The sequence below is a fragment of the Pipra filicauda genome, unplaced genomic scaffold, assembly GCF_003945595.2.
Source record: "Pipra filicauda isolate LSUMZ 115617 unplaced genomic scaffold, ASM394559v2 scaffold27_size4233163_pilon, whole genome shotgun sequence".
Taxonomy (NCBI): domain Eukaryota; kingdom Metazoa; phylum Chordata; class Aves; order Passeriformes; family Pipridae; genus Pipra; species Pipra filicauda.
Genome location: NW_024104398.1, coordinates 1 through 144,179, shown reverse-complemented (window position 1 = coordinate 144,179; position 144,179 = coordinate 1). Strand labels below are relative to the sequence as shown.

The following is a 144,179-nucleotide window of genomic DNA, read 5'->3' as shown; positions in this document are numbered from 1 at the left end:
TCGGAGTTCGTTGAACGTTTCTAAAAATCGTATTTCAAATTTAAAAAACAAACACAGAAAAAAACCCAAACAAAACCCCTCAAAACCTCCGCACACCCGGCGATGCCCGAGGCACGCAACCCGACTCTACACCGCCAAGGGTTCACCTTCCCGAGCAACAGGCACAGCCACTGCCGCTCGCCCCAGCTACAAGACAAAGGTACCCAGGGCTGGAGCCATCACCCCACCCAGCCAAGTCATCAGATCCTGTCCTGGTGATGTCAGCCTTCTCCTACGGGAAGGGGAGATGCAGAGACAGAGCCGAGGAACACCCAGATTGCCAAAAAGCGATTAGAGGTCAGCCTGCAACTGTATCGCCGCTCTCGTCGGAAGCGAAAAGTCACCGGGAAAACCCCAGCCCTTCCTCTGGCTCTCTCCTGCGAGGAGCGCGGGCTGGCCCCGCAGCGCCCGGAGGATGCTTTGCGCTGCGTTCCGGCGGCACCGCCGGCCCGGCGGGGCGGGAGGCTCGCAGCCCGCCGGCGCAACAGGCGCCCTTCCCGGCCAGCAGCCACCCACTGCTGCAGTGCGTCCCCGATTCCCCTCCCTCCCTCTCCAGCCGGGAGCCACACCACGTCCTCATCCTTCAGCCGCGAGGGCGTCTGGGCTCCCTCCCCATCCCCCTTCCTCCCCCGGGTAGCGGAGGCAGCGGCTCTTCCCCCGCAGCCCCCGGGGAGAGGGGAGGCTGCACCCCCTCCTCCGAGCCCCCATGCGGGCCCTGGGCCGCTTCCAACCGAGCAACGCGCACTGCGCCCCGGTCCCCCGCGGCCGGGGGGTGCGCGGGGGCCGGGAGGAAGAGGAGGAGACATGATGTAATGCAGACAGCGATGGGCTTCGCCGCCGCCGTTGCGTTTTTTTGGGGGATGGGGGGGCGCAGTAGCTGCAGCGCGGTGCCCTCCCCCCGGCCGCCCCCCCGCTCCCTGCGCAGTGCAGCTGGTGCCGGAGCCGAGCGGGATCCTCGCCCGCAGACCCGCGCCCCGCCCCGCAACGCGCCCTGCCCGGCGCTGGGGCCGCGGCCCCGGGGAGACGCGCCCGGCCCTTTCCGCAGGGGAGGGGAGGCGAGGCGGGGCGGGAGGGTGCGGGGCCGGGGCGCCAACACGGCAGGCCCGAGGAAACGGGAAGGAAGCGGGGGATGAGTAAGGGCCGCAGCCCCGCGGCGATCCCGCGAAACGCGGCAGGGAGGTGGAGAGGAGGCGTCCGCAACCACCAGCCCGCTCGCCCCGCGGGGATCCGGGCGGGAAGGGCTCCCGCGGGGCTCCCTCCACCCCATTCCCCGCTCCTCCCCGGGGACAGCCCGGCTCTTCCGATCCGACAGTCCCCGACTCCGCATCGAGCCCCCTGCGCGCCTGCCCCCGCACCGGCCCGGCCGCCCCGTGCCGCGCCCAGCGAAGCGAGCGAGCCCCTACCATGGCGGGCCCGGCGGCGGCTGCACGAACTGCGCGACCACGAGCGGCGGCGGCGGCTGCTGCCTCCTCCCGGCGCGGCTCGCAGAGTGCTGGGGCTGTGAGCCTGCGCCGTCCCGCTATATACGTGGGGCTGTATCCCTCCGCCGGAGCGGGGCCCTTTTCCCTCCTCCCGGCGCGGTATGTGCGAGGTGACTGCGGCGGGCGGCCCTGCCCCCTCCGCGGCCCGGCCCCGCCCCTCTGCCGGCGGGGCCGCTCCCGCAGCCCCGCGGCCGAGCGCGCCCGGAGGGGCGAGGGCAGCCCGGCCCCGCCAGTGGCCCTTCCCCGCTGAACGCTAGTGCCTGCGCAGCCGGCGGGGAGCTCCCTCACCGCCGGGTTCCCGCCGCTCTGCGGGCTGGGACCCGCGGAGCGAGGGCATCTCGGCCGAGCCGGTCCTTTTTTTATTCTCTAGACAGCATCCCCGCCGGCGGTGCGGGCCCGCGCTCCCCCGGGGAGCCCGGAGCGACACCTGGAAAGGGTGATGGCGCGGGGACGGGGAGAAACGTTAATAACGTTAATTTTTTTTCGGTGACAAGACGGCTGCTACAGCGACTGTAGAACTGAAATGTTGAAGCAAGCACAGCTGCCTTTTTATTAATCATAGGGCTTTTGTCAAGCGCCAAAATGCAGATGACAGTAAAATTCAAGCCAGAATCAGATGGCTTACAACTGAGGTGTCGTTTCAGCCCCTTCTCATCAGAACGGCAGGAGCCTGCAAGTGAGAGGCAGCAAAAGCATGTCCTGATGTCCAGTGTTTTCTTCATTTCTTCTCTGTCAGGTCTGGGCTTGAGGATTTTGTCCACCAAGTGGTAACAGCCCAAGTAAATACTGTAGCATTCAAAATGTACTTCCTTTAATAGGTATGGAAGCACAAACAAACATGGACCCGCATTGGAATCTAGGATTTTGGTTCCATTCAGGACAAATTCCCTTAGATTTTGAGATTCCTTGTAGTTCAAGATATTTTTAGCTGAAGGTTTTAGTTTGGGACTCTCTCTGGATTGGGAGGCTAGCAGTATTTTCAATGAGGTCATAATTCTAATAAACCTGCTTGCAGTATAGCACTAAATCTAAAATTCATTTGCCTGTTTTTCTGATTTTGAAAAATAGTGCATACTTTCAGTGTTTGAAATAAAGCCAAAATCAGTTTGGTTCTGTTTGTTTAACAATTTCAATAGCTCTGCCACTGAAGTTAAAATTTATTTGCTTGCCTTTCTGGAAAGCAGTGATAGGTTGGCAAACTCAGCAGTTACCTGTTTGCAATCTAGAAGGATTTCTCATAGCAAACAAAATAGCACATTTAATGTGTCCTTGTTTGGTCCCCAAATCATTCTAACATCTGTGTAGGAACTAGGATATGAAACAGTGTCAGAAAAACGATTTGCAGCTGGCTAGTTTGCAAATGATAGGTTTATAGACAGCTTAGAGTTTAGATGCAGAATGCCTGGCCTCCTATTTTTAAGATGCTTAATTTTTTTTTTTTAACTACTAAGTAGTGATGCTGAATTTTTTATTTTTATTTTTTTGCCATGCAAGAACATGCAAATTGATCTTTTTTTTTTTTTTTCAAACCAGACAAACAATTTTAAGCCCTCATTTTCCTCGCTTAATTTCTTTCTGGAAAACATGGTACAATGTTTGATTGGTGTGAGCATTTGCTTGGGTAAGAGAATCTTGGAACTCCCCGAGTCTCACAGGGATGTGTGAAGAACAGTGTTCATGTCCAAATTGTTCACCTCATTGTGCTGGTTTTACACATGAAGATCTTATTATTAAAACACTGAATTCTACATAAATATTGGGCTAATAAATCTGCACAGTTATCTTGCAAAGATAAACAGCGAATGCAGTCTCATGGTCTTTGGCCAAAATATTTTTAACATGGAAGGTTGAAGGTATTATCAGGAGAATATTCTTACCAACATTTAAATGTGACAGTTTAGAATGTGGGTGCCTTATTTCAGTCTCTTTAAAGTTAATTTTAAGCGCATGTAATATGTTCCTCCATTGATCCAAACCTTCACTTGTTAAAAAGCGAAGGGATAAAATTTATCTGTTGAGAAGAGACTATGAGACAAGTAATTAAAATTTATGTAGATTCTCTTATAAACTATCAGCATTACTGTGTTTGGACATACGTGATGAAACTTAGAAATGCAAAGTAGAAAGCCACTCAGTCACATTCAATGAATGTTGCCAAAGATTAACAGGGCCTTTGAGTAGAAGGATTGCTGCGCATTTCTTTCTTTTTTTTTTAACCTTTTGTGTCTATTTTTCCTAACTCTTTATGGTTCATGTTAATAATTAATTTATATTAAAAATGGAATTTGAAAAAAAAAGTTACTTTTAAAGTAGTTTGGAATATAGTTATCTTGTTTTATTTAAGAAAAATTTCAGGATGATCAATTAAGGTGCTACGGTTAGGTTCTGCAGTAGTTTCTGTTAAATTGCATCATTCTGTATTTGAAAATATTTCACAGCTCATGTTCCAAAATACCACTCTGACTAAGGGGAATTTTTTTCCTAATTTGACATATGGCAGTGATAAATGTAAACAAAGCAGAACACTAATGTTTTGCTGCTTATTTAATGTAAAAAATAAAATCATCTAAACTGGCATCTGCCTGCTACTTGTAAATTTGCTTTCACTCAATTATACAGCTAGATCTTGATCAGTATTCTTTGTTCCCTTAAATTTACATTCAGTTGTGGGCAGGCAAGAAATTCCCCTGTCATTCCAATGACATAAAATGTCAAATGATTTTCCAGGATCTTCTACAGTCTCGTTCAAAATCTCCTGAATCTCAGTGGGAGCTGGACTGGGCCATGGGATTACTCAGTACTTTTGCCTGACACTATACAACTTGGCCATCTCATTGCAACAGAGCTTTTCTATGAACAGAGGGCTATGCAATAGCTGTTAAGATGAATTTTGCCTGGATAGCTTTACTGTTCTAAATTACTTTGTAAGTATAGTCTTGTTGACTTGTGTTTGAGTTGTAATAGTAAGAAAACACTATTTTATAAATGTATTAGTTGCAGCAGAAGACTTGCAACCATTCTACCTAGTATTCCTAAGTTTTGCCTTAATGTGAGAGTAAGTTTATAGTGTTGGTCTTTGTTTCAGCATGCCCATTCTTTGGGAGCAGCATAAGATATCAGGAGGATTTCTGTTGAGAACACGAAAAAATAATAAATCCCTCTACTTACATACAAGGTGTACTTTTCTGCTTTGGCTTTGTTAACATAAGCACTGAAGAACACGGTCACACATGTATCAATTGTTTTCTCATATTAAATATACATAAGTTAAAAAAAAAAAAAACACAACAAAATAAATCAGAACATTTCACAGACATCTGTCCTGAGAGAATGGATGTAAAAATAGATGAACAGAAGGTTGTCATATCATTTAATGCATGGCTGGGAGGCTGATATTATGGCGATAAGCACAGATAACCATTTTATAATAAGTTAGATGTACAAGAAGCCAAAATCAAGTATATATGTGCATGCATCATCTGTGCAACTGGAAAAAAATTAATGATTAGTTTTCACACCTATAAAAATACCAGTTATATATGTGAGCTACCCAAACTAGGTTTAAGTTTGTTGTACTGCTTTCCAAGTCAACTGGAATTCTGATGGTATATCAGAAAATAGGGGTTTTACACTTTCCATAAAATTCTCTTCATATAGGCAATGTTTTTTGGGGAGAGTGTTTTCCACAAAAATTAATGTTTCTAAATGCCATGGGCAGCTGTGAAAATCTAAGCGAGTATTCTTATAAAATACTCTGTGAGCTTCACAGGTTGCAAATAAGTGGGTGGAACTCCATTGAAACAAAAACCTAGAACAGAATTGATTTTTACCACATTTATACAAGATGTGAAAATAAAAATTGCTTTCATCTTAACATTCAAAGTTCCAGACCTTGGAGCATTTTTAAATGGGTAAATACATGTTCCTGTACATAACTGTTCCTTTTATGAGAGAGGAAAAAAACCCCAACCAAACTCCCCAATCTTTTACATGCTTGTGATTTCTTTACATTTGTCTCATTCCAACTGGTGTACATCAGAATCACATACAATTATGGATTTTCACTGAGCATTTAGTGCTAGAAGGCCATCTATGTAATTGAATAATCAGTGGTTGTTACCTACACTGAGAGTCTGTTGCCTTGTAAAGTTTTAGATGGTGATATAAAACTGATTTAACCATTAGTTAGAACTAAATTATTTATATATTGTAATTAAATCAGTGAAACCTTTTCCATGTAGCTATGTAAATTGGCATCCTTGAGGCCCAATAATTTGAAAAGTTTCATGTTCTAAACTTAGAGTATTTGGAATTGGAAACTTTAAAGATCCTATCTTAAAAAAGACTTGGAAAGATGGGAATTACAAACCTGCTCCCACACATATCCTCAGTCATACATCTTGCAGATTAAACATCACAAAACAATTCTTTTAAATCAAAATGCCTTTTCCTACTCTTTTTTTTAACACTTGAAATGTAAAATAAATTAAAAAAGAGCAAAACTTTTCCACGCAGTCTTAAAAAACCCCAACCTTTCTTCATAGTCCTATGAAGAGTTCTCTAGAAACATTGGAGTATGCGAAAACAGGATTTTCCTTCCCAGTTTTTGTAATTGCCAGTTTCACAGAAAGGTAAACATTGGATGATTCATGATATAAACAAGTTACTTGTTCCATTTTTCTATGTTTTGTTACCGTTAGTGTTATTACAAATAAAAGCCAAACTATATCCACTATTTTTCAATAATCAAATGCAGAAAAGGATATTTATGTGTGTGTTTGCTAAGTATTTCGTATTTTTACATAACACTGTCAAGCATACTTAGGTCTTGCTTCTTCACTGATAGACACATGCACATGAACAATATTTCCTGATGATGACTCCAACTAATATATCTGTCAAAGAAAAGTCATATATTTTTACCATAAATATATTTGAAAATATTCTGTATAGAAAGATGCATATGGGAACAGTCATTCTAATGATAAGAAAAATTCTGCTTCTAATTTCAGTAGGTGGATTCCTCTAAATTTTAAGTGATACAATATAAGAAACAAACTAATTTTTATCAGATTCACCCTATTAGGAATGGCTTGAGTTTGCATTTATTTCTTTAGAATATGCTAGAAAAATGAGTGGGCCAAAAACTGGTTTACTTTATGGGTTCAAATTTCTGCATTAGAACTGATAAAAGCTGAACAGCTGTTGCTGTTAGCTACAGATTTTGAACCAACATATAGCTTAAAATGGTATAATAAACAATGGTAAACAAATAGCTTTCAGAATTTAAGTCTTGAAAAAAGGCTGAGAATCAGTTTTTTTCAACTCCAGTTACGTTGTTTCTCCTTTCAGTTTGTCCTATTTGACACAGAAAAAAAAAATCTTCAAAGACACTCAAGATTGCTTTTTTACATAACAGAAATTATTAAATGAGCTGTTTGCATTGTTTTTTACACCTCTCCTTTGTCCATGAGTAACTCATTTTCATCTGAATACTCCCACGGGGCAAAGTAGGACATCAATTTTGCAATAAAAATCCCAGATAAATTTAACAAATAAATATATAAGAATATATATGATGTACGCAGATAGGTAGGCAAAATACACAGATACATCCTCTAATGGACTAAGTGTAATTTTGTAGTAGGTCTATGTTAAATAAAATTTCTTTGGGTCAGGTGGAGCTGTCGTAAATCTTCATGCTACAGCTAGAGGTAAAAAATTCAACAACTCCACACACGCGGTTCAAGGGTGATCATAATTTTAAATCAGAATCATAGTTTCTAGAACAGATTTTCAGCAACTGTAAACATGCCCTGAAGTCAACAAATCCATGTTAATTTGCACCAGTTAGGAATTTATTCTTCCCTTCTCTCACACACTGAAATCAAGGAGTTTTCATCAGTTTGGGATAAGAATCTTATCTTAGGATAAGATAAAAAGCTACAAGATCAAACCCACCTGAGTTAAATGGATGTCAAATACTGGCATCCAAGAGACATCCACTATTCTAACCCACTATACTACAGAGCTGGCCTGAGGTGGAATGTATTATACATACATCCCAAACTAGTGATGCTGGAAGCCAGCATCATTGCCAGGTGCCACTCTTCTTCACTTGCCTTATATGCAGGAAGAAAACTATGGAATCATTACACTTCGGACAGCTATGTTTTGTTTGTGCATGCATGAGTACTAAACCCACCTCATAATGAAATAACTGCCTCATCACCATTTTGGGGAAGAAAAAAATCCTGGTTTTCAACAACCTTGAAGAGAAGATGCATTTCTAGTATCAGTTCCCAGAAACTGTAAAAATAAATTCCAATCTCTAGCTAATTGTCAGAGAGCCAGTGGACTGCCTCTCCCCTGGGAACCTTCCATGGCAGTACCTAGGAAGTCCTCTTCTGAGGGCTCATCTCTTTTAGTGAACAAAATATTTTAAACAGGAACAACTGATGCCTCCAGAATACAGGTTCTGATATCCCCCTTAAGGTTTCTCTTTGATGCAGTTCTTTGTCTAGAACTGTAGGTTTTTAGTTTTGGGGTCACTAGTGCCTGTGAAGTTCAGCCTCTTAAAATGTCTGACCCTTAGAGTATGCTTGTGTCTCCATCCTAAAGCACCTTCCATCATTGTTGAAATTCCAGAAATGGTATCAAGAAAAAGTCTTTCTTTATAAACCTGAAAAGTAGAGCTGTCCCATGGGGCCTGATATTCTTCCCCTCCTTTTTGGGAGGGTACAGTTCACATCAGCTACCTAATTAAACCTCTGTTCTGCCTGCCTTATTCTGGGGCTATCAGCTTCTGTGGAATAAGAACATGTCTAAAATCCAGTCTGTCCCAAGCACATAGCACTTTGTGCAAACACCTTTCCTGGCAAGCACCATTGACCTTCCCCACAGTATGGCTATTTGTTGTTATTTTTGTGGTAGCAGAAGTATGTTAGATGCTAATGAAGTACTTATATTTAGTAAGTGCACTGTTATGTGCTGGCTGTGAAGCTGTCAGCAGCACTGTTATTAAAGAGCACAAGCCTAACACAAAGGTGCACTGCACAGAGAATGGGTTCTTTATGCTATACAGAAGCACATTTAATGAGTTTATTTTGGTTAGCTTTTGGTTTAGTCTCGGGTCCGCCAATACTGACATCATTTTTCCAAGCAGGGAGCACCATCTAAGACTTCTCTGCATCACTGTCCTCGGGGTGGGCCAGTGTGTGGGCTGATGCAGTGCTCAGCACTCCAGATCATCTCATTTTGGCAACCATTCTGCTTCTGCTGTCTCTATCTCCATATTCTATTTTAGGGGCTTACAGAGCACCAATCTTCTCAACTAAAATATAACTGAAACAATATATTCAGCATCAAATAAGCAAAAAGGAAAAGACTCAAAATAGACTATTTTGTTATTATTATTATGGGGTTAAATCACTGAAACACAGATATCTTCCTACTCCTCCTCCCACTTCTTTCTTTAGTTTGTCTCGTTCTCTCCTCAGGGACGTACTGCTGGCCCACAAGCTTGTGCAAAAAAACCCCAAAACCAAAAAACCTCGAACTCTGTTCTGTGATGGGTCCATGGGTGCCAAGTAGTCATCTAGCTTAATTCTTGAAAAACAATGTTATTGGTTGAATTTCATCTGTCCTGACATCCTTGCACCAATCCCCCCGTCTGCAGTGGGGGCCAGGGAACATCCTTTGGAGAGCGATCCCACCCGGCAGCACTGCGTTGGCACGAAAACACAGCTACGCCCGAACCTGCGCTTCTAAGTGAAGTGTATTTATTCTTGGTCAGTGGGTCTGGGGAAGGGGGTGGATTTTTAACCAGGTACCCCAAAGGCAGGATATAGAGGAATAACTGTCGATATGCCGAGGGCTTCAGTTCGCCACAGAAGATCTAAGTTATTTGGCAAGACCTCGCTGGGGCTGCACCTCTCCCCGCTGAGCACTGCGGGTCCTGCCGGCGCTCCCAACGGCTGTGGCGACATTCGCAATTAAGCGAGAGCCACTGCAGGGCTCGCAGCTGTGCCTCCCGCAGATGCCATTTGCCGACTTGGCACAGGCAGCTCTGCAGCTCCTCTGGAGGCACTTCAGGGTTCGCCTGAAGTGACGCTTTGGCTCGGCTCGGCTCGGCGCTGGTGATTCTCCCGCTCTCCACGCAGGAACTGCTGATGGCGATTAATGTTACAACTAACAGCAGAGCCCCAGGTGGCACAGCACAGAACGCTCCGCTTTCCCAGAGCCTCCCGAGGGACACTGTTTTCTCCCCCTTTCCCGCGGGCAGCGGGGCCGCAGCAGGAGCGCTCTGTGCCGGGCTCGGGGGAAGGCGGCTGCACCCCGCACCCTGACAGGTCCTGAAACGCCAGCGAGGGAGAGGCAGCGCTGAGGCGTCCGGTCCGGTCCGATCCGATCCGATCCGATCCGATCCCAGCTCCCTCCCTCCCTCCCTCCCTCCACGGGCAGCTCCCGCCAGCGACCCGCTGGCTGGCGGCGGGACCTATATCCTCTCGCGGAAGGCTACCGCTCGCTGGCACGGCGGCATCCGACGGAAGCGGTGCTGTGGCTTCTGAGGCAGCACTTTGTGAAGGCGCGCCTGATTGGCTGACGGGGCTCCGCAATGGTTATCTGGTAAGAGTCGCGGCCACTGATTGGCCGCGCGGTACCTGCAATGCGTCAAGTGGGGATGCTGGGGTGCGTGTGCCAGCGCGCGGCCGGGGGGCGGCCGCGGCCCCGCAGGGAATGGTCGGGAATGGTCGGGAATGGTCGCCTGCCGCCGGCCCTGCCCGCACCGCCCGCGGGGGCTGGGGAGCTCCGCAGGGCTTCAGGCCCTTCCCGGCAGCATCGGCAGGCCCAGCGCTAGATTTCCCGCCTCCTCGTGCCGCTGCAGCTAGCAACTGCTTGGCTCGTGAGTCAGTGCTGGCAGGAAGAAGCTGTTCCCCAGTCAGTGACCTCTTTAGAGCCGTGTTTCTATATCAAAAAGCAGCAGAAAGTCAAAAGCCTCTTTTCTCATTCGTTTTCCACAACACAGGGTGCCAGAGGTGCAAAACGTGGCAGTACAAACTTGCTTATTGTGCCCTGCCCCTGGCGGTGTGAGGAGCGTCTCTTGGACCGCTGCTCCAAGTGACAGCTTGAGTGGCAGCTGGGGGAGGATGTGCTCGGCGGAGTGATGACTGAGCGCTGAAATATCTTGCTGAAACGCTGCAAAATCTTTCAACACAAAGAGATGTTTCTGCAAAATTAGCCCCGAAACGCGAAGCTGCGCCGATGTATACGAGGTTCGTGTGCATCCATCTGGGACTTGTGGTCCCCTTGGGCCTGGCCAGAACCTGCTCCAGCCCGGTTCCATAGGGAGCTGCAGAGGTACCATAACCGCTTGTATGGTTTTTTTTAGATAAAGCATAGATAGACCAGAAGCAAACAAATAAAGCCACCTCTGCACCATTAAGAAGCTTACAGGACTGCTTTAAAAACGATGGGGTTTTTAAACCAGCAAGAACTTCCTGGTGCATCTGTAAAGTTTGATATAGTAACCGTCTAAAGGTAGAAGTAGGTTACAGACACTCATCTAAATTCTTCAGTATTTCTGCTGCTGGAGTGTTTTCATTGCTCTTTTTCAAAATCCCATTCTTGAAGAGTGAGTCAGCACGAAGCCTGTGAATGTGTCAGGGAGCAGTGTTTTAAATAAAGTTTCACTGCTAAGCAATCATTAAAGAGTATGTTTATATATGAAAAAGTTGCAAACTTGCACATGAACATAACAGCTCGATTTCTTGACTCTCGTGAAAGTTCTCTTCCTAAATACAGTTTTCAGGATAATGTTCCTGATGCTCTAGTGGAGGGATTTTGAGTCCTTGGTAATATATTTTCCTTATTCCATTTGCTTACTAGGAAGTAGAACCGTTTTTATTTTTAAATTATTGTGATTTCCTTTTCACAGCCTTACTGAGTACAAACTGTTTTCCTGCTGGCATGAACACTTCTTACTGTCTTTTTTCCAAAGAACTCTTTAAAAATACTAAACACAATCTAGCCTCTTCTTCTTGTAATCCTAGCCAAGTGGAACAAGTGCAATGAACCCTTTATGGGAAAATTATATGCCTGTGTAATTATAACATTAATGAGTGTGAGTTTGCTAAAGTGAAACATAAAAGTGAGATTGCAAAGATCATTTCGTTGCTTACCTGGTGATTTAAAGTGTGATAATGGTTTTGAAAAAAACTATGTTTGAAAACCTTAAATCTAAAACAGCTTGAGATCTTAACAAATGGAAAGGAAATTGGTGTAAAGCACTGGTAAAGGCATCACCTTGCTCTGGACTATTCTCCAGAATTCTCCAGAGTATTCTCCAGAACAACCTTATATGACTCATAAAACAAATTTGTTGTGTTAATTTACTATAATGACTGTACACATAATAGAACTACATTAATATCAGAGAACCTGAAAAAAGCTTTTAGAAGTGACATCATCATTCAATGGGAAATAAGTATATCAATTTCAGGGTTCACAAGAAAATCATTGTTACCCCAGACAGTCTCCCGTAAAGCAGCCTGTTAAAAAGATAACCTCAAGAGCTCTGGTGTGTCAGGGGAGCAATAATATTCTAAGAATTAGCTTACTTTGACCAAAAGTTCTAGAATGAATCAATGGAAATAAATACCAATTACATGTTTATTAGAAAGAGTGACACTAATCAAGTTACGGTACTTTCCACAGCTCAGAGTGATGATGCTACCTTTTATTTTTTTATGGGTGCTCTGTGTAGGCCATGTCCAAAGCCATCAGAGAGTATGTCAAAGGCAATGTGGAACATTGTAGAACTGTAGAACAGAGTTCGTTACAGTTCTAAATATATCACATTCAAAACATTCTGACTGAAAACATGCCCCATCCATTTAAAGCAACCATTTTAAAAGCACTGTATTTACAGATATGTCATTACACCAACATCTGGTAAATGTATGCAGGTCTGCCATCTTATGGAGCCTGAATGGTACTGCCAAATAACAGAACGTGGAACTATGTGTTCATATTAGATGAATAGTTTGAATTTCTCCTTTACAGGTAATGTGTGTTTTCTTTTAAAACTCACACCATTTGAATGCATTGTTTCTGTTCGATTTGTGTATTTGTTGCATTTATGTGTGCATGCAGGTGTACACATGTAAACACACAGTCAAATAAAGGCATTGCATTGCAAGTTCAAGCATATAAAAGCTGGGAACCGTTAAAGTTGAAGTTGGTTGTTTACATTATATGACTGCCTTGAGCAACATCATCATGCCCTATTTTTGGGGGGGACCACTGCCTGATCTGTCTGATTCAGCATTCAGGTTAGATGGTGCTATTAGTGAATAACTGTTCAGAATTTTGCTTTAGTCTCTTTGTTTGGAGTGTGACTGTGCTGTACTTGCTGTAAGCTAGTCAAGCCCTATTCTAAAGACAAAATTATTAATTCCTCTAAGGACTTTTCTGTAGCTGATATTATTAGAGTATGATTATGAGCAATTTTGAATTAAGTTTGTACAGGCCAAGGCAGACAATTATCATGGAAATTTTCAGCCCAAGTGATTAAAGTTTGGCGAAGCTATTAAAGTTGCTAAAATGATACTCTTTTGTTTGTTTTTATTTTCTATTTTTATAAAAGCTCATGTCAGATAAACTTGATAAGTGACTTTTGGGTCAGCCAAGAACAAATGCACAAGAACAAATGCACAAGAACACAAGAGTGTTATAATTAGTACATCAAGTATTATTTTACATTATTTTTAGGTGAAAAGGACTCCTCAGGAAGACCTTATTACTTTGCATTTGAAAAGTTTGAGGTGAGTTAGGAAAGTAATTAATCTAAATGGCTGTGATACCGTTAGATGTTGTAGTGGAACACTTAAGATAAGCAAATTGTCCAGCATTCAGTGAAGTTTTGCAGAGTTTTACCAGCTGCTGGAAAATCTAGTAGTGCCTGGAATCTAAACACCTAGCACAATGTCTGATTCTACCAAGTTTTACCTGTACTAGAAAATACTCCACATTATACTTTCTTAATTTAGTGCCCTTTGCAAATATTCACATCTACCCTGATACTCTTGCTGGGAAAAGAAGCTGAGCAAAAACTGCCATTTAGGTTGCTATCAACTGAATTTGATGAGGTGAAGTACTACTTACCACCACAGTAAAAGTCATAGCATAATTGGTTTTTACTCCTTAAATCACTTCAGTATTGTCATATACCGATTTTTATTTGTCTTTCATCTAAAGATTTTTCAGTTTCAGACAGAAGTTGGGCAACCTTGGCATTTTGTTTGAGAAAGTCATCTTGTGTCTCAAAGGTCAGGCCATGTGTGACTGCATCTTAAACAGTACAAAATAAGACATCTTTTTTCAGTCAACAAGAAGTTAGCCTGTATTTGGTCATTTGGTCAAAAAATGTATGTCAAATGACAGCAGCAAATATTTCCAGGTCCAGAATTTACATTATCTTCAAAGTGGATAGTTTAGAAGGTGGATGCAAACACACATTCAAACTCATTGCCATATACGTTTCATAGCATAGAATCATAGAATCATAGAATCAGCTGGGTTGGAAGGGACCTCTGAGATCATCAAGTCCAACCCTTGATCCACTACTGCTGCAGTTGCTAGACCATGGCACTAAGTGCCACATCCAGTCTCATCTTAAAAACCTCCAGGGATGGAGAATCCACCACTTCCCTGGGCAGCCCATTCCAATGTCTGATTACCCCCTCTGTAAAGAAATTCTTTCTAATGTCTAACCTAAACCTCCCCTGGCACAGCTCAAGACCATGCCCTCTTGTCTTGCTGACAGTTGCCTGGGAGAAGAGACCGACCCCCACCTGGCTACAACCTCCTTGCAGGGAGTTGTAGAGAGTGATGAGGTCTCCCCTGAGCCTCCTCTTCTCCAGGCTGAACAACCCCAGCTCCCTCAGTCTCTCCTCATAGGACTTGTGCTTGAGTCCCTTCACCAGCCTCGTTGCTCTCCTCTGGACCTGCTCCAGCACCTCAATGTCCTTCCTGAACTGAGGGGCCCAGAGCTGGACACAGTACTCCAGGTGTGGCCTCACCAGCGCTGAGTACAGGGGAAGAATCACTTCCCTGGACCTGTTGGCCACACTGTTCCTGATCCAGGCCAGGATGCCACTGGCCTTCTTGGCCACCTGGGCACACTGCTGGCTCATGTTCAGCTTCCTGTCAATCCACACTCCCAGGTCCCTTTCTGCCTGGCTGCTCTCCAGCCACTCTGTGCCCAGCCTGTAGCGCTGCATGGAGTTGTTGTGGCCAAAGTGCAGGACCCAGCACTTGGCCCTGTTGAACCTCATCCCGCTGGAATCAGACCATCTCTCCAACCTATCCAGGTCCCTCTGCAGAGCCCTCCTGCCTTCCAGCTGATCGACACTCGCTCCCAGCTTAGTGTCACCTGCAAATTTGCTGATGGTCTCACTGTAGACATGCTACCAGATGCAGATACCAGAGGAGTGTTTCATACTGCATAATTCTGGAGCTCTAGGCATGGTAGGACAGATGCCTTCTCAGTGTAGTAGCCAGTAAGTGTACTGTTTACTAAGTTCATTGATGTCTTGCTATTACAATGCAAACAATCTCCTGTTACTATAACTATCCATATCTTTTTATTAAAGACTTTAGGAATGACAGGAAATTGGCATAAGGGTATGATTTTTATATGAGCGGCACTCATCTGACAAATTCCTAACTAACAATTGGAATATTAACTCCTTTGTAGCTACATTATCTAACCCTCAATATTATATTAAATAGTTTTAAGCCATCCTCCATTGAATTTGCCTCGTACCGAGTCAGGGAACATTGGTTCTAAGGTTTGTCTTTGACTGTTTTCAGTGGCTACCCAATTTGGTTAACCTGATATATACTAGTTAATTGAAGTAAATGACAAGATAAAGCACAGCTGGCTTTTTGTGATATGGTTTTGGAGATTAGTAATGGGGACCACAGCAATACATTACTGTGTCCCTGAAGGTGCCAGGTACCTTGCCAGTCTCATATGGAAGTTTTTAAAGCCGTTGGTAGCCAGCTTGCAGTCATTCTAGGACTTGGTCCCTGCCGTTTAAAGTCAAGAACACTAATATTTAATTCTAGGAAATGCTGAGCAATAGCATTCATACTTTAGTGAGCCATTTCCTCATCATGTCCTCTAGTTACAGTATGATCTTGATGATCTCGGAGGTCTTTTCCTAGCCAGTTGATTCTGTGATTCTATGATCTATATACTGTAAAATTGTTACTTTGGGTGGGAGGATGATTGATTCTTAGCTGTTTAGCTAACATGGCACGAGCAAAGGTGAGGCCATGGCTAAAACCTTGGGGTGGGCAATAAAAGGTGTATTGTCTCCCACCCTAAGTAAATGCAAACTGTGGTTTCTCTTGCTGTTGTATGAGGATCATAAAGACCACAGCTTCTGTAGCTAACACACTCACTGAAGAGCATGTATCTACTATGCTGGGAACCAAGGGCTGTTAAAGGACATTCACGTCACATTTCCTAACTTATCTTGCTTCCAGAGTCTTGGAAAAAGTGGCTCTGACTAGGCTTTTACAGTGAGGGCAATGACGGTGGAGAACCAAGAGCTGCCAACGCAGACAGCAGCAAGTCACTGCTCATCAGCTGGCTGGTGTTAGCTGCTGATCATACACAACTCCAGGGGTAGAGGAGCTTCCAGGTTTCAGAGAAACTGCTGTATGCCAGAGCATACTGGAGATACAGGGAGATTTTGCAGTGTGAATGGTTAGTGACTGCTTAGAACTACTTTTGTGGTGATGATTGCTCCACAGCTCGTGTATATTCATTTGTGTTCTTCTTTGCAGTTTAAAGAGTGTTTAAAAGGCAAAAATAATGTCTCTAATTAACAGGATTATTGATCTTGTTTGAATCAGAGACCACTTTAGTGCTTAAACCCTCACTGTGTTTCCCTGCTTATATTGGTCAAAAGCTGGCTCCAAACACGTTTTGTCTGAGAAATCAACACACAGCAGACTGCCTTCAGCTGGCTGTATCTTTTAGCTTAAGATATCATATTGGGATTCTGGAGTTAAGTTGCAGTGTCAACCTGTCTTAAGGTGAATGCTTAATGTTTTACTCAAACATAATGTTTTCTGGGTGTTCTAATAATGCAAAACAGCTTTTTGTAGTTATTTTCAGCTTTTCTAATGATGTGTATTTTTTTTTACCTTAACGCATATATTAATGAGTATCATTTAGTCCAGCATTTGTTTTACTCCTGTTTCAAAATAAAAGCCTGCACAGATGGCTGCAAAACAGAACCTTCAAACACAGTTAGATTTGTACATTTGTGCTGATTTATTGCTTAAGGGAAATCAGTTCAAAATGCTGTGATGCCAAAACCATCCCTGCAGTAAATCTCTTGGCTTCAGTGGATGGCCACATGGGATTGCCTGCGATATCTGGCTAAGCTATGAGATTCTGTGCAATTCCAAAGGGATCTGTTTGACAATATGAAAAAATGAAATCTGAAGAGCATGCTAATTGTGTTGGGCTTTGGACAGTTCAACCATTTTGTTCAAAGTAGTGGCCATGAGAGCCACTTTCCATTCAGAGACCATAAGAAACAATTACAAATTACTTTGATTTAGATAATGGGCAGTAGAAAATGTTGTACTCATAGTGAGTCAAGTGCAGGTGCAGACAATAGTAGGGTCAAAGAGTTCAGCTGATTTTCTGAGGACTTAGAAAGCTGCTCTAATTCTGTCTGTGTGGCACCAGAAAGGCTGGAAGGAAGACTTTTATAATACAGCTCCCTACAGAGAGTCTGGGAACTACAGGTAAATAAATTGTTCCTATTCATGTGAATTTCTTTGTGCTCCATAAATCAGGATGTAGTGCCCATTATTCCAAGAAAAAACAGGGATCATATCAAATTTCATCTATTTCTTTTCCTAATGGAAGCAACCTTAAAGATGTGGGAATCTGGGTGACTCTTTGGGCCAAAGAGAATTGACACTTCCAGGGAATATAATATTGCACGAGATTGCAATGTAGGAACAGGCCAACAGCCTGTTTGGCTTTCATTGGCTTTGCTTATACAGGGCAGGCAAAACACATAGAACTGCAAGTCCTGAAGCTAACTCAATTTAATGAAGTTGTGGATCTTATCTGACTATTTGCAAGGAATGAAAATAGTTACTTGTGAATTTTTGATGATCTGTTAAAGGCAAAGTGATAGCCATTACACTGGAGTAAAAATACTTGTGCTCACTTGTAAGTTAGTGTGTTTTTCTATGGCAAACTATGTTCTTTTAAATAATCCAAAATCATAAACATGTTTATGGTGCAATGCAAATAATACAGTTACAAAGCTACTATGTAGCACTAAAATGTATTTCCAGACTGAGAGGTGATTGTTTTGTCGTAGTTTGTAGGAAACAACTGTGCTTGTAAGCAGTGTTAGCACTGTAACAGACAACCAAGAAAGAGTTGCCTTGTAACTTTAGCTGGATCCTCTGTGTCATCCAGCTCAACCAGGCTGGAGCTGAGCCAAAGATGGAATGCTTCTCAACATCCTACTCCTAATTGTAATGTTTCCTGTTTTCTTTTGCAAGTAATACTTTATGGGTAAATGCCTCACTGGTGGTGTCACCTATGACATTTTGGCCTTTTCACTCTGCTCCCATACTTTCCTCCAGAAACTGGCCAGGATGCTTGCTGCTGATGTTTCAATGCTATCTCCCTAGTTCCCTGTCGGAGAGTTTGTTGGGTCAGATATCCAAACTGGATCCATGCATATGTATCGTATTCACCTGACCTAAAAGGCCTCCCATAATCCCGCCTGCTGGGGATCATTTCAGCTGTCTCCACATGAAGGCGGCTGCAGCTGGCCTGAAGCCCAGATGGGTTTGAACTGTTCTGAGGGGAAGCGGTGAGGTGTGACTGCAGCATGCTGTCCGTCACTCCTGATTCTGGGGACATGGTGAGGAAAAGCTTCAGCTGTTTCTTCACAGAGGCAACTTTGCTTTGACAGAATTTATGATCTCTGGCTCTGTGTGAAGGTGCATGTATTGTTTCCAAGCTAGGCACAGTTTTGCAAGAGACATTTGTACAGTGATGGGCCTCAGCTGATACCTATGCTGGATGCAGGGTGGTTGGTTTTTAATCTCTGAAACACTAGATTGCTTCACTGAGCCGTGTACCACTGTGCACTTCATGGCTTGTTGGGAATGAGAAACAAGAGAGCATTGGGTTTGCCAGGTATCTCTTTCACCGACTTCAGTGAAGAAAAGGCTACAAATAAAGTGGCCACAGGGGCCCTCTGCCCCCCCAGCTCTGATGTGACAGGGCCAGAAATTGCAGAGAAGTGCCTGCTTATCCTTGCATCTGCCTCTCTTGCTCCACTCCACTTTAGGGGAAGGAGGGAGCCTTATGGTCATGAGGCTTCAGAAATACCTTCTAGGCGAAGGTCTAACCATGGTTTTCCTTAGGAGGGTGAGAATCCCTGTGTGCAGAAAACATCACTGAAAAGGAAAAATCCAAACAAAGGGAATAAATAGAGAGGAGGCACTTTGCCAAGGAACAAACAGATTCCCTTTTGACAAGCAACGAAGCTGATGACTGTCAGGCTCTTTTCTTGACATGGAAAAAAGATGTCAGAATCTGCTGCTGGAGGAATCTCCCACATAATCTGGCTATCAAAACACAGCTGCCAATCCCAGGGAAGGAGATCCCCGATCAACAGAAATCACCTGTAAATGCTCTGTTTCTCTTTACTTGAGAAGGACAAATTCTATCACCAGGAAACTCTATTAATTTATGTTATTGGCATTTTCTAACTCCAGCTTTTCTTCCTGCTTTCCTCCCTCCCTTTCCTCTTTAGTTTCTACATGTACCCCTTCCCATTCCTGAGAATTCACTAAACATATTGTCCTGATTATCTGAATGTCCTTCTCTCTGGGCTTGTCTATGACTGCTAGTCCTAGTAATTTACCTTTTTCAAATAGTTATTTACCAAATAGCAATAAAAAGTAATTACTTCTAGCAGCCAGAGAAGAACTCTGATCTTAGCATTTTAAAATAGGATACTTTACAGACAAGGTCTTGAAGTCTTCAGGGTTCATATATCAGTAGTGGTACTCTAATACAGGGCTTCCATTAAAGATTATGGCTGTTCAAGTACTTCTATAATGTGAGGTTTTTTCCTTTCTAGTATAGCATTGCTGGTTTTTTTGCTAACAAATATGGGATATCAACTCACACATGCAAGGTAGAGTGTTCTATAAATGAACTCGGATGAGCCTAGTAGAGCTTGCTTTATGCAGCTCTTCCTAAATGAAGGCTGCTTTGACAGTGTTAAGAGATTCCACAGTTCATATGAGGCTGCTGTATCCTTCTGCCAAAGGCCATAAAATAGTTTGATGTGGAGTGCAGCTTCTCCTTTCAGTGTGAAGGTGCCAGAAGTTTTTGATTTAAGCATATGGTGTGCTTTCTTCATTAAAACAGCAATATACTTAGCTCAAGAGAAGGACTTAATTCTAAAACTCACTGGTACCCTTTTGATGGCAAAGGTGGTAGAATACTATTTCAATGTTGTTTGGATTTTAGGACTTTGAACAGTCCTAAATATCAGGAATCAATGGTTATGATTCCTGGGAATTACAGCTGCAGTGTTTTATTTCTTCCAGTACCAGATTGTCTACCATGGTTGGCTATACTTTAGTGAAGTTGTTCTGGATATACTGATGAACACTAATAATAATTTCTTAGTCATTGATTAATTATGTAAATATGGTCAGGAATGTATTTTTGTGTTATCTGGATTCCTATTTACTTCTATATGGATTTTCTGTATTTTTTATATATATATATGATTTCTAGTTTGGAATAGTAACCTAATGTAATTGCTAGGCTAAATTATACAAAGAACAACTTATATCTAATGTGAATAATAATGAAACAACTGGACAAAAATTGTTTATCAAAGCAAAGTGTATGCAATAATAAACCGTCTCAAGCATTTTAGAGGTTTTCTGTATTTACATGACACTTCCACTTGTACAAGAAATTTTTGACAAATAATACTAAATTATACCAATTCAATAGATTTTTACATTTTTCTGACTCTCCTACCCTTTTTTGTCATGTAATTATTTTTCACATGACCTCATGTAGCTCTAGAGAAATACTTTTTTTATTTTCACAATTCTTTCTCTGGTGACTTTTGATCAAGAGGAGTAATAGCATTTGGAGTACTGGGATTTTATTGTGTAATTTCCCCAATACTTTTATCTCAATAAAGCTTTTACCTCAATGAAAAACTTTTCACTTGTTTGAAGAGGAAAGGAGACAGTACTAAATTGAACTTTTAATTCTTTTTCTGGTCTCGTGTTTTAAATCATGAACAACCTTGGTCCTATCGAGTTCTGGGATCAAACCTCATAGGTTTCCAGAGGTATTTAACCTTTAGCGGGATAAAGGTTAATGTTTCCTGCCTTTTGTATTTTAACCTGCTCCCTCACAAAATCTTAAATAGCAAAACAAACTAATTTTCTTCAAATCTATAATCAGAAGCAAGATAATTTTGAAAACAAGATCCATCAGGTGCATGTGAGGAATTCATGTGTTTGACTGGAGGTGCAGAGAAGGTCATGTTAATTTCAGTGGAATGGGAACTGGGGCTTCATTTTTTAGAAATACAACCAGACCCCACACCGCACTAGTAATCTATCAGATGGTTAAGCAGATGTTAGGAGATGTTGAGATGAGAGGTAGATGCCATTGCTGTCCTTCTAGTCTAATAGAAGGACTCTCTGTATTCAGAAGTTCAGCAACAAAATATGGTGAGAGGTATCTACCATGTCCTATACAGACCTGTTTCTGGATTTGTGCTGCGGGTCAGATATGCCTAATTTTTGCTTTAAGCTAGACACATTAGCTTACATTTTCTGATATTTCATCTCTCAGAAACTCTCCAGCTTCTAGCAAATTGTTAGTGTGGTTTGGACCAGTAGATAAGATTATTTTTTTTCTCTGCAAATTTCTTTTAACAATGGACAGTGGCAAAGAATCCAGTGGTGGTTGAAAAGTGGAAATGCTTCTTTGGGAAATGGGAAAATCAACAATGCAAGATTGATAAAATAATATGAACTGTGTGCCTAAGCTTTATTATCCAAGTATTGTTTTCCATGAGCAATTAATATTTTAGAGGAAACAATTGTTATACCCTGTTGTCTTAGTTTAAACCAGCCTGGACCATAGTTAGAGCAGTAGTTTTCTAAGGCCTTGTGCAATGTCAGAGAGTCTTTCAGGGAATGTGCTACCTGTGCAGGAAATGTGCAGAGGGAAAGCTACAGCAGATCACACTAGACATGGGATTGGGCCTTACAGAAGAAAGCTGTTTCTATATTTTGTATGTTAATATAACAAACAAATGTAAATGAGAATGGGAGGTTTTGCTTGCACTCCTTTTCCATCTGAGTGAGTAAGAAATGCTTTAGGCTGGCTATACCACTTTTTTATCCTAAATCTGTTAACAAGTGAGACCAGACAATAAATCAAATATGAAAGATATATAGTGTTTAATCTACAGTGAAAAATAAATTCTAGAATAACTCCAGTCCCTCAAAAATGTCACTGGGATTGTGTTATTAGAGAGGGGTCTTCAGAATACTTATATTGATATAAGCAATATATCATTCTGATAAAATGCTATATCAGAATGATATATTGACTTGTGTATTGACAATGTATTGACATATTGACTTAAAAGAATTTGAGGAAGATTATTCCCGATTATTTCAATCATAACAGAAAACATTTTTTAAACAAGCAGCACTGGTTATAGAAATCAGTCTTCGTGCTTCTTTGTTCATGGAGTCACTCATTACGAGCTCTGTAACACTTCTTATTTGTTGGCCTTGGGCTTTGGTTTCCACTGCTTGACCTCTCAAGAATGATTAGATAATTAGAGAGGTCTTATCCATCAAGGTTACTATGGCTACCTCCCACCTTGCTGTTTTGCAGAGATGCACACAGTATTTGAGAAGCAGAGCATAATCCCAGACAGACTGGTAGATATTAATGAATAAGGAAAAGGTAATCTTTCACACTCCATGTGTTTATCAAATCTCCTCACCCATCTGAACCACACATAATGAATCTTTTGCATGCTGTTGAGGTCTAGCCTGGACTGATGTGAAGGTTGTTTTTCCTTTGTCTTAGTGATGCCTTGGTTCCCTCCCAGTGATATGTCCAAAAGTGAAGTCATGAAAATAGGTAAGATGTCCTCTGACCAAAAGAAACCTTATAGCCAGATGGGTAGAAAGTATTTCAGATAATGGCTGCAGTTGTGGAAATCAGGCCAGGGTTCATGAAAGCCCAACAGCTTTGAACAAAATTGATGATCTAAGAGAAAGTGATGAAGACTCTGTGGGAAATTAAAAAAGAAAGTAACATTTATTAAGGGAGAAAAGAGTATTTGGGATGGACAGTGACATAAGTGATTGTTGTGCAATACTGAGAGACTGGAAAAAGAACAATATATGCCTGGCCATTGTGAACAGATGGTGATTTGTGGTGATGATCACCCTGAGTTTGGGTACCAAAAAGGGAGTAAGTATATATGAGAGACAGATCTATGCTGCAAGCTTTTTGACAAAGGGCTGTCATCTGTTTTTTTGCGTGTCTGGGTGGGGAATAGTGGTTCTGAGAGAGAGAATTCTAGAGGGAGGCAGAATTCATGGGTCAGCTTGGAAGGGCCTTCAGATCTTCTAGTACCCTCCTACTGACATGGGAATGAAGATGTCTGCAAACATTTTGATGACATTGTGCATGTTCATGTTTGTGGTACAGACTGAGTAGCAGATTTTTTAAATACTCAATTTTCTTGGAAATTTGTAAATTTCAAACTGCTCCACTCCTGTATGTGTGTATAAAATAAGCTATGGAATATAAAATTGTATAGACACATACATATTTATTTATTTATTTTCACTCTTACATGGGCATTTCAATTATTCTGGCTTAGGCTATTCTTCTTCTTGCACTAAGAACTAGGTTTGAATTGCCATCATCCTTACTTTTCCTCCTAATACATTTAAAGTACATGCAACTGGTTTTTTTTCTGGCGTTCTGAGCCAAAACATCTGCTTTTATATAATTTAATGGGTGTAGCAGAACACTGAGGGACAAGTAAGGTGAAAAAGAAGTGCATGGAAGAATCACGGTCATACCTTTGAGGAAGGACCATAAAAATAAAATTAATGTCCTTTCCCTTCTACATGAAAATTAAATTTCATAATGCTGTTATAGAGCTTACAAAGCATTCTCCTCTTTTCAAGGTTGTGCAGCATACTGTTGCTTTTTGGATCAAAAATAACAGCACTTCAGCAGAATAATTTCGGTCTGCATAAAAAGACTTTCACTGCTATTAACATTGAGGATTTGATTTTAATAAATATATAATTGCTTAGTCCCAGTTTATATAGTATTGTGACTTAGTGATGCCATCCCTAATTTAGGTATATTAGGTTGGGTTTTTTATAGGCATAATAATCTTCAGTGTGCTGAAAGAACAGTGTAATAGTTGAGGACAGCAGGGATTCCAGGTCATTATATTGTAGGAGTTTTTTTTAACTGTGTATTTATCAACTGGCTTCAATGCCTGTCATATCAGTTGTCTAGTGACAGCAGTCAGCATTCTGTCAGAGAGGTGACATTGCATACAACTCAAGCATTATACAAATTGTCTGGTAATAAAACTTTTCAATACCAATAATGGATACCTATGTGATACTATTTACAAATTGAAATTTTCTAAAAAACTGGAGGAAAGTTTGCGGTCTTGTTGGCAGCTGAATTAATGTAATTTTGCAGCAGAAATGGAGATTGGAGAAAGGAAAATCTACCAGCATCACAGCTCAGTTGTTGGTGAAACATAGGGATGAGGGAGATTTCTGAGAAAGTCGAAGAGAAATTAAAAAATGCAGCTGTACAGTAGAAAACATGGGCTAATAATGCCACTACAGTGCAGATACTTGTTCAAGTGACAACCAGAGCATTGGTGTTTGTTTTTTTTCTGACCACAAACTGATGCTATTTTAGACTAATTTTACATAGGTAGTAATGATGGGGAGAAAGGTGGTTGTGTTAAAGTAAAAACAGAGCAGTTCCCTCTCCATCCCCACCTGGTTGAAAAATCCAAATGGAATGGAAGAATAAACAAAGCTGTTCCAACAATTAAAGTTTTAGAGGGCTTTTTTAATACTATAAGAACAAATGTTGATGGATTAGATATGCAGTATTTGAATGGACTAAATAAATCAGAGGCTTAAACATGACAGAGATCTGGAATTTATCTAACTCAGATACAAAAACTGCCTGGAATTCACATTCCAAGTATGGAAGCAGGTTGAGTAACCACCCCCACCATCAGAGTTAAAACAAGGAAAAGGTCTGTATAGAATGGAGAAGGAAGATGAATGAATGAAGAAAGTTATTATTTGGAGACTTGGAGGTGCAGGACTGGAGGAGATTTGCCAAACCTAACCCAGAGCTAGATCTTGAAAAAGAGTGAAACAAAAAGCAAGACTATTTAGTGATCTAAGTAGCACATTGCAACTAGCACATAAAGAAGGGGGAGCCCTAAAGGCTTTGTATAATCTAGCTGCATTCCCTAGCCCAGCGAGTAATTTTTGCACCTTTCAGAATAGACAAAGATCTAGAAAGTAAAGTCAAAGCCAGAAGAGAATATACACAAAGTAGTAAGAACTGTGGCATGGAAGCTAAACTAGGAGAGCTCAATATGCTCAAAGGGGGAAGCATTACTGACTAGTGAAAGAACTAGGGCACACAGTTTTATGGCTTGTGGTAGAGATTTTAATCCATCTGTGCAATTGTGGTGCTATATAGCAAGCTTCACTTTTATTTTTATAAACATTTGATATATTTGCATTTATTCTGTTAGTCTACAACCACACACGAAGCTTTAAAACAAAATTTGAAAATAATGAACACTATGGATATAAATGGAAGGTGGTATAAAATGCAGTTCAGGTTTACTAAAGGTAAACCCTGAGTGTATTTTAATGGAAGTAGAATTTTTATGGATGGAAACCTGGTAGATCCAGTTGATATTTATCTCAGTAAAGCATTTGACAATGTAGTACTTGTGAGATTATGAGGTGAAATGGGAAATAGCACAAGAAATGTAAGTTAGATAAAAAAGTGGCTAAAAGAGGGATGACAGTAGATCTATGCTGGAAAGGTGACTATGAGACCAGAGAGAGAATTCAACTTGAGCTCCTTATACCGACATTTGGCCAATATTACTGAACAAAGGCAATGGCACAAAAATAAGAGTGTGCTAATTAAACTTCCTGATGGCAAAAACAAAGGCCTTGCTCACAAGAAGACATATAAAAAATTTCAATTCTATAAAACAGGTGACCTAACAGCCTGCAGAAATGGAAGTAAAGTTAAATTTAATACAGAATACAAGGCCATGTCCTTAGGGATTAATAACAAGATTTTCTGGTATGATAGAGGGATTCATCCAAGGGAAGCAATTGATTGGAAATGCCCAATTGTAATTACTGATCATGTTGTCATGAGCCACTAGTATAATTCATCCAACTAAATGATAAATTCAGGGCTATAGAATATTACCAGTAGAGAATGAGAAGTACCACCATCTCTGGAATATTGTGTACAATTCCAGTTCAGAATATGAACTGAGAAAAGTAAAAAGTAAAAAAATCAGTGGACTGAGCAAGCAAAATTTTAAAATTGCTTAATGGCAGAAAGGCTGAGTGGCATATGATTATTGTCTGTGCGTAGATTACATCCAGGTTTGCACCCTCATGAAGCAGGGAGTTATTTTAAGCCACAGGAAAATGCTGGCCCAGAAACAGCTGGATATAAACATGAACGTAATTAAGGAGGAAGTCAGGATGCGTCTAAGCATTGGAACGTCGTGGTTCTGGACCTGTCTCTCAACAGGAGTTCTGGGTAGAAAAGCCCAACAAATTTCAAAATTGAATTTATGAATAGACTTATGTGGTAAGGTTTTCTGCAGAGAAGGCTGAACTCAGTGACTCAGACCATCCCTTCCAGGCATATGTTCACAAAAGTTTAGAGACTAGGCATAAATAATGAGATTAACTTTATTTGGGGGAAAAGTCTAATGAGAAATTAGCATGAATTTTACATAAGAAATCATGAAATCAAGGGAAAATCCAGAAGAATTGCTATATGCAATGGAAAATGGAGAAGCATTGCTTAATACAATAGCAAATGGAAAATCCTGATTGTTAGTGTAGTCTATTTTTTAAATACTGACTATTTAAGCATGCTGTTTCAGAGGCTGCATTTTGAAAGGTTCATTAAGAATCCTACCTCTTCCTCGAGTTAAAACATCTGATCCTATGATCCTAAGACACCAAAAAAGCCACCTCGTTACAGTAACTGGAACGCAGTGGCTGCACGATGAAGCCACAAAGTTACCTCAAAATGTTGCAGTAAGTTGAATGTTTTCTTTTGATTTGAGAAAATAAGAAGTATGTCAAATGAACTTTTCTTATAGGAGGATCTATTCCTTAAAAAGAAAGATGGTTGAACTACAGGATACAAAATATAAAAATAGGCCAAAAATAGGGGTGGGGTTTTTTTGTTTGTTTGATTGACTTGGTTTGTGTTTTTTCAGGACTAAAACTCCTTGCCTCTGTTCCTCTGCAAAAAGAAACTGGATAAAATTGCATGGGTCTGGATATATATAGTAAATTCTGATCATTCTGAATTTCTTAATATTCTCTAGTCTTCATTCTGAGAAGGCTTGTATAAAATGCTAGGGGACCTTTCTAGCAAACAAAATGCCCTGTTTATGACTGCAAAATACCTCCCTCCTCTTCTGGATGTAGTTTTAGTCACTGCTAAATTTCCAGTAAATGTACTGGGAACAATATCAAGGCCCTAATTTTTTTGGAATCTATACAGAAATACAGATCTATATTCACACATGCATACATGCATGTATAGCAGAAGTTATAATACTTTACAAGTCTGAGGTTTATGTCTAAACACCTAATAGGCCTGTCTAGAGTATGGCTTTGAAACAGATTTTTCACATTAATTTTGTCACTGTTTCTGTTTTGTATAATGGAATGGTGTATACATATTTCATACATGCCTACTGAGCCAGTCTGACCATGGTTTTCAGCAGCCTGAAAAATCAAGTGCAAAAATCTCCTTTAGATTTTTGAAATGTAACATCAGAGTGTATATCTGAACTAAACCAGTTGTCTTTATTACATATGTCCATCACAAACATACCTGTAATAACTGATCTATCCAACAAGCATTTGATAACCCAGAAAGCTTTCCATAAGTGAAGATTTTACAGATAGAACTTGGATCAGTAAATAAACCACCAGCTTTATTAAAGCATTAGAAAGATGGCCTGACAGCATTGGTAAAAATATTAGCAGTAATGCATCTCTGAATAAGATCAACTTATATGTGTTTATTTCTGTTTAATTTTATCTGTTGAGGGAAAAATGTTTGCACTTCTTTCATGTAATTTTATATTCTTGTTCTCTTAATAATTTAAACTGCCAAGATTTTACTCAGGTATTGTTTATTACATTGTAAGAAGAAGGCGGTAGAATTGCATTTTTTATAAGGTAATTTTCAAAATCTCTGTATAAAATACTCTAGAAAGCATATACATACTGACCTGCAAAATAAGTACTTTGAGGGTAAAATATGATACATCAAATGTAATTACAGTATTATACAATATAATTACCTAGAATACTTACTGTACATGTAATACAATATATAATTAAAAACTGAAGAGAAAGTTAGTAATTTGAATTTGTTGCTAAATATGAGTTATTTCCCTTTAAAAATACAACAGAAGCACTTTTGAAAAACACATGTAAAATTATTACACCTTTGCATCAAACTATGTTCAGCTTTGATGTGTCAGTTTTGAGGATTGGAAGAATAATATTAAACATTTAAGAAGAACTTCTCAGAAGGCGTCTTCCTGAGCTGCTTCTCTGTAAAGGTGAGATAATAGCTCTACGTGGTTTCCCCTGTGAAATGTCCCAGCCATGTCATGCCTTATGCTAACAGCATGAATCTGGTTACTTGGGAAAGAAAGCAGGCAGGGAGGAGAGCCGGTGGTGTACATCCAGACACAGGGCAGGCCAGTCCAGAGGTGGGAAGGGTGAAGGGATGGGAAACATAACAGCAGCTTTGAAGGGAAAGGGCGCAGAACCAATCTCCAGCTCCCTTCAGCCCTGCGCTTCTCAGCCACGGGCCCTGCCAGGCTGGGCCCCTCTCCCCAGGATGGTGCCTGATTCCGGGCTAGGGCTGCCCCTGGTGCTCCCAGTGCCCTGCTCCTGACCAGGGAGCTCCTGTCCTGGCTCCCACAGCTCCTGGCCTCCCAGGAGCAGCCAGCCCACACAGCACCCTGTCAGCAGGGCAGAAAGAGGAAATAAAATAGCTACAGGTGCTTATCAAGCACCATTAATGTCCCAAACGTGCAATGCTCCTGCAGGAGATAATTTCTTCTGTGCTGTTCTCCTGACAAGGCCGGCCGTGGGATGGTGCTGAGGTTACAGCCTGGCAGCCATGTGGCACTCCTGGCCGAGCTGAAACCATTCTTGCATTTCTGCCTGCCAAGTGGGTCTCAATAAAAAAATTAGCCCTTGGTAAAATTACAAAGTAGATCTCAATACATCTGAGTATCACTGGCATAGACAAAAGGATTTCTTAGTGAAGGAAACCTGAGGAGGCGATGGGAAAAGGTAGAGGAAGGCTGGAAACTTGGCACACCATTTGAACAGGAACCTGTGTTATTGGAAACCCTGTTGTACTCCATAGGTCTCACTGCAGGGAGATACAGCTATAGTCCCCTCCTTTTACATTCATCCAGTTTCACTCTTGGAACATGCTAAATGCATCGTATTAAAGCCGCACATTTTCTTATTGAGTAAGCTGCATAAGCATTCTAATCGTGATACAAGTGCATCATCACATAATGCTGGCAGCACTAGGCATATCAATGAGGTTTGAAGAGGCTGGTGGAGCACAGAGGTGGAAGCCTGCAAGTCCATCCCATAAGGGCTGGTCAGGAGAGCCAAAGGTGGCGCATTTCTACTAATGTTAAATAGGAACTACTTGCGCAAATAAATGCAGTAACCCAAAAGCAACATTCACACAAGTTTAACTGCACTTGTGATAATGGGAAATATTGCTTGCAATTATGTGGTAGTGTTAAAATATGGTGGGGGGTTTCTTAATGTCACAGTAATACATGTATGCAGCAATAATAACACCCTTTGTTAATTCATCCTTCTCTTTATCCATAATTGGGTGTCTAATTTTCAGGGATGCAGGGCATAAATCTGTACTGAGGATTCTTAGAAACCCTTTGGTCATTTGCTTTAGTCTCAAAAAGCACCTTTTCTGTATTCTCTTTGTTGAGAAGCCATTAGCTGCCATCATTGTGAGCAGCTGAGAGACAATGTGAATCATGATATTCAGCAAATAAACTGAATGCTTTTGTTATTAAATCCTTTTAGTTTATCTTGCACCAAGAGCATCAATAGCTTCGAAAGGGTCTCATTTGTAAGAGAATAGGGAAATAATTATTTTTCTGTAGATAGGTGGTAGTTTTCCCATTGCTGAGGTATACAGAATAAACACGTTTACGGATTTCAGTAACTATCCAAATAAGATTATAACAAATATTTCCATAGACAGGAGAGTTCTGACTCAACTTTCCCAGTAGGTCAGACTCCCAATATGCATGCACACAGTTTTGCTCCCACTGAAAATCCTGCTCTGCATTGCCACCTGTTTTGATCTGATTTGCAGTAACGTAATAACCTGTAACCTGTTAAATTTGGTTGAAATTAGTCACAAGTTCTAAAACTACCTGGTGAAATTATGCCACACAGACAGAAAGATAACTGCTTGTTCAGGTTGCATAATTACATAGGTTTTCTCTTCATAGGAAAAAGTTTAAAAATTGTATGTGGCAAGGTAATTTTTTTTTAAATTTTCTCTTCAGAATTTGGTTACAAGTTAGTAATGTGCTTCTTTTAGATTTCTTTCCTATCTTCTGTATCTGTTCTAGATAGATACATATTTCTGTATGTTACATACTACATTTTCCACAGTCTATTTTCCTACTACAAAACTTCATAGTTAACAGACTTGAACTAAAACTTGGCTGCACACCAGTATGTGAGCATACTTTTAAAGCTGAACTTTCTAAGCTGGCAATCAGGCCCCACTCATTTGATGACTTCCAGACTACCAGTGTCCATGATCACTATTTTGTTCTGAATCCTCTTCTCTCTGTACTTATATCCTTCTCTACTGTTGATGAATAGCATTTATGAACTAATAATAAACTAAAGGTAGGAAACAAGGATTAAAAAATAGTTTTCTAAAGGATGAAGTCACCAACATCTACAGAAAGGCTGCAAACAGCAGCGATTGTAGTGTTGACAAAGTCTGTAAATGTTGCAGAACTATTCACAGCAATCAACTGGAAATCTGACTGAAAAAGGTCACTGAAGTATTCCAGAAATAAATTATAAAATGACCAAAAAAAAAATCAGTTTGGTAAATGCAAAGTGGTGTGTATAGAGAAGCAAATCATAATATCTATAAACAGTATTTAACTATTTTGCTACACAGGAATGGGTTCTTGACAGACACTGTAGCTCAGGAATGATCAGAAGGTATTGAAAAAGGAACCCAAAGCAAACCAATCATCATAATTCTATATAATCCCTAATCCCTATAGGGGATCCCTAATCACATAGTTTAATCATAGTATAATCATTACATGAAATTCTGGTCATGCAGTAGTATTAGTGTAGGAATTAGAAAAATTAGGGAAATTCAACAAGGAGCTTTAATATACAAAGAAAAAAAGGTGAACTTTTCAGTCCAGAAAGGAGAATACTGAAATATATTAACAGTGTATAACATTTTGCAAAAAAAGTGAATAGGGTGCTTATTTTTTCCTCATAATGCAAGAATCAGGCACTGGGCTTGAGACAAAAAGAAAGCACTGTTTCAGACAATACATATTTAAAAATGGAACATCCTGCCCAAGAAGGCGCAAAGTGTAAAAGCATAAAAAATTATTTTTGCAGTTCCTTCGGGGAGAGCAGGCCCATGGGTGCTCTCAGACACCATGGGTGACCACCTGGTTAGGAGACCCATTAAGGTCAGGCGGCAGGAGGCTATTTCTCCCCTCTGCTCTCCCTGTCGGTGTTGATCCAGGTTATCTGGATACACGAGCCTCCAGGCACACAGTGGCCACCAACAGAAAGCATGAACGCCTCTTAGAGCATTATCCTTTACACAACCGAGCATTCCAGTCCCGAGGTGTCCCATCCCAGTGAACTCCATGAGGGACAAGAGTGGTGGGAAGGAACGGCTGACTCTGGAAACCCCATCTCTCCTCTTCCCCGAGCAGTTCCCTCCTCCAGTGCCAGAGTGACGGCGGCGGCGGGCGCACGATACCGGAGGCCCACAGAAGGCAGAACGCCTGCAGCAACCCTAATGTCCATCCCACCTCCTCTCAGCAGCGCAGCCCCGCCGCCATTTTGGGGCGGCCGGAAGAACTACAGGTCCCAACGCGCTCTGCGCCGCGGCGCCATCTTGGCGCTGAGCAGTCGGGGTGGGCGGTGGCGGCGGCCGGCCCAGACATGGCGCTGTTCCCGGCCTTCGCCGGGGCCGTCCAGCCCGAGGACCCCCCCGCCGGCAGCACCGAGGGCTTCAGGAAAGGTAAAGTCCTGGGAGAACCCTCTTTCCCCTAACAGCCCACCAGCGGCCCTCGGCGCACGCCGCCGGGCCCGCTCCGGCCGCGTGCTGGCCCGCGCTCCGCCCCCGCTATGGAGGCGGTGCTGCCGCCGGGCCTGGGCCCGTCAGCCTGTGTCCATCGCCCCCGGAGGCTGCGGAGCGCGGCATAGGGGGTTTTGATTTGTTGTTGTTTTGTTTGTGTTTGCTTTTTGTTTTGTTTTGTTTTGTTTATTTGTTTTTGTTGTTGTTTGTTTGTTTGTGGGTTTTTTATTTATTTTTTTTTTTAGCCACTGTCTTTGGGTAACGTAAAAAGTGTTTTCTGAGTTCCTTGCCTATTAGTTGTAAGCGACATTTTTTGCGACAGTCTCACGGCTGAGATGATAACGAGTGTCTCATTTTGATTGTTACCGTTGCTGTCTAGCAAGTTACGCTTTTATTAAATAAGTAAAGAACCCTTTCTGGTGTATTGCCAAGCAGTGAAGTGGTTACTAGGTTTATTAACTCTATTCGGAGAGGATTTGAACTAAGCCTTTTGCTTGCCAGCTTCCACCACCCTTGAAATCTGCCCGTTCTCTAGACACCACAGCTAGGGGAAATACGAAGAGCATTCTTTAATTAGGCTAAATTTCTTGTATATTTGGTCCAGTCTGTATGATGAGTTTGTGACACCTTTAGCAGTTCAGGCTAAACCCTGTTCTAACCCGTTCTGCATTACCACCTCGCGGTATTACAGTTGTTCATACTTGGTCTGCCAGTACAGGGGTCTTCTAGCCACATTTAGGGACCTTTCTGGTAATGACACTTAGTGTAGGGAGTAGTGGACATAATAAGATCCCAAATTGCGTCTTCTAGGAACAGAGGAGCTGCTATGCCAGGCAGAGGTACAGAAAAATTCTCTGGTAATAAGACCTTGTTTATATTTTAAAACATGGAATTTAGCCTTTAGGTTTGTTACATGTAGTCTGTGTCACTGCAGGCCACCTGTCTGAAAGATCAAATTATACAGAAAAAGATGGAAGACTGACTTTTAAGTCCAAGTTTGAGTTGTTAGCACTGTTTATGAGTTACATTTTGGTATACTGGAATTTTTTTGTGTAAGAATTATTGATAAAATTTGTTTGGTTTATGTTTTAGTCAATATTTTACTTTGCAGTTGACAACGACATTTTAGTGTAAGTTATAAAAATTAAGTATTAACTCAGAACCACATTTATGGTGGCATATATCAAATTTCACACATTCAGCTTATGAGAACTTGAGAACTTGAGAGGCAACTTTGGTATCTGTCTGATAGATGGTTCTCTTTGCTCAGAGCTGATGTGAAGCCAAAGTCCGTTGTAATACTGAAATCCCAGAGTATATTGGTTTTAACATGTTATGCAAAACTGAGGTACCTTTAGCAGACATTTAGGACTGCTTCATAGCTTTATTGTAAAAGTTGAAGTAATAATATGAATATGTTGACCATGTTTCATTGTGCCAACCACCTGTCTCATGCTCTTACAAACCTTCCTAAACCATTTCTAAAGTACAAGTGTCACCTGAAACACCAGTGTTGCTTATACTACCTGTCCTGCCTGATTGCTGAGTTGCAGCAGCCTCCAGAATGCTGATTTTGTATGTGATTTCTTACAAGTATGTTGTCAAGCTTAATTAGTTTCTGATAGAAGCTAAATTGCAGATTTATCAGTAGCCATGAGGAGAGCAGTGGTAATAATTAACCTTGCTGACATTAGTAGGCATTATGTGCACCATTACTTGCAGTCTGAAATATGCTGTAGGTCAGGCAATGCAGTGATTTTTGCTGAAAGCAGATTTTCAGGATCCTGAGAGGAAACAAAAGGCTTTGTATAACTCTTAAAAATGGTGTCTGTAGACATACACTGTAAATTTTTTTTTTCCTTTAGAAGGTATAAAAAGCATGCCACTGGATTGCTGCTACTGTCGTGCTCATAAACATGGGTGGTAGAATAGAACATATTATCACAAAATAGGTCTTCTATATGTTTTTATTCTTTATGTTTAAGAACATAAATCCAGTCTGCAAAAATAATAATCTATTTAGACATTCCACAAGAAAAAAAGCAAAGAACTGAAGAGATAGCGTTTTGGAGTTTGGAATGCATTATGATGTTTGAAATGCTTGTATCCAGCTAATTGATTCACTTGAGATTATTTACAAGCTGTTTGGACTTGAATATTGTATAATGGAAAAAATTGTTCAGTTCTGTCCAAGTATTAGGTCAATTCAATTAAATTGTTCAGGAAGTGCTGTATTTGGAAAATTTGGAACATTTCCCTGCTGTATCCACAGAGGTGCATTGACTGTGCTACAGGGGTTGGTTCTTGCAGTGTGATTCTTCAGTGCCTTAAAGATGCAGTTTGATCATATTGGCTCAGGTAGAACCAAGCTACAGGACCTTGGAGGCCCTAAAACAATAATTTAAAATATAAAAAACCCCAAATCTTATTCTGCTTATGCTAACTGTTGTAATCATATTGCACCAAGTTAGTGAGTGACTTCACATTTGTAAGGGAATAACAGGTTCTTTCAGGTAAAACTAAGGGAAAATGACATCTTGGAAGTTTGTTTCTAGTAGTTATTGTTTTGCTGTATTTGAGGCAAATTTCATATGGAAATGGATCTCATGCATGATTGCTGTGCATCTGTCTGCCAGCCTACTTCCTCAGTATCTCTCTCTTCCTCAATACAGAACTACCTTACAATAAATTTATTTCTGTCAAGAAACAATACTAGTAAATTATTTATTACATATTACATTTTATTAAAAAGAAGAGAAACTCAAAGGCTATGGAGAATATTTTTGTGCCTGAAAGTAAGCTATCAGAGATCTGGCCAAAGACAAATTACATAAGTTTTGTATATATTTGAACAGATACAATAGTTTTAAGGTGGTCTATCTAGCTATTAAGTTACAGTTTTGTGTGGTTATGTGATACACCAGAGACTCTGCCAGCCAGTACATTTTTCTGCTTTGTTAGGTCCATCTGGGTAGTAGAATGCAAATCAAAACAGAGATGGATTTATTTTTTTTAGGAGAATTAAATTTGTCTTTTATTTCTGTAAATAAATAAAAAAAAGGTTTTTTGCACAAATTAGTGGCATTTACTGAAATCTGGAGTGCTCTCAACTATTGTACTTTCTCTGAATTTGACTGTGTTTAGTAAAGACCAGAGTGTGACCAGTGGAAAAACCTTGTGGGGTTGTAGTTTGCTCCTGTGTTCCTGTACACCTTGTCTGCATTACCAAAATTAGCAGAAATAATTTAATGTAAGGAAGATAATTTTTCAAATCCATATGACATTTAATAAATATATCTGAAAAATCTCATGTATAAAGTGGCACCCAGTATACTGCATGACATACATAGTGAATAATACCTCTGATTTGCTTATGCAGTTATCAGGTGTATGAACTTATGTAACTCCTGTGTAGTTTTAGTATATAATGGTTACAGATTTGTCCATGAGAAACATTTTGGTATTTCATGGAAAATGCTAAATATGATTCTTCTAAGAAGTAATTCTGATTTTAGGTTACTTCTTAATACATCTCTTACAGTATTGAAATACGAAATTAACTTATTGTTGCATGCTACTTTGTTCCCCAGCAGAGGGAATAATTATTTTGATAGGCAAGTGAAATGTTGCTTGGATATTATCCAGCATAAATCTTTCTCTTTTAAGCTTGCCATGGTTTAGGAAGGATGCTTTGTGGTAGATGTACAGTTTTAAAATCAGACACATCAAAAATAAAGACGTTTGTGCCAGGGTGGATTAACTGAAATTAAATAGTAGATTTTTATCATATTTTAAATAGGCAAGCAAGTTTGCAGTTTTGAGGTTTCAATTTTTATTCTAATTTTACATTCACATATCTTAAGTATTTTCCTGAAAGGGGAAAAAAGTTGTCATGTTGATTTGCAACAAAATGTGGTAGTGTGTTTGCCTTAGGTTTGGAGCCTGTTGGTTGGGGTGCTCATGGGAAGTGTGTTTTGGTCCTGACAGTGCCATGGATTTTAGGTTCTCCTGTGCACAGAAGTGGAGGTTCAAGAGGAGCCAGGGAAGGTGACCCTCCCCATGGGGCCTCTGGTAACAGGGTCAGTCTCTTGGGAAACACAAAGTGGAGCTTTGCTTTACTGAATGTACTTCTTGATGAGTTTAACTTAGGTTAACAAACTGTTTTGCAGCCTTTTCTGTTTTAAATCCTTTTGTGCACAACAATTCAGGGACATGAGACAGAAGAAAGAATTTTGGTACGAAGAGCTATTTCTGAAAGAAATACTTTAGGAGAAGGAGAGATATAAGTTTTGGCAGACAATGTGTTCATGCTGTTTAAGGAGTAGAGGTCAGTGTAGTCAAGAGCACAAAGACAAGAGTGTGACAGGAAGAACACTGAGACAAAAGTGATCTTAAAGAGCATAGAGAAGAGGCAGGGAGACCAAATTTGTTCCTTTTGTTGTTACCTCCAGTAGTCTGGCACTGGAGAGGTTGCTGTTAAATTCTGTACTTAAGTACAGAACAAAAGTTGTTTAATGTGTTAGAAAATTTCACATACTTAAAATTTTCACATCTATGAAAATTGTTATAGAACTCGTAATACTAGTAGAATTATGACAAAAAATTCCCCCTCCGCTTCCTGTCAGTATCTGATCTTATCTGATGACTGAAATGGCTGAGATCTAGATGCAGAATGCTTAATGCTGACTAATATATCAAGATTAGCATAAAATTCACACTAGTGAAAAGTCTAATGGTATTTCAGTGGTTAGAGAATTGACTTGGTTTGACCTTGTATAAAACACTTGAGTATTCTTATCAGTGATGCATGTTCCTATCAATAAGATCATGTTAAGAATATTTCCTGTACTATGGGTAAAGTACACTTTTGTTAGTTTATATAAATTGTATTGCATTCATTAACTGCACCTTTCATTTAATTATGCTTTTCTGTAGTTTCTTTAATTTCACTCTTTAAATATGTAAATATTTCCATTTTATATTGTATATAGTATATTAAAAGTAATGTATATGATAAGTAACATATAATATTAAATATATTATACAGTAGGCAGTCTTATTATAAATAACAAATTTATACAGTGTATAAATAAGTAAAGCTTGAATTTTTAAATTATAAAAATTAATATTGGACAGATTATTTTTTTAAAGTGTAGAGCTGTGTATAAAATATACTAAATGGAAATTTCACGAGCTGCTTTCCAATATGCTGAGTTATCACACATGACTTAGTGACATTTGCTGTGAATTGAGCTGTCCGCTGACTATATTAAACCCCAGTTTAAAAAAAGTGTAGCAAGCTAATTTGTATTGATCTCACACTTTTCTTTACCTGCAGAATTAGACTGGCTGAGTAACCCAAGCTTCTCTACAGAAGATGCACTATTACTGCACCAGCGCACTACAGAAGCTGCCAATGTCATTCCTGAAAAATCACCACTAAAAAGGTAGACTGTACTTCGCTGTATTTTAAAATAGCCTCTTTCTTTTGTCCTGCTTATCTTCTGTTATATGAGAACAAAATCAGGAGCTAAAAGCCGCTTTTCATTCTACTGTTCAGTATTTTAAAAGGCCTGAACTGAGTCATGTATAAAAGTATGAATAATGCTTCCATGTCCTTTAACTTAAAATAATGAGAAATTGTACTTACGCAATTACATTCCAATTTTCTTTTTCTCAGAGCTGCATTCAAATCATTGTTATTTCGGAATGGAAAGGGAAGTGAGCAGTCATGATTATTCATTAGCTTTTGAATGTCCTAAGTGACCCTTGAAATAATGTAAAGATTAAGCATCATCTTTGTGATTTCTTTGTGGAAACCAGAGAAATCAGCCATTTCAGAATTGAGTTTTTTACTTTTTAAAAGACAGTTGAAGATGTGAACTGATGAAATACTACATGTATCAAGTTGTGTGGCTGTAGAACATGCCGATCACTGAAGTGGCTTTTATATTCTTTTACAAAAATGATCTTTAAGCAGCCACATTTGCTGAAGAACTAGTTTTAATACATTCACTAGACTAGTTGTTATACATGGCTTATCTACACCGTAACTAGCACTTAATAATAAATGGAATCAACTTGTAGTTGTCAGGTTCAAAACCTTAGTCACTTTTAATTTGATACAAGCTCCCGTGTTTACAATGATTGTTGGTGGTCATGGTAGAGAATATAATCCCAAGCACAGCTGAGTACATCTTTTTGTATACGTATTCTTGCATTTACATATATTGTACATATATTGTGTGTTTGAAATGCAATCAGTGTTCTGTTTATCAGTCCTACATTGTGCATATATTTCTTCAAATCTTGTCAGGACTTTAATGTCATAAAACTAAGGATTTTGCAAGTTACCATTCAGATAGAATGACATAATAAACCCACCATATTAATTTTATCTTTGAAAAAGAGTTTGTCAAAAAATAACGTGCAGAGGAATTTTTTATTTTTTTGCCTGTTGCTAGGGTACTTGGTTTAATAAAAACTAATCAGTTTTATCTCAGTTCCATAAAAACTAATTGCTCCAATCTAGTTGGTGGTTTTAGGGGGATTTGTTTTGGTTTTTTTGTTTTGCAGGAGTGTGTGTGTGTGTTTGTTTTAAAGGCCTGCTAATGGTTCTTCTATGGCTGCTTTTTTCTTAGTGTCCTTTAAAAAATTGTGTAAAGGCTGTTACTTGAGATGCCTTACTTCTGAAATGGTGCGGTTTCTTTTATTGATATATTAGGAATACTGAGACTCGTCACTCCCTTCTTTCATTGGAAAATTGCAGAAAAAAAAGTTTAAAAAGAGGTTGTGCTTTAATTAAGGGATAGAGAAGACCTCCATTGTTCATTTGATTATTAAGTATGGAAGTGTATGTGGTATGTATAGTGGTATACCTGTGTTTTGCCAAAACTGTCCTTTTTTGTGATCTTTCAGTCAGTTGTCTGTTGCATATAGTGTTATTATATTATATGATAACATTAGTTCAGTAATCATAAAAAATTGTACCTTGATTGGTCAGATTTGGATTTCTAATCTGGAAGTGATTTTAAAAGTGTGGTTTTGGTATTTCTTAGATAAGTCATAAAGAAACAGGTCACCCTGAAAGATTTCTCAATCTTTTAGCTTGACCTAAGTTGTTTAGTGAAGTTAGGAAATTTTATCTGCTCAGTCATCTTCTTTAATTTGGCAATGTTAACATGTGGATGTTTATACAGATCACACATCAAAATGCCTTGACAATTAAAATGTTAAGACTGGTTGTCAGTAATTCCAACAGCTGAAAAATATAATTGTTATTTAATACAGATTTATATCACTTTAATTGTATGTGTTACTGCTACTTTCTCCAAAAAATACAGGGATAGTAAAGGTAAGGGGTAAAAGATTCTGAACTTTCTTATAGTGCTGTTTCTTAACAGTTTTACTACTTGGATTTAAAGGTGTATATATAGATGTATATACTTTTTTCCCCAGCAGGACTTCTTCAAGATCTGAGTTGTCAGGAGAAAGTGATACAGATGAGAGTCTGAAAGAGGGAAGTAAGAAAAGGAAAAAAAAAAAGAAAAAGCATCACCACTATAAGAAGACAAAAAGGAAAACCAAAGGGGACTCCAGTAGCAGTGAATCGGACGTGGACAGTAAGCACATCAAGAACAAAGGAAGTGGTAGAAATGGTGAAAAGGAAGCAGCAGCAAAGTACGTATATATCTATTTGTTAACACTGAGCGAGATGGAAATTCCTTGGGTTCCTGTGCTTGTCTTTTCAACTGAAATTCTTAACGCTAGTTGACCATTTTTTTCTAAGCTGTATATGACTAAGCCTGCATTCAGAGCAATGAAAATAGATTTAGAACCACTTGTTTAATCATATTGAAAAACTGTGACGAAAATATTCAGTGCAGTACTGTTGTGCAGATCAAAGCATGATATGGTGGTAATGAAATACATTTTTAAAGACATGTAGAGGCGTATGTTTAGTTTTTGTAAGCATCTTGTTTCCTTTCATGGACCTTCTTTTGGGAGAGTTTGGAGTGGGATTACATTAAACATTCTTAATTAGTGCAGAACTCTTAATATATGGTTGAGTTTGCCTTGTAATATAACTTCCTCTCCACAGAATTAACGTTTCCTTTTTTTGATATTAAGACAAAGTTTGTTGTATGATTTAACATTTCTTTTATATGCAGGCATTTATTACTCCATATGCTCCATACTTCCTGCTTGTAGTACATCTATAAGGGTATTGAAATTGTTTTATTAGATCTACTTTGTTAATTCCAGGTGCTCTAAAGTCCTGTGTAGTTAGTGAAGATGTAGGTATGTAGTGACTATCATGATCTTTGAGCAGTGAAAGAGGTTCTGTGAATGCACTGAGTATCCAGGTTGGGCATACCTGGCTGTGCTTTTCTCAGGCTGTTGGGTTTTGAGCATTTCAAAGTGTCGCTATCCAGTTGGCTGTGTAAGTCACCTTTCCCTGGCTCTCGTCATGTTTGCTAGCTTGAGCAGCCATTTTGCCTCTCTCTGTTTGCTTAGTTCCTGTGTTTTCTTTGGCATCAGCAGCTCTGGCTCTAATTCACAGCATTGCAGCTACTCCCAGGAATAGAGTGAGGATTTGGTGACATTGAGGAGTTGTTGTTATAACTGTGTGTAGTCCAGGTAGACTTTGACTTTCCACCAATTTACTACTTTTCTCAAGGCAGATGAACAAGGAGCCAAACGCCCAGGGTTGTGGGCATGTGTCTGTGCCAAGGGCTTGTAACATTGTTTCCCTGTGGAAGAGTGGCAGTGGTGCTGCAGGTATTGTCTGACATCTCTAGCCATGCTAGCCTCCTCCTTTATGAGAACTCTCTTCTTGGCTTGGGGTGGCTCAGGTTGACTGTCAGGAAGGACAGTAAAAATCATTTGGTTGCTAAAACCGTTCTGCTCTGTCTCATCACTCGTTTTTGCTGGAGGGCTGTCTGGGCCTGGTTCATAAGCTGTTTGCTAGATTGGGCCAACCAGCCCATGCTTTGCCTAAGTGAAAGTGTTGAAGTTCTTTCCATAAATTGTTGATGCTGAAAGAATTTAAATTTTCAAGAGACTGGTTTTGAAATCTGAACCACAAAATGGCTCTGAATGTGAAAGGTCTTGTGAAATTTTAGAAAACATCTCAAGACTCTAAAACTCATGTATTTGTACCATGAATTCATATTGGAAGTTCATAGTTGTCTACAGCTCAGAGGCAGGTGGCAATTTCCACTTAAGTTCATTCGTATAACTGTAATCCAGAAACCACTTTGATGCACACTGTTTTATCAAATGCATGGATAGAATTACAGCTAATCAGTGTAATTAATCCTCTTACAGATTGTCCTCTTTCTCTTAATTGTCACATCTTACTAAGACAAAAGTAAATTTTAGAAGTAGTAATATATAGCTTTTGGGTTACAGTTTGCCAGGCAATTGATTGGATTGATTGGTTAAATGTGTTTATTTTTCCCAATTGTAAATTCAGTTTTTGGAAATGCAGGGAGTGTTTGTGTTTTGGTTTGATGGTCCGATTAGTGTATTTCTAATTGTTTTTTTCCAAGCACAGGACTGACTGTGAGATAGTGGATCACGTAGCATGACTCTGAGTAAATTAAATTATTATGAACTACGGAAATGTAATGTTTCCTGGGTTTTGTAAATGCTGAATATGTGCACAAATGCTTAGAATATCCTCCTCCTTTTCTACAGTCTAGGTAAGAAAACATCAAATCTTACCAACAGTCGCTCTGTTTGGCTCGATGATGTCCAGGCTTTCACAACAGACACCTTCAGAATAGACAAGAAACCAGACCCTGGAAACTGGACCTACAAATCCTTGTATCGTGGGGACATAGCAAGGTACAAAATGTTGTTTTCTATCGGTATTCAAACTATCACAGCATCACTATCTTGTGATTTATTAACTTGAGTCTGGCTGTGACATTTTGATATAGAAGATGAGAAAAGATAACTGAATAGTTTATTTCAGAATTTGACTTGCCTTTGGACCAATGTCACATGTCCCTTGGGGATCTGTATTGGGACCAGTGCTATTATTTAATGTCATCATGACATGGACAGAGGGATCAAGTGCACCCTCAGCAAGTTTGCCAACAACACCAAGCTGATCAGTGCAGTTGATTTTCCTGAAGGACAAGATGCCATCCGGAGGGACCTGGCCAAGCTTGGGAAGTCGGCCCATAGAAACATCATGAGATTTCAGAAGTGCAAGATGCTGCACCTGGATCAAGGCAGCCCCTGGTATCAGTCCAGGCTGGGGGTTGAACAGATCAAGAGCAGCCCTGCTGAGAAGGACTTGGGGGTGCTGGTGGATGAGAGGCTGAACATGAGCTGGCCATGTGTGCTCGCAGCCCAGAAAGCCAAACATGTCCTGGGCTACATCAGTGTGGCCAGCAGGTCCAGGGAGGGGATTCTGCCCTCTACTCTGCTCTGGTGAGACCCCACTTGGAGTGCTGCATCCAGCTCTGGAATCCCCAGCACAGGAAGGACATGGACCTGTTTGAGCAAGTCCAGAGGAGGCCACCAAGTTGATTATAGAGGGTGGGGCACCTCTCCTGTGAGGAAAGGCTGAGAGAACTGGGGTTGTTTACCCTGGAGAAGAGAAGGCTTCATCCAGCACATGAAGGGGCCTACAAGAAAGATGGAGAGGGACTTTTTACAAGGGCATGTAGTGATAGGGCAAGGGGTAATGGCTCTAAACTGAAGGAGAGTAGGTTTTCATTGGATATTAGGAAGAAATTCTTTACTGTGAGGGTGGTGAGGAACTGGAACAGCTTGCTTAGAGAAGTTGTGGTTGCCCTGTTCCTGGAAATGTTCAAGGCCAGATTGGATGGGTCTTTGAGCAAACAGATTCAGTGATAGATCAATCACCCAGACATTGTACCAAAAGGTGTTAGTCTTATGCAATGCTACATTTCAGATTAGTATAGATGAAATTGCACGTTCAACATCCTTAGTGAGTTACTGGTACTATGATGACCCTTCAGAACATTTCCCTGCATTAACACAGAAGCCCATCTAAAGGAGCCTACACTTGGCCTGTGCATTGTCTATGTACATTTCGTGATTTTCCTGAAAGTTGTTTACTGTATATAAAATAATACTGTATATAATTACTTGTGGAAGAAGGAGAATTTATGGGTTATATTTTTGTAGTGTTATATACCTTTGCAATAAAATTGCCTGGTTACAATTAATTTCAATTTTTTACCATCTTTGGATTGTCAGCTGTCTTCTGAGATGAAAAGTATTATTTTAGCATTACATGTCACTATATCTGCCACTGACATTCTTGGTAATATTTGAAGATGGTATTTTCCTTTCTTAATCCATAGGACTATTGTGGCCTTTATGAATGTGGTCTTTCTTTTCTCTCCACACCCTTGTCCACTTTTTGGCATATAAAATGGACAGGAGCTTAGGGACATAGAAAGAAGTTACTGGACTGAACTAATGGTGTCTGATTTTCAGTTTAAAATAATCTAATCTAAGTAGCCCTAAATGATGTTGTATGTTGTTCTTTCTCCAGGTTCTACTTGGCTTAAAATGATAGGAAGAAAAAAGTTTTTTCTTCTGCTTGAGTATGACAGATATTGTTGAAGTCAGAGGAAGCTTATTATGATATTAGAAATGTGATGGCATAAATTGGCATATTAAGACTTCATAAACTGAAGTCTTAAATAAGCAGAAAGTTACCAGGTCCTTAAACTTTTGAAGGTCTATGCATACGTTATTTGAGTCAATTTGAATGCAAGTATTTCTTCCATGCTTGCTTTCAAGAAGGACGTGTTTTTTCTGATGTGTATTGTAGAATATGTTTGACTGTATTTTCCCTTCTAAGGTATAAAAGGAGAGGGGAGTCCTGCCTTGGCATAGATGTGAAGAAACAGTGTATAACTTGGGACAGTTCTACATCAAAAAGGAAGCAAGTACAGATTCAACCTGAGCGCTACTTTACAAAGAGCAATGTGAAGATGCTGAACACAGATGGGATTCCTGTTTGCAATAAAGATTGTCCATCTCACCCACCTGCTTTTATACCAGTTTCCCAAACAGAAACTGATGATTCTTCTGACAGAAAAGAGGTAAATCCTCTTGGGATTTATGATCCATCAACTACAGTGTGGCTACAAGGAAAAGGGCACAAGAGTGCAGACAATGAGTCTGTAAATACGCAGCAAACAATTCAAGAGCCTGGGATAAACATGAACCCCATCCTAATGACAAAAGTGGAAGAACATAACAAGAAAGTCAGAGAAAACCCAAGAGATATTAATGCTTGGATGGAATTTGTTTCTTTTCAGGTATGTATTCTAATAGACCTTGTTGCTTATTATAAGTAATAAATACATAAACGTTATATTGTAATTTCATTTGTTTAGTACTGTATATCTTCTGTCGATGAAGAATGAATTGTTAATTCATATTCACAAATGTCAGTATTCTTGTGATTCTAGTGATGATTCTTCCTAATGTTGTAATGATTTTTCTTTTTGTTTCAGGATGAATTAATGAGAGGACCTAGCCCTTATGCCAGTAAGGGAGAGCAGGAAGTAAGAAGAAAATCACTCAAGTTAATCTTAGAAAAGAAACTGGCTATATTAGAGAGGGCAATTGAAAGTAACCCCAGTAATGTTGATCTGAAACTTGCCAGGCTGAAGCTTTGCACAGAGTTCTGGGAACCACCAGCTTTGATCAAAGAATGGCAGAAGCTAATTTTCTTGCATCCCAATAATCCAGAGATGTGGAAGAAATACCTTCTGTTCTGTCAAAGTCAGTTCACTACCTTTTCTGTTTCAAAAATCAATAGTCTCTATGGAAAATGTTTGACAACGTTGGCAGCTGTACAGGATGGCAGCATGGTATCCCATCCTCTGCTGCCTGGCACAGAAGAAGCCATGCTGGGTAAGGTTCTGTCTGTTTCATATTATGGAGCTAATTACATTAAGAATAGACTTTCCTATGTATTGTGTGAAGCTTTTCTTCTCTTCAGAATGCCTGGCATCCTGATTTCTTAGCTGAGAATTAAAGGAGATATTCCAACCAAATATGGATATAGCAGATCTTTTTGTTCCCCGGGAGAGTTTATGATACAACATCCAGTAAAGTCTAATGTGCTGAGTGGTTTATAGTGCAGTGTCAGGACTGGAGAATCGCAGCCAACAGCCGAGGGATGCACTTTTGAAAGAGTGGCTTGTGAAAAAAACAATTATCTCTTGTTCAAAAGTTTTACAGCTAATTACTTTAATCCAGAAAAGAGGAGGAACATGACAAGTCTGATGTGAAATTTTCTTGAGCACCCCGGTTTGTAAATGGAGAATTCTAAACTGTAATACCATGTGAACATGTCTTTTGTATTTGTTCTATGCATATATCTACCACTTGATTATATAATTATCCCTGGAAGGAAAATTAGTCAGATGGTTAGGATGCTGGAGTGGATCCAGGGAAGAAATGAGTTCATGCTCAGTTCTGGCATGGTCTTTAAATTTATTTGGAGCTAAATGGCTTATCCTTTCCCATTGCAGTTTTGCTTCTCTACCTTGGAGTGTCATTGTGATTATTAATCAATAAGTACACTGAGGAGGGTGAAATATTAATGTCATCATGAATATTTTTGCCTTTTTTTTTTCTTTTAAATTTTTTTTTCAATGTGCAAGAGACTATGACGAAAGAGTCCATTTTTTTAAATGTGTGACCTCCTGTTTTTATCTGAGTCCTGTAACTGCTGTTTCAGCAATGATGCTGTCTGTTTTGCAATGTCCAGTCTGGACTTAGAGATTTTGATGGTGGGTTTACAAATTAGTTTCAGGTGTTCAGATCTCATGTGGTCTTTGACTGATTCATCTTGGATCAAGCACTGGAAAAAGTGCTGCAAAGGAAAAATCCTGTACTGGCAGGTAGATATTATACAGCCTGATAGCTTCTAATTGCTTCCACTGTCTCTAATTTCCCACACTTCAGTCACTTTGTACACTAACCATGATAAATGATTCTCAGGACAAATGTTTTATTCAGAATCTATTTTTGGCTACAGGAAGGTTTTTCTTTAATTTTGTTTCCCTGCACACATTTGAACGTGTGTCTCATTAAAAACTGTTTGTCAACTGCTATGAGATTTTTTTTTTTGAGTTCCTTTAACTAGTTAGCTAATATTGATGGTTTTCCAAGTACTTTTTTGCTGGCAGTGTCCATAGATAGGTTAAAATGAAAATGAACTCAACTTTAGGAGTGGAACAGAAACACAAATTACTTCCTGTTGTTCTGTATTAAGCCTAGAGTGATTTGTTCATGAACACTGTCAAGTATTTTATTTTTCCCCTTTGGAATTCATATGATTGAAGTAGAGAAAATTCCAGTGGGAGACTTCTTGATTTGAGATTTCTTTTTTAATGACTCAGCTATATAATTCTTGGACTGATTTTTAACTGAGAGTAAGGAAGATTAGCAGACTGCTCGTTAAGACAGATTGTTTCACAAATTAATTATGAGGAGTAGTAGTATAGATATATAGTAGGCTTGTATCTTCAACCTTTGACCTTTGCTAAGGACAAAGTATAAGAGCTCTAATTTTAAATAGCAGCACACTGTGCCATCTAGTGTTCAATTCAATACACAGCACTATCTACTTGGAAATGGGTGGGTGTTTTTTTTTTTTAAAACATGAAATTTAAGAAAGGTAAAACTGAATTTAAAATGATAGATCAGCTTTTACATAAATTTTGAGATAAAAATTTATAATACTTTAAATTTAGTAGGAATTGTTAATCAGATAAAGATAAAGCATTCTCATATTTTGCTGTGTAAAAGGAATCCTGTTTTTCAAATTATATCTACTGGTTGGAAGAAACATCCTTATCTTTTAAGTCAGTTCAGCTGCAGAAGTGTCTTAGGATCATGGACTGAATTAAGTACGTATTCGTTCTATTTACCGCAAAGAAAATGCTGATCTTTGAATTTCTTTAAATATCTTTTTCTTCTTTATAATGCAGAAAATCTTACACTGTAATTTATTTTTGGCACCAGTTTGGCAGCAAATCCTGGTGAGATATTCTCTACATTCAGACTCTTTTAATCAAAGTTCATCTCTTTGAAGTTTTGAGACTAGGAAAGGACAACTTTTTCCATGTCAGTTGAACACAGTGCCTAAATTGGTTAAAATACTTTGGAAGATTCTGTTATATACTTAATAATTGTTTTAGTTGTCTAAATATTTTCAGAAATCTGAGTCTTTGTTATTGGAAACAATCATTGGCTTTGCCGAAAAAGATTGGATTAAATGCCTGGTTTGTATATTCTAGCTGAATTCAAGTTTTTATGTGCACACATCTGATGTACATCTGAATACAGGTGAAAGGAGTAAATCTTTTTCCACTTGTTATTAAAAAATAGCATGATCTTTAGGAGCAGTTGATTCTAAACTATGTTGTTGCATGTGTGTATCTGGACACATAAATATTTTGATGGTTTAAAACCCTCCAAAGCCTGTGCATTTAGTGAAGAAAAAAGGTTTTGAAGAACTAGTTTCAAAGCTGTCGGTGACTTATTTAAGTCTTTATTTACGGGTTTTGGTGGTTTTTTTGCAAGCCAATTAAGATTATGATTTAAAGCAATTAGGTTTTTGAACAGCCTCTATTTTGTTAAGACTGGAGTGTAATTTGGAGTGATTAAGTATCTCTGAAATGTTTTTGAGCTACCTGCTAATAGAGGTGTTTATAATACCTGTTATTTTCCAGATGTTTCATTTAAGACTCTCATTGCAAATATATGACTAGAAAAACTGGGGCTTTGCTCCCCTTTTTGAGCTGGGACTGAGGCTCAGTATGCAGTAGGGATATGGCAGTGATTACAAATAAAATTTGTTGAAGAGCAAGGGATAGGGCTCTTCTCTACTTCTAAGCAGTAACACCTTGACCAAAAGACTGGACTTCTCTTAACTCAGGTCTTATGTAAAGGTGAAGAAAAAGGGAGTGACAGTTGGAATGAAAATGGTATATTACCAGAATATTACCAATGTAACTATCTCATGCAAAACTGAGGCAAAGAGGATTTTTGTTGTTATCAGCTCCTGTGTGCATTGTGATAACACCCAGCATCTTCAAAGAGGGCTGTGACCCACTGACAGATGTTGAATACACTGAAGTTGGGACCATTGTCTGTCTTTTTCATCAATAAGGACAGTGCATGTCCAGCATGAATAAAAAGTCATCTCTTTGGTACATTTAAAGTGGGCAGTCTTAGAGTTAACTCAACTATGACAGTTTTGACAGGCATTTGTGCTAGTTACTCCCCATGTTTTGGGTTTTGATACTATTCCAAAACAATTATGCACTACAGCACTTCATGTATGTATTTTGTATATGTGGGCTGTAATAAAATATTTTGCAACAAAATTAATTTGAAATACTAAAATTTTGTCTTCTTTACTTTACAGCTATATTTATTCAGCAGTGCCACTTTCTGAGACAGGCTGGCCATTCTGAGAAAGCAGTGTCTTTGTTTCAGGCTCTGATTGACTTCACCTTCTTTAAACCTGACAGTGTAAAAGATCTGCCAACAAGGGGACAGGTAGCAATTTCCATTTAAATGGGTGTGTGTCTTTATCTATTACAGAGAATGCAGTACCAGGAACATGTTGATGAATTTTTGAGGACATAGGGAAATATTTTTGGATAACCACTTACTTAGTGATTCTTCAAGGTGATGCTTTCCTTGAAAAAATGCTTGTGGGTTCTCTGGAACTGCAGGCCAAACAGCTACTTCTGCTGTATATAATACAAGTGTGATAACCAGTCATTTCATGACTTCTTTTTTACTAATTAAAGATGAAAAAAAAAATCGAAAAAATAGGAAAAAATAGAACTAGCTGACCAATGTCTTTGTCTAGTTAGCACTTGCCCTGCTTCTTTTCCCCAGAAATGCTGTTGTTTTGTTACTGTTGATGGAGAAATCTGATATGACCTAAAATCTCTTTCTCTTCTAGACAGTTCTTGAAAAAATTTCTTAGGTTCTCTGTTACGTGTTTTCATTAATTTGATGCCTCCATTAGGAACACCTTCATGCTTTCAAGTGCCTATTATTTAACCCGTGTAATTCTGTTCAGCTTATTGTGTTAAATGCTAAAGTAGTAAAATGCTTTTTCTCTTAATTTGCTCAGGAGAATTTTGGACATGCACCCCAATAATAATAAGTAAGATAATATTTAGATGCCAGTAGCATCATCCCACTGAACTGTTAGGAACTGTTTCATTTTTAATGGGTGATAGGGAGGGCCACCACTTAGACAGTTGAGCTACCACAGAGAACAAAAATTGAGTGTGCTTCCATTACCTCACCTTCTTCCCCAGAAACCACAATTGAGACTCCATTTCTGTTCTCTCAGTTAGTGCTGTTACCCACAAATGGAGCAATCTTAAAAGTTAAATAATTGTGGTGTCTCCTTAAAGAGCCAAAAGTTAAGAGTTCAGTCATAGCTATCACGAGGGATTTGATATAGTTGCACAGATACACATATACAGAGTTATAGTTCCAGTCATTTGAAAAACTTCAAGATTATCTATAGTATTTAAAAAATCTTAAAGCAGGATGAAAAGGAACCTTGCTTTACAAGGGCAGTGTTTTGGTTGAAAAGTGCAGTTCTTGAAAAGAGGAAAATGCCAGATTTACAGCTGATCACACATTCTGCTCTCTTGCAGCAGCGTTATGACTCAGTCTGGAATTACTTGTTTCTGCACTGTTTTCACAGTTCACTTTCTCACTTGCAGCAAAGAATAAATCCATGAGGAGCAGAATTAGAATTTGCAGTTGCTGTAAGCCATGCTTTTTCTGATGTGTTGATGCTTGATTTTTCTTAGAATAAATTTTATTGTTAATATTTGTATTAACAGTCACATCTCAGTGTCCAGGCCAAGGGTTAGTACTGAGCAGAAGCGTGTAATCAGAGAGAGATGGTCATTAGAGCTAAGGATATACAAAACAGATATACAAATATATATATACAGATATATAAAGATATACAATTGATGAATCTAGAGATGACCGATTGCATAGAGGCAGTGACAGTCAGGACTAGAACCCTGGACTTCTGATTCACTGGGAAGTGCCCTGACCTTATTGACCACCCTGAAATCTGAGAAATGAAAGGCCTTACTGATCTTTTCCTCTTGTGCGTAGTCCAGTCATATTAATGTTCAGCTGTAACATTTTGATTTGACCATAGGTATGTGATTCAGTTATCGTTCCATTAGCCAAAATCTTCATAGTCCCATGGAAGTTAGGAGGCTGGGGAGGTTTGGGATCTGAAAGCCACACCTTGGGGACTTCAGATCTTTATCCTTGAAGGATCCATATAGGACATTAGACTATTATAGCAAAAGTATTTTGCTATCTTTAAAGCCTAATACCTTTAAAAACAATCTTTATGTTCACGAGGAGAGCTGATGACAGTCCTTATGTGTCACAGGCATAACTGAAGTACTGAGTTGTCCCTGCTGAATCTTAAGCAGCATCTAAAAAAGTCTTCAGGTACAGCAATTGCACCCAGATAGGTGCTTGTAGGGTCTGGAAAACCTAAGTTGACTCAGGTGGTGCTTGTACAGCAGTAAAAATGATTTTTCTCTATGTTTTGTTTTGGCTGCCCCTGCCTGAAACAACAGGTGGAATTCTTTGAACCCTTTTGGGATAGTGGAGAACCACGAATTGGAGAAAAAGGAGCAAGAGGCTGGAAAGCATGGATGCACCAACAAGAAAAGGGAGGATGGGTTGCTCTTAAGGATGGTGCGTGTGTCAATATGTGTATTTTTATGTCCGTGTGTTCTCCTAAACATGTTGATTAGAATGATATAAGCTGTTTCTTCTCATGTTTTTGTGTAGAAGTTCTTAAAAGTATTTATGGAGATTAAGATAATGTCTATCACACTTTCCAGGGAATAGTATGTGTTGAATGTTGTACAATATTGTTTATGGAATATTGCTGTCCTTCCTAGGATGAGAATTAAGGCAGAGGATGGCATATCTGCCACTCTGTGCTGAAAAGGCTAAAAGTGTGAGTAGTTAGTGGACACTCGCGCCCACTAAAAGTGAAAGGAATCTACTTCCTTTAAGACCCTTTCATCATATTGGTAAATGAGGTGGGATTACATTATTAGATGATAGTTGCCTCAAGGATAGCTAGATTAATGATTCTATTTCTAGAATCAGATTTCAGTTTCTTAAGCAAAGATATAGTAGAAGTAGGAGGAAAACCTTTCCTTTTTCTTTGTGATGCAGAAAATGAAGGAATTCCATTTTCACTTGCCTGGAGTGCTTCTGGGTGGGCAGTGATGCAGAAAATGCCTCCCTGCTGCTTAGTCTCACTTTGTTTTCTGGTCTGCAGCGCTTCCCTTCATGCCAAGGACTAGTTCTCAATCAGATAAATTGTGAGGGGAAGCAGGGGACTGGAATGTGTCTGACCAGAGATGAGCTGTCTCTGCTTTCGCTGTTCCTGCTACTGCAGCAACTCTAATGAAGCAAGTTTGGCTCTGCTTTTAGTAAACAAAGGAACTGAAAGATGATCATGCGCTTCCCTTGTCCCTGGATTAAGATGGAATTTTCTTGGCACATACAAGTGCTTTTCCCCTTACGTGTCAACTCCAAAAGTTCAGGTGCAATCTACAATCAAGTGTGATCATTAAAACTGCCAGGTTTTATCAAACTTTGGTTAGAGCGTGGAAATGCTGTCGTTTTTCATAGAGTTGCTGGCTAAGGGAGAGGCTACTGATCACAAAAAATATATAGAAGGTAAAAATCTTGCAACCACCTGTTTGTTTTACCTGACATTTAAGAACTGGGGTTGGGAGTGTTTTACCTATTTAATGGCAAATGTCAGGATCAAGAATGTGGAGGTGGTGTAGAAATGGCTTGATTTTCTTACCAAAAAAAAAAATTAGTGCAGGTAACCATTAAATTTGGAGGGCTATTTTTTCCTCAACAACAAGACAGAAAAAATGTGTCAGAAAAATCTCTACAAGCTTTCCTTTAGCCTACAGGTTCTGCACAGAATTAATATATTGCTGTCACAGGAAAAATATGAAAATTTTATTTAATAGTCCAGAAAGATTATCATAAAAGTGGATATGGTTAAACACTTCATTTTGTGTGTGTGTTTAACTACATGGGTTGTTTCAATTGCACATTAATGAAAATATTGAAAATACCAGATATTTTAAAACAATATGTCCAAGCTTGTTTTGCAGTGTTTAATTTTGAAGTACTACTTTTTCATACAGTGTTTTTCTCAAAATGTTTTATGCACACAAGTATTCATAGAGCATATATGAGCTTTTATACCTAGGTATGAAGAGCCTAAACTGCACAAAAAGATGACTGACTCTTGGCTGTTGCTTGCAAATTGCTATTGATGAAAGTAGTCCACAGCCCATCAGTGTTTTCTCCTCTATGAGAAAGTTTGAGTGCTGACACTGATTCAGACCTTCTAAAAGTTTGGAAACTTCCCACTCTTACAGAGTTGGTGTCAAACCCCAGAACTGTAATGTGGAAATTCTCAGCTCTGTCTTGTGTCTGTTTTATTAGCACTGTATTTGTTTACATTGTTAAAGTAGTTAAATTGTGTGTCGTGTCTGACCTTTGGATTTGGTGAATTAATTTTTCTTTAATAATTTTGTGTATGTGTGTGTCTCGGTTTGATTTTAGATGATGAGGATGATGAAGAGATAGATGAGGATCAAGAAATAAAGGATAAAACTCTCCCCAAGTGGCATATTTGGTTGGATATTGAATATTCCCGTGAAGCAAGGCATTGGTTACCTTGGAGGCCAGACAAAACCAAAAAGGAAACTGAAGAAGATTGTGAAGATCCAGAAAGACAGGTCACTGTGATATAATAAAACAAGGGGAGATGATAAGACTAATTATCCTTTAATTTGAATTCATTGCTAGTGGATATGTTAGAAGAGTATTACTTTTCTTCATTTGGAAGAAAGATCTTTTCTTTTTTTGAAATTCCAAATTTACTTGAGGTTTTATGCTGAGACTTCTCAAATCTGTAGGAAGCTCATGGTAAACTTTGGAAGGTCTGCAGGCAAATAGTCTGTCTTTGCTGTTCACTGATGCCTGTCGTTTGTTTGTGGAAATGTCACAGAAATCTTGTGTTTAAGAAGATATAGGCATTAAATAAACAAAGAAGATGTAGGCATTAAATAAACAAAGGTTTTGTTGCCTTTAAGTCAGATAGTTGGATTTTTTTTTTCCGTTGGGAAATAGTCAGACATTCATTTTCAAATCAAAATGTGTTAAATGGCCTAAGCCAATAATATCTGCAGACCTTCATTGTGTAAGTTTTCTGTGGAGGTCTTTGATGCTCAAGGGCGAAGAAATGTCTTCATAGCAAAGTAGCAGTCTGACTGGAAAACCATATTGTTGTTTTACTTCTATCTTTTTAATTTGAATCACATTCTCATACCACTTAATAGTAATTCTAAATTTTATTGACTTGAAAAGGTTCTTTAATTACATAAGTTACAAATTTACTGCTTTTATTTGATTGCCTGAATTAACGGAGTTTTGTAATTTGGATTTTTTTAGGTGTTATTTGATGATCTTGGACCATCTTTAATCCGTCTTTCAAATCCAAATCTTCAACATCAACTGTTGTACTCATTTTTGCAGTTCCTAGGAGTTCCATGTACAAGTAAACTCTTTCCTTCCAGTCTCTATATTGCCATGGATGAAAATAACATCTTTGACAGTGTGCTTTATGATGATAAACCGCTGACTTCTGTTGATTTTCCACTTTCTGGATTCAACAGTATTGGTCATATGGACACAATGCTACGAGGGAGACGTCAGATAAGCCACTGTAAAGAAGGAGAGGAGTTCATACAGAATGTTTTCCATGTTCTATTCCAGATATTTACAGGAAAGGAAAAATCTAATCTGTCTATTTGTTGGTTACAGTATGAAATATATAAGGTAATGAGGAGTCTGCATATAATGACTTTTGTAATTTGTGGCTTTATTCTGTATTCATGTTTATATTGAATTAAAATAAATATTGATGAAAATTGTCTTGCAGGACTAAGTATTCAAATCAGGAAATGCTAGTTAAGATTGCACTGGGGGTAAAAAAAAAAAGCAAACTGACAAACCGTTTTCTTCAATACATGTTACACACTGGCATACATTCAGCAAACTTTTTTAGTTTTGGATAAATGTTATTATATGATACATTATATGCTGGGCAGGAATGGTCGCAAGTGGTTTTTTTACAGGGCAAAGTGAGTCACCAAGTACTTTTACCAAACTGTTCTACTAAGTGCATAATTCCCCAATAGCATAATACAAGCACCTAATCAAGAAACTTTCTACTTCTTATACAAGTTACATTTGGAGTCTTATTGAACACTCCAGTCTTACTTATCACTTGCTGCAACCCTGGCAGTGTTCAAGGCCAGGTTATATAAGGCCTTGAGCAACCTGGTCTAGTGGAAGGTGTTCCTGCCTGCTGCAGGGAAGGTTGGGACTAGATGATCTTGAAGGTCCCTTCCAACCCTTAACATTCCATGAATATGGATTTATTCAAGTAAAACTATTCTAATAAATGCCCACAGAAGGGCAGAGAATCCAGGTTGTCTTCCTAATGCTTAAGAAAGTTTGGTATTGTGTTTCCTTATGGATGAGATCCCTGTCTCTTACTTCAACACTACCTGACCAGAAGATCTCCTGTCCTTTAATCTTCCCATCCGATCTCCAGATTTGTCTGTCAGAATGTTTCCTGCTGTGAAAAGCTACTTGGGTTTAGTTGTGCTAATCATAAGATGCATAATTTGTTTTTCCTTTCTCAATCGTTGCAAGTTAACAGCTCTGTGTTTGAGCAGTCGGCCTTTTAAAAGAGTGAAATTTGATATTACTTAATGTCAGCAGCAGGAGTAAGAATGATGAGTGTGTGTAATTTGGCTGTATTGGAGGGAGCTGACAACAGGCAGTTGTGACAACTTAGAGTACTTAGTAGCAACAGATCTGGCTGGTGGTGAAATATGGAACAATATGAAAACAAAACACAATAATGAAGTAAAAAATTGCTGTGAGGATTTTCTTCTCTTTTCTTCTTCCACCCCTCTCAAAATTTGTTCTGTTTATTTACCCTGCAGGTGATTCAATGTCTCGAAGCAAAAAAGAAAAAGAAGCTAAAAGCACAAGGGAGGAGGAGTAAAAAGCTGGCCAAGAATTTCCTTAAAGCACCTGACAACCGAAACAACCTTACTCTCTGGAAACTCTATGCCTACCTAGAATGGCTGCTTGGTAACACAGATGATGCCAGGAAGGTGTTTGACACAGCTCTTTGCACAGCAGGGACAGGAGGATTGAAGAGTGCCCACCTCTGCAGCCTCAGCCTGCTCTATGCTCAGCTGGAAGTGGAACTGCTAGAAAGTATAGAAGGGGCTGTTATGTCACGTGCTGTTCATATATTGACCAAATTGACTGAAAGTGGACCATATGTGCCCTATAGCGGACAAGTGTTATCTGTGAATGTCTTGAAAGCTCGTAAAACATATGAGCATGCACTGCAAGATTATTTAAGTAAAATGCCAGTTTCTGATCAGGATCGGGTCAGTGATACTGATCAGCTGGTTAACTTGGTTGGTTGTTATGCACTGTTCCAGTATTTGACTGTTGGGATTGATGCTGCAGTACTAATATATACACAGGCTTCAGAAAAACTTGAAGCTTCTGGTCCACAGAAATGTGAAAAAACTGGAGAGAATTTTGGCATTCAAAATTTTCCCAGTGCTCTTGAAGCTGTCATGCTGCTGCATACAAATTTACTGAGATTTCACATGAAAATTAGTGTTTATCCTTTGAATCCTCTGCGAGAGGCACTAACGGAGGCTCTGAAACGGTATCCTAGCAACCAGTCTCTTTGGAGGTCATACATCCACATCCAAAGAAAGTCCCACAGTGCTAGCAAAGCACGAAGATTTTTTGATAATGTCACAAGGTCTACTTACTCTTTAGAGCCATGGCTGTTTGCAATCCAAGCAGAGCAGATGAGAAAAAAACTCACAGAGAAAGTCCAGAGGTAATACCTTGCAGCTCCTTACAGTTATGCTTTTTTAAATCTGTCTGATAACTTAATAGAGGAGAGCAAATGCTGTCATAGTTCTCATTTTGCAGATGAAGCTGTAACTAGGGAAGATTTTTTGTTCAAGGCTGATCAGGGAGTCAATAGCAGAATCTTGAATAGAATTAAAGCCCTAGGGGATACCCTCATGTCCTTTCTACTGGACCAGATTTTGTGTTGCTTTGTTTGATTACTTGCTACTGACATCAGAGTGGTACACATTCCTTTAAAGAATTTTTAAATAACTAAGCCTGTGTAGATGGCCAGGGTAGACACTATGAGCTTAGAAACTGCTGCATTATAATGCTACAGCAATAAGGAGTGTAATACAGAGCTATGCTGCGGTTTCTGTCTGAGCTGGCTGCTCTACTTTATTTCTGGATCACAGAATACAATTGTGGCAGATCTGTTTCCATAGTGAGTCCTTGAGAGTTTAGTTTTCATATGGGGCTGTTGCTAGGTAGAAGAGGCTGGAAATTCTCTTAATTTGCAGTGGTCTGTGATTTTTGTTTTTGCTCCTGAGAAAGGAGGAAAGGGTAGGAAATGTGGGGAACGAGGTATGTGTTCATTCTTAGAGCTTAGTCTCTTAAGTCTGCTTGTTGCTTGGAGCTACCTATCCACTGCTACCTACATATCTCTAATAACATGGGCAGCTCGGTTGTTTGCATCTGCACGTAGCAACAGATTTCTAGTAAAGTGTTATCTGCAAGTTTTACATAGCTGTAAACTTACAATATTCACACTTGGTGAAATTACATAATTATCAATATACTTTGAAATGAGGGCGCATCCACTGCTTTAATTGCCGCAGTTGGGCAACAGGCATTGACACATGATAGTGACATTCCTGAGCTGTCACTCTGTCGTCCGAAATTGCAGTAAGAATTCTACAGGCATCAAATGTAAAGGAGGATTGGATTTCAATTTACTGTTAATTACAGATTGACACTATGATAGATTTTCATTATTTTTACTGGAAACTGATGTTGAGTTCCTTTCCAGATTTTTTGCTGCTAGCATAGCCTTTCCTGTAGGTTGTATTTGTAAGGGACAAATTGGATTCTGCAAGAGCAGAGCTGAACTACTGCAACAGGGAGATAAGTTGCCTGTCAGTCATGCATAAAACTAATGTTTTGTGATGTTGTGACAAACTAAGAAAATGTCTGTGCTGTATGTGACTGTTTCCTATTCTGGCTTGTATTTCTGCTTGTTTAAGTGCGCAGAATTCAGATGAAGAAATGAACATGAAAGGTAAAACAGGAACAAGGCTTCAAATATCTGATTCCATGCAGAATAGATTTCATAATTTTGCCTCGGGGCAAAGGTTAAGATGAGAGGACAAATTACCTCAAAGACCCTTGAAAAAAGAGGCAGATTAGGAGCCAAGTGTTGATGGTGAGTGGGACAAGCTGGCAGGCTAAGCAAGCACACACAGACAGAAGGAACATTGCCGTGAGTGCTTCAGGCTGTTTCATCAAGCTCAAGCCACTCTGTATCAGCTGTAGATGGAAATCAATGCTTTGGTGAAAAATACTTGCTTTTGTGTTGTGCCTGGAACTTAAGGAATTTGAATCTCTGGGTGAAAGTTATTATTTTAGTCATGGTTGAGATCCAGGGCTGTAATTTTGGCCTGGATTGAAGACCAGCGTATGGCCATACTTGAATGATGGGGAAAATTTGAACAAACTGGCCTGGGCACCAGGAGATCTACTGACCTAGACTTGAATTTGTTTTGAGATGCTATGCCAAGCTTAGAATGAAGAAATTATCTTGAATGAAGATGTTTTAAGGTCATATGGTAGTGGGTTATCGTATTCAAAAAGAAATTACTTTTGACCATGCTAAAAGAATTCTTCACAAAAATATATATTTTTTTAACTACTTTTCCTATTTAAAAATGTGTTGATTATATTAGCAAGTGCTAAAAATATTGTTAATAACATGCAGAGTTTGTAGCGTGAATTGCAAAAACCTGGCTATACACAGTGCTGCAGAGACAGTACATTGTTCTTTACCTTCTCTTACCTGGATGTGGTCCCTTAGCTTGGGTTTAAAGGACTCTTGTTTCTTCTTTTGTCTGTGTTTCAGGGCAGATGTTGGTGAAGTACACTGTACTATTCCTGAAACTGGATTAACAAATCGCATTGTAGCTCTATTTGAACACGCAGTTCAGAGTGAAAATGGTACCCATTGTCCATTGCTGTGGAGAATGTATTTGAACTTTATGGTAAGATGAAGACTTAGCAGTTTTGGTTTATTTTACCATATTTGGAATTCTCATAAACACAGCTGCAATCCTATATAAAAGAATGAATACTAAATGCTGCCATGCCTCTATGATTTGCAAGGTGATATATGTGAGTTGTATTGGTTCTTATTGCTGGGAATATTAAGGAAAATGTAATTCACATGGATTAGGAGTAGTAGCTTTGACAGTGTAGTCTTAATATGGATGCAGGCAAGTTACTGTGTCTGTCATCTTACATAGATAAAAATATGTCATAAAATGTCAATAGATGGATTCCACCCAATCTTACAAAATAAAGGTAAGTTGTCAGGGGAGAAAAACTTAAGAAAAGAGGAAGTAAATTGTAGGGATGTTTGTTTTATTATTTTTTATGTGAGTAAAATCAGAAAAGATGACTTTTCTTTATGTTTTAGACCTACTTTGTGGTTCTGAAAGGAAATTACAAGGTCTTTGATATTTCAGTCAAATCTCTATCCTGCTTTTTTTTAACTTCACAGAATCACAGAATGGTTGAAGTTGAAAGGGACCTCTGGAGGTCATCTTGTTCAACCACCTAGAGCTGGTTGTCTGCTACAGTGTCTAGATAGGTTTTGAATATCTGCTGTAAACTCCATAACTCTCCAGGCAACCCATGCTAGTGCTCAGTAACACTCACAGTAAAACACTGTTTCCTGATGTTCAGACAGAGCCTCGTGTGATTTGGTTTGTCTGTTGCCTCTGATCCTGTCACTGGGCACCACTAAAAAGGGTCCGGCTCCCTCTTCTTTGCACCCTCCCTTCAGGCATTTATATATATGTATAAGTTCACCCCCCAAGCCTTCTCTAGGCTAGAGTCCCCACTCTCTCTGCCTCCCCTCTTAAGAGAGATGCCCATGTCATCTTAGTGGCCCTTTGCTGGACTCTTTCCAGTATCTGCATGTCTGTCTTTTACAGGGAAGCCAGCAGCTGGACGCAGGATGTCAGGTGTGACCTCACCAGTACTGAGTAGAGGGGCAGGATCACCTCCCTCAGCCTGCTGGCAGTGCTTTGCCTGATGCAGTCCAGGGTGCCATTAGCCCTTCTTTCCAGCAAGGACACATTGCTGGTTCCTGCTCAAGTTAATGTCCACCAGGACCCCAGTTCCTCTTCTGCCAAGCTGCTTTCCAGCTGAGTAGGGCCCAGCATATATTGGTGCATGGGGTTGTTCCTTCCCAGTTGCAGGAATTTACACTTCTCCTTGTTGAACTTTGAGGTTCCTGTCAGCTGATTTCTCCATCCTATTATGTTCCCTCTGGATGGCAGCATGACCCTCGGGTGTATCAGCTATGCTCTCTGCAAACTTGCTGAGGGTGTAGTCTGCACCATTAGCCAGGTCATTAACAAACATGTTCAATGACATTGGACCCAATACTGTCCCCAGGGGTACTGCTAGTTACTGGCCTCCAACTAGACTTGTTCCATGGATCTCCACCCTCTGGGCTCAGACTTTGAGACAGCTTTCCATCTGTCTTGCTGTCTGTGCATCCAACTCTTACGTCAGCTGCTTGTTTAGGGGGATCTTATGGGAGACAGTATCAAAAGGCTTTACTGAAATCCAGATAGACAATGTCCACTTGTGATTGTTCAGCCTGGAGGAGTGAAGGGTCCTGGAACATACTGTCAATGTATAGAAATGCCTCATAAGAGGGTGTGAAGACAGCCAGACTCTTCTCAGTGATGCCAGTGACAGGACAAGAGGCAAAACCCACAAGCTGAATCAATATATCAAATTCTGTTTAGACATGAGAAAGAGGTTTTTTACTGTGAGGGTTGTGAAACACTGGAAGAGGTGGTCTGGAGGTTATGTAGTCTCTATCCACAGAGATGTGGTTCTGAGCAGCCTGCTTTCGCTGACCCTGCTTTGAGCAGAGGGCTTGGAGCACACGGTCTCCAGAGCTCCCTTCCAACCTCTGTGACTGTGAAGAATGTAAAGGCAGAATGTTACAGAAAGCTCTTTGCAGAGCTGCAGCCCTGGGTTTCCTGTGAGTGAGTGAAATTCATTGCTGTTCAGTAAAAGGAGAGACTGGATGTGGCGCTTACTGCCGTGGTCTAGTTGACAAGGTGGTGTTTGTTCAAAGTTTGGACTCTGTGGTCTCAGAGGTGTTTTCCAACCTAATTGATTCTGTGATTCTGATTGCACCAGAACAGCACAAGTTTCTACGACCAATGTATCAATAATATGAAAAATAATTTCTATATTTTAAAACTTGACAAGGAACAAGTTGCTGATTTTTAGCAACAGTACTGATGTAGTCAGAACAAAAGAAAAGGTGAATTCATAATGGAAGATCTCTTTTCCAAAGATCACAAAATATTTAATGTGTTTTCTGTACTTTGAAATTGGTGCTTTTTTAGATTTGCCATAAAATTGCATTTGTGAAGTGTTTTTCAAAGTTTTTCAATTCAAAAGATTTCTTCACAGAAATTGTGTAATTATTTCTATCTGTAACTGGGATGACTGAAGCTAAGGAGACTGTTCAGCACTCTGACCTCTGCTGCCTTTCTCTTCTAAATTTCATGATAGCTGTGTGCTGTGTACTTGTTATCCATAGTTAAATGGATACTTTGAGGAAGAAGTTTTAACTCCTTCCAGACAGATGCTAATTTGTCATATACATTTTTATATGTAAGGAGGTTCAGCCTTACCAAGCTTCTGCTGAGTAAGAACATGTATGTGTGTGGTCTCTTCAGTGCATAACACCAATGGATTATCACCTGCACTTTACCAAAGATGCTCTTGTGCAGTGTATGTGTAGCATATCAGATATAAATGTTGGTTAATAATCTGCACTCCTGCATTATTATCTAGGCAAAGTACTGACTTGAACTGAAATACTCAGCAGAGGTTCTTTCTGTGAGTTCTTGTTCTATTATTTGTCATACAAGTAAAGTTCTGAAACTCCTTAAAGACATCTGAAGAGTGTAACCAGTGTAACATGACAAATTGAATAGCTACCACAAGATATAATAATAAAGATTCCCCAGCAGCAGAAGAACTCTGAGCTTTTCAGCAGTCATTTCTTTATCTCAGAGGTAATTGTTTCATTATTTCAGCTATTACTGCACTGAATTATGAACATTTCTTTTTCTCACACAGGCTTCACTAGGAAAAAAAGAAAAAAGTAAAGGATTGTTTTATAAAGCCCTTCAAAACTGTCCTTGGGCAAAGGTAGGCACAGAAAACATGTAAACCTATCATATTCTAATTTATGAAGTTCTGTATTTGAAAAAAAGAGTTTAGTAGCTGTTGTAGTGAGTTATATGCAAATAAAAGAAGAAATTGCTGAGGAAGTACTGTTAAGATTTTCTGCAAATAAGAGATGCATCTGAAATGGAAACATGGTTAGTACTCAGTGCTGTTTGTGTTTCAGGACACAAAAGTGTTACATTGCATTGAGGCACGGCAGTAATAAGTCCTGTGTGATCTAGAATTGATTGAGTCTTTCAGACTGTGTTTTATCATGAGAAAATATATAGGCAAATAAAAATGTATGTAGTTAATAATATAGAAAATTATTGAGGAACACCTGCAGCTCCTCAAGTAATGTCTGTATATGCTGCAAATGCTCCAGTGCCTCTTGACTTCTGTTTTATCCTTTTAAATAAAGTTATTTAGTAAAAGTTGGAAGTCTGTTGATTAAGCATCTACTTGGCTGTCACTGTAGAAGTACTAATTCTGTTTGTATTATTTTAAAGTAGTATATATTTCTTATGTTCTTGCTACAGAGTTGTTGCCTATCTACTTACTTCTTTATACCACGTTTCTCTCTGTAATAGAAAGACGGCACAGCAAACATTCTCGTTGCCTTTTCAGGTGCTCTATATGGATGCAGTAGAATATTTCCCTGATGATGTGCAAGAGACACTTGATCTAATGACCGAAAAAGAATTGAGAGTGAGGGTACCTATGGAAGAGCTGGATCTACTATTAGAGATTTAAAAGAAGACTGCAGAAATGGAGAAAGTTCAGAAGCTACTTCCAAAGCTAACAGTTAGATCCATTTGTTTTCATACAGGAATTCTGTTGGCACGTTGGTACTATGTACTTTCTTTTAATTTTTTAAAAATATAAATTCCCATCAAAATGGAGTTCTGCTAGCTGCAAGTATTCTGGAATCAAGGACTGCATTTTGCCCACAAAAATGCATCCACTACTTCTCTGAAGTAGTGCTGGCTCCCACAGAAGGATACCCTCTAAATAGCCTCCTGCTGAACGTTGCCCAGTTTCTTATTCTGTTGTTTGAAATTACATTCCCTAGGGTTCAGTAGAGGTTCAGTATATGCCAACTATGGTTTGGTGAGCAGCACGGGAAATAAACATCTGCCAAATGGATGCTCCACTGTCCTCCAGTTGGCAGACTTCAGTAATTTCTTTCAGCTTGGTATGCGTGTGTGTATATATAACTACTAAGTCAAACAACCATTACATCTGTACATATCCTGTGAGTAAAAGATAAATCTTTGCTTGATCAGGCACCTATTTTGGACTTGTATACTTTGACAGATGACCATTTTAATACAAATATTTATGAAAAATATACCAGAATATTTGAAAATTCAAAAGGAACTTGTTTTTTGTTTATTAATAGAACTGTAAGTGTATTAAAAATGAAAATGTGTCCATAATGCATCTCTAAGCAGCTCGCTTCTAAACAAGTTTTTGTAATTGATTACTCGCTTTTGACCCAAATCCAGGCAATCATCATAAGAGAAGGCAGAGTAGGCAAAACATGATTGTTTAAATAGTAGCTTCTATTCCAAGACTCTTTAGTCAAGCTCCTAGAGAAGTCATATGAAATATGGTAACAATTTAGGGATACAGTTATGTTATCAATTTATTTTATAAGACAGAATATGCTGAAATATGGAAAAGACTGTTTAGCATCCCTACTCTTGAGACTTAAGAACTCAGATATTGGATCTTCATCTGAAAAGAGGGTACCTGCAGCCACTGAATACCCAGAACTGCTTCAGATGTTTTTCAGGAAAAAACTTAATTGTCACTAACAGCACTAAAATAATTGGGATCATCCAGCTGGTGAGATGTGAAGACATGTGAAACTATGGACAAAGCCACACAACCTGTAGTTTGGGTTTGCCTGTAGCACCACAATACAAGATAGAATACATTTTAGTTCAGGCTGCACTTCATTTATTCCTTTATAAAATTATTTTAAATGCCACAGGGAATATGTATAATTCTAAATGGCCTTACAGCACTTCTGAAGAGCCTTATTATATTGCTGCAGTTCCAAGTGATGCTGGTTTTGCTGTGGAAGTAATTGATTAGGCTTTGTGAGAAATAAGTATTTTATATTTTAAATCTGTGCTTCTCACAAAAAATGACAGCTCCTGAAATGGAGGTAGAAGTTACTCTGTGTCTGAACAGTAACATGACAAATTATGCCCGTGTTTGTTTATGCTTTCCCATCAACTCAGAATGCCATTTCCTCTGAAGCCCTAAAAGGGCCGTGGAGTGGGGATCAGCTTGATTGTGCTCCTGCTTAACAGTCACAGAGCAGCTCAGGTTGGGACGGACCTTGAAAGATCATCTGGTCCAACATTTTGTGAGACAGGGAGCCTAGGTGAGATTACCTAGCACTGTCTCCAGTCACAGCTGAAAACTTCCAGTGATGGCAGCAATTAGTTCTGTTTGAATCACTTCTCTCTTCCTTGCATCCTGTCCCCTGAGTCCTTTCCTTTGCAGAGCTTTTCCCAATCCAGCGCTTGCGCTATTTCCTTCACTTAGGTGGTCAGAGGCTGCTCACTTCCTGGAGCTCATGGAGTCTTGCCCAAAAAGCTACTCCAGTAGCTTTTTCTGTCCTGTTCACTTTCTCCTGATCTTTATTACTTTTGTCTTGATCTTGAGACTCTATTTCAGAAATGCTGGCCAAAGAGGTGTAAGTCAAATTCTGCTGCAAAAGGTAAGAACCAAATTTCCAGATATGTTTGCTTTTCAGTTCCTGTGGTGGCAGACATGGTACCAGAACAGTCCTTGGATTTGCTTAATGCAATGCAGCTTTTCTTCAGGGAGCTGAACCAACCTCTTTGTGGCTGTTGCTTCTAGCCAGAATTAACAGCTGTGTCCCAAATAAAAAGTGCCTTGCTCTCCAGACATCGTAAAGCTTTTCAGCCCCTCAAGCAATGATGAGAGCAACTGCCGTGATTAGAAAGTGCTAAAAAATCCTTGGCTTTTTGTGACCTTTCCAAGGAGACAGATCTCCTAAGGTTTATAAGAATGGGTAATAAAACTTGTTTTTCTATCTGCAGATGAAAACCAATTCTATTTCAGGGTTTCTGTCATCCAGATTAAATAAGACTCCATTCATCTGTAGGGTTTGTTTTTAACAATGAGCCACATAATTTTTACATGGAAAAATGAAATCTCTTGGCCTTGGTTCTACCATTGTTGTTACAGCACTGGCAGTTATCAAAGGCACTGCTCTGTGTGTAACTCTGCTCTCTTAGTAGCCAGCATTTGCTCCCAGTTTCCAGAACAAAGACTGCACATTGCTTAACTGTGGTCTGTATATGGAACTTTTATATAAACCTTAAACTTCGCATGTAAAACATTTGGAAACTTATTCCTTAGAACTTCACAACTCCTTCACAGAAGTACACTATACAGAATACTTCATAAGTAGTATATGCATGGCTACAACTGAGCCAACAGAAATCTAACCCCTATGGAGATGAAGCTGCAGGCAACAGATTTGTGTAGATGGGAAGAATTCAAGATTATGCTGCAGAACACCAAGTGTGACTTGTAGTTTGAATTTTTCTGTGCAATCTGCTGTGTGACAGACCCAGCACCTAGGCTGGCCAATGCCTCTGCCTGACCAGTGTGCATGTGGGCAGCGTGGGGCTCTAGAACCTGTTCCTACTGTGCTTCGTTCCTTTCAGAGACATTATCTAGCTTGGATGTTTATGTAATGAACTGTAACCCTCTTGGGAAGAACAAATTTATAAACTAATCTCACAAGCACCTTATCCAAACATGTTTGGATCTTTAAGATTACTAATGAGTGTCCATCTTGCTCTCTTACAGGCACAAGTGATAGAGATGGGTACTTTTAAAGTGTGTCTCACTCAGAGTTGCAAATTTGTCATTTATTTTCAGGTATATATGACATTGAGGTTACTCAAAAGTGACTTTTGTCTTAGTTAGCCCCTAAAAACAAGAAGGTAATTAAGAGCAGCAGCAATGCTGCAGTAGATGTAAGAGACTGCCATGCCTAAGGAGGACTGAGAGGTGGGGCTCCTGCACTGCTCCCTGCCTGGCAAGGTGTGGGTCACTCAGACAAGCACTCATGGGTCACCAGCACTTTCTCTTGAAGGTAAGTCTGATAATGCAGCAGACAGTTCCATGTAAATAGCAAGGCTTTGCCACCAAAGTGGTTCAATTCAAATAAATGTTTTATTGGGAAATGAAGAGTTACACTGACTGAAAAACCACAACCCACCAGCTTTTAACTTGTTCATGAATGAAAATTAGCTATGTGGTTTTACACAAGACTCTCATCAACACAGAGAGTTCTAGGTAGTCCCCACAGAGAGAGAGGACTTAAAGATACAGTCCCTCAGGGGTTCCCTCCTGCTTCTTGTAGAGAACGTTCTCTTTAGACTTTTTGAAATCTTCATTTGTTACTTTCATTCGCCGTTCCCTCAAAGCCATCAGTCCGGCTTCTGTACAAATTGCCTGCAACACAGAAAGCAAGAACAGTTACGGTTGCTCTGCAACCCCTTTGAATCACACCTCTGAAGGCAGCTGCATCTTCATACTGCTCCAAAGACTGTAAAAGTGAGGAGTGTTAACAAAATCTATGTTCTGCAGTTTGATGCTGTTCAGTAGCACTGAAGCATGTAAAACAGGCTGGGTAAGGACAGAATAGTCAGAGGAACACTTCACTGACAGAAAGGCAGCTTTGTAACAACACTGTTTCCCTCCTGCGAGGACAGACGGACCCAGCTCTGTCCCCAGTGGACTGTGTGATCCTTCTGCAGGGAGATAAGAGACGTGACGTTGGTTTAAGCTCATGAGTGTGGTAACTCCAGCCAGGGCTTTAGAAAAGCCTGAAATTTTCTAATCTACAGTTAAATTTTTATCTGCTTGCAACATATTCCCTAAAATTGCTTTTTATCCTGCACTATCTTAAGTAATATTTAATATACCTTGCACAAAATTCCACATTCCCCTTTTTTGCACTTTGCTACTTTTAAAATTTCATATTCATATAACACAGGTATGTACTCTTACCAGCACAAGCTTCCTCATAATTATGTTTTTAATTTCCCACTTGTACAGCAGAGTACATGTCATGCATAAAAGGTACTTTAAAGCCATCCAACTGTCCCTCAGTAACATAAACACAAGGAACTAGAGAACAGTTCAATAGACAACAGTTTTGGATGCAGTAAAAATGAGATTGAATTTTTGCTTTGAAGTGAAGAATGGTGATGGGCACTAACCTTAATATCTGCACCGCTGAGATCATCTTTTGCCATAATCAGCTCATCCAAAGTCACATCATCTGCCAACGTCATTCTGCTTGTGTGAATCTGGAAAATTCGTTTCTTCGTCTTTTCATCAGGTAGAGGGAACTCTATTTTCCTATCAATACGTCCTGTGCAAAAAAAAAAAGTTCAGTCCTAGGTTTTTTGCATGCAGCTGTTGGAAACAGAGCAGGAAGAACATGTGAAGGTCTGACTGACAGCAACTGTTTCGCTGGGGTCTGTCCAGAGCAAGGCAAAGGACCTGGTGAATGGCCTGGAGCACAAGTCTTATGAGGAGCGGCTGAGCAAGCTAGGAGTGTTCAGCCTGGAGAAAAGGAGGCTCAGGGGAGACCTCATCACTCTACAGCTACCTGAAAGGAGGCTGTAGGCAGGTGGGAGTTGGTCTCTTCTACCAGGTAACAGGCAATAGGTCAAGAGAAAATGGACTCAAGTTGCACCAGGGGAGGTTTAGACTGAATACTGGGAAAAATTTCTTCACGGAGAGGGTTGTCAAGCATTGGAAGAGGTTCCTTGGGGAAGTGATGGAACCGCCATCCCTGGAAGTGCTCAGAAGAGATGTACGTGTGGCACTTGGGGGCATGGCTTAGTGGTGGAGTCGACCATGTTAGTTTAATGGTTGGACTGAATGATCTTAAAGGTTCTTTCCAACCTAAACAATTCTATGATTCTTCATGCCACAGTGAATCATGTCTTAGAGTAGAAAGTGAGATCAGACTATTTGCAATGAATGGGAAGCTACTGGAGCTGAAAGATACTGTGATGCTGAAACAGTCTGTCATTGCAGGCAAGAGACCCCCTCACCTTGGAAACATAAGAAACCTTCCTTGAGTCACATATAAATATAAAAAATCCCATTGTATCACAGCACAGAAAAGTGTTAATGAAATACTTATGTTCTTGTAATATATTTTGTTCTACACTGCAATTACATTTAGTTCTGAAATTTAATTTTCTGCCACACACACACACAGGAGATAAATCACTATGCCAACTTGAATAACTCTTCCTCCTTATAAAAAAACCCTAAAAAACAAACCAGAAACAAAACCAAAATCAAACACTCCTAACTGAAGAAGAAAGATTTTACAAAAGTAGTTTTGTTGCAAGTCCCTACCCACGGTTTCCTCTGTCAGTAGGGACTTTGGATGTTCTGGTACTCAATCTTTTGAAAAATATTTTCTGTCTCCAAATCACTCCTGTTTTTCTTTAAAACATCTTTTCTAAAAAGGGTGATAGCACCACATCAGACAACTCAGACTATGATACACAATGGTAAATCAGTCCACCGAGCTGCTAGAAGTGCCCTGGTTGCACAAGCAGTGGTTGTAATTTATTTAAATACCAGATACACAGGTGTAGGAAGTTCCCTTCCAACAACTTCCAGATCATCTTAGCTGTCTTTCAATACTGGCATAGTATTATCTCCTCTGTACTCTAACAGCACTGGGTTTGAGTTGAAGGGTGTAAACCTAAGATGGTGACAAAACCAGACTTTTTTTGAAAAACACAAACATACCTCAGCAACTTTATACTGTGAAGTATAAAGTTTATACCTAACTCCTCAGGTCTAGTCTGGTGACTGTTCAGAGTAGTTCTTTGACAATGTCATCTTAAGTTATCTTTACTCTTAACTCTGTTTCTTTAGGAGTATCTTTACAATTTAGGATACTTACTTACAACTTCAGTATTTACTTGAAGGTAAATCCTTTGATCTCTGTGTTGCTCTCTACCTTCTGATTTAACATTCACCACAGACATTATGTCTCAGTACATTTTTAGTGGCCATTTAGAAATACTACCTGTCCCTGTTCAAGCTCAACATGTAACATACACATCTCCCTCACCCCCCAAACGGCAGTGTACCAGGTCAATAAGAAAGCAGCCTGGTTTCCTTGCACCAGAATCCAGGCTGTCTCCCTTAAGGCTTAGGCTCTCATCCCTGAAGCACAGGTGGTGCTGCCCTACCTTCCCCAGCTGCTGCAGGTGTTAGTGAAATCCTGCTGCTGCTGCTGCACACGGCTTAACAACTAGTTAAAATGGCTGTGCCACCTTCACAGAAAGGAAGAATATTCAAATTGTTATGTATATGTCAGAGGGATTAACACATTTCTTCTCTTCTTAGGTTTTTCTCCTATTTGGAAGCTCGTAAATGGGTTCCAATTTTAACAGATGCACCAGCAGAGATGAGATGGTGAATAAGGACAAAGCAGTAACTTGCATTCTTTTTACCTGCCTGAGTTTGTCAAGTTTAGACAAGTCCTTTCACAAGAAAAGTGGCTTAAGCATACACAGCAGGATGTCCCTTACCTGGCCTAATTAAAGCTGGGTCCAGTGTTTCTATTCTGTTTGTAGCCATAATAACTTTAACATCTCCCCGAGAGTCAAACCCATCCAGCTGGTTCAGCAGTTCCAACATTGTGCGCTGGATCTCTCTCTCACCACCTGAATTTGAATCATACCTTTAAGAAAAAGAGCACAGTCAGAAAAAGCACCATGTAAACTGCCACAAAGTGGCAAAGTGCGGGGGGAAGGGGTATTTTTTAAACATCCACAGGGTATTTTTTTTTTCACATTTAATGTTTATGCTTGCAAAACAAAACACAGGTTTTCAGAATCATTGTGGCATCTAAGTACGTAAAGAGACTATTCTTGTTGCTGGGGAATTAACAGTCATCATACAAAGGAAATATATTCTTTTTCCACAGTTTGTTATGTATTTGGAAATATCTTCTTTGCCCCCAACAAAATTAACATAAAAAGAGGCAAAAACCTAATTCTTAAAAGCATATGCATCCATACATTGGGGAGCAGCTGCCTATACTGGCACTTCGGGCTAGTGGCCGTGTATGTGTATGAGCACCTTCTAATTTAGTTAGAAAACACCGACTACTTTAAAGACTATTTGTATTGGACAGTTCCAACAAGCCTACAGAATTTTCAAAGTAATACAGCTTGGATATGGGCTCAACAACAGTTTAGTGTGGCATAAGCAATGCTTCTCCAGGACAGTAACTTACTGTGTAATGTTCTCAGAGCATAAGTTTTTAGCCAGAGAGGCAAATGACAAATGGATATACTGTGTACTAAGTATTCTGCTTTATTGTTGGATCGCTAAAGCCAATTACTGTACACTTGGATTTGCAGTTAGGGGATCCCATATGCACATATACACAGCATGTCTTTCTGGTTTTGACACTCTCTCATAGAGATGCCCTCAGTAGCAAGAGAACAGAGGTTAAGTCTCCGGTCATGTCTATTTAATATGAAAATATTGCAATATATTTTGGTTCCAAAGAAGTTATTTGAAGTGTTAGTTATTAAAAATGCTTACATCAACAATAGTACATGAAAACAGTCGCAGAACTAAGAAACTGAGTCTCAGTATAGTTGCAAAGGAGTGTTTCTAGTAAACCCCTCGTTGTCCCTGGCAATACCCGTGCGTGAGGTGGGAGCTCAGCCACTGTACCTCTTTGTTCCAATGGCATCGATTTCATCGATGAAGACGATGGATGGAGCGTGTTCCTCTGCCACGCGGAACAGCTCCCGCACGAGCTTCGGGCCGTCACCCAAGTACTTCTGTATGAGCTCTGAGCCAACCACTCTCAGGAACGTTGCTGAAGTTTGGTTTGCCACTGCTTTGGCGAGTAAAGTTTTACCTATTTTTAGATGAAAGAAATATTGTTATTAGTTTGCAGAGGGGGGAGAGAAAGGAAAGAAGGGGAAGGGAGGAAGGCAGAGAGGGAGGGGTGCCTTAACAAAACAGTCATGTGACATTTGTGACAGACTTGGCAATGCTTTAAATACTGACCAAGCATAATTTATTTTACTTGTGTTAGCACAGATGTTACTGCACTGTAAAATACCTGTGCCAGGTGGTCCATACAGAATGACTCCTTTGGGTGGCTTTATACCCATCTCTTCATAATATTCAGGGTGGGTAAGAGGAAGCTCCACAGACTCCTGCAGCACAAAAAAAACAAATGTGTTTTTATAAAGATCTGTGGGGATCTCCAGAACAGCATTCCTAAAAGTAATAAAGGCAAAAAGAACTTAACTGATTTCAAGACAGACCTTGAAAAGCATAGCTCTCTGTTGCCTCCAATCCTAAGGCAGGCAACTACTCTATTTGCACAACTTTTCCTATTATTTCTGTTTGACATGTGGAAGAGGAGCAGTTGAGCGTTTCCCCTATTCCAACCTCAATGCACCATGCTGAATTTAGAGCCCCATGAGGGATCCACTCATGGAGGACCTTGGGGCAGGGGGACACTTTATGGAAGGATGCCTTCTATAAAGTCTTACCAGATACTACAGATCAGTGTTTTAAGAGCACTTGTGGTTTTGGACACCTACCCAAAGCAAAAGGGTTGAGTTTCACCAGGGTTCAGGCACAGCTCTGCTGGTAGAAAACACCCCCTCACCCCCAACCAAACAACAAATGAATGCAAACACAAAACAAGGCAAGCACTAAATCCTCAGATCGCAGGCCATCAGACGCTCAAAACAACGTCTGCACTTTTTACAATTTAACTCTCTAATTGCAACAATCATTAACTTTATATGTTGCAAAATAATAAGTTGTTGGAGAGATTTTACAAGCTCTGGGCTCTACAGGTTCCAGAGCAACTGTGAAATGTTCCTGTGCATGCAGCTGCTGAAGATCCACTTAAAAGACTGAGGTCCACGAGCCTGTCCAGCAAAATCAAATGAAGAAATGCACTCTAGCAAGATACAAACCACCACTACATGAACAGCAGCTGGTCCCGCTGTTTCCCTTTTGAGCTCCTAACACAACAGCTACGTTGTTGGCTTACTTAACTCTGTGAGTACAACTGAATACCTTGATTTCTTGAATCTGGTTGTCAAGGCCACCAATGTCAGCGTACGTTTCTTGAGGAGCTTTCTCTACTTTCATCACAGTCACTAAAGGGTCTGTGTCATCCATCAGGACTCCTATCACAGCATGAACCTAATTCAAGAATTAAGAGCTGTCAAAGAAGGCAGGCAGTGTTATGAATACAAGCTCAAACCTAATCTCAATGCCCCTCTATTTAGGTGTGTGAAATGCACACTCAGCATACATACATACATACAATACAGCATTCTCTTTCCTGTGGTTCTCAGAAAAAAAAGGCAAGTTAAAAACAGTACAAGAACTTGTAAGAAACTTAATTTTATAAAAACAACTCACCTTGTGATTTAGTAAAACAGAACAGCCTGGCTCCAGCAGATCCTTGTCCACAAAGGACAGAATACTGACATAGTGTTCCGATCCTACCGACGTGGACACGATGGCGTGGTTGTCATCAATGATCTCCTCCAAGGTACCCACGGACATCGGTGTTCCCCTCAGATCATCCACCTTGGATCTTTCTTCCTGTTGTTAAGGGAATCCAAGAAAAGACAACACAGGCAAAAAACCTTCTTGTACAACACTGGCTCAACAATTCAGACAAAATATAACAAAACCAGTCTTTCCTATTGTTGTCTTGCTGCCACAAAAGGCATAAAAGCAGAAGCCAGTAACAAAACCCACTATTATTTTAGTCCTACCCTATGGACTCTACTATATGGACAGGAATAAGTAGAATATTCTTTCTCTGTTGATGGATATCTGGGGGCTACACTTTGGCAGAGCACTAAGAAACAAAAAGTCACTGTGGCCTCATCTGTAGTAATCCATGCTTGGTTTAAAACCATTTAGCCAGTTAATGAAGAATTGTGATAAACCTAATATGTTTGTATCAACTTTCACATTCGTGGCACTTTATTTCCATTGCTTTGGTATGAAGTTCACATTAATGAGAGCACTTACTGTAACATTAGAAGCAACAGTTCACTCAAACCTCACCTCTTGTTTTTCTTCCAAAGGTTTCATCTGTTCTTGATTTCTGATAAATTCTTCCTCCATTAACAGATAATCTTTAATTCTCTCCAATTTCAACAATTTGAGTCTGCACTGTGTGTGAGGAGTCACTGTAACCAAAACAGAATCCCAGTATTTTAGACCAAGTTTGACATGGTACCAATTATTCACTAATTCATTTCCAGAAATCCTGGGGGTTTTTTTCTGGTAGTAACTCCTACATAAGCAGCAGTCACTATTTTACTTGTCCCACTGCAATTCCAGACAAAAAACATATTTAAAGATAATGTTTTCTCTGAATTTCTTCTCACTTCAATTCCTTTCTCTCTCACTGGGAAATTCACAGGCTGCATCTTGCATTTTGTGGGTTTTTTCCATGTTAATTAGAAACAAAATTCCATTTGGCTTTGTGTTTATGACCTGCCCAGAGCCCGATCTAAAGGAGAGGACAGCTCCACACTTCCTGAAGAGCAAACAGCCCAGCACTGCTGGACAGGCAGAATGCTCACCCAGGGGCAGTTTGCTGGCAGCATCTGGTCCCTTTGTTTTCTTCTTCTTTTTCCCCACTCTGGTTGGAACCGGAGGTTCATATTTCTTCTTCTTATCCTTGTTCATAAAAAGAATTCCATGAAAAAGAAAAAGAAATCAGGACAATAACAATGAGAAAATACACACAGGTGTTAAGTGCACAAACCAAGAAAGAGTGCAAGGTGAAGGGCTTCATAAAAAAACTGTCTCCTCAGGATCTACAGCAAGAAGCCCAAAAGAAATATGACTTTTATTTTTTACGAAAAAATTTCTTCTCCTGCTTATTTTACACCCCCCTTTCTAATTTAGACTTCTGCCAGTTTTCAGTGAATACAGAACATGGAAGGCTCAAGCCTGATGTAAATCACAAACAAAACTAATACATGAGGGGTTGAGGAAAATATTGAATCTGAACCTTTCTGCTGCACTTCAATCAAAGGATAACACACTTTCAGTGTCCCAGCTTGGACACTGCCTGCCATGTACATTGTACTTCCACTCCCAAATGAGACCAGCAAGGCCTCTAAAGGCCCAAAATGTGAAGGATACACCTCATGCGGGTGACTGTACGATGTCACTTTCAAGCCAAAATCAGTTCCTTAAGTGATAGCTTGAAGGCAATTAATTTTTTTGAACCCTGACACATTTATAGCTTTATTCTTTTCAAAAATAAATTACTGTCAATTAGCTTCAGTTTCACTTAAGCGCCCTTTCCTATTTTTGAACAGCACTTGTTTTCTCCAATGTGCACTCAGAAGAGATAAAGACATTCATCAGAGCCAGCAAGAACATAGTTTTATGCAGTTCCAAATACAAGAATAATAAAAAAAAATCGTATAAAAAGGGCTACTGCAGCCAAGCTATGTAGCAGAGCTTGTACTTCATCCTGTAAGTATTTGTTACCTTGTCATCCTTCTTGCTACCACCAGGACCGTGTCCACCGCTCTGACTTTGCCCCTAGATAAAAGGGAAAAAAAAAACCAAAATAAAAAACCCCAAATGCGTGTACAGTTCTATGAATCGTGAGCCCGGGGGCAGTTCCATGTACAGAAACGCCGTAACTGCATTTCCCCCGTCTAAACGAAGCACTAATATACTCCAACCGGCTGCCCAAAGCCAGTAAACAAAGAGAATTGCCCTGCCCGGCCCGGTCCCTCCGGCCGCGCTCCCCCCTGCCCGGCCTGCAGGCGCCGGCGGTGACTCCGCAAAACGCGGGGCGCTGGCGGCGGATGCCCGAGGGGGGCGGCCGGCACAGCCCCGCCGTGCCCACAGCCCCGCCGTGCCCACAGCCCCGCCGTGCCCACAGCCCCGCCGTGCCCACAGCCCCACTGTGCCCCGCGGGCCGCGCTCCCGCCGGGCCGGGCCGGGCCGAGCCCCGCTCACCATCGCTCGCCGCCGACAAGCGGAAACACCCCGGCGGCACCGGGACGGCCCGGGCGGCGTCACTACGGGCCGCGGCGAGGGACAAGCGCGGGCGGGGCCGAGCGGGTGTCGATCCGGCCGCGGCCGGGAGAGGGCGCGGTGTCCCCGCGGGTGCGGCGGGCCTTCGATGTGGGCCGTGGAACGTCGTGATCCACCCGAGCCCCCGGCTGTGGATGGTGTGTCCCGGGTAGCCTTACCGGGGACAGCACCGGTACTCAACTGATTCCTGCCTCACGAGGGGAAGCGGAGGGGCAGGCACTGATCTCTTCTCTGTGGTGACGAGTGACAGGACCCGAGGGAATGGCCTGAAGTTGTGTCAGGGGAGGTTTAGGCTGGATATGAAGAAAAGGTTCTTCACCGAGAGGGTGGTTGGGTGCTGGAACAGGCTCCCCAGGGAAGTGGTCTCAGCACCAAGGCTGACAGAGTTCAAAAAGCGTTTGGACAATGCTCTGGGGCACATGGTGTGACTCTTGGGGCTGTCCTGTGCAGGGCCAGGAGTTGGACTCGATATTGATGGGTCCCTTCCAACTCAGGATTGTGGGTTACTCCTGCCTGACTCCCCCTGGAATCATTCACTGGAGAGCACAGGGGTTTCTGTCCTTTGGACACTCTGCGGTCACATTTCAGCTACTGCTCTCCTTGCAGCCGGTTTTGAATACAATTTCAGATTAATAACACTTTTCACATTTCTTAACAGAGGAAACACATTGTGATGGCTGAGCTGAGAAGACATTTTAAACAGTCCACTAAGGCAGATTTTGCTTCAAAAGTGTGAAACTGCCTTCTCCAGCCTTGAAATTTAGAAGAAAACAGAGTTCTTTCCCCAGGAGATATTTCTTATAAATCTTACAGCTTAGTTCACAACAAAACGGGAAGCACATGGTAGCAGCTGCCACAATGTTAATATCCACAAAAAAAGATACTAAAACCTCTGAATATCCTGGGAAAATATGCCTATTTAATCCTGGTAGTTCAAGTCACCTCCCTTCAGCACTTCTACTTAACCACTGAGAGGGGTCTTCCTGGAAAGCCCAAAACACTCAGGATGCATTGTGCCACGAGTAGAAGTGTTAAAGAGTGCAGCTCTGGCCTGCTTTGTGTGCCTGCCTGGGAAGAAGTCCTGCTCCTGTCAGGTGTCTTGGGAGGTTTTTTAAAATATGCTGTCATGAAGAATTAGTCACAATTTCACCTTGCACATATTGCAAACTCTCCTTTCAGTGTGTGGCTTGGTGCCATAGAGGAAGATGTGTGGACACTGTAGAGGACAGCAGTGTAGCCTGGAGTATGTAAAGGAGCCAAACTAGAGCTAATGTTTTGCAACATGCATGGAAGGATCTCTACTGAGACCATGATATACTGAGTATTGCTGACAGCAAATGATTTCGAAGTGCTGCTGGTGCTGCTGGTTCTCCACCTGTAGCTGAGCTGCCTTGTGTTTTGACTGTTCCAACAATATAAACAGGCATTCATTCTGTGTATGAAATGCCAGTAGCTCTTCTTCCAAAAGTTTGTTTTTCCATAGCATTTTTCCATCTGTGTTTTCAAAATAAATGAAGGCATCCAACCTTGTTTTAAAGTTACTTGCAGAGAGACTAACCAGAAAAGCTTCTCTGCAATGAAAGAATGGAAATACAGATCAAAGAAAGAGTGTGGTGGGGTGGTGGTTTGTATGTCTAGGAAAGAAATCTAAGCTTCTTGAGTTTTAACTGCCAAGAAAGAAGAGACACTGTGACCTTTCTGTTAGGACTTCTTGCTCTCAACTGATCTCTGTTCATAGAGTTCACAGAGCTGAAGCAGAGGAAGAAGAGTGGCAAATGTTCTTCATGCCTTATATTTAAAGTAACAGGGTTTTTTTCCCTAGACCTGATGCTTCCTTCCATCTCTTGCATCAGCTAGTCAATATAAAAACATATTATTTTTGTGTGTGTTGTAAGAATTGTTTTTCTTATGGGTAGCACTGTAAGAACACTCAAAAAGTTTCCAGGAAATCCCTCCCTCCAGAAAAACATAACTTATGCATACAATGAGTTCTACCGGTCTGTGATATTCCTGGGGAAATGCAGTAGAAATTTCCAGTGTCTGCTTTTGACATTCCCATCTGAGTAGGGAACTTTATTAGTTATTAATGTAACTGGCAGGGTTGTGTAGAAAGGTATGAGGTTTTGATCATTTACTTTGGTTTGGTTCCATTTGTTCACAAGGGTTACTGTTGTGCACTGTGGATTTAATCTGACTTTTCTATTGGTTTTATTCTTTTATGAATTAGCTGTTTTTTTGTTGCAGTATCAGCTGTTCTGTAACTTTTAAGGACATTGGAATGAAATTAAATAAAAATAGGTGTTCTCTTCTTTAATAACATTCACTTTTTGGAATTTACTGTCTTACAGAATTGCATCTGTATTTCTTACAGGGTACAGGTCCTAGAACATCCTTTCTCTCAAATATATACAATTTTTCTTCCCTTCAACCTCCCTTTAGATTCAGACATACCCATATTTATTTTCAATTATACCTGTAATTGATAGTTCTCTTCATGATTGAGATTTCTTGTCACTTTTTTCTTATGAAAGCCTGATTTTAGAGGCTTTTGTTTAAGTGGGATGATTATGGCGCAAGCTGACCTCGGTGGTGTAAGGTGAATGTAAAAGCTGAACTTTGCACTTATGAGCTCACAAGACAAATCTGTGACAGCATGTCTGGTTTTGTAGCCTTTATAAATATTAGGAAATTATATGTGGCAGCAATAGTAAAAGGGTGTTGTCAAGATTGTCCCCCAGCTCATTTGCTTAAATGCATGCTATGAAACAGCTGTGGCAGAACTACAGGAGGCAAATGCTGTGGGTTTTGAACCAATTTCTGATTTGAGGTGATCTGGTAAATGGCTTTCAGTTCTTGGGGTTAGTAGTGCTGGTGAGCTGCAAGAGCTATAGAAATGCAGTTCTGTAACCTGGCTTGCCTTCACTTTGCACATGCACATTTTTGGCTTGGTCGCAGAGTACAGATAATGTCAAATTAGGAACTTTAAACAATAAATATGTTTAATGATCCAAGTGCCTCTGATTTCTTGTGTTACGCTTACTAGAAAAAAAAACCCAAAAGAGTGAGCAGGGGTAACAGGAAGGAACACACAGTCCTTGTTTGTTAAGGATGAACATAGCCTTGGGGGCATCAAAAAGCTTTTCTTTATAGAGTTGTTCAGGGAGGGTGGGGTTTTTTTGCTTTGTTTTTTCTTAGTGCTTTCTACTCCCTCTTCTTCATTCTGCAGTAAGATTACTGCTGATCTTTTTGGCATATTGTAAAACCCCCAGCTCTGTTCCCAGGCCTTTGAGGAGGAGGAGGGCAGCTAAGGGCTGGGGGAATATTGGGCCTGGGATTAGTACATAGCAAAGAGGTTTATTTTCCCTTTGCACATACAGGAAATTACTAGGATTGCTTGTGTTTTTGCTGTTAATTTGTCTTTCTTAATATATGTCTAGCTGCCTAGAGCTTTTTATGTTTGCATAAAATTAAATAAACCTACAGATTGGAAAAAGATTAATCTTGCTCTTGCTGCTACATATAGTGGGTCACATTTTCAAAAGTTGCAATTTGGACTCTCTTCTCATAAATGAGCTAAGAACTTACATCCCCTTCAATAAACAAATAAAAATGCAGGTTATTAAGGACCATTTGGATTTTTTTTTAAGTGTGCATATGTCAAGGTGCCCAATTAACCATTAAGCTTCTCTTCTGCTTACAAGTTGTTCAAACATTTTAACAATGGAAGGTATTCCTACCACCTACTAACGGGCATGTAACTATGTGAAGGGTAGTTATTAGCAGGATACTTTACCCTTGTAGGATCCTCAAAGAATCAGCCAAGTGAAGTTTCTCTGCCAACTCAGAACAAGGCTCACCATCTTCTGGAAGAGTCTTTTACTTTACATTGCCCATCCATGGAACTAGGGACATGACTTTTTTAAACTAAGTTGCTCTAATAAGTGCCTGCTGTCAGGCAACATGATTGCTTCCTCCTTCTCCCATCACCAAGACTCAAATATGATGATTTTAAAAATAGGAATGTCACCTGCACCTCCATTGTTTTTCCTGAAGTCTGTATTGTATGTTTGAATCAGTTCATTTTCCAGCTCCCACTGATATGTCCTGGTGTTGTAGTCTGAATACCACTGAAAAGCAGAATTCTTGGAGCAGGAATTATTTGGAACTGGACAAGCAGAATTCAAAACATCTGAAGTGCATGGATACTTTCAAAAATTTTGGTAGTAAAATTCTTGGGAATCTCTGAGTGCTGTGGCACCTTGAAGACTGTTTCACACACATTTTCAAAATACTACAGGACAAGTAATTTTATTAAAAGTTATGTTTTATGATATACTATGTCTTTATATGATGTCATTTGGAAATCTCAAAGCAACATACAACTCCCCTAAGTTAAACCTCATAGTCTTGTAGGCAGGCAGTTCTTCATCTGGCTGATTAATGGTTGCTGATGCTGAAAAGATGCCATCACCCAGTCTTCTTAGAGTCAACTCATTGATATACTAGTAGTCTAGAATGTTTTTAACAAGCTGAATACATAATCATTAATTACATCAACATTCACACAAATTAGTTTGTTCCAGAGCCACTTGGCAGGACTCAGTCAAATGATGAAGAGATATCAAAATAATTTTTATGGAAAGAGAAAAGCATGAAATAGGCTTTTTGTTTCATTTTACAGAAAGTAGTATTTCTAAAGACACATAAAAATGCTTTCTAAATATCATACTGACTACTACTTAGGCTGTTAGTCTGAAATTCTTAGACAGTAATAAATGTTTGCCAAATCTATGTGTTCCATTGTTTTTTATTAACTACTAATGATTTGTATGTTTTCTGTCATGAAAGGGCAGAGTTGTTCTAATTATTCATCTAATGCTGCAAGGGCTTATGCTTTGCAAAGCCCAAGAAAGGCATTATGCCTGCTCCACGGGGCTTCTCCTCACAGCACGGTGCAAAGGGAGGCCAGAGGGCAAAGCACATCAGCACAAATACACCAGCAAAGCATTCATTAAAGACAGTAGTTTGGAGGAGAGTCTTAAAGTCAGAAAGCATTTAGAGACAGTCCTAAAGCCCACTGAAGCAGATGGAAAGAAAGGCTGAACCTAACAATGAAAAGCATAAGTGGCCTGAATACACCCGAGTATTAAAGGGAGTAGAAAGTGGAAAGAGGGGAGAGAGCTATCATCTGTGTAGGAGAATGGGAAATAATTGTCTGAGACATCAGAAAAACAAATGGAAATATCTTAATGTCCCTGGTAACCTAGGAGTCACTAGCTTCACCACCTTGCCACTGGAATTGAGATGAAGATAGATTGGGTTTAATTGCTCCTCCCTGAAGTACTGGTTCTGCATTAATCTGTTGGCTATAATATAATGGCTCCTCTCTGTCATTTCCTAAAGCATTGTAATCTAATACTGCACAAGCATCTCACCATGTTCACATCCTCTGTTGAGTAATTGTGCCTTTGGTTTCATGATGCATAGTCTGTTCAATCAGCCTGTAATTGCAGTGCTATCTGGAGGTATGGTTGATATATTTATGTAATTGTGTTTATTGTTAATAATGCAAATTGAATCTGATGAGTTAGTCAAATCGGTCATCCTCACTTGCAAGCAGCAGTTTCTACAGACGATTTCTTTGGCTGCTGAGCACTGTTTTTTTTAGTTCTCCTTTGCTCATTTGTAGAAAATATACTCTAATTGAAAGATAACTGTGAAAATAAGAACTAAAGTCCAATCGTGGAAGTGTCAGCACTTATTGTAAAGGCTGTGCAGAAATCTTGTCTACGCAAAACAGCTGAAAAAGGTCCTGAATTCAGTGCAATGAATGTGGCACTGGCGTGAAGAGTGAGAAATGAGAAATGCATGAATTCCTGTTTGCTTTGGGTATTTCTTCATATGGGCCTTTCTAATAATTGCCAGGGTGATGAATTCAGGAGTATTTGGAAATGCCAGTCTTGTCTGGAAAATCATAGGAACCATTCAGGTGCTGTGATTCTGAAGCTGTATTTATGTTCTACAAAGACGTCTGTTGAAAAAAACTTTGTCCCTCCCTGATGTAGTTTGCTTTCCTTCCAGTCCCACATAAAATCAGCCTTGGCAAAGGTTTTCAGATATAGGTTTACGGTTGGTGAAATTGCCTCTACTCCCTGATGTAAAAGCTCTCTATTTCAGTTTCCTTCTTTTTCATTAACAGCAGTTCCCTTCATACTGTATTATTCAAATGTTATATCTATTAGGATAATATACTTAATATTCTCTTCAAGGCCAGATTAGTAAGACCCTGAGCAATCTGGTCTAGTGAGTGGCATCCCTGCCCACAGCAGGGGGGTTGGAATTAGATGATCTTTAAGATCACTTCCAACCCAAAACATTTTATGATTGTGTGATTATAGTGTGAAGTGTTCAGAGACCATATGAGTTTGATTTTTTTTTAGAATTATACTGTTTTTCAATAACATTAAACTTCACTGGGGTCCTGCTATGACATTTTGGGTGTCACCACTTCTTTCCTAGTCTTCTATTTTAGAAGCTATGCTATTTACTCTTAACTACATTTGAAACATGTAAAATCACCTACTGTATTAGTGATTTATTGAATGGCACCATGAAAAGTTTTGGTGACAGGCTGATGTGCACAGTTCTTCATGTCAAAAGTATTATGCCACATTAGTATGATGACTCTAAGACAAGAGAAAGGCTTCAACCAAGGATATATAAAATTATACAAGTTAGAGATAGAAGAGACATTATTTTTTTCGGAGTAATTTTCTCAGTCTGATAAAAAAATTGATGTAACCTATGATAGTACCCCCAAGCTGGGTCTGAATGACCCCTCTGACACAGACTAGATGTGAACCAACAGCAAGGTATAAAATTCTCTGTTCCATTATCCTGCTTTCGTTACTCTTAACACCTAAAGACAACTTTCTGTAACAGCAGTGTATTGTTTGGCCCCAGCCCCAACATATTTATACATGAAATGTGATTGTATCATGGCAGAGTCATGGATTCAGGAACCTCTTGGGAGTGTTCCAGTTAATTAAATATGAAGCAGGGACAGTAGTTACAACAATGTCCACGTATTCTGCTGTCAGCTCTTAAAAGAAGAGCTCTTTAGCTCATGTTAAATCAAATCTCCCCAGCCCGGCAATGAAAAAGACAGATGGTCATTCAGAGAAACAATGGTCCTTCACAAAACTAAAAGAAATTCCAGCTAAAATGGTATGTGAAACACAGTGCACCATTGGTAATTATTATACAGAACTGTATCTATCATTGGATCTAAGAGTATAATTTAATTTAGAGAAATTAATGTCCTTCCATGACTGTACTTTTATTATCAGTACCTCTCTTTGTGAGTATATGTGTTCCATCCACTTGTGCTTCTCTGTAATCAGATTCAGAGATATACCATATATCTGCAGGATGCAGTGTAGAAAAACATTTGCAGTTTCAGAAACTGTCTGGTGCTGAGTGTCAGATTTAAGTTGTTTCTAACTAATTGCCTGGAGGTCTGTCTCCAAACTCAGTTTAGGGATACAAGTGAAATAAGCAACACGTTTCCCTCCTCTCCCAAACCCAGACTGTCATACAAACCTTAACTGACCAAGCATATTCTTTATGTTTATGCTATAGGTATAAAAGCCCCCAAAAACCATCAGATGTGGCAGTATCAGAGGCTACCTGTAAGATTAGTTTTATACTTTCACAAATCAAATTGAAAACCAGCAACATTGTTTAACATATATCTAGCTTAATAAAGACACTTCTGACCAAAGAAGTGAAATGTTTGAATTGAAGAAAGATTAATAACTCAGTTCATCTCGGTATGCTAGGAGTGCAATGCAGGTACAAAGGTAAGGTAAGTGTGCAACTCTGAGTGCAGGGTTGAAATTTGAGAAGGAGCTTATGGCAGGACAAATCAGGGAGGAAAGGCAGCAGTGCATAGGCTATGTAGTGCAAGGGAAATAGTAGAAGCCAAATGCCTGGACCTTTCAAACTACATTAGTAGTATATCTGGTAGAAAATCCATATTAAGAACAAATCATGCATTGTAAGAAAGAGTTCCATGGCAACATAACAGTATTCATCCATGAATACATAAGTAATATTTTATGTTTAAAAGTAAAATTCATTACAGAGTTTAACATTTTTAGATCCTCATTCTCATTTTGGTAATTCTCAAATAGAGCTTGCCAGCAGAGATCTTTCTGTGCATGCATGCTTTTCGTCTTCACGAAAAGATGTACGCTTTGTTTTAGGTTGCTATGTTTTTCCCCTTAGTCACTCATGTATTGTTTGCTGTTGCTCTTATTGATACTGCACTTCTCTTCAATTATGATCTAAGTAAACTGTCTCCCTACACTGAATGGTCGCGGCTGCAAAGGAAAACAAGCGAGACACTTATAGCCAGTTTAGCTCAATTGTAGATACATAATAAAGTGAGAGACTAAACAATGACAAAATAGGATGTGATAAACAAATCACCAAGGATGAAATATTTAACCTTGCAAAACCAATAATAAATAGAAAAGAAAAAAGATCTAAGCAGTATCTAAAGGTGTGTCAGGGTATATACATGGCAAGGGCTGAGAAGAACAGAATAATAGAATAATATAACTTCTAAGAAGAGACAGGTTGTATGTAAATAGGGATACCAGGATGACACAAAGTAGCAGAACATAATGTTACTGCACAAGCTGCCCAGACGCGAGTCTGTGGTGTATTCCTCTAAACAGAGTATTGGAATAAAGACATTTAAACTGACAATGAGCCAAATGTTTGGATACACACACCTCTGGCTATGTCCCGCCCTGGCTGTGAGTGGCTCTGGATAGAGACAATCTGCTTCCCAGCAGTATGTGGCACCTCATTTCCTTCTGCTGAAGCCTGCTTTCCTGGGACTTTTCTGTCAAAAGGAATTACTCACTTTGCAGTCTTTTTATCTTAGGATGCTCCTTTTGTAAATGAAGAATTGGTCATACAGTATGAATAACATTTGAAAATGGATCTCTTGAGCACATTTAGTTGAGACTGAATACAACACTGTTGCAATAAAGTAGATTCAGTTCTGCCTGCAACAGCTGGGAACGCTATAGGGAAGTGTCTTGATGGCTTCTGTGGGGCAGGATTACAGAAAAGGTTAGAGAAAACAGTCGAGGAGAACCTACCAAATTTGCTATTGGTTCCTTAGCAGCACTGTCAACCTTTTTATACTTCATTCTTCTGTCTTCTGTTTAAACTTTGAACTTTCAGAGAATTAGCTAGGATTTCAAGGTATTTTCCTAATCCAGGCTTTTGGCTGTTCAGACTGGAGCACAGTTACTACTTTGTAAATTAGAAACACTTCCAGGTTGATGTTATTGCAATTAAACGGGAACTATCACTGTTTCCCTGGAAGGTAGCCAGGAGCCCTCTCCACTGTTAGTCCACCTCCACTCTGCTGAATGTGGGACTTTGTATGGAGATTAAATAGTTTTCTTCTCTACTCTCTAATATGAATAAAAAATAACATTAATTTTTCTCTTTGTTACATCTTATTGACAATGACATAGTATTTGCCTTTTTTTTCTTAACGTAAGCACTGGAGCAACAACCGAGGCCTTGAAAGTATCTCAACAAAGGTGAAATACCCGTGCCAGGGCTTGGGCAAATGCAAACCCTGTTATCTACAAAGTGATTTCACAAGAGAAGTGGGGCACTCCTCTGAAATGGTGACAGCAATGGTGTGTTCCCAGAAAGCTGGGAAGTCTCATGAATCAGCTGTAATCAAGGAGAGTGAAAACTCAATTTTTTCAGTCCTGGTCTGTTTAAAGATGCCACACTTCTTCTATAGCAGACAGTACACAGCATGTCTTAAACACAGTCCAACACTGTGAATCTTATTTTGGAGGTCCTGACACTTTCTATGCATTTCCCAGGGAAGCCTACGCAGCCAAGTCAAGGTAATGATTTCCAAGAGGTAACAAGAAAGAATTCACAATCATGTGATCCCAGAGAGTTCTGGCTGATTTCTGAAGTCCAACTTGACATTTGGCCACTTGAGAATCTATGTTTATGGCCTTTATCTCCATAGTAACTACAAACTGCCCTGTCCTAATGAACCATATCCAGGCAGATGAGAAGCAATCCTGTTATTGTAAGTAATTATGTTACCTAGGTAAAACTCCTAATATTAAATATTTGTTCTTGAGCCAGAAAAATCTGTAGTCTGTGTAGTCGTGGTAGTTTTCACTTATGCTAGATCCCACACTATTAATATGCTGTCTTAAAGATATAAGGAAATTAAACCAGAATCTGACTCATTGCCTTGTAAGAAGACTGTCTCTCTTTTTATTAACTAACTGCAGTCTGTGTCTTCCCAAGATATTTGGAGCAGTTGATCTGTCTTCCACCTCATGAAATTAACTCACCTTGGCCATATCACAACAAGATAAATGGAATCAAAATAAATGGTGCAGAAATGATGCATTTGTACAGTGAAGGGCAGCAGTGTCAATCATGGCTTGTGTGGACTTCAGTAAAAATTTGCAAATTGTTCAACATCATAAGCAAGACAAACTAGAAGCAGGAGTGTCTAGAGCAGGTGGATTTACTACCCCAACCAGATACATTTTTTAGAGATCCTACTGCCCGTTAAAAAGTGATTGACTGTGTAATTACGGATATGATTATGAATATTAGATCAACAGGCTGACAATAATCATGATAGTCAAATTTTGGTCCCTGGCAGAAATGAGATTAACAACTGAGAAGTTATCTCATGGATACTAACCAGATTTCCTGTGCAACATAAGCATTCTTTATTAAGCTTGTTGAACAAAAAGGCCCCAAAGACATCCTGAAATAGCAGTTTGTTTCATCTATTTTTCTTCCTCTGAATATGTCAATGTCTGATGTCCTCATCAGTTTGTTCTATAGACCACTCACACATTGTGGAATGGAAGCCAGGTTTGATGAGCAATCCAAACTTGGCAGGGAAGGTAGCAGAGCTGGATCACTGTTTGGTGAGGTATCTTACCTGAATGTGGAGCAGGGTAACTCGGTGTGGGTTCTGGACAAGCAGTGGGAGGCTGGTGCTCAGGCTGTTCACGGCAGCAGCCAGGTCTGAATTGCAGTCACCAATGTCCATTCCAAGATCAGAAGTCACCAATGTCCATTCCAAGCAGCAGGTTTTGTCTGAAGGCAGCGCAGCCCCCAGGGAGGCAGCCAGAACCATTTGCCTGGAAGTCTGTCTGCATGTTCATAGCACTTGGGTACCTTCTGTTCCTGACAGTTTGCAGAGTCCAAACACTCTCCCCCTCAAGTGAGCTAAATCCTTTGTAAGAGGCTCTTTTTGACTTCTCTGCTGCCTCCTCCTGATAATTTTTCTGTGGAAGCTGCAGACAATCCAACCCCATGCTAACAACTGCTTGCTGCAGGGCTTGTGTATAACATTCACAGCACTGCCAATCCCAAATCTCAAGGATGTGCTGTAAACACTGAAATAAGAATTGCAATCTTTTCCATGATTTTTAGAAACACAATTTAATGGTCTGTCTGCCCACAGGTTTATGACCTTACAGCTTTTCTTTGTGACCATGACAAAGAGTACTTCTATAAAAGAAAGCTGAGATTCTCCTGGATCACAGTGATGCAGGGGCTGGGAGTTCCAAGGGAAGTGTTCCCGGCTGCTGGCTGAAGTACAATGGGATTTCAGCTGACTCCTGTCAACTGTAGCCAGAGAAGGTATTTCTGGAAGAAGAAAGTAAGAGTCTGAATGAGATGTGTACCAGTAATAGAAAAAAATGGGAGCATATTTATTTTTCATCACTACCTTGTTGTTTACATACACCCCCAAATAAAAAGGAGTGTAGGGCAGGCAGAGGTCTGACATATACTCAATTCACACAAACCCAGCAGGAACATGATGTCTCTGTGTCTGCTCTCAGTCTCCTTGGAGGAGGCAAAAATTGCTGGGGAAACCCTTACTCATTTACTTGCTTTAATGTCCTGAGTTTCTAAACAATTCTATTCCTCCCATGGTAAAAGAGATGCAAGAGAGGAAAACAATCCTGAGAGTTTTGGTTCTGGAGTGAGATATCCTGACAACCCTTCATGTCCTGTAGACCTATCCTAGCCAGGCTTCCCGGTGACTCAGGGCTACTGGAGAGCTCCTGCATTCACTGCTGGCAGCTGAAAGACAGTGTCACACAGAAATGTGAGTGGTCAGAAGGACTAGGAGGTCTTATTTTTTCCTACTTCTCCATGCATCATGACTCAACATACTCACATGGTGACTGAGGATTTCTATACATGCAAAAGACAGCCTGGATTTCATCCCTATTTGTGTGACCTGGTATAAAATTCCAAATGGGCAGTTCAGTTTTCATGACCTTCTGTCTCTTAATCCTTTCCCCTCAGCTCAAGTGGTGGCCAGGCATCCCAGCTGCAAAATACTGTGAGATAGGATCATCAGCCTCAGATGAACTGGGAATAGACAACTCACCAGAACAGCTGCAGAGGAACAACCAGGTACTGAAAGCATCTGGACCCTGGAAACTTGTAGTAAGCAGGCCAAAGGGAAAATCACCCTTGTTCTGCCAGCCCTCCAGAACAGACAAGTAATAAGGAGGAATGGAAACACACACAGTATCACCTACAGCGTGTCAGGAACCTCCCTGCACGTGCTGTTCAATGACTGACGTGTGCAGCTGGGCCATTTGCCGTACCAAGGCACTGGTTCATTGAATTAATACAGTAGGTGCACTGTTGAGAAAAAGAAGAGATTAGACTTTCCTCTCATGTGGCTTGTAATAACTAATTATTGTAGAAACTTGCTGTGAGAACATGGTAATTGTCAGATTAATGTATTTTTTGTATTGAAACACAATATCTGTTGAAAACATGTGAGCTGTTTGTTGTCTTTTTGGCCATCTCTCCGTGTTATCTCTGGTTCAGCAGAAAAGTTCCCAAGTCCTTTGTCTATACAGCTAAGTGAAAATAAACCAGCACTCTCCAAGCATGAATGCAACACTCAGAACCAGAACTGGGTCATTAGGCTGATTCAACTTTCTGAAAGTAAGTTTGCACCAGAGCTGACTGTAAGAGTCTGCCTGCAGTAAGCAGTGGCCAGAGCTAAGTGGTTTGATGGAAGTCCATAAGCAGCAATAATACAAATACCAGAAGTTTTCTCACTAAAAAAATGGAGATCTATTGCAAATCTGTAAATTCTTTCAGTTAAGCTTAGGTGCATGGGACCAGAATCATTTAATGCTGCTTCAGGATTATGTCATTGAACAGCTATTGTTGCAATTAGCCTTAATAGAAAAATATTCCTGAAAGCACGTTTCAGTTCATTGTCTGAACTCTGCCTTTAGCTCAGTTATTCATTTCCTATCTAATTACCAAGTCATATTTCCTCTTTGCTACAAATTCCTTGCTATTTTATGCCTTAGAAAGAGCTAGTCTAAATTTTTACATTTGCTGTTATATATATAACAAGTAAATTGCTTCAGGAAATCCCTTGGGGCAGTTTGTTAAGCAAAGCTCATTAATTTACTTGCCTAGGTTGCCTAAACACTTTTCTGCAGCTGGGAGTGCAGGTGCATGCAAACCCTGGTGACTCCCTTTTACAATCTAATCCTTTTCCTCGATGGCACTGGTGAGTGAAACGTGCGTTCCCTTAACACCCAGAGTCTGCTCAGAGCAGGACCGTGCTCCTGTCTCCTGGGCTGGCAGCTACAGCTCCTGTCTGTCCTGAGTCAGGCACAGCCAGGGCTTGGCTGCCTCTGTCCTCAAGACTTCTTCTAGAGTCAAGCAAAACTTTACCTTGTGCATCAGAATGAAAGAGCTACCAAGCACATTACATATTTCAAAAACTTCAAAAAGCTGGAAGGGGCTGTTGGGGTCATGAAACCCAGTCTGTGTGATCCCAGGCAGCGACACAATAGAATTCTCCAAAGCATCCACTCTAAGCTTATGCCATGTAAGATGTGTTGGTGTATAAGCACTTGGATTATACAGGTCTCTGCAGCAGTGGGTCTTTAATGGGTCAGCACGTCAATCTATCTAGAAACTGATGACAGCTCATCTCCTGTTCAGTTTGGATTTTCATCTACAGGTTCTTCCTTTTGTTACTTGGGGATGGGGAATTTCAATGAGTGTTCTATACCCGTAAATTGTGTGGATGGTTTGGTTACTGTGCTGCCATCTTTGTGCCTCTGTTTTGAAGCTGTCAAACAACTTCATATCCAAGCACTTCTGATTGCAAATTCCAGATTGTTTACTTGCATTTGATTTGGTTTCTCAGACAAAGGCAGAAACAACATTCACAAATGACAGAACAGGGCTGTGTTGCTAATTAGCATTCTGCCAATTTATAATATTTTATCAAGCCTAAGCTCCCAGCACAAGTGGTCATATGTTACACTCTGCTCTAAATTTGCTCAAAAGATCAACTGGAAACTACAGTGGTTCTTTTCCAAAAAGAGAAAACTAAAGTTAAAGTGAACGTCAAAGATGCTCTGAAGCCCTTTGTTGCACTTCACAATATGTTATTGCTATTGATTCATCTGGAGTGCATGAAGCATGCCTGAGCTGCGGCAGAGAATCTGAAGTCTGTCAAGGGGGGAACTGGTCTGTAGAAATACAAAATGATGGGCAGATGAGTATGAGCCCATGTTCCCCAACACTGCAAGCAAACTGCTGGAGCATCCATTTCCCAGAGAGTTGAGGCTGGTCTTTTGGCAGGGGCTGTGTAGAAGGCTGTGATCTGTGTGTGCAGGACAGACTGTCATGAGCAGAAGTGTCTGTAAAAATGCTCACCCAGAGGGAACTGCAAGACAATGATGAAACACAAAAATGGTAGTGCTGGCGTTCCCAAACTTTCAGTTTCCTTTCTGCTTTATACATTAGTCCTGCAGAGATCAGCTTGAGTGTATTCCCAGGGAATACACTTTTATCCATAGCTGAGATCAAGGCAGTCACTACTCTCCCTGCAGCAGCTGGTTGTCTTCTTCTCATTAAGATGGAAAGAACAACTGTGGTAATACAAGGGCTTTTACATTTTGCTGACCCCTGAATTTGCAGCAGCTGCTGCTACTGTCCTCTAGGTACTTGGAACTAGAGATACAGGCTGAAGAAGTAATTCATTCCCATAGCAGCAACCTCCAAGCCTTCAGTGTGGAGTGAGGCATGAAGGAAGGAGCATGTCACAGGAGAGCAGCTCCTAGGATTTTGCAGTACAAGATGTCAGTGCATCTGCCTGTCCATGGGAGATGTGAGTGCTTTAGCGTTCAGTGCAGTGAATGACCTTACTTCTTTTTCATACCTCTAGAAATCACTCTGAGAAGTTAGGACAAGTAAATCCTAGCAGGTGTAAGTGCCACTGTTGCTCATGATGCCAGCTGGGGATTTTACCAAGTATGATTTTACCAAGTTTTTAGATCTCCTTCTGAAACATTGAAGGAAATTTTACACACTGGTGCAGAGCTGGGGAGGTGTAGACAACACCAAAACTAGTATCAGCAGGGCACAACCACTCTCCCAGAGTGCAGCGACATTGCAATTGCTACCCCATGGTGCCATCCTTTGGCACAATGTGGAGAGTGGAGGCTTTTAGAGAGACGATTTCCCTGCTTAAGGGCAGAAGCACTCAGATAACTAAAAAGAGCATTCATGTCAATCTGATGCCATTATGTTTAATGGAGCTGAATGTGTGATTCCTGCTAAAATAAAATACACTTCCAGCGGAGCGAGGAGAGAGACACACACATTTTACATTATAATAACCCCATGGGAAAGAGAACAAAGGCTATAGATGCTGTAAGCCTAATCAATAACTATGGTTATTTTGTGCATTGCAGAAGTGAACATGGAACTGATATTTACATAAATGCCCTGGGAGTGCTGTTTAAAGGCAAAGTGACTGGCTTCCTGGCTACCATGGCCCAACAAGCACACGTCTCTTGCTCCTTAGTCTCTGCTTTGTGATTTTTCTTTCCTTCCAATGTTGTGTCACTACAGAACCCTTATAATCATAATAAAGCCTTGGTAAAATTAACCTTCCCAGCAAAACAGCTTTTATCCTAAAATTTCAAAATTTTTAAAAGGGGTCAGTTAAGAAATTGTTGCTTGTCCTGTCTGGCCACACGGTCAAACTCTTAAACAAGGCTGACAGATGTGTTAGGGCTGTGTGAGGGAAATTTGCAAACCGGTATTTGCATCTGTGCCTCCCCAAAGAGCTTTGAGAATCCGGACAAGAGGTTTTCCTTTGCTCACAGGGCAACACACAGCATTTCATCCTCAAGAATAATTGTAATAGAGGACAAAAAATCAATAGGGTGCCTGAATTGCAGGATTTGGGTCCTATGAGTCACATAAATTTTACAGCCCAAATGACTACTGATGTAAAAGCTGCATACATGTTTTACATTACTTGGCCCTCGAATGCCTGCTTAGTGACAAAACTTTTGTCACACTCTGACTTCTTTCTTGCACCTTCTTTTCATCATTGTATTTAAAATAAATAGGAAGAAGATGCTTTGAAACTGCTATTTATATTTTACATTGCTATTTGAAGCATCATTAATATTAAATTTGTGTAGAATTATGAAATACAGCAGAAAGTAACCCTGATTTTAGATAAATTAATTTCTTAACACCTTCAGCTATGAAGGGAAAAACCAATTTTTTTTCTGTTCTAGAACTTTTGATAGTGTTTTATGTAAAATCCAACTCAATCACAGCTACATCCAGGCATGCAGCCACCACAGAAGCCTGACTATTGCTAGCAAAAAATGAAAATCCATTTTTTGGCCCCCTTCCAGGAAGGACTGGTATAATTGGGTTGCAGGGGAAGGGTGTGCTCTTTCTTAAATTTGGTTCTTTTACCAGATATCCCTAGGGTAGCAGTATATTTTTTTTCCCTAATTCTTAGCTCAAGGATATTAAAGTTACCACAGGGAAAAATATTTTTATTGGATAAACAACAAACAACTAAAGTGAATTTCTGACTCTGGACCTGCTTACTTGCCTTCCTTAAATTAACATCTTCTCAACATAAACCCAAATATTTCCTAGTGTAAAAACCACTCGTCTTGTTTATTTACATTGAGCAGGGTGAATAGTTCACTTAGTAGGCTCAAAAGGAAATCATTGTAAGCATCACCTGCTGCTGGAGAATGGTTGCCCCAGGGCTCTCTGAAAATCTTTCCTGTCTATGTCCTTTTGAGTCACACCATGTACCCAAGACAGCCAGAAGGTGTCTGGCAGTGGCAGAGCAGACAGGGAAGTGTTCCATGAGCCAGAAGAGCCAGGCTTGTGATTTTCTCATTGCTTGGCCCCGGCCAAAATACCTCTTACCCTACTTCCTCCATTGGTTGTCTGCTGGTGGAACATAGTGTTTGTGCAGCAGGGGCTGGATGCAGCAGAATGTGCAAGGATCCCTCCTGAAACCGTGGAGCAGAGGAATAGATTTGCCTTACCTGTCAGAGCTGGAGTGGCCTTTCCATGTCTTGGAGGTGTTCAGTAACCAAACACTAGCTGTGTGAGTGAGACTGGGGCTATGAAGTGAGACTGGGGACACCTTTCAATGTCCTCTAAAGTCAGTGAAGAGCACCAACCCTAAAATTGAGTAAAAAATAAAATCCAAAGAGTTTCTCATAATCACAAAGAATACAGACAATTAACTAATTTTCTAGCATTCTTTACACTATTCACTCTAAGACAGTCTAAGCTCTTTACTAAGCTACCTTATGGTAAGTGTCTGGATATGAAGCGTTAACAGAGATTCAACTTTCACATTCTTCACTGTAAGCTCAGTTTATAAAATACACCTGTTTTGGTATGTACAAGTGGTCAGTCCCATTTTCGCTTGATTTGTTAATGCTTTTACTGATATAACTGCATCTCACCTAGTCTGTCCTGTTTGCACGTAGGTAGGAAAGCCTGGTGTACTCTGTTTAGAGAAAATAACACTTATTCTTAGTGTAACCTGCAATTATTTTTATTAGACAACCTGTGAGGAACTTGGAGAAGAGAACATACCTTTATCCTAATATTCTTCACATAAGGGGCATCACATTGAAAATTTCCACTTTTTGTGCTTTGGAGTATCTTTTAAAGGAGAATGTCTAATGCAAGTTTTATTTAAAATTACATAACTGAATATCTACTGAAGTTGCTAAGCCAAGCACAGAACTGTTAGAAATTCGAGGCTATTTGATTATGATTTTTCTGTCTTCATTCAGGTGCATTAGGCTACAATTTTATATGACTTTTGGGAGAGTTCAATAGCCCTGACCAGAGTCCTACCTCTGCAAATAAAAACCCAAACTTTCTCTAAGTCCTTATAGAAAATCTTTATAAAAACAAATGAAGAGCAGGCCTGTTTTTTGGCTCCAAGGAGATGAAGCATGCCTACATGAGTATGTCAGTAACAAATTATGGCAAAGCAGTGTAATTCCTTTCTACAGGAGGGGACCTTCTAGCTAAGGGAGAAGAGGTAGAAACCATACATCTTTGCACAGCTTTGATGCCATCTTCTCATAATATTTTCATAAGCAATCTAGTGAAATGTGGCCCAACTTGGACTGCTTAAAGGTGAGTCAGAACTGACTGAAAACTGTCAAAGATATGGTTCTCCATCAAAATGCAGGAAAAGAGACTTGGAATAATTCCACATTTTCACCAGTGAAGAGGTCAGAGTTAATACTGGAATGCTCTGGAATGGGTGCTACAGATGCCATAGGATGTTTCCAAAGACCATGTGACAGAAGCAGCCAGGAGCTGAAGGCAGAAGCATCAGGAGAGATCAGACTGTGGCTCCCTCATCCCAAGTTCTCTGCAAACAGCATCATGAGGCTTTCTGTCCTGTTGAGAGTAAAGGTAGCAGTTGGTCAAAGAGGACAGACCTGCATTTCAGAAATAATTCTAAAACCATTGTTTTATACCTTTCTTTGAATACAAGAAAATGTGTGCATCAGATGTCAGGAGAGATTATGGTAATTAGATGAATGATTAGGTCAGATCAATGATTGCAAAGCCTCACAGCAGCTTACTGATTAAATGGAATAAATTTTCAACCTAATGTTCCTCCCTCTGGCTTCAAAAACATAGCTAATATTTTATGTAACTGAATTCCTTAAACTTAGGTGTTTGGAACCTAGCCAGCTATCTTTAAATTAGATGAGAATATCTAACAGTATCCTATACAGTTTTGGATTGCCAAGTTTATACTGCACAAGGAGCTGTGCAGGTAACATTATTAGTGTGCAGAACACTTCACAGTGGCACAGAGCTTGCCCTACACTGCAGAGCTCCTGTTTGTGATGGCACACAGCAAAGACAGTTTGGGAACCCCAGGTGTAACACTGAGGAGTAAGAAGTCCAGAGTAACAACCTGTATGATGCTCATTCACACTTCTGACTCATCATTTTTCCCCTAGCAAACTATGACATACTGCAAACATGGGAATAACTTGTAATGAACAAGTGCCAACAACTCCCTCTTCCCGAGTGTTAGGACTGGAAAGCTGAAGGGATAAGCAATGACTGTATAGTTGCTGGGGCTCGGGGGAGACATATCACAGTATGTCTTTCCCAAGGATTGTCAAATGAGTTTAAATTCTTCTTGTTCAACTTAACATTAGTAATCTGCCAATTTCATTACCCATGGAAAAAACTTGGAATCATGTGTCTTGTTAGAGTAGTAAGAGAAGGAGACTTTGCAGAACAGAACAAATAATGCTGAACTACAAATATTTTTACCAAGAACTTTTTAGACCAAGAGGCAAAGCTGAGAAAACTTGCTTGAAACCAAGTAGTGATGGCAGGCTGACCAGGAACACCAAAGTTGCAAGTGCCTGTGCCAGACACAATTACAAAAGCAATATTATGGTGCCTTGGAGTGTTTCACATTACAGTGTCAGCCTTTCATCCCCTAAATTACCTATACAGTGTGCATGTATGCACACAGTTCTGTACTTCTTGACAGTGCGGAGAAGCTACCTATTTTGGTTTTTTACTACTTCAAGGTAACACCAAAGAGGACAAAATTACCTTAGCATTTTCTGTAGCAGGTTACATGCAGGTTTCTCCAGGAGCAATAAACGCCTTCAAATCCCTCTGAATGGGCCACCTGCACCCTTTTTCTATATGTGGAACAATGTCCTACTGCTACTCAATATATGGCTGTGCCACACAGCTTTGTAATGCAAAGAACAGCTCTTAAGCTGGACGTTTTGCAAGTTCAAGTCCCAACAGCCTCAGACTGCACTGTGAGCCTGTGCTGATTAGTGCGCTGAAGGCCCTGTTCCGAGCCACAGAGGAGGATGCTTCTGTCTTCTCTCAAATACTGTAGTGGCAACTGTCATCAAGAAACCAAACGAGGGGAAGTATAAAAACATCAAAATCAAGTTCCAGCTTTCCCTAACCACCTGTAAAATTACATAAATCAGTATATCGCTGCTTCCCCTTATGCATGAATCTAATGGTTTCATGCTTACCATAATATTAATTTTAGGCCTAAGCTGGGACAGAAAATGCAGAAAAGACTGTTTCAAAACAATAAATTTATCCTTTGGATAAAGGGTGTGCATCTATTATGCTATGAGAAATCAGAAAGCAATAACGGAAATACACAGTACCATCAGACACCTTAAAAGGAAATTGCTAGTAATTTAGTCAGAGTTTAAAAAGTAGTTTTTATTATGAAGGATGCATTAGAAGAAGACAATGAAATATTTTTGTTCTTTTTATTACTGCTGCTATCACTTTACTAAGTAGTATCATTAGTCATCTTGCCTTATAAGGAAAATGAGTACATTGCCACCAACTTTGCAGAGTGTTGAGCTGAAAGGGAATGCAGGTGTTTACATAGGTGCAATAGAAAATAATTTATTAAAAATGAAAAACGTGCTTTCCCTGTAAAATTGGGAGAATGAGGAATTAGGCAGATCAGTAAGACTTTTCTGGGTCAGTTAGAATATCATATTATGAGAGTGAAGATAGTAAAGATGGTTCGATGCTTAAAGTCTTGGAGAGCTTTGATCAGGAACCTTTTCCACAGACACATCCTTGTTTTGAGTACAGGCCTTATTCTCCACTGTTTTTCTCTTACATACTTTGTGTGGATGTTTGAAATGTTCCACTCAAGCCATGAAACTCCAATAGAAGATTTCTTTACACAGAACAAAGTAAGACAGCAACATCCATCTGAATAGAACCATTCAATATTAGACATGACAATTTTCTGAGCAATATACACTGTACTGTTTCTGGACATAAGCTACATTCTAAGTAAAAGACATTAAAGAGAAGGGGCCCAGATAGCCAGATTATTTCATGGTTACCCACTAATAGAATTCAGGCAGTCTTCTCTAAGGCACCTTGCACTGGTTGCTGCCAGACCTGAATATATCATTCATCTGTATTCCAGTATTATATTCTTCTCTCCCCATAAAGTCCTAGTTGTTTGTTTTTTTTTTGAGGAGGGGGTTGTGTGAAATGAGACAGGGAGTTGGAGGATTTATAGTTTTGAAGTTTTTACCTCAAGATGCTCACTACTACGTCTTAACTTCAAATGCATTTCATTTATAATAGACAGTTATAATAGAAATAGTTTACTATACTTTGGGGAATAAAAAAAAAATCACCAAATCCCTTTCCACCCTTAAAGGCATTGGAATCTGGATTTTAAGTACAACAAAAGAAAATTATTACATTGTGATAACATTTTTCCTATGCAAGTCTTGACAGTTTTTAAAATACCGAAAGACTTTATTTTAAAAGAGAGACTGACATGACAACAGATTTTGAAGCCAGACACACGTCTGTTGGATTTGGATGGGAACATCATGCCCAGGATGCCTTTATACAGCTTGATTGAGTAACAACAGAAGCAAAGCTATGACAGGCACCAGCACTAACTGCAGGAGCCTGACGGTAAACTTTGATATTAGCTCTTTCATCTAGGGCATGCCACAATGTTTATGCAGAAATTGTCATTCGGTCTCACTTGGCCGAGTGGGAAGGGGATCGCTCCAGTGTCCACAATTACAGAACTTCTAGAAGACTTCAGAATGAGTGAACTGTAGCCTTTTAAGCATGATTCCATCATGTCCAGCAGTGAATGAAAGAAAAGACAAAGCACAGACAAAATGTAAATCAGCTTTTTTCACCTTTCAATAACTAGCTGAGGAAAAATTGACAAAGAAGTGGTCGTTCCGGAGAATCAGAGGCTGAGGTATCCTATGTGTTGGAGCATAATCTAATTACCAGAAGGCAGGCTACTCTAGGGTAGGTATTTTTATCCCTCTCTTTTATTGCAGCTGTATTACATCTTAATATTTGTATAGAATATTTAAACAGTCACATTTCAATGACTTTGTCTCTTAAGTAACCTAGCAAGTTAAACACCAGGTTTTCATACCCTGTTCATGTGGAAATAGATGTCTGTATATGAAAAATGGGTTCTCAGCAATATACTCCTTGGGAGAAAGAAAAAGACTTGGATACAGGTACAATGTGAAGCTAGATCTCTTTCAAGGTGAGCATATACTACAACCATAGGCACTATAAATCACTATCAAGGCTAGATGTAAGAAGTTTGGGATTTTTTTGTTGCTTGTTTGTGACCATTTGGCCAACATCTGAATTTTATGACTGAGACAATTAAAATGGGAGCTACATTTTGAGAACAGAGCTGGACTAAAGGGCTACTGCAGATCCAGTCTGTAGTTGGCAAGGCCAGGGAAGGTTTGAAATGTGGGCACAAGTATAGAGCGCTTGAAGGAGAGGAGATGGCTATCCATTGTAGCAAAATGGAACTGAAGCAGACAGCTGCTGCTGTCTCATCATAGTTAGCAAAAAAAGGTGTCTTCAAGTGACATCACAGAAGAAATATTATTGATCGGTAAATGAGATTTTCAAACTTGTAGTTCCGAGTTGCCTGGGTTAACTGTAGACAGTCTAGCACTCACCACCATAGTTCAGCTGCCTCTCTATGAACGCAGATTTGAAGAGTCCACTTACTTAATGGATAATCCATAAGGAAGAGGAAGAGGGAAACAACATCTTCCTTCTGAAGTGTTTATCTGAGGAGCAGAGAACACAAATGAGTGATTTAGTAAGAGATGGAATTACCTCCCCCACCTTATGGGCCCGATTTTGTATTTGTCAGAGCCAAGCTGCTCTCTGAAGGCTGAATGTACTCTTGTGCCTTTTTCACTAGACTCCGATAATTTTTGCCATGAAAATATTCAGTTGGGCCACTTGAGATTGATGAGATTTCTGAGTCTTGTTAGGAAGAGATGTAGCTGTTATAATTGGTGAACAGAAATTGCAGGATCTTACCCTAATGAGCAAAGACAGTCCAGGCTGCTGGGGAGAAAAATAATTTCTATAGCTCGCTTGCTTCAATACAGTTTTGAATTTTACTTGTTTCACATTGAGAAGAGGTGGCCTGACAAGGCCTAAGGATGTTTAACCAGTTCCAGTCTTTGCCACAACATTTGCACTAGAGTATTGATTAGCACAGTCACTTGGCTGTTTCAAGTTCTGATCCTTGCAGACACGACCTTTAATTTTAATGTCTTAGAAGGATTTTCCTCTTCCCCCTCCACAGCCCAACACCCATAACCTTGTCTAATGTCCCTACCCATAGCCCATGTTCAGTAGAACTGGAGTTTGACTTAAATTCTCTCAGATGGATGAATTTGTTGGCTTGAATTGATTCCCTACAAATAGGAGCATAGGCCACTCCAGAGAAACACCAATGAGGACGATGCAAATGCAAAAGACTTAATACACTTTATCCAAGTGTGGATGTAACCCATTACTACTTATGGCTAAATTCCATTCCTCATTCCCTGAGAGGAGTGAGGTGGAGTGGTAAAGAGCTAATGTTATCAGAAGAGATTTATCAAGATAATAGCTAGTGGCAACAAAAGAGAAATGTCTTAAATACCCCAGGGAACCACCTGCACTGTGGTGCTTTTCTAAAGCAGGTGTTGGTAGGTGTCTAAAAGTACTTGCAAGAAGCAGAATATCTACAAATAACCTTGCAGCTTTGTGCCATATTTTCAGAATATTAGAACTATTATAAATTAAAGCAATTTTAACAAAATGTGTACTCAAAGTAGTGCTACTTTGGGTATAGTTGTACAAAAAGTGTATGACTATAGACTTAATGGCCAGATACGAGTCTTTTAACTTTGGGAACTGTATTGAGCTTGCTCTTACATTTGTCCTGCAAGTGGAATTGCTCAACTTTGCACTATATTGCTAGAGCTGAAGTAAAGTTAACTCCCATTGCTTGAACAAAAGGTGTCAGATGACTGTGACATGCATGGTGACAATCACAAAGTGCTAGATGGACATGGATTTGCTAAAAGGTTTGCAGTTAAATGAAATCATCAACCCCTTTTCTGCTACAGATACTTCTTTTACTTCTATCTTCAGGAGTTGAAATGGTTTGAAGTACTTTTACCATCAAACTTGTCCTCTACCGAGTCATTAAGAGGCAAACAATTCTGAAAGTTGGTAGGAGAGACACACAGCAGTAAAACCGGTGAATGAATGAAAAAAAAGATTATGCACGGTGAACATATTAAGATTTGTTTAGAGCTAATATAAAGTACACATATACATGCAAGAGATACAATTATGCAATTTTCAAAGGAAGTTTAACTGAATATGTCTCTGAGATGTATCTCAATCATTCCTCTTGCACAGTCTGGGCTATGAGTTTATGTTTGAGATTTCAGTTCAGCCTCATTTCCTAGAGTATGAGAAATGTTACATACTGCTACTGTTTAATCTATTTAGTAATATTCTCTTAAGATTTGGCTACCATCCCAGGAAAAGCACATAGGTAAGGGAAACATTTGCAAAATAAAGGTGAAATCTTGGAGGAGTTAATTCCAAGAAGTAAACTGAATTGTTTTCTGCAGGAATCTTAGAAAATCCAGTTGCACAAATTCAAGCAACTTTAATGCATAGGAACTGTTTTTACTGTAGATATGACAGTACCACTTGCAAATAAATCCACTGCTAATTTTTAAATTAACTGTCTGAAAAACGATGGCAATGAAAACACAACCCTTAAACACATTAGCAGATTGCCTGTACATGCAGTAATTGCATGGGCAGAATCTGTAGGCACTTTATGCTCTGTTTCTTGGCTCACAATAAAACCCAGACTCCTGTATCTTGGAGGATAAGAAAAAATATCTATGTTTTTAAGCTGTGCTCATGTAGACTTGCAAAGATGTGCACTCCTAAATGGCATAGACATTAACCTGTAAAACTGGAACTCCAAAGAAAAATACTAAACTTTTGTCTAAGGCAAAAGACTTGAGGTAAAATCCCTTGACTCAATAAAATTTTTTCTTGTAGCTGTTCCCAGAGAAGACAGAATGAAGTATTCTGTATTTTCTGCAAATAAAGAATGGAAATGAGAAACAAATTTCCCTGTTCTTTTTGAAGTCATCTGTCCCACCACAAATTCCATTTAAGCAGGTTACAAGTACCCTAGTGTAATAATCAGGGAGAAATGGAAGCTTCAATCATCTCGTTTTCAATCAAACATTTTAATTTAGAAGCAGAAGACTGTAGTACAGGAATATATGGAAACTCATTCTGGTCCTGTATATCAGATAATTAATTCACAAGGATGCCACATCTGCTGTATGCAGGGGGGAAGAGGGAGTGCCATAAAGGCAGAGGAAACTGCCAACGTATTAAGTAGCAAATTTCCATGAGTGTTCTCAGATTTCTATCAATCTGCATACATAGACTTCCTCTGAGCACAGCTTCTGACATTCAGATCAAAAATAATGGTCAAGAGACGTAAATGAGGCCACTTCCATTTATTTTCATCAGCAACAAGTGGTTTTAAATTATTGCAGTGTCACTGACATGCTATGAAAACATCTGAGTCAATCAGAAAGTAACATAAAGTAATAAGTAAGTTGTGGGAGTCTAAAAAGTAAAAAACAGGACATGTTTACCAGGAAGGTCCATGAAACTTGACATGAAGAACAATTCTCCCCTCTCCTGCCCTTAGTATTGGTAAAAAATACTTTTCAAAAGTTAGTTTAATCTACTTGACTACCCTTTAGTGTAGGAATGAGGCTTTCAGACATGATTAGAGTAACCATATCAAGTAGAAAACATACAAACTGAACAAAACCATACAAACTGAATAAAAACCCATCCGAAACCCACCTCACTAATTCATTAGCACTTTACTAATAAGGACTAAGAGAAACCAGTCACCCAATAAATGTCAGAAGTAACACTTTTAACTGAAAAAAAAAATGGCAGAACTTGTGATTATTTCATCTGAAGATTGAGATTCTTAGAACTCACAGACTGAAAAAAACCCCAAACCAACAACCAAAAGAAGTTGCTGACTAAAGGAATCCAAGTTAGAATGTAAACAACTGAAGAGTACAAAAAAACATTGCATAGCCTCTTCTATTATCTTCCATTACCATGCTAGTGCACTGGCCTTGTCTGAAGATCTAATCTTTTGGATAGGCTTTCAACTCTGACTCTTTAACTGACCAGAATTTGTGAAAACCAATCATCTGGAAGGCAGGATACTAAACTAGGGATTTGAATATATCAAAAAAAATAAAGGGGAAGAGCAGGAAACTTCAAAACCTGTATCTTCCCAGCAGTTCCTCTAGACTCATTGGCACTGATATGAGGGAAGAGTAATATCAGGTAATGACAAGCTGGCCTCACACACTCAGAGCTATTAACATCAAACAAACCTGATGCTCAATGTAAAGCACAACACATTTCTAGCAGAGCACTTCTTGGTTGATATTGATTGCACTAGAAATGAGGAACAGGGAGACTAAAATGAAAAAAATATTAAGTTCAAGAGTAGTGACAGTCAATGAATAAAGAACAAGATTCACATTTGCATGCATTTGTCCTGTTTCAGCTTGATAAGTACTTACCAGGTCTGCTACATCATCAGTCTGTCACAGTGCGCTACAGTCAATATTAAAATGGTGCTTTTTTTTCTTTCATCTAGTACAGCAAAGTCCTTCACCACCCCAGCTATTCACTAAAATAGATCACATAGAATTTCATGCCCTAGAACAAGTCCTCACTTGGTTAAAAACCCAAAAGTACCTGGAAATATCCTTAACAGACCTTTTCCCCACCAGTTTGTCTAATTTTCCTTTGAAATAATTTGAATTCTTTATCACTTTCTAATTGGATAACTTTTCAGGACCTTCGCATCATTTTTGTAAGACAGATATAGAAAACAATCCATGAACCCAGGACTAACCTGGGTGTTTGCTCTTTAGAAGAACAAAAATCGGGTCTGATCATTTGTTTCCCACAGGGATTTCAACCTGAATACTTATTCTCTGCTTACACAAACTCAATGCATTTTCCTGCAGGATTTGTTATCTTATATCAAGCAAAGCAGGAGGAGAGTAAATACAATTACAACAAATCTGTAAAACATAAACCCCAGATTATGCTCTGGGAACGATGTTATCATTTCCTTGTCATAGGGAATATGAGTTCTCCCCTCACTCACCACTCATGCTGTATTTGTCAGGAGCACAAGAATAGCTTCCAAAAAAATAGAACTGAAGACCTAAAAACTGTCTTAATTATGGTGACTGAGTTTCAATGAACAGAAGCACCTGCCCTTTGGCAAACAGCGTGTATGGGGGCTGTATGCATGGATACAATGCATCGCATCGGAAGGGACAAGTGTCTCGATCAGCTGTTTGCTGAGACCACGGGAGCGTTTGACGAGCTGTGCTAACACACTGATAGGCTGGGCTAGGGACACTGGCACAGAACGGGCCAAGTCCATGACAAGCAAACTCAATTAGGGAGCATTTAATTGTCAGGCTCTTGTTTTAGCAGTGAGCACTGACTGTCTATCCTGTCACTGGATGTGGTAGGGCCCAGCACTGCCAGGCAGAAGCCAGGTCACATCACACCGTGCCGAGCAGAGGGCTGGTGGGGTCTGGGGGGATTGTTGGTAGGGGTTCTCCAGGGAATCAAAACTGAGATGAAGCAAACCACAAACCCCCTCTGCCCTTTGAGATATTCCTGCCTAAAGTGTCTCTTTCTTAACTCCACCAGCCAAAAGACCCATGCCCATGGGCAGCTCTGGCCCTCTGAGATGGAGGTCTCACCTGTCCCCATCCCCACATCCCATCCCTGCCATCCTGGGGCTGTGTCGGACACCGGTTCCCCACAGCAGGGTCTTATCCAGACCCCCCACCCTGGGCAGGTCTCGGGCAGGAGCTGTCATGAGAAGCCTGGTTTTCTGTCCAGCCCCCCCTGCCAAGCACAGCCCTGTGGGGACAGGCCATGGCACATACCCTGCTCCCCTGAGGGGCCAGCTCACGGTTGGATTCCAGAGGAGTTGCCTGGTGCTCCCCAAACGCTTGGCAGCCATGAGCGGGGAGCAGGGTCTGTGTGTGGAGCTGAGAGCAGCCCCCTGCTTTGGGACTGCTGTGGGGGCCAGGCTGCATCCCTGTCCTACAGCAGGAGCAACAAAATGCCCTCTCACTGGACTGGCCTGAAATCCCTGCTTACACAGCAGCCTTTTGACTCGGGCAAACAGTTTTGTGTTGAGTTGCAAGGAGCCAAATCCCATTTTCACCACAAACCACCGGCAACACATTCCGTGCCTGGTAGCAATGCCACTTACCCTGTCCTTACACACTTCAAAAAGGTGTTTGGAAGAAACCCTGATACGTTTCCTAAAGTCTGCAGGATTGTACTGTTAAGCAAGTAGCCATTTTGGTCAGTGCTATCTGAAAATAGAATTAATTCACACATGTATGATAACATCGCTGTCTTTTATTGAATAGAAAAATATCAATATCTTAATTTTTAAATAACTTACAAACCATTTCTGGGCAAGAAAATTAATGGATTGCATGCTATTAATACTCTCATAGTTTCTTCTTTGTAGGACATAAATTTGGTGATGATACTGCTTTTATAGGGTCAGATTTTATACTTCCTTCTTTCAGCATGCTGCACCAGTCTTTCTAATAGGTGGTTAATAACTTAATATCTCCCAATGAGAAAGTGTCATCAAATGAATAGGTAATTCAAGAAATAGTGGGAAAATCACTGTGAAAGACTTGAATTTCATAAAATGTGAGTTTTGAATTATATGTTATCACAGTTACCTATCTTTGTGAAACATTAGCATAATCCTTGATGCTAAGCTTATGTACCAATTCCCAATCTGTACAAAAAGCAAATAGATGTTAAAGTAGAATAAGATGATGGAATACAACATATCAAATACCATCTAAAAGATTCATACATCTGTATATATTAGTCATACTAGTATTCATGTCCTCACAGGTCTTTTTATTGTAAATAAATATATAGCCCTACTACTATACTAACTGCTGCAAGAATCAGAAATGTGGGCAGCCCAGACAGCTTTGGAGAGAGCAGCCCACAGTGTCAAAGGCCAAATTCTTCTTTGGTGTAAATCTGTTAATTCACTCCCATCTCCAAAATCTGCTCATGTAGCTGCTTCACTTTTAAACAGTTCACACCATTTACCAATGTTGGAAACAAACTTGGTAGCTTGCATCCATTTGTAACAAACTTGTTGCCTTTCTGAGCATTCGTCAGCAGAGTAGAAAACCTTTAAACCTATGATATGGTTGTAATATATAAACATATATTTTGCTTTTTCAATAACTATTCTGTTATGGGATCCATATTGTTGTTGCACAGATATGTTGCTAAAGTAAATTTACTTTGCTTGTGCATTTGAGCTTTAGTAACCCAGGAAAAATGCTTGGGATAGCTGCAGAGGTTTATCGGGTTGGGTACAAATCCTTAAGGTCAATTTTTAAAGTGAAAAACTTCATATGTACTTTTTATTAAAAATTATGTTTTGCAGAAGAAGGCAATTAATTTTTTTTAAACATCATCTGGCTGGAAGAATGAAATTCAGCAGTGTTATTTTAATCAGATAGCACAACTATTGTTTATGCTATTATAAAAATTCTGTTGCATTTTTTATGTGATTATTGTACTCCTTTAACTAAACATAATCTTAAAAGTGCACTCCCCCCCCTTTTATTTGCCTTTTTTTGGTCTTTTTCCCCCCCCAACTTAATCCTTTTAAATGCTTTCAATGGAGATAAACAAATATTAGATATTTATCTGCTCTGTTCCTTTTATTCTACAAGAGGTAATTTGGTTATTCTGCTGGGCACCCTGGGACTTGAGTGAGACATGTGAGCCTTACTTCTGTTGCACCTGCACAGGAGGGAATAGCTGCCCTCCTGAGCACCTGGCACAGCTCCTGCTGAAGGACTGGCTTTTCTCAGTCATGCCCTCTGTTCCTTGTTTTTCCTCTTCCTTCCAGTCGCGGTGTAAGCAAGGTTCACACTTCTTTAATGACTCAGATTTGCAAATAGTCCTATAGTTTTTCTATGTATGTACCTTGGAAGTAAGCATTTAGGGACCTCAGATTTGGATTTTTTTTAATTGCTTTTCTTTGGCCTTTATTTTTTTACTTTCATGACCATTTTTTTGTCAAGCTATTAATAACTAGGATAATGAAATATATAATATCTATATAGTACAATAACACATCTTCTTAATGCACTATAACTTGTTTTTTCTTTTTTGTTTACTTTGCATCTTGAGCTGATGTCATCATTCTGCTGCCTTTGGAAATACAGACAATAGCTTTTTTACTTGCCTCTATAAATATAATTCAGAACCTATCTCATGCAATTTAATGTTTTCCCTTTAAAACAGGATATACTCAAGTGGCTTGTAGTATTACATTTGCTAATACCAGTGTTTCTGGAGTGCCCCAGGATTTTCTCTAGTTCCATAAATGCGAAACACTATTCTTTGTTCAGATTTTCCACTGTCCCTGAAATATTCTGATATTCTACCTTGAAATACTCTGATTCTAATTAGTTTTTAAACTATTTGTCCTGGCAGTTGGACTGAGTCAGATGGAGATTCCTTTCTCCCGTCACAATACCTACTTAGTATTAGAGACATGTCATGGTTGCTGCCTCCTGCTTGCAATTGTTGGTGGTAATGAGCTGGGAATGCAACTGTTTGGGCTCTTTTCAAGCATTTGAACCTCTTGGTTATTTTCAAAGACACTATATGCAGAGGTAGAAATGTGAAAGGTACTAAATCTCCACAAATTTTGTGAAGTGCGTAGAAGAGAAGTGTGCTTCAGGAAAGGGAAGGGCCAGTTGTTCCCTGGCCTTTTAGCAGCCTGTCCGGCCACTGCCAGCTTAGGGTGCTCTGGCCAGGGGGGAAGGGGTAGTGCAGGAGAAGGGCATATTAAAAATGTGGAAAAAGGGATTTCACAGTGGTCTTGCTATGGTTACAGAAAGGAGTTGAGACTATCTGAATGCTGAATATTAGTTTAGGCTGTCATTGTGAAAAAGGGGGATGGAGTACCTGTCCCTGGAACTAGCAGGGGGTCTGGGCAACTGAACTGCTGGCTGGACAGCGAAATCTCTGAAGAGACTGGGTAAACAGACCAAGGCACAGCCTTTTCTGCTACTGTGGTGCATGAACTGTGGATGGCTGGGTAGGAACCTTGAGATGTGGTATCTGGAAAGCACACAGGATGAGTGGCTGCCTAGTTGGAGAGCCCACTCCCAGGGAAAATCAGAGCTGGATAACCATAAAAACAAGTCATAAGAGTGGGGAAATTCCTTGCTACTGCAAACACAGCAGCCCTCATGGGATAGGGCTGTGCATGCCTTTGAACCCTCCTGGTATGAAGGGGCTCCAGCTGCGTGTGCAGAGAGGGAAGCGTGTGGTGACTGTGTTCATGTCAAAGAAGGCATCTGGGGTGACATGGGCACATTACCCACTTTCTATGGAGCTGTGATATAAGGGGACTATTGAAGTGGGCTGGCATTGGAAACATAGTTGCTGGTTTAAAGTGACCAGTGGAACTTGGCTGAAAATAATTCTAATTTCAAATTCAGACAGCTAAATAATCTAGATATTTTGGAAATTTTATCTAGGAGGAATCTAGACTGTTTAAGATATTTAAGTACTTTTCTTCCCTTCAGAAGAATACTCTATTCCTACAATAACAACTCATACACTTTGACTATCACATATTCTCCTGCTGCAGTTTACCATGACAATAGGATTATCATGATGCTGCATGCATTTGCTTACACATTTCTTGAAAAATCAGCCTTAAAAATTTCCACTTTACCATGCATCTGAAAGGAGACCAGTGCTTCCCTTTTAAAAGTCCCAACCTACATCCAGTCTTTGACATGCAGTGTCCCTTCCTAATGAGTGTAAGAAGATGAGGAGTATGTTTAGTGAATTCTCATCACTTTCCTCTCTGCGGTCCTGTTCTACATTGTCTCTGCTTCCAGAGGCCCCATTTAACTCTGTGCTGGAAACAGCTTACTACAATTATTACTGTTGCCAAACAGTCGTGATACAACTCCTCTCATGAGCTCATCTGAAGTTTACCAAGATAAGAGAGTGATGGCTTTACTGTATTCATGTACTTCCTACAGAGCCGATGTTGTATATTTAATGTGTAACTCTCCAGGGTTCAAAGAGAAAGTAGCATGACTTCCCTCCAGCAAACCTTAGCTCAAGCCAGCTTCCCTGCAAGAAAGATTTGCTTATGATGGGTACCTGGTGGGAACGCAAAGCACATTTAATACCCTTTTTTTTTTTTCTGTCAGACAAACATTTGCTTGGACCATAAGCCAAGATGACTTAGACAAATGAATAATGCAGTCCTTCACATTCAGCATTAAATCCACAACATTTGTTTGGGTGTTGAAGCAAGGAAGTTTCTAACATCTGCTGGTCGCATGGTTCTATTTCTGCTGTCCTCAAGGAGAAGAATGTTTCAAAAAAGATAATGAACAGGCAGACACATCAAGGGAAGAATGTTCTTGAAAAATCTTTTTATCACACACAATAAAATAGTTATTCTGTGTTTCAGTACTTTTAGCCGATTAGGTTAAATATAAATTAAAATAATATGTATAGAAAAATATTCCATGATGATGTTTCACTTTTTAAAATATATTTTAATCTGTAGAACAGAAATACATGTTGTGGAGGAAAAAAAACAGCTCAAGTTCTTCCATATATTGCCAAAGCACTTTTGTATTTTTCAGACTGAATTCTTCCATGTGATCTTTCTATTAGTTTCATCTACTTCTGTAGCTCTGGGCACACAATTATTTTATAATATGTAACTGTAAAAGAAGAGAGTGAAGTTTTATGTTGGAGACCTGGCAAATCAAGATTCACTTTTGTCTGATTTTAAATTTTAACCACTTTTCCACCGACTAATCAGTTTTGCAAATTCCATCAGGATCTGAAAGTTAAATCTATTCTAGCTCATATCTGAACATCAGGAATAACAATATTGCAATTGCAGTTTACTGTCATTTACACTTGATGAAATTAACACAATATGAGAGTAAAATTGATTGAGAAACAATGTTTGGACAACAGTATGTATAGAGCAGTAGTTTAGTTTCAAACTTGAAGAAGATTTTGCAAAACTTGCTCTGGGTCCATATTTTTATTACTAACTTGGATAGGAAACACAGTTTCAAGTCTGCAGATGACCCCAGGCAGTCAGTTATGGCAAAGATGCTGAAGGACTAGGATTCAAACAAAAATGGATATGGGAAAGGGGTCTGAAAAAATAGAAACTATTCAACAACAATACATGAAATGGTACATAGGCACTAACTGGAGGCACTACAGTTTGGGTAACAATTTTGCAAGAATAGAATTTGGCATTGATGGCACATGTAAAACTGAAGATGAATCTACAGTGGTTTAAAATGGCAAGCAAGCACCAACCCAGAAACTAAAGGAACAGGATGTGTAGACAAGATATGGAAAATAATCATGCTGTTCCATGCTCTATTAACAACATATTTTCTGTGTCACTGTATCTGATTTTGAGCACCATACTTGAAAGGAAAATAAAAAGTGGACCAAGGATCAAGCACAGTCTGGAGCATGGTAGAGCAACTATAGAAAGTGTCACATATGGAAGGGTATTTTTCTAGTCTGGGATAGCAAAGACCGAGATGAGCTACTGTAAAAAATACCTCCCTTTCAAAAAGAAAGGGAATATTCTGTTCTCCATATTCAGCATGGCTCAAATGCAAACAATGTGCCTCAGCTGTAGCAAGGGAGAATTAAATTAAGCATCTGGGAATATGTTTAAAATTAAAATGTTCTTCAATAGGTTGACTGGGACAACTGTAAAATCTCTAACACTTGAAATTCATTAAAGCTTGACAAAGTTCTCCATTTTCTTATCATCATGGGCTGTAGTTTGGGGATTATAATTCTTGTTATTGCACAGACCTATTACATGGTGTCAAAAAAGGACCAGGTCTTCCGCAAATCAGGTGAAATATTTCTGTAGTTTTGGTTATTTATGCAAATTTATTAAGCCTTAGACATCCAAGAAGTAGAAGAGCTAAGAGCAGGGATAGAGCTGTGAATAAAATCCTGACAGAATAAAGGGATCTTTTTTTTTTTAGAGGTGCTAAAATATCACTACACTTGCTGTTTACCCTTTGGATCTATGCTGCAAGTCTGAGGAGGTGTAAGCTCTGTTTGACACCTTCTCAGCTGATGGAACGTTCAGAACATCAGTCTCTCTGTGTGCCTCACTTTCTTTACCTCCTGACTTGCTTTGTGTGGCTTTTCTTGTATCTGACAGGTTGCGAGCCTGCCTCTCAGACCTTTTCTCAGGTGGGGTGCCAACATTTATCAAAAGGGGTAGGATGTTGATTCTGTGTGAGATGTCCTCTCTTTTGGTAATTTTTTTGGAAACTGGCCAATGTGTAAAAGAGAGCAGAGACACATGGGCACATATGTGCAGTCTGAACCCTTGCACTTTTCTTCCATAAGACATCAAAAATGCTTTAAGAATATCTTATCACTGCCTCTGATACTGGTGTAAAAAATTTCACTCAAATGCCTATGAATGAAAAATAATAAAACCACATCTTTATCATTCCATTTAGTAAATGAGGTATGGCTCTGATTTTTTTTTGACAGAGACCACTTCCCAGTGCAATGTTCAGCAGAGACAAACCCCATGGTATATTTGGCTAGCAGAAAGATTTGATGAACTGAGATAAAGATAAATGGAAAGAAAAAAAGGAGGGAGAAGGATCTTGCAGGTGTGGACTGAGAGAAGAAAGCTGAGGGAAAGAATGAGCTGACACAAACAGTCAGGACAGAGCAAAATCTACCCTTGTAGAACAGAATGAATTTTCATGGAAAATGTGTTATTTGTCACAGTTTTTTCAGCTGAGGAAATGAATTCTTAGAGACAATAATCTGGATACTTTCAATCTAAAGCAGGTCTTCATCAGAAGTAGGTTATTATTTTGTAGACCAAATAATGGTCCCTGGGCAATAACTTAGCACAGAACACGGTACTGCATGAGTAGAATTAGCATTTGCACATCTGCATCTGGTGGTAAAAGTAAAGTAAGAGTCTAGTCACATTTCTTTGGATTATTTTGTGAAGTGGAATTAATTCTTGTGAAAAATGCCAGATAAAGAATCCAGAAGCAAAGTCTTCATTGATTTCAGTGGATCAGAATCCATTCCTGAGAACTCTGCACATCCAATGTGCAGAGCCAAGCCACAGTGCCATAAGCTGCTTGCTAAAAGGGTGATTAATGACCCTGCCTAGGAGCCTAGGGCAGACAGACTGACCTTTTCAGTCCTTGCCATCTCAATTAAGAGTGCCAACAACAATGATACCTAGGGATCAAAATACTCATCTGCTATGTATTAGATTGAGAAAAGCAGCTACCTGAATGCTATTTATGAAGAAATGTGTTTAACTTAGAGCTAAGTGCTTGCCTAAATGCAGTAGCTCAGAGAAGGGGCTGTGACTTTCTCTTGGTACAGGGTGCTGGTCAGTATTTCATATGAGAAGGGCACTTTCAGTACACTGCGAACAGATTGCTACCTGCAGAAGCAGCATTGCCCAGTAAATGACAGATATTTGCACAGAGAAGGGCAGGAACTAGCTAGGCTTGCTTTGGAAAAGGGTTTGGAGACTAGATGGCACCCACGGGCACATTGCAGCATTTAGAAAAGATGAACAAATACAACTTTAGAGTTCTTGTTTTTGAACTGTGGCTATTCACTAGTAAGACCAAACCTCTTTGGTGAGCTGGAGAAATTAAACTCTGATGTAAACTTCAAGTTAGGATAAAGAGGAGGATTTCAGCAGCTCCAAGAGATACATGTAAAGGTTATGTAAGGTTATTTTCATTTTTCTTCATGAGCATCTGTTTCTTCTAAATATATCAAAAAGCAAGGTTAAGTTTTCTCAGATAAGACTACAAAAAGTAAACACTGACAGTGTTCTATGTCTTTAAAAGGGGAATAGCTTTGAAAGACATTTCAAAAGATAATGTTTGAAAACTAGGCTATCTTGCCTCTCTGTGAGCTTCTGCATGCACACCTAACAGGAAATCCATTTGAATCCAAAAACTGTATCCTTGCTTGGAAAGAGTTGATTCTGCCTTTCATCAAAGTTCCCCTTTACAAAAAGCTAGGCAGCCTGAGGAAAAAAATATTTAAAACATATCTGACTATCACGCCTCTCAAAATCTTTGCAGATTTATATTATTTATTCTATTATTGCAAATAATTTCAAATAATAAAAACTGCAGGCAACAATTAGAGTGAAACTGTAGAAAACCAGAGTATAACTTAGGGCATCTATTCCACAAGGTTGTTTTTACATTTACTAATGCCCTTAAAAGTCTGCAGTGACAGGGTTTTTCTCTGGTTTGACATGAAACAGCTCTTTAAACACAGGTCATATCAAAAAGCTTCTGACTACTTGGACCTGAAGTGCCATTCTTTGTGTTCACACTGTGTTTCTCTTAAATCTAATAAAAAATAAGACTGTGTTCATCCACATTGATGAGCAATGGCTTTAATTTTCCTAGTGAATTGTGACCTTGTAAGCAGAGTATTGTGTAGGCATTGTTGCTCATAGATGTTTGGAAAATACAGAACAGGGAAGGGATTGCATTCTTATTTCCTGGATTAAGCAAAAAACTACTCTGAACATTCTCAAATAGGCACATTGTACTTGGCAGTATTTTCTACCCAGGGGAAAGAAAACACTTGGTGATTCTCCACAGTTTGTACATGAAATTGGACAAAATAACTTCACTACTTCTTGAAGAATCTAAGAAATTACTATATAAGCCGAGTGTTAGTAATATAAATCAAAACAACAAGAGATGCCAACTGTATTACTTGAAATGCTGACCCTTCTCTCAGCTAAGGCTCACTGAGCTTCTGTTCCCAGAGTGGGGACACCAGCAGGTCACACAAACAGCTCCACTTCCACAGCTGTTGGAAAGGAGTCACCCGAACTACTTAATACCCTCCATCTCCAGAGAAACTTTATTCAAATATAATGTTAATCAAGAAGCTTTTTTCCAAACCTGACCTCTTTCTCTTGATTAATTCAGTCTGAGAAATGGAGCTGGTTTGGTTTTCATGTCCAGCCTTACCTTCTCTTTGTTCTCTAATTTATAAATGTGTCAAATATAATTAAATCTGTCAAAGGCCAAGATTAAATCAAACAAACTGTAAACATTGCTTGTGTTATTTGGTTGATGCAAAGCTTTCACCATAAAAGGCTTTTAGATAAATGAACTCAGCTATTAGAGTGCTGCAGCACTGAAACTTTGCTCCAAGTGTTTGAACTTTTCAGGGACACTGTCAGGTCAGCTTAGATTCAAAACCTAATATATGGCTGGGATTCTGAAATTGCCTAAGGGAATTAGGTACCTGACTTCTACTGAAAGTCAATGTGTGGTGGGAAGTGAGTTGACTTTCAGCAGGAATTAAATGCCTTTAAAAAGTCTATTCATGTCCTTGCAAAAAGAGATCCATGTCCTTCATGGAGATAAATGAATGTAGCTGCTTTGACATCTACATACCCAGCAAAGCATCTGATGCACAAATGTTACAAAACCTAAACTAGGCAGAAAATCCTAAGAGCTATCTTTACTTATTTGATTGTATTTTGGTTAGCAGCAGATATTTCCTTCCAATGTGTAATAATTATATTGTTCAATAATGATATTATTAAGTTGTGGCATAACTAAGGCTAACTTCCAGTAGATTACTCCTCTAAGGACGTGGAGTTTCAATCTGCCAGGCTCCAACCTGCAGATTAACCCACTGATTTTAGCGGTACTCTTTAAGTGCTGACCTCTTAAATGCAGATTCAGAGGCTCAATACATCCAAGGTTTCCATCAAAGCATTTTTGCCTTAAAAACCCACACCCATATCTCATTAGCCATCATGCAAATTCATAGCAGGCAATAGGGAAACTCATTACTTGTGAAAGCAGGTTCCTGTTGTTGACTGAGATTTTAGTGTTAAACAATATGGCATTACAATTTACACAGCTTTGAAATAAGATCTCTCCTTTAATTCCTCATTGCTACTTTAAAAAGTAATGCAAGAAATGCGATGTTGTCTGTATTTTTGCTGTAACTTATTTTTCACACAGGATGGGCATTTGTCACTCCTACGCTAAATTCTGCTCTTTTTTGGCACATTTAAGTTTATATCTCCACATGTTTTATGAATTTAATAACTTAATGCTACATTATGCACGGAGCTTTTCAGGATTTCTCTGTCCAATGCCTTTAGAAAAAATCACTGTAGTAGTACCATGGGACCGGAGTTAGAAATTTCCCTCTCTGATCTTAAAAGTCTAATTATTTACCCACAAATATTCTCTAAGAATATTGGTCTCCTTGGTAAAGCTACCTCATTCAATGTATAGTGTGGCTGCTATAAGACGAACTCAACGGCAAAATCAGAGGTCTTTTAGGGACAGGATGACATCATTATACAAGATGGCACAGGGACAGAATATGCCAGTCCTTCATCTCTGGAACAGCAATTCATATCTGAATAGAGGTGATCAGTACCGTTATTCCCTCATTATCTTCAGTGCACATGAAATCCAACCACAAAACCAGCGCAAAGATCCTTTCAGCTGGCAGGCTTGTGTCATGAGGAAGGCAGTGCTTGAGAGAGCAGAATGAATGCAGAGTTAGTGTACAACAGTGATCTCAGGCAGCCTTGCCAAATCTCTTTGATCAAGACTATTTATTAGTCCCTTACTTTTGCAACCATAGATGCTTTCAGATCTGTTGAAAATAGCTGGTAAGATTCCTCTGTGGTGATGAATAACCACGGCTTGGTACCACAAAGAATGAAACAGAGCAACATAACTGTCTCATGTCTTGAGAGCAGTTGAAACCATCTGAAGACCATCTTAATGATTGCTCAAGCAATGGGTCAAGTCCTAAACTATTTCTGCTAGTTGGCAGCATGAGGAATACATCGATAACAATGAGATCTTAGCGTTACAGGCAGTGAACAGAGGCATTGCTGGATGAATTTGAAAAGAAGGCTTTAGAGTAGTACTTTTCTCTTTTTATATCCAAGTATTTTTATTCAGTGAGGTTGAGACAAAGAAGGTCTTGGGATAAAAAAAAAGTGTAACAATGTAATGGATCTTGGGTATTATAATACCATCTAAATTAACTCTGTGGCAATTTTTGCTAATATGTAACTCCACAAAAAACCAAATAAGACTGCTTTTCTCACCAAAGTTAGGGTTTGGGAGCTGGTTCGGATGCAAATATGAAGGGATACTGCTAGGGTTATTCCACTGCTGCACAGCTGAGTTGATAAATATCAGAATTTGGACTAATGACTTCAGCTTTAAGCTTTCCTTGTAACTAAGGACAGTAGGATTTTACTTTAAATCAGGATTTTACCTCTAATAAAGTCAAAAGAGACTGCAATTCTTTTCACTGGTTAAATACATTTGTTGAATATCTGGGGTTAGTTTATTATATGAAAGAATTCCAAGCTTTTGTTTTCAAATTCAAATATTGCTTTAAATGTGTATCAAAATGTTATTCTACAGTATTAGAAACCTAAATAAAAGAACTTTTGGCCAGAATGAAGAAATAGGATATGTTATTAATTCCCAATAGAAATTAAACTGAAGAGGCTATTTGCATTGTTCTGTATGAGAGAAAATGAGAACTGCATATGGTGTTTTAAATTCCCTAAAATGGTAGTATTCTGAAAGTCTTTCTGGCTGTGAGGCAACATTTAGTCCTAATGCATGTACTATTCCTTTCCAGTCCTTTGTGACCAACTCTGCTTATTTACACTCTCATATACTATTTAGCTTTAATGCATTGCATGGATAAAGGAGAATCAGGAATTCAGCCCAGTCTGCCTTAAATTCTTTCCAGACTTCATGGTAATTTGATCCCTTATTTCTCCAGTTACCTATTAAAAAGGATGATTTCACTGTCATTAAAGATCACCTCTTTTCCTGTTTTCATGTTCTTCTCACTGTAATTACTCTTCTCATTGAAATTTCTTTTCTAGTCGTAATGAACACTCAGAACATTTCATTGAGAAAAATGAGGAGTTAAACATTTTCTACCTCCCTAATCAGGGTCCTGTCATTATCATCACCAAAAGCCAGAGAAACAGGGGAAGAATTACAGAATTACATGAAAGAGAAAAAGGACACTGCCAAAGTGATTCTGTGATCACAGTCATCTATAATAATACCTGGATGCTGGCATGACAATCTAATCGCATACTAAAGCCTGTTGCGTAAACTCAGTTACTAGTTGCACTACACAATGCTGATACTCAATTGCTTCAGTCACAATTGAGCCAAATATGAACAGAAAGTTGAAAAGTCTCTGATTGCTACTGTCGAATAATTCATACCACTCATAAATGCATCAGTTTTTAATTTAATTTGATATTTTTGAAACAGCCGCAGTGATTCGATTCTAGAAGAAAAAGTAGCCTTGGAAAAAAAATCATGTTTTGCAAATGAAGAGAAGAAAACAAAAGTAGGATAAATTTTTATTCTATCACTTTTGACAGTATCCTCTTAAAGGAAAGACTAAATTAAATTCTAAGGGCAAAATTCTCTCCTCATTCGCATCACAATAACTCCAAAATATACCTACCAACTTTCATACTATTTTTCATTAAATTAGATCTGCAATATCATAGAGAAAGTCTTATTCCTCTTTTGGTCTCAGATGAACTACTTTCAGGAAACAGGTATGATGAGAATAAGACAGAAAACTCAAAAAAACCCTTTGAATTAAGGATGTGTTCAGTAGACACACTTGGTTTCTTCCCATCCCACATATTTCTTATCCTGAAATCTGTGTTTCACATAAATGGAAAAGAACAGGACATGGAAATTTGATCTGGAGGCTAAATTAAATTCCTTCTGCAGTGACCTGCTTGAGAAGCAGAGGGATGGGAAATAAGGAAGGCTGGGACTGGTGCAATTCAAAAACATTAAGTGACAGCCCCCAAAAAGTGTCAGTGGTCTTCCATCAGGAGGTATGGCCTTCGCATTCATCCCAGCCTCTGGTGGCACTCTATCTCTAGCTACTTCCACTTGATTCACATTGTTTCAATACTTGTTGAAATGGCTCACACTGTTTCACTGTTATTACTGTTACAATTTTACCTATCCACACTTGTCTCTGCCAGTCTGTTATTCATAATTGCCAGGGCTCCAACCCCACCAGAGAATCCGTTTTGCTTTGAATTACAGCTCATTTGCCTTGGATACCCATTAGCAGTTTCTGACAGCTGTTTCTGCATGATGGCCAATGAGACTTTATTTGAGGCCAGGAAGTCTTTCATGGAGATCATCTCTCCTGACAGACGGCGTCCATCTGTGTCACTCTCATTGACAACATCAGTCTCGATGGAGATGTTTCTCTGGCTGCGCACATTTCCAGGCATTACCACGTTCCTCCTTGAACGAAATAATCTTCTTTGGCATCTGTGGCAGCACTTGCAGGACAACTTCTTTAATATCCAGTTTATGGATTGTTTGATCACAATAGAGATCACATTGAATAAGGAATAGATGCAGCACACCCCCATGAGTATGAAGACGAAATTGCCAAAGCGGTAAAGGCCTTGGCTTTCATACTTGATGTTCTGGCTACTGACCAGGTCACCAAAACCTATGGTGCTGAAGGCCACGAAGCAGAAGTAAAGTGAGTCAAAGTAACTCCACCCTTCAATTGGTGTATACATTGCAGAGGCACAGCAGGAAATGATGAGTGATGCTACACATAAAATCAGCATGACATAGTACACAGAGGGCTTCCAGCCCGCCAGGCTGTCCACCTCAGATGTCCCTGAGCCCCGCCGGCCGTTGTGAGGGAGAACGCCTTTCCTCCTCAGCTGTCTTTCGTGGCAGGACTTCATGACATAAGCTATGACTGTGATCAAGCGTTCCAGGAACAGGTTAAAGAACAAAATGGTCCCTGCACATCCTATAAGGCCGTAAAATATCAGAAAAATTTTGCCTCCAACGGTGGCTGGGGTGGTCATACCAAACCCTGGAAGACAAAGCAGAACAGTTGAAAAAAATAAACCTACAGTTACCATGTCAGGAGTTTCATCCCATGCAAGATCGACAAACTGGTAGCAAACCCCTGTAGTACAGCTCAGCTCTGCAAAAAAGTAAGGACACTCTCCCCAGGTGTAACCCACTTGTGCTTGACCTTGTCCCAGCTATAAGGGGAAGGAATGCATGCCACTATTTCCTCCAGAATCAGAATGAAACAAAAAGCAGAAGAAAACATAGGAAAGAAAAGAGAGTTTAGTGGAGAGTTTTGGTCAGGTTGCTAGGTTCACTCTTTCTCTCCTTGTGCCTCGGATCGCTTCCAGGCTTTGGAATTATCACACCTGCTTTCTTCTCTGAGGTGCTGTTCTGCACCAGGGGTCTGTCCTGGGGGTGGCTCTTGACTTCCAGGGGTCTATCCCTACCAAATCTTTGTAACACAAGGTGAAATTTTTCTGAGGCTCACCTGGCTCCTGCGGTAAGTGCAAGTGGTGCACCACCCAGCACTCAATACCCACTGTAGCCTGGCTGTGTATGCCTAGGCTGGGGGCACACACCAGCCCCCAACGGAATCAGCAGACCCTCAGGAAGGTCCCCAGTAGGCGTTAAAGATGCCCTGCACATGACCCTGGTGTCTGTCACCCATTATCAACCCCTTTTTAAATCAGCTTTGCTGAATTTTTCCTATTTCTCTGTGTCCCACGCCACAGCTCAAGCCTGTATGTAAGTCTTATCAGAAATCTCCTCTGGTCTGATTCCCTGTAATGGGATTTCTCAGGCCAGAGGTGCTTCGGTCTTCTCTCAAATCCTTCCCATCCTAAAGCCTGAAAATAGTAATTTTGTTTCAGTTAAAGCTGTTGATAAGACAACCTTGTTTTGATAAGATATTACTAAAGAATGAAAAGTATGTTCAGAACACCATTGAGCAAATTGGAGTAACACTCATGATAAATCTTTGCTGCTGTTTTAATAGGATTAATAAGAGATTACCTAACTGAACAACTAAGCCAAAACAATCTTGCTGAGAGGACAGAAAAATCATACAGGACATGAGACATTATTTGTTTCTTTCTCTTTGTAACTATGAGATGCTAATTATGAAATAAAGATATAAGGCTCTTGGAAATAAAGGAAATTTTATTTAATGTGATACACTTGTGCTTGGAAGACAAGACAAATGTAGTGTGAAAAGACCATGTTTCCATCAGTGCTGAACTATTTTCCTCTTCCCTTCACTGGAGACCTGCTACCAACACAGATTCCTTTCTAACAATGGTCCTCACACTGTTAAGTGACAGCCCTCAGCTTCACCCCTCCAGCACAATCCCTGCTAATAACAGCTCCAAATGTGGGTTCCCAAGGGTCACTGCACTTTTGCCTGATCCACAATCAAACTGCAGCATAAAGTGGTCCTACAGGAGTCTCCAGCCTCCTCATTAAATTTCTGTGCTAGAGAGAGCTGGACTGCAACTCTGTGTGGGTGGCACATAGCAAGAGACAAACCACAAAGGCAAAATGTTCTTCGTGACAAGATGATCTTTTTGCTATTGTTCCCCTTGGCACACAAATATTTCCTCTTGCTTTCCACCTTCCCATTCTGCTCCATGATCTGATGCCTCTATAATCCTAGCTTCAATGCTTATTTTCTGTGCAGGCTGGCTTATATGCAAGTCATGACCTCCACCCTGTGGACAGAGGCGTAAAGACCAATGGACAAGAGGAATCTCTCTGCAGCCTGGTGGGATCTGCCCAAAACAGCGGTGGGAAGGGCAGTGAGGGGCTGCCACATCCCGGCCCCCCCTTTTCCTTGAAGAAGAGAAGCAGATGGGCAGAGATGGAAAGGTGGGGACCCTCTGGCACAGGCTTTTGGGCTGCCTCCCACAGATTCCTGTCAGGATCCTGCCACTGGCGTCATGGCCAGAGCCTGAGCTCCTCAGGTTTGTTTGTTTAGTTAACTGGATTTTGTTGCTGAGTTCAGTTCTGTGTGGGTAAAAAAATCACTAGCAAAGGCTTTACAAAGGAACTCAACAGGCATCGGGAAATCACGGTGAACCATGAATACCAAAAGATGCAGGACACTGATCCAGAGAGGCAGTGAGTCTCGGGGTGGCTGTCCCTTGTCATCTCCTCCTCTTCAGGGGAGCACTCTTTTTTACCTTCTGGATTAAATGTAAAACTTTAATTCATTTTTCTATTTACAGACCTCTATATGATAGCAATCAATACTAACATTTCCAAAGAAATGTTACAATAGAAAAACTGAAAGCAGTATAAAGATATTAGTTTAATAAATTTTCCCTTAAAGATAATGAGCTGTAAACTTTTAGTCCCAGAAATTATTTCATTTCCTGAAATGCCCTTTATTTCGATGTATTGGGCCACATTATGCCTGGTTAACTTTGACCATCACCATATTACAACTGGGATTAATTTGTGACACCATATTATAGATCAGTATTTGTTTGACAGTAAATGCATTTTTCCCAAAATGGACTTCTGAGGTGTCTGAAATACGTATAAATCTAAGTAAATCTAGTGAATTGCTTCAGCCAAGAAATGCAAGAGGGAAAAATTGTAAAAGGTTGACACAGTTGAAATTAAATTAAATCTATTCTTTCGGAATTTTTATGATAAAACTTTTCATTTCAAAATATCAAAACCACAAACTCCCTACTTTTCTTATAAAATGCCTTTTTTTCTTTCATTGTAGAAAAGAAGAATGGAGTAAATGTCTGGCAGGTTTCTGCATAGCAGCTGAGGCTCTCTCTGACATGCCACTTGGGATGCTGAGTACCTTACAAACTGAACCAGGGATGAACAGGCCTTCCATGTTGCATTACAGTCAGGTTTATAGTTGACTATCCTAACGAAATGTTGTTATGTATTTATCTCTTTTCTTATATTTTTTTTGACTGTTAAAATGTGCAGTTGCCAGCAAAGAACCTCAGAGACTTTGCTGTTAATCTGCCTTCATTTTGAAAACTGACTATTGATACCTAGACTTTTCTGCTATTCTTTTTAAACAATTCTTTATCAATAGTAGAACTCCACCTTTCATCCCATTAGTTTTATTTCTTTATTTCTTTAGAGGCTTTGGTGAAGACATTTGTGTAAAAGCTTTTTGAAAGTCCAGATACACTGTAATTTTTGTGAGATGTGACTTCCCTCTGCAAAAGCTGCATCACCTTTTTAAATGTCCTGACCTATTATATTCTTGTTTACACTTCCCTAATGTGCCTCTATCGAAGACAGACTTACTGACCCATGGCTTCCAGGAACATCTTTGCAACCTGTTCTACAAATGGTTGTCACACTTGCTACCTTTTCTTTTCTGTGCACCAGACCTGATTTTAGGCTATAAAGCACACTCTGTTATGCAGCACTTTCATGTTTGAGTTCTTTTGAAAGTCCTTCACAAAAAGCTTTGGTCCTGGCAATTTGAAAGAGACTACTCAAGTGCAAGGAATAGAAGAGAAACCAACAGTCAAACGTATCAAAGGTAAATGACTTAGTGAATAATGTCAGTACCAGCCTGACCCATAGAGCAAAACAGTGAAAGAGAAAGAAGTTACATTGCAGACTGGGAAGCAAATACAGAATGAAATTATGAAATTGTATAAAAGAGGAAATAAAACCAGTGGCTGACACTTGGAGACTATTTGAAAATACAGAATTGCTTCTTGTGATGAAGAAATAAAAACAGGAAGCAACTTCAGGAAAAAAAATGCTGATGATTTTATGGTATGAGAGAATGCTGATCAAACTTAGTGACTTTTATTTTACAAGTTGGGTGACATTTCTTGAAAGAGTTATTTCGAGTAACAATTGAGATTATAGTTAATCAACTGGGAATCAGATCATTCTGAGTTGGAAAAATTGAATGTTTTTAAGGTACTAAAAAGTGTTTCAATCAATTTGTTAGACACGTCTGCAGACATGGCATTGTAATACCACCATTGATAGAAATGCATGACAAATCCTAACTTTACCAGCCTAGCAATGAAGGCAGCCTTCTTAGTAAAAATTTCAGGTTCCTATTTTGAAATCAGTATGATACTGATTTGCCCCATGATTCACTGACCACTATAAACGGTTTTATCTTTCCTAATATTCAGCTGAACTGAGGAAGTACATTCCATGTAGCTTCAATTTTCTTTCAAGTTGGAAGGAATTTATACTCCAAGTAGAGTCAGTAAAAGTTTTCTAAACACACCTCCTATGCAAAATAAATTTTAAGATTTTATTTTGGCAGTAAAATTTCTATTATGAAGTCTGTTAGTGCAAACCATTATAAAATCCACCTGTGTGTTCAGTTTATATTGCGTGGACATTCCAAAAGGATACACTCATAGAAAAGAAAAATTAAAAAGTGAAATCACATCGATAGTATAATATAATCATCCTTTATGATTTCCTGAAGTAAGTACTGGGTATAAATGGAGAAAAGCAAGCAGCTGTAATTCTTATCAATAACCAGTTCGATAAGAAGGACTGAGGTCCAACAGGAAATTCTCCTAAAGCAGAATCCTCCAACAGAGAGCAAACAGTGAAAAATGTTAAGAAGATATTAGTCTGAATCTAACAGTAAAATGATTATATTGAAACCTAACAAGAGGAAACAGGCATCAACTTTTTATAATTAATCAATTCTACAAAAAAAACCCAAACTTGTTTCTCTATTTTCTTTCCTCAATACCCTGATCTACCAGCCCCTGAAAATCTAGAAAAGGTGAATTAAAACACCTCCCTCCTCCAACAGCCATCCCTCTGCTATGAGGCTGTGTGGTGTTCCCATCCAGCCCTTCTCACTCTGCCCAGGTCCCCCAGACCCATTACCCAGACGCAGCCAGGGTGCACAGCTCAGGGGACTCACACCACCCACATCCTGGCATGTCACACACACAGCACTCAGCCTCAGAGAATCCAACTGCCGATTTCAGGCCAATCTTAGGTCATTTCATCTTTTCTGTTCTGTAAACTCTTTCAGTGCTACCAACCACTGGTATTTTTCCTGGATCATTACCCACACTTATCTCTCTCTGCCTGGTGATACATGGTTGGACATTTTGTGTATTAATTCTGTATGTCCTGACATTCACAGGTTGCATTAACTAAAACTTGAGTTTTCATTTCCCGGTGCACTTGGTGCCATGAAAGGGTATGAGAAACAGTTCATCAAATCTAATCCCTCGTGAACGAAGCTTGGAGTACCTCATATAGTGTGTGTGTGTAGGAAGACTAGGACAGACATATAGATTTCACAGTTTTTACATCACGAGATTGGGTCTTTCTATTGTTCTGCAAAATATCTCTCTTTTCTGAGAGTTTTCATTTCCTTTTTGAATGTGTGCAGTTTGCTACTCCTGCCCTTCCCACAAAGAGGAAGTGGGTAGAAAGAGGGGGCAATGCTATAGCAACAATAATGAATCATTGTGAAGTCAGAAATATAAATATCATCAGAAAACAGCATTCCAGTTTAGCCTACAATCAGAGCTCTTTGTGATATTGTGTCTGTATTCCTAATGTATTTTATGTTTATTTGTTTATCAGCTCTACTTTGGAAGTGATTCACTGGGGAAATTATGAATTTCACCAGTGGAACAGAAACACAAGAAAATGATTGAGGATCATGAAAGTTGTGAACAAAACTAAACAGGATCAAGACTTTCAACTGCAGTGAAAAAATCATCAAGAAAATAGTAATTAGGAAAGAGAAATATAGGAAGTCTTAGATACCTGCAAAGATACTGATCCTCCTTCCCTCAGACACATTCTGCAGTGAACTATCTACATAAGGATGTCTTGTGCTTCTAAAACAGGGACAGAAGAAACAACTCTAATGGAAGCTATACTTCAAAGACTTGAGAAAATGTCCTGTACTGTGCACAGTTCTGACAGTGTGCAGACACTAATAATTTGGCAAAATTCGCTTCTGCCATAATAGCCTAGTCTGATGCTCTCTGAGCAGAATAAGTTGTCCTAGCAAAACTAGTTCTACTGGAGTAATTCTCACCTGTAGAGACTCTTGAAGGAACAGCTAAAGTACTCCTAAATATTGTCACATCACTGCCCTTATGACATTGCTGTATCAGCAAGCTTGTAACAGTGTCCTGTTCCAGAAAGGAATGAGGACATTAAGTCCTTCTTTCCAGGAAGAGAAGAAAAAGATTCATTTCTGTGAGACTTCCACTGTGTAAGAGGACACAACCATGGAAGCAGGCACAGTGCTGTCACAAATAACAGCAGCTAAAAGCTAACAGTTTGTTGATGACAGCAACAAACCTGCACTTGGGTCCAATTTCTGATATGAAAAAAAATCTCGTGTCATTTATTTTGCTAAATCGATGCAGAAACACACACACACTTATTTTGCTAAATTGATGCATTAACACACACACACACACATGCACACAGACACCTCTGTGATTTTCCATCAGTGGAAGATCAGCATCTGAACTGCATGGCTGGCTGGTGAGACACATCCATACATGTTGTCACAACCATTACTTTCAACATCTTGATCCTCTCTCTGATAAGGAGGGGAGGATGAGCTAGCCATGAACCTTTCCTTTAATGCAACAATTATTTGACAAAACAATATTTTACTGGGGACAGCCTGGTGTGTGGTAGCATTTATTTAATTGGTAATGCAATTTTTTTGTGCAGATGGCTACGTGGGGCAGAAAGGCTCGGCCTGTCCAGGGAGGCAGGGACACATGGCTATAACAGCACTCCTATGTGCTGTATGCTCTTCTGTTCCCAGATCTACCTGCCCGAGTGAGCTCTGCACCTCCTGCCTGGGCATCTCCAGCACTCCAGAGCTGTAAAAGCTGGAAATGTCTCTAGGGCTATTACAGCTGAGTCATATCTGCAAACAGACTGCTATGATGAGTGCTTAGCTGCTTGGTGACCTGGGACCTCTGCTGAGTACTGTGGCTTCCATCTCTGCCAGTCCGCACCTGCAATGTCATGCACAGGCAGGATGAGAGATGTAACCTTCTGCAGAGCTCCTAGCGGGGTCCAGTCTGTTCCTAAAGGACAACACTGATGCTGAAACTAAAGGTATAAGGTATAGATGAAACAATAAATACAGTTACCCAAACACAAGCTACACTTTCTCATATGTATTAAGATCTTTTTCACTCTCTAACTTGTTTGAAGACTTGTCACAGCTGACAGACAGCCCTCTTGCCAGTTTCAATGAGGCTGAGGGACTGGAGAGAGATAATCCTTCAAGGACTGCATGAGTCGTGTGCTCAGTCTGTGCCAGTAGGGGGGTAGAGGACTTGTGTAAGAGATTGTGCATAACAGAAGAGGTTGTGCACACCCTCTGAGTACAGGCTTTTGTAAATGCAACCCTGTGACACAAATGTAGGCTAGTGTTACACCAAGTGTGAATGGGACTTCAAGGTTAGAAATAGCAAAACCTTGGGCTTTCACTGATTTGTTCTGGGAAACATCAGAAAAGCTGGTTTTGTGTTAGTGTGTGCTGTATTTAACAGCAAAGTTCAGCTCACAGTGAGTCACTGTTAAAACCTGTTACTGCCCTTCTTCTCTCACTTCACACATGGAAACTGTATGTTCTGCCTTGAACAGAAACCTAGCTTAGGAAAAGCTTCCAATGCTAAGAAATCGAAAAGACATAAGTAGAAAAATGCTAAAGGGACAACATTAAATGAAAAATATAATAAAAAATCAATTTTAATAGACATCTTGATGGGTCTGTTGACACCACCGTTATAATGTCTGTGTGGCCCTTAATAATACATGACTCTTCGGGAGTCTGTAATTTTCATCATTGTAAGTTTTTCACATAAGATAATTTATGGAACTTTGTCATTCTGCTTTATATGATTAAGGTTATATTTTATTTCAGGTTCACTCCAGGTCTTCTGTAAGAGATGTACACAGCCTTGTTACAGCTCCTGTGTGATAATAAATTCAATGTATAAATGTTTTACGCCTACCTTTGGGTTTCCATTTATAATTTTTATGTCGTTTTTGATGCCAGTGGTGCTATGCCTAGTGCCTTTCCATCAGTCCTAGATAGATTTGTAAGTCTGTACATCTTTTGTGTTTCTATAGGGATAGAACAGGGCTCAGTTTTGAAGTACCTTATTGCTATTTTCAAATTTCCTTGTAACAGTCATTTAAAGGTTTGTGTAGTTTTTATTTAGCCTCAAAACATAGAAACATTTGTCTAATTAAATCATATATATTTTATTAACATTTCTATTTAATATTTAATCACATCTTAATTTTAATATGTTGTATGAAAAGGTACTTGTGCCTGCATGTGTCTGAAACCAAGACAACCTGAAACCGTGGGCTGAAACATCCTTAACAGCTGCTACCTCGGTAAGGGTACAGTAATACTGATGAGTGTTAGTTCTGTGGACAAGATTCATATATATGCAAAACTGGAAAATACATGTAATTACATCTGAATCAAATTGATATACATGTATAGAAACCTTTTTTTTCCTGTGGAATAGTGTACCTTACTGACAAATAACAGTAACTTCAAGCCATTATTCATTGTGGCAGGATAATAATTCATCTGAATTGTGCATGTAATTAATGCTGTTCCAAGGGTTTGTTTGCAGTCAGTCTGTATAAACATAATAACTCCAACTATCAAGGCAAAGGAACATAGTGATGTGTATTAATTGAGCTATAGGTTCATCTACTCTAAAATTTTCCTTTTAAATAGAACAAAGCTGGTTGTATTTTAAGAATTTTCAAAGTCTGTTTAAATTTGCTTATTGTGAGTTTTATTGTTGGCATATACAGCTTTTCTCTAAAGTAAAGCTTTAGCATGTCTTCTCATTTAGGGGTAAAACTACGGGAAATAATGCAGGCTTTTTGGTTCCCCTCTGATGAAAAAAGCCAAGTGGTGTCTTTTTCAATCCTCATCCTCTTCCCTGGCTTTAAATACCAACAACTTTATGCAACAATGTCCCTTGTGGTTCACCTAAAGCAAAAAGACCTCAGCTGTGAGTGTTAAGCTCAAAAAAGTAAAGAAAAAAAATCTGCAGCATTACAGGCCGTAAGGAAGCTGGACACAGATAAGAAAATTACATTTTCAGTAGGAGAAGGAATAGTATATGTGCAGGTGTGTTTGTGTGCGATTACATTTTCCTAATAAATTTCAAGTCTTATCTTGATGGCAGAGAGGAAGGTTGGTAGCAATCGCTACCAGAACCACCATGTGCCAAGGGCCTCAGCCTTGCTACCTCCAAGGAAATGAAAACCTCACCCAGAAAATTAGATTGGCCTGATGCTTGGATACATCAAACTGAAGGATTGATCAAAGAAGCATAGCATAAAAGACAGCACAAACACTGCTTTAGTTCCTTGGAGACTGAGAGAAAGCCCCAAAAAGCTAAGAATAAAGGCAAAAAAATTCACAGTTTCCAAGCAGGTGCTGCAGGAACTACAAATATAAAGCAAGGCCCACGAGCTTACACCACATAGAAAAGGCTATTGGCATGGTGTATAGTAAGGATTTAGAATATTCCATATAAAAGCAGAAGCAGATATTAATATTGTGATTAAAATTACAAAAACTGGCAGACAGTGATGACAGCCAACATTATCAGAGATTTCAGTGAATATTCATCACTGAATATATATCACTGAGAACTGGCAATGCGATGAGCATATGATGATGAACTTCTGTTTGATCATCTCTGAGTTTCTTACCCATTGATCTGTGTCTCAAAAGCTAGGACTTATAAAAGGGGTAAAGGTAATTTCTCACCTTTCTGACATTTTGAAAGAAAAAAACTTATGCTGAGGGGGCTGATGGATGGACACGGGAATAAAATCTGAGTTTGTCAAGTAATCGTAGAGCACTTTCGGTTGGGAAGGACCTTCAAAGACCATCTTGTCCAATCTCCCTGTCATGGGCAGGGACACCTTCCACTAGAGTAGGTTGCTCAACCTGACTAATGTCAGGCTACTCCAAAGACTATATCAGCTACCATCTATTATTTTTCACATTCTGCTTATGAAAATAGTGAAGCTGAGAAAGATTTGACTAAAAATGTTCATCCCAAAACTGCCGTATCACCTATTTAATTAATTACATATTCTTTCAGAGGAAGAAGAAATGCACAGATAACTCCAAAAACGGTAGACTTGATTCATCTTAAAACCCTTGAAAAATTGACAAAGTAAAGTCCTGGCTTTTTCTAGAAGTTTTGAAGATGCCACCTGTACTGCTAATAGGTTTAAATGCTTCTAACCTCATCATTCACAGTATTTATTCCCCATCTGAGCAGCACGTTTTGCTTTGGAAAAGAAGCACATAATTAAATAACAGGATTTCTTAGGACTGTAAGTGTTTGGTCGCTACCTGTGTGAAAAGAAATCTGAACATTTTGAAACTATTTATCAAGTTCTTTCTGCACTAAACCAACTCTGTGACATCTTTTGTCTCTCTATAATGGCTTCCTGGAAGCCATGTTCAAAACAGTTTGTCATACACGAAAAGGCAATAGTGCTTTGATACCGCATATAATGCACATGCTGAAAAACAGGTGCAAAATCCTGTGTCATGAGGGACTCTATTTTAAAATAAAAAGCCTGTTAGTGAAGTAGCTGAAGAGACAGAGTCTATTAGACTTCCATTAGAACCTTGCTTCCTTCTGAAAACAAGGTTTGTGAACTACATAGAAAAAAAAATAAATTCACCCATCCAGGAGCTGAAGAAATCAATGGTTTCAAAGTCACAGAAACTTTCTTAACAAGTAGAAAAAATAAGTCACATTCTGCAAAAGACAGTTCTAAACGTTGTGTTTTCAAAAAATTCTTAACACATATGATGCAGAATGATGTGGATTGAGAAAAATTAACCCTGTTTCAACAGCATACACAGATCGTAACTGCCAAACTCCCACAAGTGCAAAATATAGAAGAAAAAAACAAAAACCCAACCACCACCAGGCTATTGTTAGGAGTATAGTATGACTTAAACATGTACTAATATTAAAATATTGAATGACCAAATTTACTGGTCCAGTGCAAAAATATTTTGTGAAATAACCAGGGGAATTGTAGAACAAAAATTGTCTAGTAATTATTCCAAAGCACTTGGCTTTGTCAAGATTATAAGAGCTCCTACAGTGCTGATACTTTAATGAAAACTGTGGCTGACCTGGTGATGACATATTTTGCTGTGTCCTAAGTGTTGCTGCCTTCCAGGATTTCTGGGAACACCAGGAAAATCTGTGTCACACACACTGGATTTGACAAAACTCACCACTGTTCCTTCCTCTCCGGCCTCCTATAAAGTGAAAATTGGCTAAAGTACTTATTGAGAGATATATATACATTTTTATCTTTTATATATATTTTAAAGATGGGATTTTAAAGTTTGACTTTGAATAAAATTCTGTTTTTAAAATATCACAATTAATGTTTTCTTACAAGTGGTCAAAGAAAAACTAGCAAAAAAAAATAAAACAAACCAGCAGTTGTCTTGCAGTCCCAAGAGTGATGTTTTGCTTACAAACATGACAATAATATTCTTTACCAGATGTGTGTCTGGGCTTGTTAAAACATGTTTTTATATAATCATGACATGTGTATGGCTTTATGATTTATGTTTTTCAAAATGGACCACTAATAATTCTCTTAACAGAAGAATTGGAATAATAAGCCTTAAGTAATTCAAATGACCACTTGAGGGGTGGGCCTGTGTGAAGCTCATGAAGTTCAACAAGGCCAAATATAAGGTCCTGCACCTGGGTCAGGGCCATTCCGAACACAAATACAGGCTGGGCAGAGAATGGATTGAGATTAATCCCGAGGAGAAAGACTTGGCAGTGTTGGTGGATGAAAAGCTCAAGATGACCCAGCAATGGGTGCTTGCAGTCCTGAAGGCCACCCATATCCTGGGCTACATCAAAAGAGGTATGACCAGCAGGTGAAGGCAGTTGACTTTCCATCTCTACTCTGCTCTTGTGAGATCCCACCTGGACTACTGTGTCCAGCTCTGGGGTCCCCACACAAGAAAGATGTGGACTTTGTGGAATGAGTCCAGAGGAGAGCCATTAAGTTGATCCCAGTGCTGAAGCACCTCTCCTATGAAGACAGGATGAGAAAGTTGGGGCTGTTCAGCCTGGAGAAACGAAGCCTCCAGGAAGACTTTAGAGCACCTTCAGTACCTAAAGGGGGCTTACAAGAAAGCTGGAGAGGGACTTTTCACAAGGACATGTAGGGATAGGACAAGGGAGGATGGCCTAAAGCTGAAGGAGGGTAGATTTAGACTAGATATTAGGAAGAAGTTCTCTACTATAAGGGTGGTGAGACACTGGAACTGTTTGGTGGGCTTCCCATCCCTGGAGGTGTTCAAGACCAGGTTGGATGGGGCTCTGAGTAGCCAGAGTAACCCAGCTTAGAGAACTACCTCAAGAATTGTACTGTCAGTAACCAGTCCAGCTGCTTGACCATCTGTAAGTCATTACTGCGTACCCCATGCAGTATTTGTGAGTGCAGAAGGCCTAGCAATATCTTTACCTCTTTGTCGAATCCTGGTGTGGGTGCAGTCTGTAGGTTATCATGTTTTGTTAGATCTTCACTAACTGAGCTTATTGAAAATCATATTAATTTTTACTTCCATGTCATTAGTAAATTTGTCTTGTAAAAGACCTGGTTGTTGCTCAGTTCACTCAGAAACGCTATTTATTCACTCTGGCAATAAGTTCTACTTATTTCTTAAATCCTGTTTCCTACTGATGTTAAGCATCAGTCTTTGCATGCAAACAGTAATGGCCACAGAAAAATTTCAGAAAAGGAATTAGAAGAAAGCTCATTGTGAGATCCCCAGGTTTGTGGATGATACTACGTTTGTTTGGGTGATCAAATGCCACTGATAGCAGGAAGGATTTCACAGAATGGAGTGAGTTTGCAGAAAGCTAGCAGGTAAACTTCAGTGTAGAAATGGAGGGAAACATAGTAAGGGAAAAATAATCTAAATAATCTAAACCATGGCTATATAATGCTGAAGTCAGATCTGGCCATTTCACCATAGGAAGATGAAGAAAGAAGAAAGAAAGGAAGGATGAAAGGAAGAGAAAGAAAGAAAGGAAGAAAAAAAGGAAGGAAGGAAGGAAGAAAAGAAAGAAAGAAAGAAAAAGAAAGAGAAAAAAAAGGACACAAAATAGAAACAAAGGCATCATTTGGCTGCTTTGTAAGCATCCTTATGAAAACATCTTGAACTGCATTCAGCTCTGGTCTCTACAGCTCTCGGAGATACTGGAGTTCAAGAAGGAACAAAGAAGGATGACTGAAGTGATTAAGGGAATGGAGTAACTTTTTAGTGAGGACAGAGCTTCTCTATTTAGAGAGTAATGAGTTAAGGCTGGATTTGATTAAGGGTTGCAAAATCCATGCAGCAGAAAAGTTGAGTTGGGGTATGGTATTGCCCAGATTCTGAAATACAAGAACATCATTCAATGAAACAAATAAGAAACTGGTTTAAAACTTATGGAAAGTTATTTTTTTTGCATAAAGAGTTTTGAATGTCTAGAATTTGCTTCCAAAGAAGATCATACAGTCAGACAGTAAGAGCAAACTCAAAAAAGAATTGGACACATTCTTAGACAAAGGGTCCACAGAGAGTAATGGGAATAGAGTCACAAGTTACCTTCTAACATCCACAGCCAATGATTTTGGATGCTGAGGGAGTACAGGGAGTACAGGGAGTACAAGAATCCCCAAATGGCATCACTTCCTGCTGCTGTTGGAACATAACAAGGGACCAAAGGATTTGCATGTTACTCCAATTCTGCTGAAAATTCTATCCTTCCTTTCTCCCATCTTCTCCTTTTGTCTCAGCTTAGATTTTATATTTCTGTTGTGTTCCTTTGCAAAAGTATTAATTCAAGCTCAGAAAATCCTTTTTACCTTCATTACTTAATAAAGCATATATCTAAGAAAATACCTACTATGAAAACATCTCAGAAACATCTATTTACTATGTTTCCAGCATGACACAGTTACTGACACAGTAAAAAACAAAGAGATGAGGGAAGCTGGGCTGACTGACATCATCCACAGGGTTGAATTTTGGGTATCTCCTCCCAAAAAATGTTTTCAAGTGAGAACCAATATGTTCTCATAAAATTAAGAGATATTATCAAAGCAGGATTACTTTATTTCATGTCAATTTAAATTGGAGAACAAGATTCTATGACTAAATATACATAGTTTGAATTGCAAATCATTGTATTATCTCCATACATTATTAGGGTACATATTTCCTTTCAACAGATAATAATCATGACTACATGTATTTCAGTTTTTGTTCACAACTCATTTATGAAAACACACAGTGTGTAGATAACCTTCTACATCTCTTGCCAGAGCTGAGGTCTTGGAGCTTGCGGAGAAGAGGATGTGCAGTTCCCCACTCTTGTCTTTCTTCAGAACATGCACAATTTCAGTTGAAGTCTTTGCCATTTTTCCCTTGGAACAACTGAGTCTGAGGAGATCTCAGAGTCTTTATTATGGCATCCTCCAATTAATTCTATTTTAAATAGGCTGAAATGACTGTTTTTAATCTTGGCAGTGTGAGGGCAGTGATTCAGCATTGTCACAACTTAAGGATGTGAGCAGGTGTGAGGAAATGACAGATTTATTCCAGTGCTGGGTGAGTAGGAACATGCCAATGCAGTCTGCTAAAGGATCAGGTCTTCCACAACATAATGATACCCAATTGGTATAGATGTCTTTAAAAATGAAACATCATTTACTGCTTTGGCTTCTAAAATGTTAGAACATAATTTTAAAACTTCTGTATTACCCGTTTTACACAACCCTTTGGTGCAGCAGTGCTCTCTTTGGAGTGATGCTTACACTCCAAATCACACAGCAAACAGCACTGCCTGTACTGATCCCCTGAGAGCTGGATCAGGCATACAATTTGACAAGTTGAACAAATTTAAAACCTTAAACCATGGGTGGACTGCTTTGAGTAGGAAGGTATCTGTGACTATTTAAAATTTTCTACCCACTGTACTAGCTAAGAAAAATCTAGGTTCCCACTACTGTTTCCATAAGCTTCTCTTCCAAGATTTACACACCTACTATGTATTTTCCTGGTGTCTCTAAACCCCATGCTCTACATGATAAATAGATATTCAGTTTGAAAAGCTATAATACATTTCTATTTCATCATGTTTATTAGAGATCTGACACACACACTTCTTTTCTAATTTGTAATTGGACATGAGAACAGCCATAGCTGTAAGAACAGAGATAATATAACTCCCTCCTATGAAGATAAATTAAGTGTAATGCACACCAAATGAGACAATGAAGGCATTATTAACAATGATGAGGGGCAGGCTTGAGGACTTTGAAGCTCCAGTGCCCAGTTTTCAGCTGCACCACTCTTCTGAGTTACAACATACCGACTACAGCAGTTCTTGCCCAGAGACCTCACCACATCGAGCCTTGCTAAATACTTTGCAGTTCTGCTTGGTTAAATGGAATTTGTGATGGGTCAAAAGCTACAGATCCATGATTTCACAAAAATGGGAAGTGATGGCATATGTTGAGGACAAAGGAAGGAAAGAAAGAGGATGCAGAAGGAGGTTGGCATAAGGATAAATGACCTAATGTAAAAAACGTATGTAGACCTGACTCCAAATATCCTAACATTAATGTCGGAAAAGACTGGGATTTGCATCTTCAGGAACACAGACTTGACAGATGTTTGCTCCATATCAGCAATGTGCATCTTTTACCAAATCATTTATACTTTCAGGTGATAGCAAATTTGAGTGCAGGACTCCAGAGTAAGTGGATTCCACCTACTAAGTTCTGCTTGAGCCCTGTTGCTGCAGTTACACCAGCAATGCCACACAAACACAGAAGTTGTCAGCTATACTGACAAAAAAATGTAGCTTTCTCGATTTCCACTGAAATATGATAAGCATTTATCTCAGTGGCAGTGGCAGCAGAAGCAGCTCTTGTGCACTTAACCCTGGCACTGGCTTTCTTGTTGTGCAACTGCCTGTGGCCTCACATTGATCCAGAGGAGAGATTAAAAATCACAGAATCATAGAATGACTTAGGTTGGAAAGGACCTTAAAGATCATCTAATACCAAGCCCCGTGCCATGGGCAGGGACATCTTTCAGTAGACCGGGTTAGGGTTACTCATAGCCCCTTTCAGCCTGGCCTTAAACACTTCCAGAGATGGGACATCCACAACTTCTCTGGGCAACCTGTGCCAGTGCCTCACCACCCTCAATAAAGAATTCCTTCCTAATATCTAATCTAAACCTACTATCTTTCAATTTTAAAATAACCCTTTTGTCAGACTATTTTTAACCAGATGAGTCTCTCGATCCAGCTAATTGCACAATCCCACAAGAAGCAGGTAGGTGGGAGAGGGGGGTGCTTCTAGATGTGGAACGTGTTCAGGGCTATGGGGTGCAGCACTGCCTCTGAAGAACATCGGGAATGTGGTGTTTCCACCAGACCAGCTTCTAGTGGGATTGATTCACCAAATGCTTCTGGTGTTGGATATGCTGTCCTCTCATTCCTGGAAACTGTTGTTTTCTGGAGGTACGTTTCCTTCAGTCCCAGCTCACCAGGGGAGGCTCAGAGAGCTGAGGTCTGCAAGTGCTGCTGCTGGCTCTGGCAGAGCTCCCCTCCGGAGGATGGGGATGATAGCACCCGGGGCCTTTTCAAATGGGTGTTGCTATGGGCAACTGTATGTAGGAGAACGTAGGCAGAGGCTGAGAAAGCCAGGGGGATGGAGCAGAGTAGAAACAACAGCCTAGCAGGAAAGCTCTAGGAGGGGGTACAAATGCGGATAAAGCGGCATCTCAAGCAGTCTGCTAGCAATTGCAAAAAATCGCAGCCAATGTGCCAGTGGAATTGTTTATTGCTTCTGGAAGCAGATGTGAGTTTTCCTCCTTCTTAAAATGAGGGTGCTGAGGTGCCTGTTCCTCTGAGGACAGGGAGCAGACAAAGAGGTGCAGAGACACAGCAAAGCAGTCAGCTCTGCACCTTCCTCTCCTGTCTTCTCTCCTCTGTGAAAGATGAGGAAAAGCTGACATATGGACAGGTAGAGTTGTCCATCATGATTAATCTAATACCTTCCTCATTTCTAGCTGGGCACAATTTTCTGGGTTTTGTTGGTTTTGGTTGTTTTTTTGGAACCATCATTACTCAGTTTTTTTTTAAGAGAAATTCAGTTTCTCCAAAGGCACTTGCAGAGTGTCTGACAGGTGTTTGTACAAGCCAGTTTAACCTGAGCAGGTCAGCTGTCCAGCAAAAGAGCAGGTTACCTTCTGTGCAACCCTCCATTGAAGAAAAATGTTCTTTCTTTCTATTAACACAAAAAGTAGCAGAAACAGCTATTACACACCTGCATTTAAAAGCTGACTTTCGCTTCCAGTTGTTTTGCAACTGTATTTAGGAGTACAAGATGGACAACTCCATGCATACCACCGTGCCTCAGCTTTGGTAACTTTCCTATGACTGTATAGCACCGAGCCAGAAAGCACTGTGAAAGTGAGATATCAGCTATGCCAATGCCACTGCTGGAAACCTGTGACAGTGTTTTCCCTCTGTCCTCCGGTTTGCCTTTTCCTGCTGTCCTGGTCTCTCCCTTGGATACAGGCACGGGGGAACCAGGAGTTCAATACTGCTCCTTCTATCTCAAAGGCCACATGGACAACTGATTTTTCTTATTTTAATATTCCATCCCATTGCTGTTTCCTTTCTCTTCCCAGATACAAGATAAAGCATTAGCTTGTTTGCCTGCCAGCCAGTTCAGGAGGAGAGGGACGAACTGGGATGTTACACAACCAGGCTCCTTTGGGACACACTTGTCCAGATTAGACTCCAGCCACCTCTGTTTTATATGATGGCAGCTCAGCTAAATCAAGCTTTTTTTCAAGTATGGTAAATTACTCACTTTTTAACACAAACCCAAGTGAGACTAAAGACTCCTGGGATCTTTTTCAGCCAAACATTAGGCATGTGCAGTTTTAACTTTCCTGCTTTATGGTATTTCTTTTTAAGGCAAGAAATTGACTGCAAAAATAAACAAGAACTTATCCTGAAATTTGCAAGGAGGTCTTTAATATAATAAAATTTATTTTAGTCTTCTATTTCCCAGAGAACAGAAGCAAGCTCTCTGAAGAAGTAACAGTGAAACAGTCAATGACAGTTTATATTTCATTGCCATTTTTTCAATGAAGGATGACTTTATCCAAGCCAAACTGTAATAAATTGAACTAAGTCATGTCAGGAACTGTCACATCTTCAGGTCTCCAAATATTTTCTAGCATCATTAAACAGGTTCAGTAAGAGTCTGCCAGCACCTCATAGAAAAATCTGAGACATCTTCTAACTAGCAGTGGTTCTACCTAAAGACAGCATTCAGCTTTCTTGCCCATTTTACTCCTCTTCGCATTTGATACAGGCATAATCTGCTAGAAATGAACAACCTCACTTTCTTAAGATTTTAAGCTTCTCTTCCCTGCTATTATGTGCATGTAAACTCACTGGAACATTGCAAGAGAGAATTATGGCTTTATATACAAAATACAGAACAGGACAAGATTTCACTTCAAAGCAGCACATGCACATCCAGAGATGAAGAACCATTTTTAGCACACTGGATAAAATGAAATTGTTCACGTCAATAATTAGGAAATAATTTCTAACATTTTCCACTGTAGAACAAGTGAACAGTTCCATCAATACAGGTTGGGTCTATTTAAAGTAACAAGATGCAGGAAATTGCCATATTTGTTCTTCCTGGAAAGTTAAGTATATTTTCATGGGCTGTGGACGCTTTTGAGTCCTGTTCACACAGCTTAAAACTTCTCTTTTTCTGACAAAAGTTTCTCCTGCCTTCCAGGATGAATCCCACTGAATGTCAGTGAGCAATACTGAACCGCTGTGAAGAGATTCTTCCTTTTAGCTTGACAGATAGAAATTAGAGCCTTTCGATGGAATGTGCACAGATGGTGTGGGGCATATGAAAAAAGTGAAGACATGAAACGTGACCTTCAACTCTTTCAGAAAGAAAAGCAGTTGCTGATGGCATATGCAGATAAGAAGCAAGTGTGCAATGTGTACAGCAAGGCTGAGTCTCAAACACACAGCCTTCCCCTTGAGCTTCTCATCAAAACGTGAATGACTGAAAATACTGTCACAGCTTTCAAAAACTTACACATTTGCTCAGTTTATCCTATGGTGAGAAATTACCAGCTTGAAGCCATGACAGATTGCAGTGCATGAGTACATCTTTGAGAAATGAATAAATCAACGGATGGCCATTCACTCCCACAGTGCTCTTTCAATTACAGTAGATGGATCTGAAATTTTCTTTCGGTGATACAAAAATCTTATTTTTTATTGGTTTAAACTGATGCTGATAAAGTTACAACTGGTTCTCTCAGAGAATTTTTTTTTTCTCTACAATTCAAATCAAAACCAACTCAAAAGTCAAGTTAGTTTTCTTCTTCAATGTGAATTACACAGTCACAGACTAATGAAAGTGAGAAAAACAACAACCAAAAGCATTTCCTTAACTGTCATCTGTGGCCCTTCTGAGGGGTTTTTCAGTGAGTTTGCAGTTAGTGAAAACAAGTAGGAGTTCTGCTATATCTGGACAGATTCTGAGGTAACAGTATACAATGATTTAAAAATATTTCCATTAAATAATCACCATGCCTGCCACAATAATGTGTTCATCAGCATATGGAGTGGTAATTAAAGGCTAGAGTAAAACATTAAACTAGATTTTTGTCTATTATTTACATTGCCTCTGGAAAGAAATACCTTCCACAGAGCATCTTCTCATGTATTTTGATGCCCAGAATGCAGAGAAACTTTTCCCCCTATGTATCACATGAAGTTCAGAAAACATGACAAATAAAAAAGTAAAAACTGTTCACATGTGAAAGAGAATATATTAGGTAAGATTATGTTTAAAGCAATAAAAGAGTTTAGATTAATAAAAATAATACATAGTTGTTAACTTGCAATTATATCAATATTCTTGCTGTCACTATTTCTTGACATGGGAAAGGAATGAAATCTTCAGCAGGAAAAAAATCCTTGTTCATAAATTCTGAATGAAAGAATCTCTGTCAATGTTGATGGAAAAATTCTGCTCTAACTCCAGTAGTTAAAATGAAAGAAAAATTGAAAGCCTAAGCTGGTCAAACAATACAAACCAATCTGCTAGATTTGCTGTCTCATGTTGTCACAAAAGCATCATGGCTCCTTCTTTTTCATAAATTACAATTTCCTTAGAAAATAAATCCTATGATACTTTATTCTTCCCATGACCCTTTCCTAAAACTTTATCTTCTCTCCCTACTCTTTGTATGTGGTTCGAAGCAAGAAAGACAAAGCATAGACTTGACCAAGGGAGAGAAATCTGAAGAAGAGTTAACTAATACACCCCAGGTGTCCTATTAAAGAAAAAAAAAAAAAGATAAAATGGAAAAAAGCAAGCAGTGAAGCAGGATATTAAAGAGAGTTTGTGATTAGAAATGACTATCAGTGCCCTCACACTACTTATTCTCAAACCAGGTAAGGCACAGAATTTACAAAATGTTTCCCAGTAATTTTAAACCTGTATGGGTTAACTAAAAACCCCATTTCATTGGGTTAAATGTGCAAAACTCCCTGCATTTGGAGTAAAATCTTGACTTGGCTGAAATCAGTGGCAAAGCATCACTTGAAAAACTGCAGAAGTTAATGAAAATGATGACTCACAAGGCTTTAACACTGGTATTTGCTTGTACTTTTCATAATTCGTAAACTTAAATATTATATTCCATTATATATATGATTAAACTGAATCTCACTGCAGTTGTATTAGATAATTAAGCATTTTGCCTAATTTGGCAGATGTTTAAAACTAAGACATAGGAGAAACAAAGTCTATCAGTTAGTGTCAAAATTTCAAGTAGATGCTAAAAGCTTTTTGACTTCCATTTCTTTAATCAACCTACAGCACTAATTCCTTGACTATGCAGATGTACTATGAGTATAAAATGAGTGCTAATCAGGAAAGCATATTAAAGTGCTAAACACAACAAAAAGACACTGTAACTCATAGCATGTAACCACATGATTAACCATATTGGCATAAGGCAACTGCATGGCTGACCCCTAACTGACTTCCCATGGACAAGCTACTCTACATTTGAATCCATGTACACTTCCATAGCTAAAGCTTCAGTACACTGTTGCTGTGGGGGCAGAAAGGTTGTACTGCAAAAGGCCAGGAACAGCAATGGCCTCACATCCTTCTGGTCTTTCCCACATTTCCAGCCTCCCTAACAAGGCAGTATGTTAATCCTGCAGCACAGCCAAGATTTTCACCTGTCCAGGTTTGGAGGCCAGTTTCAGTGGCTGCCCTCACCCTTGTGTGCTGTTCTCCATGTCAGCATCACCTAAGTACTTCTGCAAGAGACCCAGGCATTGACATTCAGATACTCTGTTTGCTACGAGGTAACAGGCTTAGCATGGGAGCCCTGCACTGGGTTGCAGGCTGGAAAACATTGTAAATGGTATGAAATAAAGGCAAAAGCATGTTTTTAAAGTTGCATTCATTTCACCACTGTTGTGTTAGTGTTTCATTTCCCAAGGAATATAGATACAGCATTATGGTGTCTGCATGCCCAGCATGCCTCTGAAAATAACCAGATAACTAGTCTATGTAAAGAGAAAGGCTGTTGCCAGTTGCCTATATGACAATCTGTCTACGTCAGTTAGAGAGCAGTTTGACCCCGAAGCATAACTACACAGTTTATAAAAAAATTGTATCTATTTATGCATATTCTCATTAGCCATGCACAGATTTTCACAAAGGAAAATGTTACACTAGCCAAAGAGTTTGGTCTACTGCTATGTTACTTCTTTCTTATGCCTTTTTAATTCCATTACAAAAAATCTTTTTACACTGAGGAAACACAGCGATGAGTCAGAGACCAAGACAGCAAATTCGGTGACATATAAATGTGCTGTAAACAACAGATGTAAAACTTTGCACAAATGACTCAGTATCTAGCAAACAAAACAAATATTATCTGATAAGGATGATGAAAATTGGGGGGAAAAACATCAAAATCCCCTAGTTGAGTAATAAGGTACATACAATTTCAGCTACATTACTTTTAGATTACATAGAAAAAATATGAAAAGATTTAATATTCTGAAAGCTACAGGTTGGGCATAGCTTTTCCATTGAAATAAAGTTACATGGTATTCCTGAATTTAAAGTAGGATCCTTATTTTTTCAAGATTTCTAACTCACTGAAGTTATTAAATTGGCTAAAATACATTGTGCACTAGGATCTGCATAACTTCTAACCAAATATCCCTCATTGACTCATGACATAATGAAAAATCTTTTCCTGTGCAAGAATCACATCTTACTAGAAGAGCTGTTTCATAGGTGCCTCTTTTGCTTATGATTGAGCATGTCCATTTCCTCAGCATTTGCAATTGTAGTCCATCTCATGCTCAGCTTAACACAATTAAAAACTTGTAAGGAAATAATAAGAAAATATCCACAAAAATTTTAATTGACTTGAACATAACAGATAATCCATGTAGCTAGAACACTTAAGAACAAGCATCCTCTAGACCACTGCTGATTCAAAACCACAATCTGAGAGCTAGTGATTAATAAAATTTCCAGTTTTTTCCTGATATTTCTCTGAAAGTTGTTCTTGCTTAATATTAGTCCATTACTATTAATCATGCTCTTTTGCATGTTAAGCAAATCCACTCCTCCCATAAGGTTAAAATTTCAAATACTTGCAGATTGTTACCAGTTTATCCTGTACTATCAAATATTTATAGGCTGTTACATAACTGACTCTTACCATGTGATTACTATTTGCCTTCTTTAATTCTCTGTCATCTGCTCACACCTCAACCTGCTGGAAATTAGTGGGACTCTCCCTTAGGCTCCCTCTACTCAGTAACAATTTTGCTTACAATAGAAAAAAAAAATAGTCAAAAAAACTATGTGTGTTTACCCAAAGATGTGAGTAAGCACTTCGGGGTCCCAAAAGCCTCTACCACTTTGGCCAGGTGTGTGGAGGGACTGGTTCAAGTGGGGAGCTGCTACAGCTCATTGCCCGTCCACTGGCACCATTTGCCTCTCCTCTGCCTGGGTGTGGACAAGGACGGTGGCAGATTTCCCATTTGCTCCACTGCCAAACCCTGTGCAGCCACTGATATCCAAATGAGTTTCTAGGAGGCTTCAAGATGCATCAACTTAAAGATTTTCCTAGAGAGGCTCTGTGCTAGAGAGGCAGTACAAGAGCTGGCACTACCCTGCTACCTAAATGAGGGAGGCAGAGCTCTTGACTGCAGACTTCTGCAGAGAAGGAGGACATTTTCCTCTAGTTCCTTGTTGCCTCCACAAAACTCAGTGAACTGACTAAGCAATAACTGAGTTTTCTGGTTTCTAGAAGTTCAATAGAAATACATAATCTGACTTGCAAAAAACAATTGTATTTTCCTTGCCACTAAAGCATTTATCATGAGGACATGCTATTAGTGCTTTTAAGTGTTTGTGACTCAGAAAGGGAAGAAAACTGTTGGGTTGTTTTTTAAAGAAAATACTTTCTTAGAAAAGTGAGAGTTTATTATAAAAAGTCTGTTAAAGTCACTTTGATTCCTCAGAGTTCTTTCAAAATTACTAGGATGTGTGATCTATTCATATTTACAACAATCACATGAAGATATATTAGGAAACTCATGCTGTCTGCAGCTTAATACTGTTACTTGCTCTAAAACTCAATTTCCACTGATGTTCATGATCTGAACAATGACATATTAGAGTTAACTCAGGGCAGCTCTAATGAGCACTTTAAGAGAAAAGCCTATATGTAGGTCCCTGTTAAAGCTTGTGGTGACTCCGCAAAATCCAAACACAGCTTCAGTGGTAAAATGTACAGTTAGCAGTAAATGTATCATTTCAAGTATCCTGTGTTTTAGATTGAATGGCATTTTTTTCAGTTTTTTTTTTCTGAAGGAGATAGACTGAATTAAAACTTGTTTTCCAAGAATCAATTTTAAACCATCATTCCCATGTATGGGCTACCACCACTATCAAGGGTTACTTTAATAGACTGTAGCCCTTCTGATTGCATTATATATTCTGGCCTTGGGCAAAGTTAAAAAGCACACCAAGTGCTAAAATGGCAATCATACAAAGTATACAGAGGATGAGTTAATTTTATCACTAGCAATTTTGCTGTTACTATGGCAAGTGTGAAAGCATTCCTGTTACTTAAGGCAGGATTTTGCAGTGCTGCAAGTCCTCACCTCAGAGGTACTTGAACCCTTTTTTCATATATGAATTACTTCTACATTCACCCCTGACTTTTCCCTTGTGGAAAAACATTGCAAGCCTATGGCCTCACATGCTGGTCACAGCTCTGAGGTTTTCAGGACAGCTTCAACACAGCATTTGGATCTTAACCTGTCCGAAACTGCATGCATAACTGGCTCTCATCCTGATTTTATCCCTGGCCTGGAAGACCACAGTTGGACCTTGAATTTTGCCAAGGGAGTAGTTCAGTAAAGAATCCCCCCAAGAAATAGAAAACGTCATCAAACTGTGAAAAAAAAAAAAAAAGGAAATTATACGGGGAAGAAGTATAAACTAAAATAACTATTTTAATGAAATAAATTAATGTAATATGAACCTGTTTAATACTAGAGAAATATGTGCCTTTGGAGAGAATGACAAGAAAGGACAGAGTCTTCTACAATAAAGAGATGCTGATTTGCCACACCAAACTATTTTACCATTAAAAAGACACAGAGCTGAGTAACAACCAAAATAGTTAACAAATGCTAGAACAAAAATAACAGGAGAAAAGAGTAATCTAAAATATGGTACAGGGTAAGGTACTATACATAATTTAAAGTAAGCACTTATGTAAACTGCTGCAGTTGGGTGTCAGTGTGCAGCTCAGTAAAGCCCCAGTCCACATCACTGATGAGATCCCATCACAGTTATCTTCAGCTGTGGGTTTCTCAGTGTAGGAGAAAGAGGATTAGGAATAATAAAAAAATTATGAAAAGCACCGGAAAACTGCTGAATGTAGAGAGATTGAAAAGGTTCTGGCTGTTAAATACGAAGGGAAGATATACTATGATAAAAATAAAAAAAGATACTTAATAGTGTAAAGAAAGTGAACCATTCTTGCTTATATTTTCTAATCCAAGAACAAGAGGGTATTTCTTTAAACACCATACAAATACTGAAGAAGAAGAAGAAAATATTTTCACATTATATAAATCACCAGAAATGGGGATTGCACTTTACCACACACTTGCATAAAGCCACCCAGAAGTGGGCATGAGAACTCTATACACTCCTGCAACTTAAATATGAATAAACTCCAAAGGTCATCTCATCTATTACTGCACCCACAGCAAGGCTAAGTGAGGTTTTCTAATTGCTTAGTAAGATCCAAAAGGCACTGAAATACATTGCTGCTAACATCTAGTCCAAAACTTTCTCCATTCCCCTGGCACATCCTGCCCTGTTCTTCAGACAGACAGCAAACTGCTCCCTCTGCCTTTCCAGGTTTCTTTCATGTAGTGAAAGATTCTTATCCCATTTTCCCTTCCTCTTTCTTTCTTCAGCACAACGTTGTCTTCAGTTTTTACTAACAGCCTTTTAAGGCTCTGATCATTCTCAGCCATCTGCTCAGGACTCTCTTCAATGTAGTTCCACTTTTTTCTTGTGCTGCAGCGCCCAGAACTGGGGAGTGCTCCAGTAATGGCAAACAGGGTCTGAACAGACAGCACTGCTTGCTTTACGTGATTTACATCAATATTCTTGCTTATACACCACAGAGGGAGACCCTCCTTTCTTTTCCAGCAAGGTATCTCCTCCTGTTTAGTTTGTGATCCTCCATAATGCCAGGTGTTGTTGACGAAGAATTTCTATGCAATGCGTTGTTCAGCTCCTATACTTGCCTACTTGGTCATTCTCCAATGCAGGATTTTGCATTCCCATGTATTAGGTCTCACCCTCTTCTTGCAGATCTTGCCTCCAATTCGAATTCTCATTCTACCATTACAAAGGCTTGCACCCCTCCCACCATTATGGCAGCCATGAGTTCAGTAAGGAAATCATCTCCTTTTTCATTGAAAGACTTCCAACAAAAATACTGAATAATTGTACTGGGACCAGATTACCCAGCTGAGGATCACCATCTGATCTATGTACACACACTCATGGGGATGACTTGTGTGTGCACAGAGTTCTGCAACCAGATTATACTCACTTAACAGTAATTTACTCTGTATTTGCATGAAAAGCCATGTGAGACAGTGTCAAAATTTATGTTGAAATGATGGTATATTTTCCTACTGAAAAGGCCCAGTGCCTTGTCTAGAAATAAATTAATTCATGCAGGCCATCCCTCATACACTTTCATGGTTTTGCCCATTATTTTCTTTCTACTCATGTTTT

The 144,179-nt window shown here is 39.6% G+C and overlaps 4 protein-coding genes and 2 long non-coding RNA genes across 8 annotated transcripts in view; 3 read left to right on the top strand and 3 right to left on the bottom strand.

Moving 5' to 3' along the window:
• The window catches only part of CALM1 (calmodulin 1), an 11,916-nt gene extending 10,042 nt beyond the window's left edge, over positions 1 to 1,874 (bottom strand). Inside the window, exons 1-2 of one of the 2 annotated variants that reach the window (XM_039382661.1) lie at positions 1,752 to 1,874; positions 1,443 to 1,676 (exon numbers count right to left, since the gene is read on the bottom strand). In XM_039382661.1, the coding sequence (XP_039238595.1) occupies positions 1,443 to 1,445 (3 nt within the window). In that variant the 5' untranslated portion in view covers positions 1,446 to 1,676; positions 1,752 to 1,874. Of the gene's footprint in view, positions 1 to 1,442; positions 1,677 to 1,751 lie in introns of those variants that run through there. The other variant, XM_027739966.2, reaches the window with a different exon arrangement.
• Positions 1,875 to 9,278: 7,404 nt separating this feature from the next.
• On the top strand, positions 9,279 to 13,130 carry LOC120323513. Its single transcript, XR_005564030.1, has 2 exons — positions 9,279 to 10,148; positions 10,549 to 13,130. It is a non-coding gene; the product is annotated as an uncharacterized LOC120323513 (long non-coding RNA).
• Positions 13,131 to 32,218: 19,088 nt separating this feature from the next.
• Positions 32,219 to 63,350, top strand: NRDE2 (NRDE-2, necessary for RNA interference, domain containing). 2 transcript variants are annotated; one of them, XM_027739968.2, is made up of 14 exons: positions 32,219 to 32,334; positions 37,730 to 37,838; positions 39,853 to 40,071; positions 42,094 to 42,243; positions 44,246 to 44,708; positions 44,907 to 45,309; positions 48,839 to 48,972; positions 51,060 to 51,180; positions 53,095 to 53,270; positions 53,986 to 54,372; positions 55,551 to 56,479; positions 58,610 to 58,748; positions 61,885 to 61,956; positions 62,602 to 63,350. In XM_027739968.2, the coding sequence occupies exons 1-14, from the start codon at positions 32,256 to 32,258 to the stop codon at positions 62,725 to 62,727; spliced, it is 3,507 nt and encodes a 1,168-aa protein (XP_027595769.2). In that variant the 5' UTR covers positions 32,219 to 32,255; the 3' UTR covers positions 62,728 to 63,350. The 2 variants fall into 2 exon arrangements, with proteins under 2 accessions (XP_027595769.2, XP_039238594.1); XM_039382660.1 differs by lacking the exon at positions 32,219 to 32,334 and adding an exon at positions 32,729 to 33,230.
• Positions 63,351 to 66,185: 2,835 nt separating this feature from the next.
• On the bottom strand, positions 66,186 to 75,178 carry PSMC1 (proteasome 26S subunit, ATPase 1). Its single transcript, XM_027739982.2, has 11 exons — positions 75,079 to 75,178; positions 74,599 to 74,652; positions 73,677 to 73,773; positions 73,153 to 73,277; positions 72,493 to 72,678; positions 72,142 to 72,270; positions 71,165 to 71,261; positions 70,768 to 70,957; positions 69,609 to 69,760; positions 67,257 to 67,411; positions 66,186 to 66,486 (listed from the first exon to the last, which is right to left on the bottom strand). The coding sequence occupies exons 1-11, from the start codon at positions 75,079 to 75,081 to the stop codon at positions 66,352 to 66,354; spliced, it is 1,323 nt and encodes a 440-aa protein (XP_027595783.1). The 5' UTR covers positions 75,082 to 75,178; the 3' UTR covers positions 66,186 to 66,351.
• Positions 75,116 to 78,164, top strand: LOC120323515. Its single transcript, XR_005564034.1, has 2 exons — positions 75,116 to 75,293; positions 75,815 to 78,164. It is a non-coding gene; the product is annotated as an uncharacterized LOC120323515 (long non-coding RNA).
• Positions 78,165 to 108,209: 30,045 nt separating this feature from the next.
• KCNK13 (potassium two pore domain channel subfamily K member 13) lies at positions 108,210 to 131,346 on the bottom strand. Its single transcript, XM_039382681.1, has 2 exons — positions 131,329 to 131,346; positions 108,210 to 117,669 (listed from the first exon to the last, which is right to left on the bottom strand). The coding sequence occupies exons 1-2, from the start codon at positions 131,336 to 131,338 to the stop codon at positions 116,777 to 116,779; spliced, it is 903 nt and encodes a 300-aa protein (XP_039238615.1). The 5' UTR covers positions 131,339 to 131,346; the 3' UTR covers positions 108,210 to 116,776.
• Positions 131,347 to 144,179: the final 12,833 nt, after the last annotated feature.

Coding starts and splice junctions, on each gene's coding strand:
- PSMC1 (XM_027739982.2), bottom strand. Junction 72,271..72,492: donor CTGTTTTACTAAATCACAAG/GTGAGTTGTTTT, acceptor TTCTTGAATTAG/GTTCATGCTGTGATAGGAGT. Junction 67,412..69,608: donor CCCAGCTTTAATTAGGCCAG/GTAAGGGACATC, acceptor TTTTTTGCACAG/GACGTATTGATAGGAAAATA.
- NRDE2 (XM_027739968.2), top strand. CDS start 32,256: ATGGCGCTGTTCCCGGCCTTCGCCGGGGCCGTCCAGCCCGAGGACCCC. Junction 32,335..37,729: donor CACCGAGGGCTTCAGGAAAG/GTAAAGTCCTGG, acceptor CTTTACCTGCAG/AATTAGACTGGCTGAGTAAC. Junction 61,957..62,601: donor AAAACTGTCCTTGGGCAAAG/GTAGGCACAGAA, acceptor TTGCCTTTTCAG/GTGCTCTATATGGATGCAGT.